A 113413-nucleotide genomic window follows, 5' to 3' on the forward strand; every position below is an offset into this window, starting at 1 on the left:
CTTTGGTAAAGCTAAAATTATGGAGGGATTATCTAGAAAACTAGCTTCCAATGACAAGATCTTAGAAAATATAAATAATAGGATGGATAGTTTCTCTTCATCCATTATAAACTAGCATAGCTTTAATAAAAAAGATAGAATCACAAATAGCTCAGCTGGTGGCTGTTGTTCCTTTGACCGACAAAGGTAAGATTTTTGGGCAACCGGAAGATCCCAAAACTATAAATCTTGTTGAGATTCATAATGCAGGATTCTACATAGAACCATCTAGTGGAGGATGGTGAGATGACTCGCTGCCATCAAGAAAGGTGATCCGAGAAGACATGTTATCCCCATAGGCATTGGACCTCATGTGTTTGAAGAAGCAGTTTGCGATTTCGGAGCAAGTGTTAACATTATGTCAAAGGTAATTTATGAGAAAATTAATGGAGACACTTTGCTATATACAACCATGCATTTGCAGCTTGCAGATCAATCACTCTAACACCCCAAGGGAATTCTTGAAGACATCTGTGTACGAGTTGGATCCTCATATGTACCGTAGACTTCGTGGTTTTGGACATAAGTGGAGATGTAAGGGCACCCATTATCTTGGGTTGACCTTTCCTGAGCACCGCAAAAGTCATCATCTACGTGAACAGTGCCAAAATATGTTTCACAATTAAGGATAGAAAGAAGAAATTTACTTTCAAGAATCATATATTGCATTCTCCTAGTCATCCACAGATGACATACCTGCCCGAAAATGCAACAATAAGCAAGAAGAGAAACAATCAACGAAGGAAGAACAGGGCTAGACAACTAAGAGAAGAATTAGTCAAGATGATCAACACACTTCGATCAGAGTACGGCCATCTCCTCGCTTCACCATTCCTTACCAAGAAGGGAGATCCAGGCGTACCGACGATCGAGTGCACAATTGGACAAAGAATCTTCCACAACACCCTCTACGATATTGGATCGGGTGTCAACATAATGTCTAAGGTAACATATGACTATTTGTTTGGTGAGCCTTTGTTTCCTACATATATGCAATTGTAGATGGTAGACCAAACAATCCGATTTCTAGAGGGAATAGCAAAAGACATCATGGTGAAAATACAAGGTCACTATGTCCCTTTCGACTTCATGATTCTTGACATGCAAGAAAAAGATGAAGACGTACCTATCATCCTTGGAAGACCGTTCCTCAACACCACAAATGTGATCATCTACATTGAATCAGGGCAAATCCACTTCCAATTCCAAGGACAAAAGGTACGATGCTATTTCAATTGTTATACAACTTATGAACAGCCAAAGAAGATCCGCTCTAAGAGGAGATGTCGATCATCCCAATGTCGAAGGAATCAACTCCCAAAGAATGAAGAAGAAGGAGAAGCTGTGAAGGATGAACTTACTATGCCAAAATCAAACCCACAACCTAAGCAGGTTTGGATGGAAAAGGTGGCATCATCATCAGAGTTACCATAATAAGAGGTGCAACCATCAGGGTCTCCATCTCCGAGACCGATTGATGCACCCAAAGAATAAAGGACTTCTCCAGTCAAGTCCTGTTTGGAGGACTCAAACCACCGAACCCACAACCGGAAGGTAAAATCGGTAGTTATCCATATTTACTTTTTTGCATTGCATAAATTATTTTCACTTTTAGCATATTTACTTATTCCGCATTAGTATCGCATCTAGAAAATAAAATAAAAGGTTCATCACTGCATTATAAAATCCTAAGCCCCATGTGAATAATTTTTACGGTGTGTAAAAACCCGCAAGAATATTTACCGTGGTGGCAAAAAAAATATACCATGCACACATTTAGTTATATTCCATTATATAATAAAATCCAAAAAAATATTAGATAGACATCCTGCTGAAATACTACCAGATCGAGAATATTCCTAGCCCCAAGAACAACTAACCCCTGGACGGCTAATCGCTAACCCTTTCATTCTAATCCATTCTATGAGTTTTGGTGTTCTTGTTGATATTTTGCAGGATGATGTACAAGATCAAGAGCAATGTCACTCGGTCGTCTTTATCTCTCCTCATCAGGAACTCAACTTCTTAATGGACAAAAAGGACATCCACTGGCAAAACCGCTCTGAGAAAGAGAACTTCAACATTTGACCACGCCAACAACCAGCTTGGGGGAAAGACATCCCTTGTGTATCTAGATAAGTATTTCTTTCCCTTTTGTTCTTAGTTATAGGTTTGCTTTATAAAAATAAAATGCAAAACTAAAAACAAAATAAAAACTTATCTATATATAGTAGTAATGTGTGATCTAAAAATGAAAACCAAATAAAAAAATATGTGTCTAGTTTTTTTTTAAGTTTGATTTTTAAGAGGTAAATAAAATAAAATGGCTCTGAAGATAATCTCTTAAATGGAAATGATGAATAGTTGTTCTATTGTAATTCCTTTCAAGTACCTAGTTTTTAGCCTTGAATTCTCCTGAGTTTTGGATAAGATTGTTTTGATATAAGAATTTACTCTGAACTTGAAACTCGTGGGTAGCATATGCTTGATCTAAGTCTAGGTAATTGACGGATATGATACGAGAAGGTCTGAGCTGCTGTTTATCTTGTTCCAAGTGATACAAAAGTTCTGTAGATTTATCTTTTGAAAAATATAAAAATGCTATATGATGAGTTTCTATATGACAAAGCTTGAATTCCTATCGGAGCCATACATGTTATTTAGGCTAGAAAAACTTCCACTCATATATGTTGCTTGTTCTGCAATTAGTTTTATCAAGCTTTGTTGACCCTTATGATAGGTTTTGCATGCCCTTAAAATCAAGATCACGTACACACCACTCATATATGCCCTACTCCTACAATAGGGGTAGGCACAAAAACATGCCATTCCATTTAGATCCACCCAAAAATGTCTTACTCCTACACTGGCAGTAAACACCAAAAACATGCTTGATATGTTTTTCATCCACCAAATAAATGCTCCAAGTTTTTGTTGCTATCCCTCAAAAGTTTTGTTGCAAAAAAGAGGCATGGACTCTGCAAAAGTTGTTCATAAAAAAGAAGAGGAAAAAAAGTTGAGAAAAAAATGGACAAGCGCCCGAGATATCTAAAGCAATGAGTACTTAAATGCCCGCCTAAAAAAAGAGATGAATAAGATAGCCCATGTTTTCTTGCAAAAGTATTTCCAAGTTTTCAAAGAGAGATATGTTTTCAAAAAGCAAAGTAGAATTAGGCTAGCCACCATATATATCCATAACACATCCACACACATGCACATCTTGATTTGATTGTATGACTTAAGTCTCTTTGGATCCAAGGTTTGACTTTACAATATATGTATTGCAAGTATGCTCTTTTATGTTATTTCCACTCCTATGAGCTCCACATAAGCCTTAGTTGTAGGAAGATAAAGGCATGACATCTATATTGCCTTGGTGAGGATCCACAAATACCACATATATTGAGAGACTTGAGAATGTCATACAATGGAATCTCTGAGTTTTATTTTCAAAACTTATAAAAACTCCAGAATAATGGTTGAACAAAGAACTTGAGACATAGTGCTTGACTTGATCGTTCTATCTTTTAATTGCTCAAGACCCAAGTGAAGGCTAAGAAGCCCCATGGTTGAAGGTAATATGGGTAAGTTTGAAAGTCAGATCGGTTTATTCTAATCCAGAGGTGAATTCTTGTTTGAACGCATGTGTACTTTTCAGGACTGAAAACATTGTAGTAACTCCTGATCTGTTGCTAAGTTTAGCATTGCTCAGGGACAAGCAAAGGTTAAGCTTGGGGGAGTTTGTTGACGGTGGTTAACACCCATCATAAACTATCAATATAACTTGTATAATGCATGAAAATGATCACCAACATAGGTTTAGGGGTTTAAACTAATAAATTTCATGAGTTTTAGTGAATCTGTGTTTTCAGCAGGGTTTATCCACAAAACCATCAAGGAGGACCTAATTGTTAGAATTAATCACGCTTATCCACGATGAAACTAACTCCAGAAGACTCTAGAAGACACCAGAAGGCAACCCACCGTGGCAGAGGGCAAGACACTGCCAAGTGGGGCCGTCTAGCCCCACCTACAGGCCGACTGGCCTCCTAGCCCCACATGTCACCCTTCCTTTCGAATGACGGTTCTCCACCGCCTTCTAGGTTCAATCTACGCCATTGCTTTCCGAGGGCTCAATATTGATGGTTCCCTAGCCCCTAGCCCCTGGCATATCTCCTCCACAATCAAACCCTGATCAAGAAGAGAAGAACCTCAAAGCTCCACAAATATTTAGGGCATAGCTAACTAAGTTAGATCTAGAGAGGCAAGCCATCTGCTTGGATTCCTGATCTTGTCAAGAGTGTAGCTTTGTATAGACTTTTGTATCCTTTCTTATATCTTTCATATTTCATATGTTTGCTACAATTGATATGACATTAATCTTCATATTATTCATGTTCCTAGTTATTATGTTCATCCTCTACTTTGATTATATGCTTAGTTTAGCTAGATTATCTTTATGTTCAAGCATAAGTTTGTATAGCGCTCGCTCTAAAGTACACGGGGTGAGTGGTCGACATTGTATAAGTGTGGTGCTTATACGTTGTTTACTTGCGGATGCACCCTATATTCCGGTCCATGTGATAGATCGCGAGTGTGACGCTCTCGTTGAGTCCTTTGTAGTCCACACCCTGAATATAGGCAATTAGGATCTAGTTGCGATGGAAGTCAGGCTCTGTTTTTTATCTTTCTTAATAATATCCCTTATGTGTAGATATGAAGTTGATCTTATCCTTGATTATTAAGTCTAATTGCACTAATCATAGTATGCTTTGACTTGTAATTAAGGATGACTTAGGAATTAGTTTCTCTGTTGTATCAACTTAGCCATGCTAGTGCCATCTAAAGGAGTACTTTGAGTGTTCAATTATTAATTATCATTTATCATATCTTTATCATATCTCTTCATTTACTCCTGTTATGAGTAGAAGATTGGTTATGGTTTATCTCTCCATCATAAGTATAAGTTATTAATATATTCCCTTTGCCCGTCCTTCCCTGTGATAAAAATATAAATAACGATACCAAGAATACTCCCGGGTGAAGTGCTACAATGGTATATTATCTGTTCGCTTGCAGAACGCTTCATTTATATATTTGTGTTATTTCTGAGTCACAATAAATACCAAAGTACTTCTTAGTGCATTCTTGTAGTGATGCTAGGAACAACAGCCTCTAAATCCAATACTCCAACCGTAGCTCTAGACACCAATTGTTAGAAATTAGCCCTCATAGCATCAAGCTGTCTGCTAATCTCCACGCGTGGAAGCGTTGATTGAATCTATCAAGACAGACATGCAAGATCACAGACAACACCAGAGGCACGATATTTGTTAATGAGGTTCAGCCGAAGCCTACATCCCCGGGGCATGACTACGGGCGCTCCTCGCCAATACCAGCAACATCAGCTGCAGGGACCCGGCAACGTGCCGCTGCCCTCCCACAAACCTGTGGTCATAGTTACAACAACAGCCCTCCTCTCATATTTATGAGGATGCCGGGTTACAGAGTCCTACTCCAACTTTACGCTATACTGCCAAATACAACTTAGAGTCATAGCGTAACTAAACTCGTACATCAATATCCAACACATATCTAACAAAATATACCAATAAAGTACAGTACAGCTATGGTTTCCAAACAATAACACATCACAATCTAGTTGTCGTTCTTGAGATTGATCACACTAAAAATTTATGTAGGATCACAACTGAATTCGCCTATATCCATACAAGCGGCGCATCAATTTTGGTAGCTTTGGCTCTACTGACATAACAGCTGTAGCCTCAATTTCAGTAACTTGTGTAGTTGCCTCTGTTCTACGCTCCTTCCAAGACCTTCTAATCATGTGAAGTTGTTCTGCCACTTCCTTCATTGTTGGTCTCTTATCCATGTCATCAACATTCGAGACCGTACACTTTAGTGCCAACCTCCCAATCTCTTGCAGGACATTGGTTTCTTCTTTGGCTGTTATAACCTTATCGAAGAACGCCTCCCCACTATTATCTGTTTGGTAAGCTTCGGTGAATCTTAAGACAATGTCATCTAAACTAATATTGTTGTCCCTACTAATGAGTGCAAATAGAACACTGCCAAACCTGTACAAGTCATTTTCCATATTCTTCAACACTGACGTAAAGTGATTTGGGTAGTTGTTGAGTATGTTCTCAAGAAAATTGCGCGTAATTACACTATCCCTGGCAGTAATTTCAGTCTCCGTGATAAGCTTACATGCCCCTGAAAAATCTGTGAGCTTTGGCGAAAAGTTATTGTCTAGAAGTATAGTAGATGCTGCAACATTACCATGTCCAATGATACCAGTAGTTGATGAATGGAGGTACTGTAATGCTTCTGCAGTCTTAATTGCAATCCCAATACGTTTGTCTAGGGGAAAATCTTCCTGGCTGCCTAAAATGTCCATAAGGCTACCTTTATTAGCATACTCATATATCAATATCAGACTTTCAGCTTCCAAGCAACAACCCAAAAGTCTGATAATATTCTTGTGAACAATTTGAGACAAGATGATGCCTCCATTGATGATTGCCTTTTCTGAGTCTGCATAAAGAAATTTCCACACCACCACAACTGTATTATCCTCAAGTGTTCCTTTAAAGAACTTAGCTGGTCCCCTTTCCTCGAGTAGACAAGAGTAATTCTCTGTGACATCATTTATCTCCTCCTTTGTGAATCTTGTTACATTTCTTAGTTCTGATAGAATCTTATGATTGCTAGCATTTCTCTCGAGAAAGCTCGGACTCTTCTTGTACCATGAACAGAATGATTCCAAACTGGATTGGGGACGTCTGTTTTCTTGTCTGGTCCTCACCTTTCTTTTAAGCACGCGAAGGCGTTCTGCCACATCAGTCATTTTAAGACGTTCATTTCTATCCCGTCTGAGGCATTCATTTGCTAGTTTCACCATCTGTTGAAGAATCCCTATGTTGTTTTCGTTCGCTATTTCTGAATCAAATAGTCCCCTCAAATCCCTTGCCTTTGCCTCGGCAAAAGTTCCAACTAGGTAAACATCACCCTCCTTTGCCCTTTTTCTAGCTATTAGTTCCAAGAGAACTATTCCGAAACTATAGACATCACTCTTTGGGGTAAGACATCCTGTACGGAGATATTCAGGATCCATGTAATTCATGCTTCCAACTACCGTATTTGTGAACTGAGTGATGCCACCTGAAAGAAGCTTTGACAATCCAAAATCTGATACCTTGGCTGTAAAATTCTCATCTAGAAGGATATTGGCAGGCTTAATATCACCATGATAAATAAGGTCGCCACCACTCGATAAATGCATCGAATGCATGCAGATCAATGCTTCTGCACACCCTATAGCAATACCCAATCTTGTATCCAGTGGGATGGGAATGTTCCTATTATTGTGGAGTATGTCATCAAGGTTTCCATTGGAGATATACTCAGTTATTAACATTAGATTACTTTCACTAATACAATAGCCTATGAGTTTCACAATGTTCTTGTGATTCAGTTTACTATGAATCCTTACTTCTTCCATAAACTCGTCCTTTAAATCTGTACGGATATATTTCTTCACTGCAACTAGATCATAGTCATCGGGAAGGACTCCTTTATACACTTTCCCAAAGCCACCTTCACCAATGCAAATACTATAGTTGTTAGTAATTCCTTTAAGCTCATCTTCCTCGAAATGATTCAAAGTTTGAACTGTCCCATGACTCGCATCCATGGATGAGGACTCCTTGCAGAAGCTTGTGGATATTCCAATCTAGGCCAACAATATATAGATCCCGCAGTCCGAGACTACAGTTGGGAATCTGATAAAAATAATGTGTTATTCATTTTCTAGGCATAGTTAGTTAATTAATAAATGCAACTTTATAGACTTCACTCAGTTCATATATTTAACAGCTCCTAACACTGAATAGTAACTTTGGATTTTTAGAGAAGGATACTCAAGATGACGGGTTATAGAAATCGGTAAAAATGTAAAGAAACAGAAAATGATGCAACGTAACCAGGCCAACCAATACCCCATGGTTGCAAGAAACAGAAAAAAGAACTGCCACTAAAATATGTTACTTCACGAAAAATATGCATGCATTTTCCATGAAATACAAACCCATAAGACCTCTCTATCTAGGCGTACTTTTCTAAGCATCATGTGCTCATATGCATGATCATGCATGGTTTTAGTGATTTAAAGGACAAGACAAACTATGGGGCTAACATTTGTGTTAAGATGCTTCAGACATGTGCATATAGGTCCTAAGAATGCTACGAACAATAGTGATAAAAAATCCAAGCACAAATGGAGTCGGAACATGCACTAAATCACATGAAAGAGCGAGGTCATTGGATCATAAAATGGAGTCCAGTACGTTGCATTGGGAAGACAAGGGTCACCGGATGATACAGTGATAAGAAGGCAAATCATCCGGTGATCATCAACAAGGATGACAGTGAAGAAAAGAAAGAAGTTTCAGTAAGCCTGGCAACAGTCGGAATCCACTTTGCATAGTGCCATAGGATGATACGGTAATAGACCTGGGCTAGCTGGCGGATCATCCGATGAATGGACCAGTGTTAGTGGGCTAAGAAGCAACGGTTGGGAAGGGAGTATGCCGTACATCATGATATGATAAAACATCTCTAGAACCCCATGGATCTTTCCACTAGTACAGAAATAATTTTTACAGATACCTCCTATTTCTTTTAAGAACGATTTATTTAGCAAACTGTTTGTAACTAATTAAAAAACTAAAGTTAATATAAAAATTTGCTTTATGAGCACATGATCATGCATGGTTTACTTGCAAACTGTTTGTAACTAAATATTTGCTAGTTAATACTCCCTCTGTTCCAAATTATAAATCACTTTGACTTTTTTGATGCATCCATTTTACTATGCATCTACATATAATAATATGTCTAGATACATAGCAAAATGAATAAACCAAAAAATCAAAGAGACTTATAATTTGGAACGGATGGAGTATAATAAATAGATTTGTTAGAGTTGATCTTGGCTTAGTCAAAACTGACCGAGTCTTCAAGAGCCTAACAGGTCTCACTAATTTGGACCCATGATCGGTGGTCCCAATAACTGACTAATAGGCACTACTACAGATTTGGACATCACTGTCGGCCTCATCACTGTCGGATTTGTGAGAACCGACAGTGATGTACCTTCACTGCCGGTTATGAGCTTGAAAATGAGAAAATGATTGGGCCTCAGATAAAACCGACAGCGAAGGACCATATCACTGCCGGTTTGTGGCTTGAACCGGCAGTGTTTTGGCGGCCACTTATCACTGCCGGTTCAAGCAAAGAGCCGACAGTGATTGAGATTTATCATAGTCGGTTCTAGCCAAGAACCAACAGTGATAAGCCTACAACACAAAAAGACTGCAGCCGTCCTCTTCTTCCTCCTCTCTTTCATTCCGAGAACAGAGGCGCGCGTTTGGGCCCTTCCATCCATTGTTGCAGCTGCGCTTCCCCATGAAGCAAGCGCTTGGATTTTGAAGAAAGGCTTGATCTTTTTGCTTTAAGGTTAGTAACAAACATCCACTCCTTTGATTTTGTTGCTTAATTAGCTTTCTTTTGATGGTTACATTGCTTGATTCTCATTCTAGTTCTTTCTCTATTTTAGAGAGCACTTTTCCAATTGGACATTTGTGCAAGGCTCAAATTGTGGTGAATCCATCATTCAAAAGGTTGGTGTCTATGAACACATTTAAATTCCTAGCTAATTATTCCATGGTGGTTAAGATCATCATTGTTAGTATGTGATGCTATAATTAGTTCTTAGAAGTAGAGTAGAATAGTTGTTATTCATTATTATGCAATAATTGTTTTTACTACGATTTTGTAACACCCTAAAATTTGCAACTTTGGAAATAGGGTTAAAATGATTTGGTTCTGTATTTTTGTGCATACATGCCGGTGCATTTATTTCTTTGAATTGTGTGGATTTGATTCAAATTGAAAACATTCAAAATGCTTTTGAAAAATAAATTTGAAAATGGCTTTGAAGTAAACGAAAAGAGGGAAAAGGGAATCGAAAAATAAAAGAATTTAAAAAGGTTGTAAAATTTATTTTTGAGAACTTACCAAAAATTTCTTATTTTTAATTAAGTTGAAAAGTGTATTTGAAACTCCATTCAAATTTGGTGTGATTCATATTTGAAATAGGTTTTGAAATAAAAGAAAAGAAATTTTACTCCTTCCCTCTCCTCTCCTATTCGGCCCAAAGCCTGCTGCTGGCCTGCTTCCTTCCCGCTCTCGCGTGGCCCATCCACTTGTCTTCCCCGTCGTGACCCGTTTTCTCCTTCGCTCCCGCGGCCCACCCCACGCACCGGCCCAATACGCGCGGACGTCGCCCGTTTCCCCTCTCTTGGTCGCCGACATGCCGGGCCCGCATGTCAGGCACTTCGTCCTCCCTGTGCGTGTCCAAGCCAGACTCCGTCGCCACCGTGTCCGTCTTCTCCTCTGAGCCACCTCGTTAGTGTCGTGCTCTCCAAGCTTCCCGGCCCCTTAAATAGGAGCGTCGTGCCGCCCGCATCCACCCGAGCACCCGCCGCCCCACCCCACCCTAGTTCGCAGTCGCCACGCCGCAACCTAGCGCCACCATCCACCATCACCCCGCTAAGCCACACACTGCCTCTGTCCTCTCCACACCGCCGAGGATCGCTGAGGTGAGTTCATAGTCTTGCCCTCTTTCTCCCTGTGCTATTCCCATCACGAACCGAGGCCTAAAAACGCCATTTGGCGAAGCTCCGGTGAGGTCCGTCCATGGCGCCGCCGTGACCCCTGCCCTGGCCACTGTTCCGACCAGCGGCCGACTCCCCTCTCCTTTCCCCATCTAATCTCAACCGTCTGCTCCTGATCCAAAGGCTCAAATGAGCCCATACCCCTTCAGCTGCTATTTTTGCATAAGACCCCTCGGGTTCTTAATTTTCTAACCCGCAGTCCATAGCACCTTTCTAGAATATGTTTTCTTCTTTAGAAAGCGTAGTTTCTTCGGATTAGATTCAAAATACGTTTTCATCTATTTACATTTTTGCCACTAATCTTGTTTTAGCCATAAAATCTCTATTTTAACTCCGATTCGACCCGTTCAACTTGTGTTAGGTTCGTATTTACGTTGTCTACATGTTTATACACTTTTAGATATGTTTTCAACTTTTAAAATTCGAGGTTAGATTTAATCTATTATTTTATTAAAGGAAATCTTGTTTAATTCATATCTTCTACGTTTTAGCTCTGATTTGACTTGTTCAAGTTGCGTTAGATTCATGTAACACCCTAAAATTTGCCTCTTTTGAAAATAGGTTTAAAATGATTTATTTCTAAATTTTGTGCTCATGAAATATAGGGAAAATAATATTTTTCATTAAATTAAAATTTATCATAAGGCATAGCAACATGTTTGTGCATACATGCCGGTGCATTTGATTTATTGCAATGAGTGGTTGAATCCAAAATTCAAAAATTAATTCAAATTCTTTGGAAATAAAATTGAAAATGGCTTAGAAATGAAAGAAAAGAAAATTTGAAAATAAAAGAGTTTAAAAAGTTGTAAATTTTATTTTTTGAAAACCTAACAATGGTTCTTCTCCTATTTTGAATTGAAAAATAAATTGGAAATAATATTTGAGTTTGCATAGGTTCATATTTGAATTGGATTTGAAATAAGAAAAGAAAAGAAATAGAAAAGGAAAAGAAAACCTCTCTCTCTCTTGCTCTCTATTTGGCCCAGCCGGTCTGCTCTCCAGACCAGCCTGTTGCTGGCTTCCACTCCCCACCGGCCCTGCTTCCTTGGGCCGACGGCGTGCTCGGCCTGCTCTCACTCCTAGCGGTCCATCCGCTCTTTTCCCCTCTTCCCCGCTGTGGCGCCAGCTCATTTCTACCGGCCTAGCAAAGCCGCACCGTCCTAGCCAGGCCATAGCCTAGCCCCGTGCGCTCGGTCCGCTCAGCAGCAGAAGCTGCTCATGCACCTCCTTACTCTCTCTACCACTCCAGCCCCGCTCTCGCCTACGCCGGCAGGTGGGGCCGCCCTATCAGCTTTATCCTCTACCTCACGCCATATGCGACGCGAACTCGCCGCTATGCCGTCTCCATCTTCGTTATGCCTCTTCCGGTTGCGTGCACCCCACGTCCTCTGGCCTCTTTAATATCGAGCATAAGCTCGTGCTGCCCTCACCAAACCCTAGAATCGAGCTCTAGCGCCGCCCTATGCTCTAGCTCCGCAACCTCGGATCTGCCAAGAAGAAGAAGACGCCGCCGGGCCGATTAGCAGTTCATCTGTCATGGTAAGATGATCTCCAAGTTTCGTGTGGACTTCATGAACCCGCAGAACCCCTTAACTCTCTCTCTCCCGCTCTGTGATGCCTTGCACCGCTATGACGTCGCTCCGCCGCCGCCATGGCACGCTGCTAGCTAGCTCTGCTCACCAATAGTTGCTACAGATCGCATAGCCGAGTTCACCTTAGCCCTATCTAGCTCCTAGAGCCAACCCTGAGTCCAATTTAGCTCCGTAGCGCTTGTCCCCAATTTCTCCGACGAGAAATCCCCAATGCCGGTGAAATCGCCGCCGCTCAGTCACTGTTCCGACGCCGGCATCTCTTCTCCCTTCCCGTCTTCTAATCTCAGCCGTCTATTCCCGATCCAACGGCCTAAGATTTCTCGTACCCCTTCGCCTATTATTGTTGCTAAAGAGCCCCTGCTCTTTTATAGATTCTAACCCATGGTCCATTGTGTATTTCACAGATTACGCCTTCTTCTTTTAAAAGCGTATTTTGTTTGGTTGACTTCAAAAATACGTTTTCACTTATTTACAGTTTTGCCACTAATCTTGTTTTAGCCTTAAAATTTCTGTTTTAACTCCAATTTGACCCGTTCAAATTGCGTTAGGTTCGTAATTTCATAATCTACATGTTCATAGTACTGTTAGATATGTTTCTGTAGCACCCAGTTTTAAGAACAAAACCAGATACGCACCATATGTGAGCCTAGGAAGTTAAATCTCACATATAGCTACAAATAAGGGTAATATCAAAAGACAATGCTCAATATATAACATACTTAGTATAAAGGATATAACCTTACACAGCAAATAGTAGAAAGACAACTCCGATCTTTGGGTGAAGACTCCAATTCCCATAGGGACAACAGACTAGTTGATCACAAGCCTAACTCCTCTATACTAGCAATCTAGTACCCATCCGGGATTTTTCCAAATAATTAAAAAATAAAGCAAGGGTAAGTACATGTCATACTCAACAAATATAACATGAGGTTCATGAGGCTCAAAAGGCTAACACTGGTTTAACTGCGATTAGCTTTTAATGGTTATAATTTTAGCATAGGAGTAGCAACAAGTTTATCTCAAGCCCATAAACACGTGATCAGGTAAACATGAATAATGAAAAGCATAAACAATAATCATTAATGAGCATCTTTATCATCAGTGTTCATCATCTATTCCATAAGGGTTCCAAGGCTGCTCGTGATCGTGAGCACGGCTGATATACCAGTTTTACACTTTACAAAGGTTGTACACTTTCACTGTGAGTCGTGATTTACCCTATCGCCCGAGGTGATCAGCCCCTTGACCCACTACTAAGGAAGGTTGGCAGGGTTCACTATGAAGCCTTTCAAAGGATCGTCTAACAAGTTAGGGCCGCTAAGGTTTCCCCATCAATAAGCATGAACCCCCCTCTAAGGAGTGACTAACAAAATACAAAGAAACCAAAGTGCACCCTCTTGGCAGGCCGAGAACATACAAATCAGAGCCCCTCTTGCGCCATAAAGGTAACCACTAACAAGCTAGAAAAGGTCCTCATACTGAGCTAAAGCTAGAGCCATGTAGCCCTCATAGTTGTACTGTAAGTTCTGGATAATCACTTACAGATAAGTCCTTAGAGAGAGGAATCTAAGAGCATTTAGAAAGTAGCAAAACACTCTAGCCCCCTGTTTCCATGTTGCAAAAAAAGCATCTTTTAGTGTTTATTGCATATACCATAAGTCAAGTTATAAGATTATGGTTGTAGTTGAGCACTAGCATCATACTACCCAATGCAATAACCCATAGGAATCAAGGTATAAGTTCAATTCTAGGGAATCACTATCAAGGTGACACATGCAATATGAATTTAATATATTAAAGTGAATAGGAAACAAGGATGATCCCAGGCTATACTTGCTTTAAACTCATATCCTTCTTTGAGTCCAAAACTTCAAAGATCTGCTTCTTGATTCACCACGTATAACTCACCGACTGGACAAAATCATAAAGCACCACACAAGCATCCAAGCAATCATACACGAAGCAAACAATAGATCTAAATTAGAACAGTACACCAAGCATAAAATCAAGATGAAAAGTTTGTAAAGCAAATCTACGTCTCGCTACGAACACACAGACGCGAAAAACACTCTAATTGGAGCTACGGTGAAAAAGATACATCTACTGAAAGATTTGCTTCATACGTGGAAAAGAAAACTATAGGCTTTATTTATTTTAACTATATAAAATTATATATATATATAAGATATTTTATAAATAATATAAATTGAATTAAATCAAATTTAGATTTAAATCATAAAACTAAAGTAAAACAAATCATATTTTATTTATAAAATCCAGTTGCATACTTATTATTCAAATTAAAGTTTAAATATAAAATTCCAGAAATAGTGACATGATAAACATTGTTACTAATGCATAATTTATGTTATTACGAATCCAACGCAACTTGAATGGGCTTAAACAGAGTTAAAACGTAGAAGATATGAATTAAACAAGGTTTCCTTTATTAAAATAATAAATTAAATCTACCCTCGAATTTTAAAAGTTAAAAACATCCTTAACAGTAGTATGAACACGTAGACAACGTAAATACAAACCTAATGCAATTTGAACGGGTCCAATCAGAGTTAAAACGACAAAGTTATAGCCTAAATAAATCTAATGGCAAAACTATAAATATCTAAAAATGTATTTTTGAAGCCAACCGAGCAAAATACGCTTTTCAAAGAAGAAGACGTATTCTGTTAAATACGCCAAGGACTGTGGGTTAGAATTTGTAAAAGGGTAGGGGCTCTTTAGCAATTGTGCCTGTGAACCGGTAACTTCTAATCTGGGATGTTGATCGTGAATCGGATAGCTATGATTGGTTGGGGGAGATGAGGTCGTTGGCGGCTGCATCCAGACGATGGCGCCATGGCCGGATCAGCTCAGCCTTGCCGAAGTTGGTCTAGGTGATGACCTCAGGCATAATTGGATACAGGAAGATCACGGAAAGAGAGAGGAGGATGATGCGAACTCACCAAGGATGTTCCTGACGGAAGAGGAGGCACGGAGACAACGCGCGGCTTGGCGGCCGACGGCGGATGGCGGCGCGAGCTCGCTAGGGCAAGGACGGCACATGCGACTCAGGCGAGGCGGCGCAGGGGCTCTGGATTTTGTAGGGGCGGAGCGACATAGGCGGCACGACAAAGTAGTGGCATGGGGCTCTCGGCCTGACGCGAAAGTGGAACGGACTCGGAGTCCATGGCGGTGGTGGTGGAGTCCGATGTGGTGACGAGGTAGGAGACGCGGCTGATGCGTGGGCCCAGGGTGGCAGCGACTGCGCGCAAGGGAGAGGAGACATGGTGTGACGCGACCTGCATGGGTGCCGAGCGGCTTTAGGCCTCAGCTGGGCTGAGCGAAAGAGAAAGAGCTGGGCTGAGCGGAAGAAAACTAAGAGAGAGGGAGGGAGCAGGCCTAGCAGGCCATTGGCCCAAGGAAGCAGGGCCGGTAGAGAGTGGAAGCCAGCATCAGGCCAGGCCAGAGAGCAGGCCGGTAGGGCCAAATAGAGAGCAAGAGAGAGAGAGGTTTTCTTTTTCTTTTCCTTTTCTATTTCTTTTCTTTTCTTATTTCAAATCCAATTCAAATATGAACCTATGCAAAATCAAATATTATTTCCAATTTATTTTTCAATTCAAAATAGGAGAAGAACCAATGTTAGGTTTTCAAAAAATAAATTTTACAACTTTTTGAACTCTCTTATTTTCAAATTTTCTTTTTCTTTAATTTCAAAATTATTTTTAATTTCTTTTGCAAAAGCAATTAAAACCATTTTGAATTTTCAATCAAAACCACTCAATCAAATACATCAAATGCAAGGGCATGTATGCTCAAACATGTTGCTACCTTATGATGAATTTTTAAAAATAAAATATGATTTGTTTTACTTTAGTTTTATAATTCAAATCTAAATTTGACTTAATTCAATTTATATTATTTATAAAATATCTTATATATGAATTTATATAGTTAAAATAAATGAAGCCTTTAGTTTTCTTTTCCACGTATAAAGCAAATTTATCGGTAGATGTATCTTTTTCACCGTAGCTCTGATTAGCGTGCTTTTTTACGTCTGTGTATTCGTAGCAAGACATAGATTCGCTTTACAAACTTTTCATATTGATTTTTATGCTTGGTATACTATTCTCATTTAGATATATTGTTTGCTTCGTGTATGATTGTATGGATGCTTGTGTGGTGCTTTATGATCTTGTCCAGTCGGTGAGTTATACGTGGTGAATCAAGAAGCGGATCTTTAAAGTTTTGGACTTGAAGAAGGATCTAAGTTTAAGGAAAGTATAGCATGGGATCTTCCTTGTTGTCCTATACACCTTAAATCATTTAATTCATACTACATGTGTCTACCTTGACTGCCACTAAGGATATCCTCGACTTTTGTACTTATACCTTGATACCTTTGGGTTATTGCATTGGGTAGCTTTGCTAGTGCTCAACTAGAACCATGATCTTGTAACTTGACTAATGGTATATGCAATAAACATTAAAATATGCTTTTTAGCAACATGGAATAAGGGGGCTAGGGCATTGTGCTATTTTTATGGTGCTCTAGATTCCTCTCCCTAAGGACTTATCTGTAAGTGATCATCTGGGACTTACAGTACAGCTGTGAGGGCTATATAGCTCTGGCTTTAGCTTAGTATGAGGACCTTTTCTAGCTTGTTAGTTGTTACCTTTATGGTGTAAGAGGGGCTCCAATTTGTATGATCTCGGCCTACCACGAGGGTGTACTTTGGTTTCTTTGTATTTTGTTAGTCACTCCTTAGAGGGGGGTTCGTGCTTATTAATGGGGAAACCTTAGCGGCCCTAACTTTATAGACGAACCTTTGAAAGGCTTCATAGTGAACCCTACCGGCCTTCCTTGGAAGTGGGTCAAGAGATTAGCTACCTCGAGCAAAAGGGTAAATCATGACTCACGGTGAAAGTGTACAACCTCTATAGAGTGTAAAACTAGTATATCAGTCATGCTCACGGTCATGAGCGGCCTTAGAACCCTTACGGAATAGATGATGAACACTTATGATACTGATGATAAAGATGCTCACTAATGATTATTGTTTATGCTATTCATTAATCTTGTTTACCTGATCATGTGTTTATGGGCTTGTGATAAACTTGTTGCTACCCCTTTGCTAAAATTGTGACAACTCAAAGCTAATCACAGTTAAACCAGTGTCAGCCTTTTGAGCCTCATGAACCCCATGTTATATTTGTTGAGTACGACATGTACTTACGCTTGCTTTACTTTTTAAATCTTTGGGAAAATCCTGGATGGGTACCAGATTGCTAGAGTTTGGAGGAATTAGGCTTGTGATCAACCAGTCAGTTGTCCCTATGGAGTTGGAGTCTTCACCTGAGGGTCAGAGTTATCTTTCCGATGTTTGCTATCTAAGGTTATATTCTCTATACAAAGTACGTTATATATTGAGCATTGTCTATTGATATTACCCTTATTTGTAGGTATATGTGAGATTTGACTTCCTGGGCTCACATATGATGTGTATCTGGTTTTGTTCTTAAAATTCAGTGCTACAAAGTGGTATCAGAGCAATATTGACTATAGGATGCAAGCCTAGTAGAAACTGGTCGTTCTAAGGTTTAAAAGTTGCTACAAAAACCCTTGCTCTATGAACCTTGATATTTTCTTCTCTACTATATCTCTACCCTTGTTATTCATCTCTACCTTGGTGCTTATTTTGAAGTCTTTATTCTCATCATCACTCCTTGATTTGATATGCTTTTAGAACTGTCCCTCATCACCTTCTTGCGTAATCTGAAGACGAGTCTTAGGATTGTTACCCCTAGTGTAATGAGAACGATAGTATCGCAAGTTGAGACAATGATTGAGTTGTGCACCTTTATTCCTTTGTTGATTTGTCATTATGCTTATGATTGTTTTACTTCTTTGTAATTACTACAATGATCATGTTAGGTGTTCCCACAATTTCATTTAGTTTATAGGACTAAGGTATAAGGATTAATGAAATAAATAGTCGGGTTTTGGTTATCTCCTGTTTCCTCTATCCTGTCTTTTCGGAGCATCCTACACTTATTGGCTTACATCTGTGTTCTTGAACTACCAAAAATTATGAGAAAATTTTGTACAATAGTAGACTTCAATATCTTTCTCTAAGCAGAAGAATCATCCTGATAGCTATTTTGGTTATGGAGATATGAAAATCATAAGGTAACGCATCCGTGCTGTTTAAAAGCTAGAGCAATTTCTGTTGTGCACTATTTTTGACTACCTGAACTGCATAATTTGGAAAAGTGTTCTATAAGGAAGTTGTGGAGAATTTTATAAGCTTTCCAACGGTATAATCTACAACTTTATTGGATGAGAGTTACAGCTATTTTACTATGCTATTATTTTCCTGCTCATGAGGAATTTTAGATTTCTTGTTCTTGCCCATACACAAGAGTATCACTGGGATGTCAGAATGTCTTGATACTAGTTAGATCATCTGGAAGAAGGTGCAAGCTACCCTTTTTGTGTTCCCTAGTTGATCTTTTCTTAAGGGGTAGCTAAGTTGAAGGATTTGAAAGATGAAGTGCAGCATTTTAGTTCTCAAGAGCCATGTTTGTCATCTCCCACTATCACCTTGATAACGACAAATATTTCTACTAGTAAGGAAGGTTATGATTGTGGTGAGATTGAACACTATAAGAACGGTTGTGTTTGAGAAGTTTGCTGAGAGTAATCGAAGCCAGAATCAACAGCAGCAGGAGTCAGAACAGAATGTCCATAAGGAGCAGGTGCAAGGCAATAAGTTAAAGCGAAACTACATTCAAGGCTGGTTGAACAATGTGGATCTGATTACCACTCATGGAGCTAAGGAGGTTGTTTATGGTTTGATTGCAGTAAGCTCAGACACTGCTGTGGTGTTATTGGACCCCAGTGCATCACATACATTCATCTCTAGGGAATATGTGGAAGAACATAAGATAACTATGCTTCCGATGAGGAAACCCCTAATAGTTAACTCTCTAGGAGGAGAAAATAAGGCAAACCGCTTATGCCCAAAAGTTAGTCTTCACATAAAAGGGAAGAACTTCGAGGCAAACCTTATAGTCTTGGAGTTAATGGACACTGATGTTATCCTTGGAAATGGATGGTTATCTGCTTGTAAAGGAGTGATTAAGTACGCCCAGCGTTTGGTGCTTCTAACCACACCGTCAGGAGAAAGAATTGAGTATGAGGTTATTCAACCTGCACCTGAGGAATACGAGAATGACCTATTAGAAGGTGCATCCTGTGAGGATAGTAATGTGGACAATGAGTTTTTAGATGTCAGCGTAAAGGAGCAAACACCATTGGAGGATCTCAATACAAGAGACGATCATGCTTATTCAGATTAGCCAACCAGGATCTTAGAATGGCTCTTAATGAAAGATATAACTTGGAAAAAATGAGGGTCGAATAAAGGCAGAGTATCCATATCTCTTTTATCACTATCTTCGAAATCTCGAGGACAAGATTCATCTTAAGGGGGGTAGAATTGTAATACCCTAAAATTTGCCTCTTTTGAAAATAGGTTTAAAATGATTTATTTCTGAATTTTGTGCTCATGAAATAGGGAAAAGAATATTTTTCATTAAATTAAAATTTATCATAAGGCATAGCAACATGTTTGTGCATACATGCCGGTGCATTTGATTTATTGCAATGAGTGGTTGAATCCAAAATTTAAAAATGAATTCAAATTCTTTGGAAATAATATTGAAAAGGGCTTAGAAATAAAAGAAAAGAAAATTTGAAAATAAAAGAGTTTAAAAAGTTGTAAAATTTATTTTTTGAAAACCTAACAATGGTTCTACTCCTATTTTGAATTGAAAAATAAATTGGAAATAATATTTGAGTTTGCATATGTTCATATTTAAATTGGATTTGAAATAAGAAAAGAAAAGAAATAGAAAAGGAAAAGAAAACGTCTCTCTCTCTTGCTCTCTATTTGGCCCAGCCGGTCTGCTCTCTGGCCCGGCCTACTGCTGGCTTCCACTCCCCACCGGCCCTGCTTCCTTGGGCCGATGGCCTGCTCGGCCTACTCCCGCTCCCAGCGGCCCATCCGCTCTTTTCCCCTCTTCCCCGATGTGGCGCCGGCTCATTTCCACCGGCCTAGCAAAGCCGCACCGGCCCAGCCAGGCCACAGCCTAGCCTCGCGCGCTCGGCCCGCTCAGCAGTAAAAGCCGCTCGTGCACCTCCTTACTCTCTCTACCACTCCGGCCCTGCTCTCATCGATGCCGACAAGTGAGGCCGCCTTGTCAGCTCTATCCTCTACCTCACGCCATATGCGACGTGAACTCTCCGCTATGCCATCTCTGTCTTTGTTACGCCTCTTCCGGTTGCGTGCACCCCACATCCTTCGGCCTCTTTAATACCGAGCCTAAGCTTGTGCTGCCCTCGCCAAACCCTAGAATTGAGCTCTAGCGCCGCCCTGTGCTCTAGCTCTGTAGCCTCGGATCCGCCGAGAAGAAGAAGACGCCACCGAGCCGATTAGTAGTTTATCCGTCACGGTAAGATGATCTCCAAGTTTCACGTGGACTTCATGAACCCGTAGAACCCATTACCTCTCTCTCTCCCACTCTATGATGCCTTGCACTGCTATGCTGTCACTCTGCCGCTGCCATGGCACGCTGCTAGCTAGCTCTGCTCGCCAATAGTTGCAACAGATCGCATAGCCAAGTTCGCCTTAGCCCTATCTAGCTCCTAGAGCCAACCCCGAGTCCAATTTAGCTCCGTAGCGCTTCTCCCCAATTTCTCCGATGAGAAATCCCCAATGCCGACGAAATCACCGCCGCTCAGTCACTGTTCTGGTGCCGGCATCTCTTCTCCCTCCCCGTCTTCTAATCTCATCCGTCTATTCTCGATCCAACGGTCCAAGATTTCCGTACCCCTTCGCCTGTCATTATTGCTAAAGAGCCCCTGCCCTTTTATAGATTCTAACCCGTGGTCCAATCTGTATTTCACAGATTACGCCTTCTTCTTTTAAAAGCGTATTTTGTCCGGTTGACTTCAAAAATACGTTTTCACTTATTTACAGTTTTGCCACTAATCTTGTTTTAGCCATAAAATTTCCGTTTTAACTCCGATTTGACCCGTTCAAATTACGTTAGGTTCGTAATTTCATAATCTACATGTTCATAGTACTGTTAGATATGTTTTTAACTTTTAAAATTTGAGGTTAGATTTAATCTACTATTTTATTAAAGAAAATCTTGTTTAATTCATATCTTCTACGTTTTAGCTCTGATTTGACCTGTTCAAGTTGCGTTAGATTCATAGCGACGAGATCTATGCATTAGTAACATTGTTTGCCATATTACTATTTCTGAAATTTCATGGTTTAAATCATATCTTGATTAATAATTATGCAACTAGACTTTATAAATAAAATATGATTTGTTTTACTTTAGTTTTATAATTCAAATCTAAATTTGACTTAATTCAATTTATATTATTTATAAAATATCTTATATATGAATTTATATAGTTAAAATAAATGAAGCCTATAGTTTTCTTTTCCACGTATAAAGCAAATCTATCGGTAGATGTATCTTTTTCATCGTAGCTCCGATTAGCGTGCTTTTCGCGTCTGTGTATTCGTAGCAAGACGTAGATTCGCTTTACAAACTTTTCATATTGATTTTATGCTTGGTGTACTATTCTAATTTAGATCTATTGTTTGCTTCATGTATGATTGCATGGATGCTTGTGTGGTGCTTTATGATCTTGTCCAGTCGGTGAGTTATACGTGGTGAATCAAGAAGCAGATCTTTGAAGTTTGGACTTGAAGAAGGATCTAAGTTGAAGGCAAGTATAGCATGGGATCTTCCTTGTTGTTCTATTCACCTTAATATCATTTAATTCATACTGCATGTGTCTACCTTGACTACCACTAAGGATTCCCTAGTACTTTGTACCTTGTGCCTTGATACCTTTGGGTTATTGCATTGGGTAGTATGATGCTAGTGCTCAAGTACAACCATGATCTTGTAACTTGACTAATGGTATATGCAATAAATACTAAAAGATGCTTTTAGCAACATGGAACAAGGGGGCTAGAGCATTTGACTATTTTTATGGTGCTCTAGATTCCTCTCCCTAAGGACTTATCTATAAGTGATCATCTGGGACTTACAGTACAGCTGTGAGGGCTATATGGCTCTGGCTTTAGCTCAGTATGAGGACCTTTTCTAGCTTGTTAGTGGTTACCTTTATGGCACAAGTAGGGCTATGATTTGTATGATCTTAGCCTACCAAGAGGGTGCACTTTGGTTTCTTTGTATTTTGTTAGTCACTCCTTGGAGGGGGGTTCATGCTTATTGATGGGAAAACCTTAGCGGGCCTAACTTGTTAGACGAACCTTTGAAAGGCTTCATAGTGAACCCTGCCGACCTTCCTTTGAAGTGGGTCAAGAGATTAGCTACCTCGGGCAAAAGGGTAAATCACGACTCACAGTGAAAGTGTACAACCTCTACAGAGTGTAAAACTTGTATATCAGCCATGCTCACGGTCACGAGCGGCCTTGGAACCCTGACGGAATAGATGATGAACACTTATGATACTGATGATAAAAATGCTCACTAATGATTACTATTTATGCTATTCATTAATTATGTTTACCTGATCATGTGTTTATGGGCTTGTGATAAACTTGTTGCTACCCTTTGCTAAAATTATGACAACTAAATGCTAATCGTAGTTCAACCAGAGTCAGCCTTTTGAGCCTCATGAACCCCATTTTATATTTGTTGAGTACGACATGTACTTACGCTTGCTTTACTTTTTAAATCTTTGGAAAAAATCCCGGATGGGTACCAGATTGCTAGAGTTTGGAGGAATTAGGCCTATGATCAACTAGTTAGTTGTCCCTGTGAAGTTGGAGTCTTCACCCGAGGGTCAGAGTTGTCTTTCCGTTGTTTGCTAAGGTTATATTCTCTATACTAAGTAGTTACATATTGAGCATTGTCTATTGATATTACCCTTATTTGTAGCTATATGTGAGATTTGATTTCCTGGGCTCACATATGGTGTGTATCTGGTTTTGTTCTTAAAACCTGATGCTACAATTCATAGCGACAAGATCTACGCGTTAGTAACAGTGTTTACCATATTACTATTTTGAAATTTCATGGTTTAAATCATATCTTGATTAATAATTATGCAACTGGATTTTATAAATAAAATATGATTTGTTTTACTTTAGTTTTATAATTCAAATCTAAATTTGACTTAATTCAATTTATATATGCTTTTATATAGTTAAAACACATGAAGCTTATAGTTTATATTTTCTCTTATGAGTAGATCTTTCGGTTGCCGTTTCTTTCAAACCGTAGCTCCGATTAGCGTGTCTCTCGCGACTGTGTGTTCGTAGCAATGCGTAGAGTCGTGTTTCAAACTCCTTTACCTACTTTTTTGTATGTTTGGTGTATTGTTCTAATTTAGATCTATTGTTTGCTTCATGTATGATTGCCTGGATGTTTGTGTGGTGTTCTACGATTACGTCCAGTCAGTGAGATATACGTGGTGATCAAGAAGAAGAAAAAGAACGACGTTGAAGATTAAAGCTTACCAAAGGATCGGTGTTTTAAGGAAAGTATAGCATGGGATCTTCCTTGTTGTCCTATTCACCTTAATATCATTTAATTCATACTGCATGTGTCTACCTTGACTACCACTAAGGATTCCATAGTACTTTGTACCTTGTGCCTTGATACCTTTGGGTTATTGCATTGGGTAGTATGATGCTAGTGCTCAACTACAACTATGATCTTGTAGCTTGACTAATGGTATATGCAATAAACACTAAAAGATGCTTTTAGCAACATGGAACAAGGGGGCTAGAGCATTCAACTATTTTTATGGTGCTCTAGATTTCTCTCCCTAAGGACTTATCTGTAAGTGATCATCCGGGACTTATAGTACAACTGTGAGGGCTACATGGCTCTGGCTTTAGCTTAGTATGAGGATCTTTTCTAGCTTGTTAGTGGTTACTTTTATTGGCGTAAGAATGGCTTGCCGAATCAGGTATAGTGCGGCCTCTATCCCCTTGTGTATAGGTTGCACATCATTGTGCCATCAGGAAGGGGGGCTCTACATCTCTTTACTGAGTGAATCTAATGGCCCTAACTTATTAGACGAACCTTTGAAAGGCTTCATAGTGAACCCTGCCAACCTTCCTTGGTAGTGGGTCAAGAGGCTGATCACCTCAGAAAAAAGGGTAAATCACGACTCACAGTGAAAGTGTACAACCTCTGCAGAGTGTAAAACTGGTATATCAGTCGTGCTCACAGTCATGAGTGGCCTTGGAACATTTACATAATAGATGATGAACACTAATGATACTAATGATAAAGATGCTCACTAATGATTACTATTTATGCTATTCATTATTCATGTTTATCTGATCATGTGTTTATGTGGGCTTGTGAATAAACTTGTTGCCACCCAATTGCTAAAAGATGACTCATTAAAAGCTAATCGTAGTTAAACTAGTGTCAGCCTTTTGAGCCTCATGAACCCCATGATATATTTGTTGAGTATGACATGTACTTACGCTTGGTTTATTTTTTAATTGTTTGGATAAAAATCCCAGATGGGTACCAGATTGCTAGAGTTTGGAGGAATTAGGCTTGTGATCAACCAATCAGTTGTCCCTGTGGAATCGGAGGCTTCACCTAAAGATCGGAGTTGTCTTTCCACTGTTGGCTATCTAAGGTTATATTGTTTATACTAAGTATGTTATATATTGAGCATTGTCTATTGATAATGCCCTTATTTGTAGCTATATGTGAGATTTGACTTCCTAGGCTCACATATGGTGTGTATCTGGTTTTATTCTTAAAATCGGGTGCTACAAAGTAGTATCAAAGCAATGCTGACTGTAGGACACAAGCCTAGTTAGAACTGGACGTTCTAGTATGCTTTCATCTATGCTTACTTCTTGCTTTCTCCCCAACCTTGTTATTTGCTAAAAGTTATGCTCACTTTGACCTCTGTTCTGTTATGAAAGCCTTGTCTCTATTCTAAGACCTCTCTTTTCATCTAAGTAGATGGTCGTAATGAGGAGACCACTAGCATCAAAGGTCAGGAGGACCAAGCTACATTGTCCATAATTGCATTCGACAAGGAGAAGCTTGTAGCTATGCAACAACAAGTACTTGAAGAAATGACTCAACATGGGAGTTCTCAATAGTGCTTGCTACAGGGTCAAACCAACATACCAAAGGGACTAGTGAAGAGACAAGTGGCAGAAGTTTGGAAGAAGATGAAGTCCAATGAAGGTGTTCATAGCAATATGCTTGGTAGTTAGTACCAATGTCAATGTTGTAAGCATTATGGTTTGCCCTATCTTCAGAACAAGTCTAATAAGAGGGAAGTCAAGGTGAACCTTAGTTATGAGGCTAATGTGGATAAGAAGAGGAAGGCGGTCTCACCAGAGCTAGAATTGGGAAGCAATCAACATTCGAGTTCTACTACATTATTACATCCAAGTGCAATCCCTGGTCAGATAAACTCAGACTCGAAAGAGTCAGAAGTTTCTCGAGCTAAGATTTCTCCACTCTTTCCAAATGAGGTATGCATAGATGGGTGGACGATCACCTATAAGGAGTTTCAACCCTGAAGAATCAAGCGAGCTAGAAAGTGGTCCAATCAAATAAAGATGAACCTTCAGAGTTAGCAAGCTAACAATACTCTAAGCAACAATTCTATGGAGTATGACACTAAAGATCCAGCTAAGAGAAAGTGTTATCATTGCCAACAACAAGGACATTATGTTAGATTTTGCCCACAAAAGAAGTCATGCTAGACTACCCAAGATCAACAAAGTGGAAGATGTGTTGCCCTCATTGTCATGCAAGGGATGCTACCCTAGATGCCCTCACAGCCACACCCTAGTTAAGGAATAGGAGTTTGTGCCCTTTATGTAATAAAAACGATAGTATCGCAAGTTGAGTCAATGATTGAGTGTGCACCTTTATTGCTTTGTTGAATTGTCATTATGCTTATGCTTGTTTTGCATCTTTGTAATGACTGCAATAATCTTGTTGGGTGTTCCCACAATTTCATTTAGTTTATAGGACTAAGGTATAAGGGTTAGTAAAATAAATAGTTGGGTTATGGTTTTCTTCTGTTCTCCCTATACTATCGTTTTGGAGCAGCCTACACTCTTTGGCTTATATCTCTCATTTGGACGATCATAAATCATGAGAAAATTTTGGACAATAGTAGACTTCAATATCTTTCTCTGAGCATAAGAATCAGCCTAATAGCTATTTTGGTCATGGAGTTATGAAAATCACAAGATGATGCAACCGCGCTGTCTGAAGCCTAGAATAGTTTCTATTGGGCACTATTTTTGACTACCTGAACTAAAGAATTTGGAAAAGTGTTCTATAAGGAAGTTGTGGAGGATTTGATAAGCTTTATAACAATATAAATTGTAGATCTATTGGATTAACAAAATGAGAGTTACAGTTGTTTTACTGTGCTATTGTTTTTTTGCTCGCGAGGAATTCCAGATTCCTTGTTCTTGCCCATATACAAGAGTATCATCGGGATGTCATAATGTCTTGATACTAGTTATCTCATCTAGAAGAAGGTGCAAGCTACCCTTCTTGTGTCCCCTAGTTTATCTTTTCTTAAGGAGGTAGCCAAGCTAAATAAGTTGTAAGACGAAGGTTTCATATGTTCGGGTACTTCACTTGAAAGTATAGGTTCTGTCTCTAGACGGGAAGTCACTATCTAGTGCAGGTGTTTTGTTAAAGATGTGTTGGATCAAGGAGCTCGGGTATTTTCCCATATTGGTTATCATTTCAAGTTATTATCAATTGGGAGTTAATTTTTAACATACCTAGGATAAGTTGGCATAGGAAGGAAATGTTGGACATCTACAGTTGATTTTATGGGGACTCAGAACATCTCAATGTTTTACTGAGTTAGCAAGTGAGTTTTGCTAAAGAAAGTTCTCTTCTTGGGATATGTTTTTTATGGTAAAAAAAAGGGAGAAGAACTCGAGAAAAGCTAATGATGAGTTTGGATGTAACCTACCCAAGTATGTAATAGTGACGTGGAGTTCCTTGGAATAGCAAAATTCTACCAGAGGTTCAAGGGAAGTTTATCCAAGATCATCAAGATATTGGTAGAGCTACTAGAGAAGGTTTTAAGTTTATCCAAGATCATCAAGATATTGGTAGAGCTACTAGAGAAGGTTTTAAGTTAGTTTGGATCAAGAAATCTCAGGTAAGTGTTTGAAGGAGTAAAAAAAGGTTGAAGTAAAACCTATGTATTAGCTTTGCTAGATCAGGACAAGAGTTTTTCTACCTACAATGATGCACCTTTTCAAGGTGTGGGATGTGTCCATATCAAGAAGATGGAATTACACGATGAAACTACACGAGGAAGTAAAGAAAAATCCAAAGACGGGCTATCCCTATCTCCTAGTCGACGTCTTCCGAATCTTGGGGATGAGATTCATCTTAAGGGGGGTAGAATCGTAAAACCCTAATATTTGCAGCCTTGGAAATAGGGTTAAAATGATTTGGTTCTGTATTTTTGCGCATACATGCCGGTGCATTTGTTTCTTTGAATTGTGTGGATTTGATTCAAATTGAAAACATTCAAAATGCTTTTGAAAATAAATTTGAAAATGGCTTTGAAGTAAACAAAAAGAGGGAAAAGGGAATTGGAGAATAAAAGAATTTAAAAAGGTTGTAAAATTTATTTTTGAGAACTTACCAAAAATTTCTTATTTTTAATTAAGTTGAAAAGTGTATTTGAAACTCCATTCAAATTTGGTTTGATCCATATTTGAAATAGGTTTTGAAATAAAAGAAAAGGAATTTTACTCCTTCCCTCTCCTCTCCTATTCGGCCCAAAGCCTGTTGTTGTCCTGCTTCCTTCCCGCTCTCACATGGCCCATCCACTTCTCTTCCCCATTGCGGCCTGTTTTCTCCTTCGCTCCCATGGTCCACCCCGCGCGTCGGCCCAATCCGCGCGGACGTCGCCCATTTCCTGTCTCTTGGTCATTGACATGTCAAGCCCACATGTCAGGCACTTCGTCCTCCCCGTGCGTGTCCAAGCCAGACTCCGTTGCCACCGTGTCCATCTCTGCCTCCGCGCCGCCTCATTAGCGCCGTGCTCTCCAAGCTTCCCGGCCCCGTAAATAGGAGCGTCATGCCGCCCGCATCCACCCGAGCACCCGCCGCCCCACCCCACCCTAGTTCGCAGTCACCATGCCTCAACCTAGCACCACCATCCGCCATCGCCCCGCTAAGCCGCACGCTGCCTTCGTCCTCTCCACGTCGCCGAGGATCGCTGAGGTGAGTTCGCAGTCTTGCCCTCTTTCTCCCTGTGCTATTCCCATCATGAACCGAGGCCTGAAACACCGTTTGGCGAAGCTCCGGTGAGGTCCGACCATGGTGCCACCGTGACCCCTGCCTTGGCCACTATTCCGACCGACAGCCGGCTCCCCTCTCCTTTCCCTATCTAATCTCAACCGTCCGCTCCTGATCCAAAGGCTCAGATGAGCCCGTACCCCTTCGGCTGCTATTTTTGCACAAGACCCCTCGGGTTCTTAATTTTCAAACCTGCAGTCCATAGCACCTTTCCAGAATATGTTTTCTTCTTTACAAAGCGTAGTTTCTTTGGATTAGATTCAAAATATATTTTCATCTATTTACAGTTTTGCTACTAATCTTGTTTTAGCCATAAAATCTCCGTTTTAACTCCGATTCGACCCGTTCAACTTGCATTAGGTTCGTATTTACGTTGTCTACATGTTTATACCACTTTTAGATATGTTTTCAACTTTAAAAATTCAAGGTTAGATTTAATCTATTATTTTATTAAAGGAAATCTTGTTTAATTCATATCTTCTACGTTTTAGCTTTGATTTGACATGTTCAAGTTGTGTTAGATTCATAGTGATGAGATCTACGTGTTAGTAACAGTGTTTACCATATTACTATTTCTGAAATTTCATGGTTTAAATCATATCTTGATTAATAATTATGCAACTGGATTTTATAAATAAAATATGATTTGTTTTACTTTAGTTTTATAATTCAAATGTAAATTTGACTTAATTAAATTTATATATGCTTTTATATAGTTAAAACACATGAAGCTTATAGTTTTATATTTTATCTTATGAGTTGATCTTTTGGTACACATTCTGGTGTTGTATTGGTCTAAAACTTTTTCTTAGGCTTGCACATGCCACGTGTGAAGGAAACACTTAGTTTGGGATTTTTTCAGAGATGGTTTGCTACTTTCTGAGGTGTAATTGAATTTCTGCGCGATGACACCGATTAATTATAGGTTGAACTGAGTCTACCCACAAAAAGATCTAGAATGGTGCCAAACGTTTACACTGGGTCTAATGTGCCCTAGGGATAAGAATTTTGTGGAGGTCGATAAAAAATCTATTGGGTCTAAGATGTAATTCACCCTCTTTTGTCTCGTTTAGCACAGAGAAAAATATATTAATAAAAAATGATCAGAAAAACCTTAGATCTTGTTTGGGGCCTTAATTTGGGTATACATACTTGCCAAAAAAATTTCAAGCTATTTCGACATAGGCGGAGTATACATGCTTCATAGAGGTACATGAGTCCTCTCATCGAACCATGACTATACACATAGGTTATTAAGGTTTCTATGGTTCATATGCATTCCGATGTTGTATTGTTCTCAAACTTTTTCTTAGGCTTGCACGTGCCACGTGTGAAGGAAACACCTAGTTTGGGATTTTCCGGAGATGGTTTGCTACTTTATGAGGTTTAATTGAATTTCCACGCGACGACACCGATTAATTATAGGTTGAATTGAGTCTACCCACGAAAAGATCCAGAATGGTGCCAAACTTTTACACAGGCACTAGCGTGCCCTAGGGATAAGAATTTTGTGGAGGTCGATGAAAAAATATATTGGGTCAAAGATGTAATTCACCCTCTTTTGTCTCATTCAGCACAGAGAAAAATATATTAATAAAAAATGATCAGAAAAACCTCAGATCTTGTTTGGAGCCTTAATTTGGGTATACATGCTTGCCAAAAAAAATTTCAAGCCATTTCGACATAGGCGGAGTATACATGCTTCACAGAGGTACATGAGCTCTTTCATCAAACCATGACTATACACATAGGTTATCAAGGTTTCTGTGGTTCATACGTATTCCGGTGTCATATTGGTCTCAAACTTTTTCTTAGGCTTGCACGTGCCACGTGTGAAGAAAACACCAAGGGCTTGTTTGGTACGCGGGAAATATTTCCCGTTCCTGCGTTTTTTCTATAAAATTGAACTGATTCCTATGAAATTCCTGCGTGATTCCTACGAAATTCCTGCGTTCCAAACAGGACCCAAGTTTGGGATTTTCCGAAAATGGTTTGCTACTTTCTAAGGTTTAATTGAATTTCCACGCGATGACACCGATTAATTATAGTCCGAACTGAGTCTACCCACGAAAAGATCCGGAATGGTGCCAAACTTTTACACAGGCTCTAATGTGCCCTAGGGATAAGAATTTTGTGGAGGTCGATGAAAAAATCTATTGGGTCCAAGATGAAATTCACTCTCTTTTGTCTCATTCAGCACATAGAAAAATATAATAAATAAAAAAAACTAATGAGAAAAACCTAAGATCTTGTGTGGGGTTTTAATTTGGGTGTACATGCTTGCCAAAAAAAATTTTAAGCCATTTTGACATATGAATACACATGCTTCTATTTATTCAGTATATAAAAAGAAATTTTTTAATATATATAAACATCACTATCGGTTTCAAAAAAGGCCGTTCAGTGGTAGCGTTATAAACTTGATTGAAGAAAAATTTACAGCACATATCTCGAAGGAAGATTGTGTTAGTTTCTTCAATCTCTGTGCCTCACTGCCTCCGTGTTAGTTGAAGTCTGAATTCGAAAGGCAAACACAGAATCAGTATGCTACAATAAGAGCCGATGAAATACACAATGAAGATTTAAGGAAGATACAGAAGTACGTCAAAGACAACCCCGAATTAACCATGGAAGAGGCCGCGAACATCTATTATGATGTATAAGGGACGGGAACACCGGCAATGAAGTATGAAAGGGGCAATCTTTTGGTTCCCGATGACGAGTACAAAAATTTGACAACATATATGCGCCAGTTGCATGAATATTACATGGCACAAGCAACAGAGATGGAGGACTTTGGTTTTGAGGTTATTATTCATTCGCCACATGTTTTTCGTTATCCTGAAGAAGAGAAGTTCGATGTCGAGTGGGAGTGCTTGTTCCAGCTATACCAGAAACGCTCTCTCGATTCACAAATGTTGACGCTGTGGACTATGTAAATACCCTACACGTACGATATTATAATTAACTACTCTCTCAAGACATAAATTGTTAACTTTTGAGCAATTTCCATGATTTTATGTAGGTGTATAGCAAAATTTTGTATACTAAAAAGCAAATGAAAAAACATAGGCTTCTTGGACCCCTTGCGAGTCAATGAGAAGACATGTTTAGGCCTCCATGGATGTGACGTGAAAGACCTGAGAGAGAGATTGATTGTTGTTTTCGATGAATTCAAGATGAAGAACAAAACCCACATACTTCTAGTCTACAACTGCGACTATGTGTTCTCGGCTTTTAATTTTATGCTTCTTTTTTTTATTAAGATTATTCGATAATTAGGATTATGTGATTGCAGCAACCATTTCGTCTTTATTTGTGTCAATCTTGCTAAAAATCTGGTCGATGTGTGGGACTCGAAGAAAAAAACATTTCATCATCAGGATGCACCGGTAGCAGTGCTGAACTAGTAAGCGATCCTAATAACATATTATTTTCTAGTCACACATACCGTTTTCTAATGTTTCTCCTTTTAATGTTGCACAATGTCCGAAGAAGACATATCGGTGGGACACAGGTCCCATTCAAGGTTGTCGAAATAGAGGAGAAGTACCTCAAACAGCCGGCGGGAAACCATGAATACAGGTTTTATGTAATGTGGGCAGTGCTTCGCTACATCGGCGGAAAATCGGAAGAAGCAGATAAGTTGGTGTGTATAATCCTCATTTCATTTATGTCTGTTAATAATTCAACAAAATGATTTACTGATTCCTCTTTGGACATCATCTTTTTTGAACGACAGCGTAAGAAATATAACCACGAAAGGTTGTTAGACATGGAGATCGTCGTATTGCAATCGGAGCTGGCAAAATTCATCTTAGCCGAGGTATTAGAAAAAGATGAAGTATTTTCTATTGCACAATCCGTGAAGTTCAAGGACCAGTATGGCCCAGATCGGCTCCCTAGATTATTGTAAGAAGTCCGAGAAGCATGCTTCATCGTATCGAATAATTTCTTTTTTATTTTGAGGGATCGAGATCTTGATAAAAACATTTAAACTGTAACCGTAACATTTGTAATGTTTAATATTGATGGACCTATCGTCTACGTAGCGTATATAAAGCGAAACTCGATTCCATGAAAAAATATAAATTAAAATAAATTATAAAATAATAAAATACGAATGGGCAATCACTGTCGGTTAGCAACAAACCGACAGTGTTGGCTTGCTCAACACTACCGGCTTGAGCTATGAACCGATAGTATTGGCTTGCTCAACACTGCCGACTTGAGCTATGAACCGACAGCGTAGGCTTGCTCAACACTGCTGGCTTGAGCCAAGAACTGACACTCTTGAAGCCACCATCACTGTCTTTTGGGACTACAAACCGACGGTGTTGTTTAACTGGACACTGCCGGGTGGGGCCAGGAACCGACACTGTTGCCTATAGATTAGTGTCGGTTCAGTGATGTCAACCCCCCATCACTACCGGTATGCCACTGTCGGTTCAAAATCTGACAGTAAAGGAGGTTTTTGAACCGACAGTGATATCCAGATCTAGAACTGTGAGGCCTAGTCCCATGCCACACCAAGCTATAAGATGGAGTCATCTTTGTGATTACAGTGACAAGAATTAGTTCTAATTAACCTAAGACCTCCTGATCAAGATAAGCTCGGGAGTGGCGCTGAAGACTAGAGCCAGCCGCCGGCCACCTCTATGCCGGTGTCCTCACCACCGACGATCACTGCAGAGGGAGTTTGACGTCATGTGCCTGCAGCTCGAGGAGGCACAGGGACTTCAGCGGCCCTCTGGGCATCTTCGTTTAAAGGTACGACTTAACAAATTCTAAGAGCATCTCAACAGTCCCCTAAATCGCTTCCTAATCTTTGATTTTTAGCAAGATGAGAAAAATCTCCTCTTCAATAATTCATAATTCATCCTCCTAATCTTTTACAACTTCGGAAAAGTCACCCCGTTCCGCATAAAGTTGCGCGCTTTCGAGTCGCGAGTATCTTCCCTCCCCGTGCGTGTTTGTCGGCCAATCTAAAGGTGAAAGGGCGTGCAAAGAATAAAGAGTAGGAAAGGATTATCGATGCAAATATACACGAGAGAAAGAATATATAAAAATAGTTAGGATAATTTAGAAATAGTATAGGATTCCTGATGTAAAATTATTTCTATATTTTAGAGTGGATTATTAGAAACTCTCGGAGATGGCTTTCTTTATTCGTTCCAATACTTTCTTAGGAGTTGTAAAACTTCATGTTTTTTGAAGAAAATATTAAGTACTCTTGAAAATACTCTAACCCGTGTTCTAATGTTGAGCTAGCCAAATCAAAATCCCGTCTAAGGCCAAACTAGTTCTAACAAGATTATCGAAAACAAGTGAACATGTAAACCTCACCCCCCGTAGGAACTTTCAGTTTCTGGAATTTGGATACTTCCTACGAAAATTTCTGTGGCTCCAAAAAAACGGAGCGACCTAATGGGTAAAATTCACAAGCAATTTTGGAGCATAGTAGCCATAGCCACGTAGGAACTTTCCGTTTCCTCTAAAAGTTTCTAATTTCAATAAATGAATGAAAATAATATCCTCACACAGTCACACCACAACCCTCCTCTACTTGCCCAAATGCATATACAGTTCACCTAGATGCACAAAATTGATGGTTGGGGAAAGCTCAAAAAGATCTCACGAAATGGCTCCTGTGTTCTTGCCCCTACTTTGATGTGCAATTATGATTTTGCCTTCGTTTTTCTAACTTTGTGATTTTGCCCTTAACTGTTCACAAGTCAACGCGATTTTGCCCCTGGTCAACGGAAAAAACAGGGGCAAATTCGCGTTGACTTGTGAACAGTTAAGGACAAAATCACAAAATTAAAAAAATAAGGACAAAATCACAATTGCACATATGTATAAGGGACCAGAACACCATTTTTCCAAGAAGAAAAGGCCAAAGAGAGCAGGGAAAACGGAAAGCGTACCGGCCGGTGATGGAGAGCACCCTGCTGGCCGTGGCCGGCCGGGCACCTCGCCGGTGGCCGCCCCAGCTAGCGCCCGCCGCCTGGACAGACCCGTCGTGGTGCCGACGGCGAGCAGCTTTTCCCCCTTCCCTTCCTCTTCAGGCTTTGACCAGCCGTGCTGTGTGCCTCTGTCTCTGCACAAAGAGTACAAGACTTGGCAACGATAAGCTTTTGCTGGCAACTAGCGTCAGGGCAGAGTTAACCTCCGCGATTGCCTTCGAAAAGGTAGTGTGTTTTTTTTTACAAAAAATAGTAATTGGCTTACGGTTGCTTCGCCCATGCGACTGATGAACAGAATTAGTTGAGCCATCATCATCAAATCGTTGTCTTATTTGCGGGAACGAGCGAGTTGCTCGTTTGGTCAACATCGCGAGCCGCGAGCTCAGCCACCCGGGTTCGAACACGGTGCCCAGCGTATTTCCGCTCAATAATGAGTGGGAATGGGAAAGCTCCCCATCCTTGTCTTATTTATCCATGAGCACTGACATTAGGGATGCATCCTTGTCTTATTTATCATGATCACTGACATTAGGATGCAAGAATACGAAACGTATTCTCCATCCGTCTACAAAAGGGTAAGCTAGTTTAGCTTTGGCCGAGTTTACAGTAAATAGTACTAATATTTGTCTCCAACTAAGTTTATTACAAAAATTTATTTCATAATCAATATAATGATACTTATTTTGTATCATAAATGTAAGTATATTTTTGTATAACTTTGGTCAAATTTCAAACCGTTTGACTTCTGGAGAATTGTATTTTTTTTAGACGGAGGGAGTACTTCGTAGTAACTCTTTTTCTCGGATCTGGCTTCAAAGACGTACTATATATTTAAATTTGAGTATTCTCTGATACGTTTTGAATATTAAGGATGCACAAATACGAATACATATTAAATGATTTAATATGAAAAGTTCATCAACTACAAAGTGGACATTTCTCCATCCAAGCTCGTTCAAAGAATTCAAAAAATCTGAATTTTAAAATATGAGAACTTCAAAGTGATAGAATATATTTAAAAATAATATTTAAATTTCTAAAAATCATAACTATTTTATATAAATAGATAGATTATATTTCTTAGAAAAATGTTGGTACCAATTTCATATTTTCGTGATTTAATAATTATTTATGATTTTTAGATATTTACCTATTATTTTAATATTTTTAGAAAAAATATATATAATCGGAAACTAGTAAGGGCTAAAGTTGTCTGGTTTTGATAGTAAGAGGGCCTACGTATGTCTGATTTTAGAGTTCAAAAACTAAATCCATACCTCAACAAAAGTTCAAATGGCTAAAAATAAACTTTTTCTCCTAAAAAAATATCCATACTATTTGCATCCTGTAGCCGACCGTCTCTAACTGTCTGAATCACCACAAGAGACTATCGCCATCACCAATAGGCCCTACATAATACAGTAGCTTGAAAAATTCGTTGAGGAAGCCACAAGGCTCCAGAGTCCAGGCTCACCTACCGAAGGCAAGGAATCTCTCCCTCCTTGCGAAGACAAGACGTCCATGGACATGGAAAAAGGCAGTTTTTGTCTTGAGCCCTTGTTTAGTTGGAGAAATTTGGATTTTAGGGCTACTGTAGCACGTTCGTTTTTATTTGGCAAATAGTGTTCAAACATGGACTAATTAGGCTCAAAACGTTCGTCTCGCAATTTCCCACCAAACTATACAATTAGTTTTTCTTTTCGTCTACATTTAATGCTCCATGCACGGGCCGCAAACATTCGATGTGACAGGTACTGTAGCAACTTTTTAGAAGTTGAGGTGCAACTAAACCAGGGCTGAGTGTCGCGATGTGCTTCTGCTGGCGCCTTGGCGGTGACACACGCTGTCAGAGACAGACAGCCTCATGCCAGTGCCTGAGGGCTTGTTCCAAACAAGCCCGTTGGAAAAGGCCTCGCTGCTGGGGCAAGTTCTACTCCGATACATGAGCAGAGCATGTCGAGTTCTGCCTCCAGCCGATCGCCTCAGACGGAGCTGTGCGAGTTGTTTGATGCATGCGCCACTTGCCGTCGTTGAAGGTTAAACCGACGAGGATGCAGGTGGTGTCATCATGTTGCTGGTTGTCAGAGAGGCCAAGACTTCCAGCAACTATCTACGTAGCTAGTTGACTTAGATTAAAAATTTGGTAGAAAAAAAGAGAGCGCAAAAGGCAAAGGGCCTGCTCGGCTGCAGCTCGCAGCGCTGTAGCTACAGTGATAAGTGAAAGGGGAAAATGGCTGCAGCAACGGCGACTAAAATGATTTTTCTAAGATATATTAATCATATCAAATCATATTTTTTTGCGGAATTAAATGAAAATAATTTTTATATGAAAATTATAGATCTCGACGAGATCTACAACTTTTTAGTTTTGAGTTTTTTCATTTGAAGTCGTTAAGATGCTAAAAAAATTAATGACATATTTATGCATAAGGGTATTTTCGACTTTTCACACCTGCGGTTTGATGGCGTTAGAGCCCAAACTGACGGAAGTTGCATGGAGGGCACAAAAAAATTGAAACAGTGACGTTGAAGACCGTTGAACATTTCAAGAGACACACAGTATATTACGATCTTTTTTAATGACACATAGGGAATTCCCAAAAACATTTCGACCGTCCCCACCCCTTTTTTTTTTGTCTTCTGACGTCTCCAGTAAATATACACACTTATATAATACCGTGTTACGTGTTTTCCACCCACTTTTTTTTTCTAACCTACCTTATGCCACGTGGTGCTGATGAGGGTGGAAAACATTCCCCATACGTACAACAGTTACTAGTCCTTAAAACCGTTCCATTCTTTTGGCTCCTTTTGGCACTAGTCTTTTTGCGCGCGCCCATGCGTGTGGGGGCATTGGCCGGTAGTGCCTACGATCACTGAATCAGAACGGACCTAAGAACAAATGTGATCATAACGTTGTAGTAATAGAATGAAAGATATCTAGCCATCAGTTACTCGACACGAGAGATTAGTTCATCCTACATAGGATGTGCCAATAATACATACAGATAGGACGCAATCCTCAAGTGGATAAGCGTCCAGATTGTACACGATGCTACATAAAAGAGTTTATGGCCATGATAACTTTTGCAGTTTTATTTGTCAAATGGAACCTTGAGATAGATAATGACAGAACACATGTGATCAATAGAGTAAGGAATATAAGGTTGGTCCTCAAATCAAAAACTCTAAACTGGATGCATAGATATTGAATATTATTGCAAATATCTTACATGTCATAATACACATGAATAATACAGGTTTCAGCATAGCTGACATGAATAATAGCTAGGCCGAGATGGTGGAACATATAGCATATTATACATAGCCAAAGCCGAGTTTATGTGATATGTTCAAATATTACATATATTTTACATGAGCAATAAAGCACATGAGAAGTTTTCAGTCCACGAGACATAGCGTCTAAGATGGCAGAACATACCATATTACAGATAGATAAATCACAATACTTAGCATATGTCATAGGAGCACAGGGTTAGCTAAGTAGCTTCTGCCCATGAGCTTCTCCTGATCAACCTTAATGAAAATAGTTTTGTAATATCCAGTGGAAACATGCCAGAAGCTGTGCCTGCAACATGTTTTCTGTTGCCTGCATCGTTCCTGACCTCCAAACTATGACCTGTAAATAGTACATCAACAATGACATATAAGTAATATAGAGGTTGCTGAACCACTCTATGTAAGGGACAATATAATTCTTCTACTGTTGACATATGCATGAGCAGAGGCAGTGTAGAGCACGCCTCACACAATGAGCATTCTGCAATCCAAGTGTTACATGGCTGTCAACTAACTGGGAGTACCTACTTGACAGTTATTAACAGTAAGCTATAAAATATATATACCCATGCAGTAAAACAGCCCACATGACTTGCTGCTTGTGAAGGCAATGCAATGGTTGACAGCCGAAGTAGCATTTTAACATAATTTGATGTTGTTGGAGCCTTTGGTACAGGCATAGATTTAGGAAAGAAAGGGATAAATGACATGGTACACAATTTTTCCTGCATCTTTTTGAAGAAAATATTGATTGATAAAATTCTAGATAATTTTGGTGACTCCCAGTCATACACGGTACAGGGTTTTGCTGATACATCAGCTAGAGAAAGGCCTCCTGCAAGTAGAGAATCAACTTGGGACAAACTATTTTCATCTTTTACTACCTGCGCAAAATCAGTCACACGCATCTGTTAAAAGACGCCTCCATTTTTCCCGTTCAAATGATGATGACTCTGAACCATGATTCATTAAGTAGCCACTATCAAGTTCAATCCTGCCATTGTTTTAAAATTAATATAAGGATGTGCACTCTTTTATGTGCATATACAGATTATCCAGTGTCAAAAATTACATAGTTCATCATATATTCAGAAAGTTCTTTTATAGACCGGCTACCCAAGTACCCATTTGCTTCTTTTGTGATAATCACCAGACGACTGGACTGTAGTTGACAACAAAAAAGGACTGCCAGGAACATCATTTGTGTTTCAATTCTAGGCCTTCCCAAATACCAGGCAACATAAATCACAGATACCAATGTCAAATTCAGTTTCATACTGGAAGGCAAAACCAAACTTATATATGATTTTACATCAAAAAAAAAGAATCCATCCATTCCTGCCTTGGCATCATATTGGCAAAGAGACAGAGAGGAACACATACTTGGCCCAGAGCTTGCATGCAGCTCACTTTCAGGACTGCTTCAGGAAGACCTTTCCTACACGAAATGGCAGTTAATAACTATCTCCTGCACTAATTACAAAACTATAAGCCTTCTTGCAATGGAATAAAGAAATATAAATATCTATCTTTGCATCAAGTATAAAGACATCTATTATCCATATATTTGGGTTGGAGATGTTTTCTCATGGTTATGAATAGCATTTAGCACGACTATTTCATAGCAGCTTAGTCTCTGTTTGTAGACAATTGCTACTTTACACATAATTAAAATTAAAATTGGTGCAACAACATAGCATTGTAGCAATCAAAATTCTTGAAAAAGCTATACATTTACCCGGTGCTAGAGTTCATATATTAGCTAAAAGCGAAGTCATATACCAAACAAAAAAGTTATAATCACTGTGACAGCCATACAATAGGAATCAAAGAAGCCAATACAAAGATATAGTTCAGAAATTAAAGATAGTAAATCAAAACACCCTGATTTTGAGGTGGCTCCATGTAATGATTACCTTGCTAGCAACCCATGCTCAAGTAGACAAGTACAATTGCTGTTCTGCAGAACGCTCCAGGCAGGGCCGCTCGCCTCGCTGCTAGCTAGTCAGCTACTACTGCCCCTGAAGGTTGCAAAATCAGTGGCTTGTCATGCCATTTGCCTAGACATAAATGCAGGTTGTAAAGAGTAACTTTTTCCTGATTTGAAATACCAATGCTACCATGCTAGACGGATGTAATACTACATGTCCAAAAGCATCCCAGGTGATCTTATTTCCATAGCAAAATATAGATGACTTCAAAAGTATTTTTCTTTCCTAAATGAATCACCTGTGATATTGTGTTTGGTTAGATTGAGATAAATAGAGGTAGAGAACTAAACTTGATTGTTTCTGTATGGATTTGATGAAGCTTCAAGTCAGGGTTCTCTGTGCCTCAGCCTGCAACATCCATGTAAACTTTAATTGGACAGCCAATGTCCGGCCACTGCCCTGACCTACGGACTATGACACAACCTCACCTAGCCGCTCGCCAACCTGCCTAGCGACACACCTGAATCAAAGATCAGAATCACCAAACTTGCTTGGATTGGATTAATATCACAGTGCACTCAAACCAACTTTTGGTACAAGCAACATAGGTGAGATCAACATCTCATCTATTCATTTATAGAGACATGATTATTGTCCAAAAACCATTACAGGCCAAGCATCCTGTAATAATATGCAAGTTCAGTACATCATATTTGTATAATGGAATATTGAAATATTTTCATTTGTAAAATGGTAGTCTAGGGGTGTAACATGACACAGCTAGCATGAATTTAACAACATAATAAATTTAGCATTTTTATCCAACTATTCACAGTTTCTTCAGAACACTTTATTAGCATGATTAAAAGCTGCCTTTTCAGAACATTAACTCTCTGATGGCATTTCAAATGCTTCATAATTCAGGAAATGTTAACTTTGAGCTAGAAACCTAGAAGCAAAATAAATAATGAATCAGAGCAAAAGTTGAAAGATCATATACAGAGGATGCATACCTGGCAGCACCTTTTTAATTACTCTACAATTCTATATGGACACCTTGACAAAATTAACAGCAAAAGCAACATCAAAATGCAATTACTGGGAAACCCTAAACCCCTGAAGGAAACCGTCACATTGCAGGCCTAGTACAGAACACAAAGCAATAATTAGACTCGGCTCCGAGATTCACAAAAAAAATTAACAAGAATCAAATACGTACAGGTTGTGCGCTTGTAAAGCTTGGGTCCTTGCTATGTGTTAAGGACAGAATCCCCAGCGGACCGTGACGGATGGTTGTTGGGTCTTCCGCGGCCGCACCAGGGGCCACGCGCACCGGGGCCGCCGCACCAGAGGCCGCCGCGCCGAGGGCCTTCCTCGCGGGGGCTGCCGTGCTGTACACAGCCAGATTCGGAATCAAGAAATCTCAAAGCAAAAGCACCAGATCCATGAATATCCGGCCCAAAATCACCAGAGGAAGAAGAAACCTGCGCTGGGGGGCTGCCGCGCCACCATGCCGCGCCGGGGAGCGCCCTCGCCTCACACCCGCGCCCGGAGCTCCGAGGGAGGAGGGATTGGGAGGAGCCGGGCGTGCTCGCGGCTGTGGCCGCCGCCACGCGGGGCGCCGCCGCGCCGGGTTGCGGCCGCGCCTAGGGGCGGCCTCGCCGGGGCGCCGTGCCCGGCCTCGCCTGGAAGCCGCGCCGCCACCGCGGGAAAGGAGGGAGAGGGAGGAGGCGCGGATGCGGACGCGAGAGAGAGCCGGCCTCGCCAGGGCGAGGTGCCCGGCCTCGCCTGGAAGCCGCGCCGCCACCGCGAGAAAGGAGGGAGAGGGAGGAGGCACGGATGCGGACGCGAGAGAGAGCTAGGGTTTGGACCCAGTATATATTTGGCTGCGGAGTGGCTCGGGAGGAGACAGGAGCACCGTTCATCAGGAATCCGAGGAGTGAAAATAATTTTGCTACCGTGGACACCGTGTGCGCCCTTCTTGGCCACACGCTCTATTCTCTTTAAATGTATCTTGGATAAATGAGCACACGTACATAATAAATATGTTATGTATTTTTTCCGCCCACGTTTTATTGTCTACCTCATCACCCTATTTGTATGGGTTTTGGTTTATAAGTCGTACTTTTTCAGCCAACAAATAATACTTTTCTCTCACACCAAATCAGCCAATAATACTTTCTATTATGGCTTATCAGTCAAATAAATCCAAACGAACATGACGCATGTCATGTGAAAGATACATTCCCAATAAATATATATATAATATACTCCCTCAACCACAAGTAAATTGGAGACCGAGGAGGGCCTCTGTGACTGTTCTCCAACCATGCCTGCACGCGTGTCGGTGTTACTGTTTGAGCCTTTTCCCTGTGTATCATTAAAAAAGATGGCATTTTTCTACATGCCACTAAAAAGTTCGGACTTACCTAAGTGCCATGACACTTTATTTCTTTGCCCCCCAAGCCATTCCGTCCATTTTCACTGGTAACGGTGTGTAACGGCGAGGAGAAAAAACCGAAGTGCCCTCAATCTAGGAAGGATGAGTGAAATTACCGTTTACTCTGCGTGCCACTCCCTAACCAAGCCTTTGAGCGCCAGGAAAAACGGAAGGCGAAGCAGTTCGTCGGCCCGCTGCAGCAGCCACAGGGGGCAGGTCGGCTTGCGGACTCGGATGCGGCAGCAGCAGTTAGCGGTGAAGGTTGTCGTCGCGGTGTTCGCCCGGTGGTGGGCCTTCTTTCTGGGCTGCAGGGACGACCTGATCTTCTTGAGCCGGATCTTTGTTGTGATGTTCTCCATCTCACGGATGAACCTGGATAGGTGGCGGATGAAGTCTGGGTACAGCTCCAGGTTGCAGTGACCTCCCCCTTTGATCCAGAGTGGGTCATAAGGATCCCTTGCTAGTTTCCACGGCTCCTTTCCATGTGACCAGTTCACAACATCATCATCCGTCCCCTGCAACAATCAATGGGTGTAACTTAGACAAATATCTTCTAATATTTTTTTGAGGAAAAATATCTTCTAATATAATTGGAATACAAGCAAACCTATGACAAAACATACATGTGGATGTGAATCTCTCGTCGAGCTAGCTCATCAGCGCGTGCAACTGCACCATCTGTTCTACGCTTTCCAATGCATTGGTCAGTGTCATTATTTTGACCGAGTAGGAGCGTAGACATGCAATATCATATATCAGCAAGACAGCAATCATATCCAAAGCGATCGATGCAAATCTGAAGGTAAGCTATAGCGACCAGAGCCCAGAGAGCCTCCTAAAAATAGCAAGCGCCTGCCCCGCACCCGCTAGCCGCAGCACCGCCGCCTGGTTCGTTAACCATGTCTCATGCCTGCACGCGTACCGCGGTCACGTCCGGTCCGGTGTGGGGCGGGTCCGACATCAGCGCACAGCATCGATCGCATGCTTGCCAGTGCATGCAGTGTGCACAGCACGCATGAGCAGAGCTGCAGAGGCCGCCGCCAGTGTATGACCATGACCAGATCGATCCTGAGATCCATGAGAGTTGTACCTGACGTACGCGTACCTCGTCGCCTCGCCTCCCAACGGCCCCCCTCCGCCGCGCGGCCGGGACACGCCGACGCCGGGCGCATCAGGATGGGCGGGAACCCGGCCAGCCACTGGTCCGCCCGCGGTGGTGGCGCACACAGCAAGTGGCCGGGGCCGGGCACATGCTCCCTCGTCCGCGAGAATCTCTCCAGCACCACTATCTCCCTAGCCTCGGCTCTCTCTTGCCTCCGCGCGCCAGCCCGGCCAGCAGCGTCCACCCACACTGCTGCCCTGCCCTCTCTGCCTTGCGTGGCCGCAACGTGGACAACTGTAACTCATGTCTACATGCCTGGACCGGATCAGTTGCCTGGCACCGGCAGCCGGCATGGCATTACAGCGCTGGACTAGTGGACTGCACAGTCTGCACTGCACGCTGGAGATCGATCCATCGATCGATCACGGTGGTAGGTTTGACTGGACCGGGGATCGACCGGAGGAGACCCGCGAGGAGCACGCAGACACACACGGTAGGGACAAGGCTGCGCTGGGAGCTAGCTGTAAGACCTGAGCCGTGAGTTGGCGGCAAAAGAAGCAGGGCAAAGGGAAGAAAGAGAGCATTATTATTACACTAAACAACACACCAGGGTAATCATCGTCAGATGGGGATTAGAAAAGCAGCGGGCTGAGGAACTGCTTCGCCTTCCGTTTTTCCTGGCGCTCAAACGCACGCTTGGTCAAGGAGCGGCACATAGGACAAATGGCAATTTCACTCATCCTCCCTAGATTGAGAGCACTTTGGTCTTTTCTCCTCGTCGATACACACCGTTATCAGCGAAAATGGACGGAATGGCTTGGGGCAAAGAAATAAAGTGTCATGGTACCTAGATAAGTCCGAACTTTTTAGTGGCCTGTAGGAAAAGGCCATCTTTTTTAATGGTACACAGGGAAAAGGCTCTTACTGTTTCGTGGGCTCCACAGACTGCGGTAAACAGATCGGCCGCTCGTCCTGTTCACTTTTCCCCCCACCAAACAGTATTATCCTTGAACAGTAAATTAGCACACCGTATTTTGGGCGCCATGGGTTAGGGAGTGTTTGATTCGAGCTGCTAAACTTTAGTTGCTACTAAACGGTTTAGTTACTTTTATTAACTCAAGAGTTACTAGAGAGAATTAAAGCCTTTTTAGTAGCTTTTAATCATAGCGTTTGGTTAAAAAGTTACTAAAGTGACTAAAAACTACTAAATTTAGTAGCTAGGCGAATGAAACAAGCCCTAGCTATTGTTGTCCATATGGGTAGCTTTTATGTCATTAGACTATAGCTATTATTGTCTCCACAATGTTTCAACTAACTAGTAGTCCATAAGATGGGTTTCATATGAGATAAAAAATTCTCTCTTTATAAGATAAAAAATTCTCTCTTTATAATCATGTGCAAAATCAAGAAAGAGAGATGGAGGAGTGAGAAAAAGTAATATTTTTTATTTTTTATAGTAGTCTATAAATTTATGGATACCTTTTGTTATGTACTGTCCTATAAACTGATCTCACAATATTCCATCTACCTGATAGCGAATATTTTAATCCTATGGACTGTGTGGTGGCTCTAACACCACTGTTCTCCGTCCTCGACTCTTCGTTCTTTTTGTCTCCGTCCTTGACTCCTTGTGCTCTCCGTCGTCGCCCCCATCCTCGGCACCTCGCCCTCTCCGTCGTCATCCCCTCCCTCACCTCCCCTGATCCCATCCCACGCCGCCCTCGTGCGTGCTGAGGCGGCGGCGGCAGATCTGCCTGCCCTACGTGCATCGACATCGGGCCAACCGCCGCCGTTGTCGCGCGGTGCTTCGCCACCACGACCACGACCCTCGAGTTCTGGAGGAGGGAAAGTACGGACTCTTCCAGGGCTCCGCTCCTGCATCAGGCCTCCTCCTCTTCTGTATCCATATGCAGATCCTGAGCTAGATCGGTAAAACTCTCCCTCTCATCCTCTGCTCAAGCATCGTCGTAGTCGCAGTCGCAGTTGTGCCGGTCGTCGGCCAGTAGCCTTCCCTCCTCCCCCAGTCCCCCTTTTCTCTGTTGCATGTGGTCGGTTGCCTCCGCAGCTTGCGCTGACCAACGCGTTGATTCGGCCGCCTTCCCTTCTCTGAAGGAACAGATCTTTCCACTGCCGGCTGCCATGGCCATGCCTCCACTGAACTGCTGGTGTTCTCTCTTTCTCTCCTAATCTTCAGCCTTGCAAGGTGCTTTTTCTTTCAATGGTTGTCCTGGTACATCTGTTCAGTTAAGATGGCAGCATTTTTGTTTTTCTTCTGTTCTACCTCTATGGCTCTATTGATTCATGGAGAAAACTTAGATATCTTTCATAAGATTTGAGTGCTATGTGCATGTGAAAACTTTTCTTTTTTCCTGATTGGCAGTATAGCAATGTCGCACTATCGAGTGACATCTGTCCAGGTGATGAAAATCTATGCTGTTATAAATCCTCTGATGAAAATGGCGTATCTGTTCAGTTAAGATGGGGCAACATTTTTGTTTCCCTTCTGTTCTACCTCTATGGCTCTATTCATTCATGGAGAAAACTTAGATATCATTCATAAGATTTGAGTGCTATGTGCATGTGAAAACTTTTCTTTTTTCCTGATGGGCCGTATAGCAATGTCACACTATCGAATGACATCTGTCCAGGTGATGAAAATCGATGCTGTTCTAAAGCCTGTGATGAAAATGACGTCTCATGATGCATGGGAATATTGGCTGATGATCTTGGAAGGTGCGGGGCATTTCCATGTGTCTATATCAAAGTTTTAAATCTCCGGCTAAGCCTCTTAGCTGTTATCCTCCTCAACAGCTAAGCCTAGCTATAGCCGGATATAGCTGTAGCTAAGCCATTTAGCTGTTTTTGCAGAAAAAAAAAGGAAAAAAAACGTAGAACCAAGTCCAATCCAAATCGTCACTCGTAGCTACCTCCATGCCGATTCAAGCTGCTGCCGCCGCTGCTCAAAGCCGCCACCGCCGGCTGCCTCTGCTCGAAGCGGTCGCCAGCGGCCACTCCGCTCGAAGCCCCCGCCGGCCGCATCCGCTTGAAGCCGCGCTTGGGGAAGACCAGAAGAGCCGCGCCGCACCACCATCTCCAATCCACAACCGACACCGGCACAGCCGCCGCCGCCGACGGCACCAGCCACCTCTGCTCGAAGCTGCCCCTCGGAGCCGCGCTTGGGGAAGACCAGAAGAGCCGCGCCGTGCCACCATCTCCAATCCACAACCGACACCGGCACAGCCGCCGCCGCCGACGGCGCCAGCCACCTCCGCTCGAAGCTGCCCCTCGGAGCCGCGCTTGGGGAAGACCGAAGAGCTGCGCCGCGCCACCATCTTAGATCCACAGCCGACGACGCCGTCGCTTTTCTGGAGCTGGAGAGCGAGTACAGCAGTGGAGTCTAGGGTTACGTGGTTTTGGGCATTTGACCTGGAGGTATATTGGGCCGGTTGTCCTTGGCCCAGCAACGCTTTAGCCACCGGCCTGCCGCTAAACGAACACATATTTCGCGGCAATCTCCGGCTAAACAGCGCTATTAGCGCCTCAGATTTCTAGCACGAAAAACTCAATCTCCTAGCTGCTAGCCGGAGATTTAAAACCTTGGTCTATATGTGCTACTGTCTACTGATTTGTTTATTTAACATATACCATCCCCTCCCTGAGTTATGTCGGATGCAATTTCTTTCAAGACCTGGCACAATCCCTCTCCTAATATTTATATTCTTTTCTGTATGTGATCACACCTTATGTGATTAGACCCCTCAGCCACAAATAAATTGGAGGCCAGCGGAGGCCTCTGCGACTATTCTCCAACCAGGAGTCCAGGACTGCCCATGTGAGTTACTGTTTGGTGACAATGGATGGCATTTGTCTGTTTCATGTTCCATTTTGTTTATTTCTGAGGCTATTGCTTCCCTTCTTTTCCAAATTCGTTTTTAGTTTTCCTAATTCCTAATTCATGCTGAAATAGAAAGAACATCCTCTCATGCTTCTTTCAGCTTCGTACATATTTATATGATTTCTTTATTCATGGTTGAGAGCTTCAGATGACAGACTTCAAGTTGCTAATTGTTCATGGTTTAATGCTTTATACAATGAGTTCTATCAAATGCAATTTCCTTTAGGGCTTCCACTACACCCCTCACCTCCTATTTTATATTCTTTTTTGTCTGTGCTGACTGCTTGGATTTTTGCAAAGGATGGTGTTTGTCCATTGCATGCTGTGGCTAACTCACTACAGACGATCAAATCAAATGATGCTATTTTATTTATTTCTATGGCTCCCACTGACTTATCTCCATTTTTATAAATTACTTATTGTCCTAACTCTTAATCGATAGTGCAATAGAAGGGCATTGTCTCATGCTTCTTTCTACTTTCCGCATATTTATATGATTTATGAATGATTCTGATGGCACGTTCCAGGTTGCTAATTGTTCGTGATTTAGTGCTTTACGTAGCCCACCTCTGATTTGTGCCAGTTACAGTACGCTCTCATGGCTTATAGAATGAAAGAAGCTGCCCACCTTTGGTAAAGAATTGCCAAATGTGCTTCAGTTGTGTGTTCTTTAACTAAGATAGATATAAATAGGCCATTCTTTATTGCTTTTAAAGGTTATTACTTTGTGATATAAAAAAGGGTCAGGTTGGTAACTATTTCTCTTTATTCTTTTTTGCTCTTCTGAGGTTTTTGGGTCAAGGGGAGTAGGGCACATCCTCCCATGTGTTCATGCTTGATGGATTCAACTGCACATCTATGTGTCTCTAAGAAGAAAGTAAAGGTAAAAACAAGCACCTTCAGCTAGCAAATCGTCTGTGTACAGGAACTTAGTGGGAAGCCCAAGTTCTGCAGCTACCCTCTGTTGTGCTACGTTACTTCCTCACTCTCAAGTGTCCAAGTAGTCTTTTCGTTTAGGTATTATCAAATTTCTTTCAGTTCAACAGAACTATTGACTCTAGCCATATTGTGTTACAGTTGGATTTCTTAATACTTCCAGGTACCTTGCTGCTACCTTTTTGTTTCCTATTTTCCTCAGTTCTTCAGTACGATACTGTCCTTTGCCTTACATGGTTTGCAACAGCATAAAATAGTCCACGAACTAAATGGTTGCATTCTTTCATACATGTACTGTCCAATGGCAAATTCTTTTGCCGTAACCATGAGTCACATGGATTGGTTTTGATTTGACCCTCATGCATCATAACATTAGCTGAATTGGCAATCTCCATATCCTGCAACACGCTGTTGTAATAAACTGGCCTCCTTTTGTGTTGGCCTTCAGCTCTCAAACTGTTACAAAATCATATGAATGTCTAACTCAGGGTTTCTACTAAGTATTCACACATCGAAGCCTATTTTTCTTATTTATCTTTTGTTTGATTTTCAGGAATCCACGGTAGGCAAATCCAGCACCTTGTGTTTCCTATCCCTGGCTAAATGTATCAGTTGTTCTTCACAGGATATCAATCTGAGACACCGCTAACAACCCGTGGAGCTTTCGGAGCAGGGTAGCCTAATGTGTAAGCACAATAATGAACCACGGGGTTCCAGTAGTTAACGTCAGGTTTGACTCTTTCTCCAATGTGCCATTTAATTTGGTTAATGTACTATATCTGATAGGTCCCGGGTTCGACTCGCGGTCTCCTCGCATTGCACAGACGAGGGTAAGGCTTGCCACTGACACCCTTCCTCAGACCCCGTACGGAGCGGGAGCTCTCTGCACCGGGTACGCCCTAATGTACTATATCTAATGCCTCTTTTTTAGGCAAAACAGTTGTCTAAACTGGAAGCAAAATGCACGAGTAGTTAACACAGTTGGTTTCTTGGTAGATTGTAAATGGCATAGACCAGTTTAGATGAACATTAAACTGTGGTGTGTTTTATTCTTCCTCTATGATAAAGGCTTTGCTTCGACTGCCTATTAGCACTGTTCAGGCTTTACACACATGTTCTATAAAAGTGATACAGTGCAATCATGCTCTCAAGAAAAAAGTGCAATTTTGGTCTTCAAACAAGGTTTTAATATGCAGGTTTTAGTATGCTTACCTCGCTTATCTTACATCAAAAGAGTTGTGTTACCTAAAATATAGGTGGTTTCTGAAAAGTATTCTATGACCATTTCTGTGATGGCTCCTCGAAATGTTTTAGCCATCGTATATATCAGTCCCTGTTTACTATCTTCACAGCAAAAATGAGGATACCATTTCTCGGCTATGATGTAAATAAGATGTCATCTAGCCTATAAATTTGCACATTACCTGAGGCCCTACCTTTGGAAAAAGGGTCTTGGACCACAGGATCAGTGGATGCATATGCAATAAAGGTTATTTTACCTTCTTTTTTTAGCTTGTGGCTAATGCTCATGGAAACAAACGCACAAGGAGCTTGACTACTGAGTACTGACCGATAATAGTTTCTTTGGGATGATAATCATGATAGTTGTTTGAGGTGTCAATTTTAATCCTTCACGGGTTTTCTACCTATCAAAGAGGAACCTTTTTTATTTCCCTTTGTCATTTTGGCTGCTTTGACCAATTTTCTCTATATTCCTGTGGTGTGCATGGTATGAACCTTTTTATGTACAGATATTCTGTCTTAACTATTGCTTGGTGTGTTAAAAAATGTTCATAACCAAACATTCTAAGAGCCACATAACCTCACTTAATTTACTATATATAAGGTGTTAGAAACTATTTCAGTCAAAACAATGGCATTCTCTAGGTGCTTCAGAGTCTAAGAGGTTGGTCAATGTTGCACTCATACTTAGATCCTAACTTCCTAAGGTCTCTGGTTATTCATGCCAATCCTCAATGTCCAAGGGAAGCCATCTTCCGGTTCTTATGTCTAGCAGATTCCATCAACAAATATTTTTCCATGTTTCACAAGATGGTTTACTGCTTATCAATGTTCAGCTAGGCGCTAGGCGGAATCTAGGCGCTGACCCATTGCCTAGCGCCTAGTCGGGAGTACTCGGTCCTAGGCGCTCTTAGGTGTTTTCCTAGGCGTTTTGGCAATATAGCCATAAATTATATATATATTATGTATATAACTATATATATGTATATAACTACTATATATGAGTCACAGACTCACAGTAAGTATAAAAAGAGGGCCAGTAGACATATCTAATTCCTAGCTGGTTTACTCTTGCATGTTCCTAGCTCCTGCAACCACATTTTAACTATAAAAAGAGGGCCAGTACTCTCGGATGTCACCCTCATCCATCCCACCTCCCTCCGATAGAATAGCAAAGAGAAAAGAAAGAAAAATCCCCCACCATGCGTCCTCGGCGGACTCCCCCGCTCCTCACCGGGTCGCCTCGCCCTCTCGCCGCCGCTGTTCACCACCGAGCCTCTCGTGCCGCTGCCGGCACCTCCAGCGTGCGTGCCGTCCCACCCAGTCCTGGGCGAGCGCGAGCAACCCTGCGTCGCCCCCCCTGCCTGTGCGCCGCCCCGTGTGCCGGCGACCGCCGGCTGTCCGCGTTCGCCCAGGCGCTCCCGCACTCGCGTGAGCCCGCCCCAGCAGCGCCTAGCCCGGCCGGCGGCAGCTCCTAGCGCCGCGATGCGCGACTATGCCCCTAGTCGCGGCGACGGGCTTCGCCCAGCGACTAGGCGCGCGTAGTCGCCGAGTAGTCGCCGCCTAGCCGAACTTTGCTGCTTATGAAAAAGATAGTTCAGTGCCTTAGTGTCAATCTTTGAGTGATATTTACAAAAGAAATTCATTACCAGCGCCATGGAAGTTCCCCATAACCATTTATTTCAATGTTTGAGTTGTTGCCATGGAACTGTCAATTTTTTGTCTGTTTTGGGTATGTTTGCATATTTTCTATTCAGCCCAGCAGAGATCAGGAGGCAGGGAGAACGCCGTTAGCTAATAGTATTGGTTACTGTTGTTTCCTTTTGCTGTATGACATGTACCTTAGTCCTTACTCATTATTCTTCCAATGAAATAAATGTAGCGCCAAATGTTCGTTTGTATTTTATTACAATAAAGATGGGAGTTTGACAAGGAGTAATATAATCCTCAACAATGTTCATACACTTACAACCCTGTTTACTGTTGGCGCTTCCGCGCTGTGTGCGCTCCAGCTGTCGCCCACGCAGCGGAGCGCGCGCCATCGAGCTAGTATTATATATAATGGTTACTAGTGTTATATAACCATTCCGTCATTTTGGCGCCTTTTATCATTGCGGCAACGGCAATGCCAGCACCCGGACGTCTGGATGGGCGCCCGCGCCTGCACTCTGCCTACCGCCCAACCCCAAGCGGCGTCTGAGCCCGCCTGACCCCACGCGGCGTCTGCTCCCCTGCCTGACCCCTCGTGCCCCTCTAGCAGTTGTAGCAGGCGAGTTATATTGCAACATGTGCAACACCGATCTACTTTTAAAATATCCAGATGCAACATTTGCAACATTCATATGAAAGACAGATGAAACACTTGAAACATGTGTCTGAAAACACTTGCAAAAACATCTGAAAACACTTGAAAACCATTGCAAACATATGCAACATCCAGATAAAACACTTATAACATATGTGTGCATGGTTTCCTTTTTCGGCCGAAATCTCCAGATATTTCCGATATATCATTTTTATCCTTATATGCCGATAAGAAAATATTTATCTTTTTCGTACAAATTTTGTTTAAATTTATTTAAATTCGCTTAAATTCAAATTAAATTTAATTTGAATTTGGTCCGATATTTCTGATATATCCTGTTTATCATATTTATCTGTGACCCTCGATAAATTTTAATTTCCGAAAATAAAAACCTTGTATGTGTGAAACATATACAACATCCAGATAAACACACTTGCAACATACGTATGAAAAAACAGATGAAACATTGTAACAGACGTCTGCAACATACATGTATATCATTGCAACATATGCAACATCTCGATCTACTTTTATAATATCTAAACGAAACACTTGCAACATACCTCTGAAACATCTGAAACACTTGAAAAATACTCTTACAACATGTGACGTATCTCGGTGCGACCTCCTCTTCCGCCGTCTACAACGGGGTGCCACAGCCGAAGCAGGAGGCGAGTCCGGAGGGCTTCCGCACCAGGGTCCGGTGTTCCTTGTGCCGGCGGTGCCTATCGGCATCGTCGGGCGAGCGCGCACTGCGGCCTTGGTGGCCAGCTGACGACGGAGGAAGCGGTCTCCATGCGTGGGCACGCCGGAGACCGCGCCGTTAGGCGGGGCAGGCGATGAAGCATGAGTAGCGGCAAGGGAGGTCCGGTGGGCATGGGGGCTCGAGCGGTGGACGATGGACGGACGGTGATCGTCGACGACGGAGCAGAACAGGGGATGTTTCTCATCTCATTTCCTTATCTGGCTGGCGCAGCAGAAGGGACCTCTCATCTCATTTCCTTATCTGGCCGGCGCTAGAAAAATGGGACACGCTGTTGGGCTGGCCGGCAGGCCCAGGACGGGGTGTCCCGGCGAACGGACGCCCTACAAATAAACACATGAACATGTACATGTAACCATACGTACATCTACACATGTATATACATATGCAGGTAGTTCTACTCAGCAGCACTGTAGTAGTAGTATAAAAAGACACCTCAGTATGTGTATCACGCACGTTGTTTTTCCACTTTTGTACACAATGGGGCCACAAATACACCACTTTCTACGTGTAGCAGGCACAAATACATACTCGTGCTCTGTTGTGCGTGTGCCCAAGAAAGAGGCTCCTCCCTTTTCCCTCTCCACCTCGCCGTGCTCCTCCTCCGCGGCTCCGCCCCTTCGCCGTCGCTGCTCGCTTCTCGCTTCTTCCCTCCCCTCCGCACCTCAAACATCCCGAGCCGCGTCGGAGGCACGCGCGCCGACGTCTATCCTCCCAGCGGCACTCCCCATGCCCTGCATCCTCCGCCTGCCGCCGAGTCCCCCACCCCCACGCCACCGCGGGCGCGCCGAGCCGTCCATGCCCGCCCGGGCTACTTCTTGATTTTCGTCCGGTGCACGCGCGGGCGCCTCCGGCTCGCTCCTCCCGATTCCTTGTCACGCGCGCGCCATGCCACCGGTGCGCGGGCGCGGGGCCAGGCGCCGCCGGATGGCGGCGGCGGAAAAGAAGGCGGCCGCCGTCGTGGGTGGCCCGCCCGGCGACTGGTGGGACGCCTTCTGCAGGCGGATGTCAGGTGCGTATCCCTTCCCTGTCCGCCTCTGGCTGTCTGTGGTGCTATCTGGTGGCCGTGCGTCTGTGTCCGTTAGGATTTGGTGCGGATTGCGCGGTGGTTGCTACCGACAGTCGGGCGGCGATTGGTAGAACTGTGTCGCGTCAGGGAGGAATTGCGCCGGTAGTCTTGCGTGTTTGTCGATCGTGGTTGGGATGAGTAGGCGTAGTGTGGTGGCAATGCTGGAGTTGGAGCAATGCCGCTGGCCGGATTGAGGAGTGGGAAAGTGTCTGTCGTCGTGTTCGGTTTTTGGTGTGAACAGTGAACATTCCAGTTTTAGGTGTGATTCCATTCTCGAATTGGATTAGGTTCCCAAAAACTGAGCACTGAGTTCTTTATCTCTGCTCTGATTATTAAGCTGGCAGGATCGAAAAGTTCAGTTTTCATTTGATGGTCTGAATTGCATTGCAGGTGGTCTGAAATTAACGCTCCTTCAGTCCTGTGGTTGTTTGACTATGGCAATGGTCTTCATTAGTCCATAGGACTGATAGCTATGGCCTACAGATATGATAGCTATTTTCTTGCTTTATAAGCACGGGGTACTAGCTTTGTGATTGAGTTTGCCATGTCATTCAGCCTTGTAGCAGCACCTGTATCAACCATTCTATTTTGCACAGTACATTGAACTTCATTTATTTTTGTTGCAATTAATTTCTCAGAAGTTGAAGGACTTCTCAAATCCTAATTTGCTGAAGCAGAACTGCAGAAACAAGCATGATGGAAGTTGTACGTATAGGGTAGTGCTCTTTCTGAGAATCTTTGAGGAAGGGAGATGACCATCTAATTAAACAAGATCAACCCAAACTTATTTCTGAACTATTATTCGTAAGCTAACTTTATTTTGTCCCAGTTTTACCAAGCATAACTTCAAACAAGTACTTAAAAGAAACAATTTTTTATTTATAGATGTCACATAAATAACTGATGCAGTTTCAATATTACTGTTTCCTTTTGGTGCCTAGTCGACATAACTTACTTAGCAATTACGACTTATAGGTGTATTATGCCTAATTTCCTGATTATTATGACTTTCCTAATTGGTGCACTTTGGCATGTTCATAAAGATCACTGGTTACCGTATCATTGATGGAAATTATGTAGATTGGAGTTTGTTCTGTACCAGGCAAATACTTTGCTGTCAAGTTTAATAAAGCTAGTCTTATGTTTCCTTCTTAGGAACCTTATCTTGTATCGAGGATGCACAGAGATTTGAGTCTGTATTTAAAATGCCAAGAAGAGCCTTCGACTATGTCTGCAACCTGGTGAAAGATGAAATGATGGTGAGGTCCAGCAGCTATACCTTTCTTGATGGCACAATGCTGTGTTTAGAAGATCGAGTGGCCATTGCTCTGCGGAGGCTGAACTCTGGTGGGTCACTGGTGACTGTAGGATCCTCTGTTGGAGTGAACCACTCAACCGTGTCGCTGATTACTTGGCGATTCATTGAGGCTATGGAGGAGCGAGCGAGCCACCACTTGCGCTGGCCAGACTCTAGTGAAATGGAGAAGATCAAGTCCAAGTTTGAGAAGATCCATGGTCTGCCAAACTGCTGCGGCGTTGTGGATACAACACACATCACAATGTGCCTTTCATCAGCTGAACCGAACTGCAAGGTCTGGCTTGATCAGGAGAAGAATTACAGCATGGTATTGCAAGCTGTTGTTGATCTGGATACGAGGTTCACAGACATAGTGACTGGGTGGCCTGGTAGCATGAAAGAGTCGAGCATTTTGCACAGCTCTGGCCTTTTCAAGCTCTGCGAGAAAGGTGAGCGGCTGAATGGCAGCAAGTTGAAGATATCAGATGGATCAGAGATTGGGGAATACTTGATCGGCGACTCAGGCTACCCTCTTCTTCCCTGGCTGCTCACACCATACCAAGAGAAGGACCTCACAGAGTCCAGTGCTGAGTTCAACAGTAGGCACTCTGCAGCGAGAACAGTCGCTCCAAGGACACTGGCCAAGTTCAAGGACACATGGAAGTTCCTGCAGGGGGAGATGTGGCGTCCGGACAAGCACAAGCTGCCCCGGATAATCCATGTCTGCTGCTTGCTGCACAACATAGTCATAGACCTTCAAGAAACATCCGTGGATGAGGCACGGGCATGGTCGAACGACCATGACGCTAATTATAGGCAGCAGGTGTGCCAGTTAGCCGATGAGAATGGAATCAAGGTGAGGGACAAACTGTCCGAACACCTGATCAGCAGGTGACCAAGAGGAGGAAAGTTTAGGAATGATCGAGAAGAGTGCTATTTTCATCTGTTTCAGGCAGCTCTAAATCCTTTTTTATGTTCAGTTTTGTAGAGCTGTAAATGAGGTAGTCGAGGGCAACGGATCATACTTACTGTAACTCTCTTAAAAGCTGTTGCAAACTTGTCAAATCAATCTGGCTCCTTTTGGTTTATCGTGTTTGTGCCTTGGCGGTCCTAAAAATTTCATTATTGTTTTTTATAATTACGATCATGAGTGTATTAGATGCTTGATCTTTTTTGAAACATCTAGAGCTCTATTAGTTTCTACAAAATCTGTAGAAGGTGCAAGTGATTCACATTTGCTGCACTTAAAGAAACCCCAATGAAGTAGGATTAATTTAATTCTGCTAATGACTCAATGGAGATTTCTAGCCATAAATCACAAGTTTCTCTTGACGTACATAATAAAACGATAATGATATGCCACGGTCGTCCGTCCGTGACTCCCGTCCGGACACGGCTTGAGCGGGCCCCATCTCTCAGAAACAGAAAAACGAATCCCCACTCGCTCATCCTTATCAGCTCGACGCCCGCGCCGCAGCATAGCCGCTCATTCGTCCGCTCCCCTTGCCCCACCGCGCGCGCGCTCGTCGGCTGCCGCGTCGTGCCCTTCCCCCCATCGCCCCATCGCCGGCTGCGCCGCACACTCGTCCCAGTCACCTGTGCCGCTTGCTCCCTCGCCGTGCATCCGTCCCCTCGCCGTCCGTCTCCCCTCGCCGTCGCGCGTGTCGCTAACCCCGCCATGGCCATTGGGGCGCATGTGCAGTGGCGCCTTAGGTCTTCTCCGACTCAGCCAAGGGCACCCACGAGTGCGGGTGGTGCTAGTGGTGTTCGCGCGCCGCGGCTCACCGCCGGCTCCCACCCCGACGGCCAGAATCGACCGGTCCAGCCTTCCCCTCCACTATGTTGCATATGTATGTTTTAAATGTTTCAGGCATTTCAACTATATATTGCAATTGCTTCATCTTGATGTTGCAAAAGTAGATCGCGGGATGTTGCACATGTTACAAGTGTTTCAGAGGCATGTTGCAACTTATGTTGTAGCAGGTTGTTTTATGTTGCAAGTTACAAGTGTTTTTATTTTGGATGTTTCATGTGTTTCACACACACGTTGCAAGAGCATACTCCAAATGTTTCATCTGTTTTCAGTCTTATGTTGCATTCATGTTGCAAGTGTTTTATGTTGTTTGGCCGGGGGGCGCCGAGGGATGGCAGACGAGGTACGCGGCGCGCCGAGGTGCTGGCGGACGGGGATGTGCTGCAGGTCAGGGCATGCTTTGTCTACAGCCGCTCATCTCGGCTCCCATGTGTCGCCCACGTGGATAGTCGGTGTCGGCACGAAATTTTGCCCCGTGCCGAGGGCACACGAGCAAGCCGGAAGGGTCCGCTCGATGGAGCTGGAGATCTGCCTAGCTTCAGCGTAGGGATGGTCGATCCTGCACACTCCTCCCGACACATGCCAACCAATTTGACCCTGTAATTGACAATGAGAGAAAATTTATCAGTAATTTAGGGTGGAACGTGAAGGTGTTGCCAAACAGTCCCGAATGTGCGGCTCTGAGAGCCGATATGAAAGGAGATCGACTAAATAGTCAATTCCAGCATATTCATAAGAATAAATCAATTATAGCTCGTGGGGTTGTGTAAGAAGAATCGGTTATCATTCAGGATGAATATCATTATTTAGACAAATATTAGTTAATGGCAAAATGATGTCAACAATGATTAGTTTATGCTAAGCCAATGACTGTAAGTAACTGAATCCCTTTTGTATAAATGAAACAACTCATCATCATTTAACCATTTAATAAAGATAAATCTAATGAACATATTAGATCTCGTCGATCGCTATGACCAGTGGGGCATGAGGCAGAATCATGCAGGCCGTAGAAATAACAATAGATTTGACGATCCTAACTTATTACTAATATCAGTGGGGCATGAGGCAGAATCATGCAGGCCGTAATGCAATAATAAGATCATGGGGCTAACACATCTTTCAACATACTCCTACTTCAACGGTCTCGTGACGTGAATTGTTCGTGAAAGCGCTCGATATGGGCTAAAACAGCTGATTCAAGCATAGCGCACAATTAAGGTCATGTCCTCTTAGGAACAGATCTATCAAATAACTATCCCCACTTTACGGTGCTAACAGTGGGGTGTGAGGCAGAATCACACAGGCCATGATAACGGGTCATGGAACGGTTTTTGCTAGCCAATAGATCTACTCAAAATCAAACATGCCTTAACCGCACGCTATGTACGATCAAGATTGACATAAAACAGCCGATAAAACATAACTCATCGTTTAAAATGCAGATTAGATCGGTTTAGATTAACAAACGATGGGTTAAACAAGATATAAGGCCGATCTAGATCAATCCCAATTGGGCGAAGTGATATTGCTGTAATTAAATAAATAATGGAGGCAATAACCAATATCGGTAACTTAATGAATCTATCTGAAGGAACGCCACCCTTAGATAGAGTCGATAACTTGACCTTAATCTAGTTTGAGCAGTGGGGGTCGATCGGATCGATGCAGCCTTACTTGAACTAGACAAGAATCGATAACTAGCTTATACCAGAGTCGCAGTGGAGGTCGACCGGATCGATGCAGCCGTACGAACAGAAGTATAAGCTATGACGGTACTTACAGACAAGCATTGGAGGTCGATTGGATCGATGCAGTCGTACTTATTGAAGAACTCGCCGAGATCTACTATATTTCTACTCCTAAGGGGTGGCCAGAGCCGAAAAAAGTAAGTAACTTGTATTGGATTGATTGTGTCTTTTTTACAATAGCCGGGGTTTGATATTTATACCTGGGACCTACGCATGACTCCTGTCTAAGCACGACTCATCACAATCTTTGGTCATTAGAGAAAACATTCCTAATTTAAGATAACTTGGACTCTAATTTTTCCCTTTTTGTAGAGTCCAACATGCTTTGTCCCGGCGCCGATCGTAGCCTTTGTCATCATCCGCTGGCGCTACCTGAAGAAAGCCGATTCCAGTGTTGCATTCGAATCAGCTGGTTCCGATCTGCACGCAATTGATTCCTTGATGACATGATCCTGGGAGCTTTCGAGTCCCTGCGACTCTTCTTCTAAATTTTGGTGTAAACACAGGCCCCCCTAGTTCGAAGTAAGAATTTTCGTGCTTCGAACTATTTTGATCCGATGGTCTTCTTTTCCCCAGCCAATGATATTTGATCGCAATCACTAAAAGCTGCATCGGCTCCATCTTCTTTTTGATCTTGATAACTTCAAAATTGATCTTTCTCTATATCTCCGTTCATCTGCTTTAGCCGATTAGAAGCTGGCCCCCCGAGTTCGATCATAGCAATACAAGTTAACCGGCAGTATAGAAATATGCTGCATAAACGTTTAGGTATTCTAGCCGATAGTCATCTTCTAAGGAGCTGAGGAAGTTATTGGCAGCAATATTACTTTATTCGAAGCCTCACCTACACATGTGAACTTTGAAGTGTCTACCATACCATCTTGGGTGGTTGAGGAATGTAATGGATTAGAATCCAGTCATCCTCGCTTACCCTGCTCAGAAAACTTGGGTTTTTGAAAGATTTTCAAATTAAAACATAGCTTTGCTCCTCAAATGATTCTCTCAGATCACTCAATGTGTATAGTTCCTCGTCAAAACATTGTTTTGTCTCTTCTTATCATACTTCTAAAAAGCTTATGTGGAGTTTTAGGTAGGGATAAAATATGTAGCGTACTTACCTTGCATATATTGTAAGGTCAAATCTTGGATCCAAAGAGAGAAATGTTATACTCTTAGATCAAGATGTGCATGTGCGTGGAATATTTGGTGGCTAACCTAATTCTACTATGCTCTTTGAAATATATTTCTCTTATGGAATATTTTTGCGAGAACATGGGCTATCTTTTCTCATCTTTCTCTTTTTCCTTTTTATTTATTTATTTATTTTGGACTACTTTTGCATCCATCTTTTATATATTTTCGCATAACCCATGTCTCTCTTTATAACAAACTTTTGAGAGAAATATTATCAAGAACTTGGAGCATTTATTCTAATAAAATCTAACATATTTTTGTCTTCTCCTAGTGTAGGAGCAGAACATTTTGAGGTGGATGAAAAATTGCGTACTTCCAGTATAGAAGCAGCACATATATGTGGCGTGTATGTGATCTTGATCTTGGGAGCATGATAAATCTCTCAACAAGGGTCAACAAGACATGACAAAACTCAACACAGGGCAAGTAGCTTATGTGGAAGGTTTTTAATGAGACTAATATATGGCCTTGGTAGAAAATTCAATATCATTGAGGAGACAAGCTATTGATTTTGAATTTTTGTAAGAAATTTTTCCAAGTCCTTTGCAAAAAAAAGTAAGGTTTCTTTCATCATATCATATCTCATTCATCAACTCCTTAGATAACATGCTTTCCATCGATTGTTCACAAGTGATAGGAAAAGCAAGGACTAAAGAATAATATACGAGCCAAGCATAGAAGGGCATGTACCTCATATCTGCATGTATGCTCCTCTATTCTGAGCCGATAAGTGCCTCCACTTGGGACCAATTTAATATAATGATGCTTTCACCAGTGCGCTTATCGGCTGCTGCATCTTACAGTGCTGCTATATAGAGAACTAAATATAATATTCTTAAATAGCCGATATACTTTCCACCAGTGATGTCGGCTGTCTTCATGTATTCATATACTCCTTCATTCGAATTAATCTGATCTTGCCTTGGGTAGGAGCACGATGTAGCAGATTTTGCTTCCCATGTAAATGTGCATTTTTTTCAGTAAGGAAAGTATCTATCTGCAGCGACTTGCAGTATCTTGGGGGTCTTGACCAGCTGTAATTTTACTCAGACGCGCTGTTGTTCTGCAATAGCCTATCACAATAGCCAATTGAGGAAAACTTAATCTAACTCCAATAAGTACATCGGCTTGATGCGTGATCACCACATAAAGGGCCTCATTGGCTTAATGTCCTGACATTTCCATTCTGAGCCGATGAGTAACCTTGTGACTTCCTCTTTTATTTTGGAATTGGCCACTATAAGCCAAGGCTTTGACTGCACGTAGCTTGATAAATCAGTGATGACTTTATCCTTCTCCCTTTACTGCTTGTATTCTTCCATAGATGCAAGTACAAGCAGAAGAACCTTCAATTGCTTTCCACGAGATGACAAGCACAACCTTCCAATCAAATATCGTGACAGACTTATGCGCGCCAAGCTTAGTAAACGCAATCGGCCCTGGGCCTGATTTATTGTCAGAAATAGAAACAATCAGCCTTGGCCAGATGCTCTAGCAATCATGTGCAACTGGGTTGATCCCTACTGACTTCTGTATATCTGCTGCTGCATCTTCTGGTATACGTTGGCGTTGCAGACAACAAAGCCGAACTGGTTGAGCTCCAGCTGCACCTTCTCGAACACCGTCTGCTTGATCGACTCGTTGCCGCAGAAGATCTCCTCCATGGTCATGGATGTCGCCAGCATGCGAGTTCCTCACTACGTCAGATATGCTTTTTAGGGGCGGCTAATAAGCATTTGTAGGGGCGGTTCGGCCAGCCGCCCCTACCATACCGTCTCTACAAATCATGCATTTGTAGGGACGGTTTCCAGACCGCACCTACAAATTTGTCCTGTTGCTACAAACCGTTTTTTACGTAGGGCCTCTATCTAGGCTCCGGCCCCCTAGTCTCCCAGGCCCGCGCATGGTCACGAACAAGGATGATGGTGAAACTGCAGACTCATGTTCTCTAGGTGACAGTGAAACAACAGTTAGTATCCTTGGTGGCATCGTTGCAACAGCTGGAGTACAGAAATCACAAAATGTGCCGGTAGCGTGTCCACTTCTGATGCATCATCAGGAAAACCGATCTGTCTGCAGGACCTATTATACTAGCTCCACTTCCTCCACGTTCCTTCAAATTTTGCTGGACATGTGCATGTTTCCCTAAACAACTTCTCTTTTTCTTGGTCACCTTTGTCCCTTAGGAAAATTAGCTGCTTGAAGCCATTCATCAGCCGATGCATGAAGCTATCAGCAATGCATGTCCTATCTGAAGTGAACTCTGTCTTGGTCCTACATGTTTTTCCTCCTTTATCACGTAGCCATCAGGTAACCAGGACTGTGATGCACTTGGACTTTCTGAGCCGATGGTTGATAATCAAAGTTCGACGCACGTACAGCCTCCATGCTTGTTGCCGTCGAAGCCTCCTCAGCCATTTTATTTTCTGCTGAATGCGGAAACACAAAACCGAACTGTACATAACTAAGCTTGTGTGCTGTGCAGAAAATCAGCCGGTGAGTTTTACAGAACATTGGCCGATGATCTCATCTGCATGAGTATTGGTGTGCGTTATCCTCTGCATGATGATCTTCTTCTTCACTGGGAGTTAGCCGATAAATCTTATCTCCTTTGCCATGAGCTTGAGAACGGCTATCTATAGCAGCATGCAAACCTGACTTGTGCAAAAAAACTGAGATCGGATTCCTCTTTTTTCTGTTGTGCAGCATCGGCTCTTCATAGCCGATTGTATTTTCAGAGCATCACCGGCGTATCCAAGCTCTCCACGTTGGACACGGTCATCTACCGTTGAAGTATCTTTGCTAGCAGCAGCTCTACCTGAACCGGCCCTGTCGCGTTTGCCAAGTGAGATGACTCCATTACCTGATGTATCAGCTGCCCCCCCTAGCATAGTTATGCCGGCGTCGGTCAGAGAATAAAAACACGACTGCTATGGCAATGGTAAACCAGCAGCCAATCCAATCGGCTCCCAGTCGATTGATAGCCGATTCGAGAAGTTCTTGGCATACAGTTACTATCTGGAGTTGATGACTGCATGCAGTGCTGTGCTGATACTATCCAGATGATGGTGGCACAGGCCTTGGCTAGTTCCGTTACTCAATCTTGAGATCGGCATGTGCAACTCACGACTGCAGCTCTACGTCAGTTTGCAGCACGCCGTCACCTTAGGTATTAGATGGCTAGGTACTCCGTTACCCACTGTTCGATGGCGTGCTAGATGGCCAGCTTGTTCAATGTGTATGAGTTGTCCTCAATCAGTAGCCGCATCTCGTATGAGCTTGGACGGATTAACCAATGCCGTGCATGTGTAGACATTGGCCCACCATCCACCGTGATGTCGCCATGTGCCAACACACCCAGCCAATTGTTGCAGCAGCGTCTGAGCGCGAATTGATGTCTTGCTGATGATCAGATGATCGTCGGTGATTGTCGACGAAATATGGTCGGCAGTCTACCTAGGGGTATGCCCAAGGTAGTAGATTATCGGCAGACAGATGCGCAAGCCCCAAACAAGACGGTGACGCAAGACAGACACGAGGTTTTATCCAGGTTCGGCCGCCAAGAAGGCGTAATACCTACGTCCTGCGTCTGATTTGTATTGCTGTATGTCAATGAGAGATATTTTTTAGAGGGGTCCCCTGCCCGCCTTATATAGTCCGGGGGGCAGGGTTACAGATCTGGAAACTAATCCTAGTCAGTTACAACTGCCATATCTGGCCGGATAAGGATTCCTATTCTAACCGACCAGGATCCTGCTTGGTTGCCAAATCCGTCTTGATTCCTTGTGCGGGACTCCGATCAGGTTAACTGGGCCGCACGTCATCTTTCGGGTGGACTGAACCCACCGATCCGGGCCAGCCCAAGCTTAGCCGTAAGGGTATAGGGGTTAATACCCCCACAGCTAGTCCCCGAGCATCATGTATTATGCTGCGACACGCCTTTTGAACCTTCTCCGACAAACGAGGCTTGAATTCTTGACGCCTCCGACCACCATTATCACCGGAGAAGTAGGTTGTCCGAAGAATGTATGGTGCTCTTAAGAAAAAAGAAAAAGATATCTGTCCCAGGAAGTGTGCCCACTTGTATTTCTGATAAGAAATGTAAGTGCACCTTGAAGCGTAGCATCTTTGATCATCAGAAGCGTAGGGGTCGAAAAACAAACACATTCACCGCAAGGTGAAGTGTGCCCACTTAGTCCCCGAGCCTGGTAGTAGGTGACATAGGCACGTGGTGCCAGGGTCTAAAAGAATTCCCAGTTATGTTGAGAACCCAATCGTCGTACAGGCGATACGAGATGCACCGGCAGGTGCATCGTACCGATGTAGTCCCCGAGCTTGCTGGAAGGCGAGGGATGAGCCTTGTAGCAAGGTCTAAAAGAAAAGTCTCTTAACTGTATGTGAGTACAACTCACATGTAGCCAACGAGAACCACTATTCTAGCAGTGGTCGGGGCAGTCCCCGAGCATACCAATAATCCTCATAATTATTCAAACACAGGGGTCAATTTAAACAAACACATTCACCGCAAGGTGAAGTGTGCCCACTTAGTCCCCGAGCTTGCTGGAAGACAAAGTATGAGCCTTGTAGCAAGGTCTAAAGAAAAATCTCTTAACTGTATGTGAGTACAGATCACATGTAGCCAAGGAGAACCATTATGCAAGCAGTGGTCGGGGCAGACCCCGAACGCGGCCGTGGTCGGAGCGATCCCCGAGCACAAAAGTGGCCTGGGTAGTCCCCGAGCACTTTAGTGGTCTGGGCAGTCCCCGAGCACTTTAGTGGTCTGGGCAGTCCCCGAGCACATTAGTGGTCTGGGCAGTCCCCGAGCACTTGAGTGGTCTGGGCAGTCCCCGAGCACTTTAGTGGTCAAGGCAAATCCACGATCACTTGCGCTGCTTGTACCATTATTTTGTGTACTTCTTTCTATTCTCTGCCAAGTCCAGTCTGACACATCTGGTCAAAAAAGTAAATAGGTATAGTACGTCATTCTGTCTTCTCTTTCTGTGTTTTTTTTTTTTTTTTTTTTTTGCAAACAGTCGTTTGACACCTGTATTGAGGTGTGTCAGTGTGGGCCCCCTTACACCATCAACGAAGAGGCGCGTACACTGTTAACGAAGGAGCGCGTTTACTGGCGCAGATTTCGAGGTTGTGTGAACAACCGTCTGCGGCGCGTGCGCACGACTCCCAATATTCTCGGGCGGACGAAACGACGGTGATCTTTGTTTTATATAATGCAGATCTGGTAAGTTACTCATACCATTCCCCATTGTCATCCGCCGCCGCAACCTTCTTCCTCCTCCTGCCGAACCCTATTCCCCAAAAATCATCACCAATCCCCTCGGTCTCCCGCTCCCACCCACTTCGTAAGCACGAACTAATGGCGAAGAGAGACGCCCAGAAGAAAGGCGGGGTCATGGCGAAGGAATGGTGGAAGTCGCGGAGCAACGAGCAGACCATCGAGGACCTCGTCGCCATGGGAGTGCTCCACAACAAGGCACTTGCGGGATGGCGTGCACCGGAAGGAGAAAGCTTCCCCGATCCACAACCAGGTGAGATTGTGGTCTTTGAAGATTTCTTCAAAAGGGGTTTTGGGATTCCAGTGCACCCTTTCCTTCAGGGTCTCTGTTTGTACTACGAGATTGGGATTTGCAATCTGCATCCCAACTCGATTCTTCTTGTCTCCACCTTCATCCATCTCTGCGAGGCTTATGGCGGCTTCCAGCCCCATTTCGACCTCTTTCGCCACCTATTCTGTCTTCGGAAGAAAGGGAGCGGTGGCTCGAAGATCGCCGGAGGCGTTTACCTGAACCTGCGCGACGGCATGAAGGCTCAATACCTGCACTGCCCCTGGAACACCTCGTTGGACGAGTGGTACAAGAAGTGGTTCTACATCCGTGAAGAGCCGAACACCATCACTTTGTGCGATGTGGGCTTGATTCCAGAGAAGAAAGGTAGCTGGTCGGAGAGGCCCGAGAACTTGGAGCAGATCGCCGAACTGCTCGGGATGATCCCCTGGGGAAGGCTTGATGGCCCGAGTGTTGTCGGCAACTTCATCAGTCGAAGAATTCAGCCTTGCCAGAAAAGGATTCACCCTGGCTTCGAGTACCAAGGAGGCGCTGATCCGACGAGGACCAGAAAGGAGCCGCTCGACAAGATGGAGATCAAGGCCAGGATTGGAGAGCTATTCAACCTGGCCGATCCCAATTATGTTGCACTGAACGCCATTGAACACGCCTTCAAGCTGGCTCGCCCTCCCCCAAAGGTAAATGACGCCTCCTTTTAACTGTAAAGTCATGTTGTATCAAGGAAATAACTGTCTTTTCCTTCATTTTGTGTCTCAGTACGATGGCCGTGACCGGGCAGGAGTGTTTGTGTCGCCTCCCCCCGGTGTAGAGTGGCCGCAAGCTACTGGGCCAACCGCCCAGACCAGCGCCAGGACCGACGGAGTTCACTGGGCTGTACTCGAGACCGTAGAGGACGCCTCGACCAGAGCCGCCGGCAAGCGTCCGGCTGCCAGCAAACGTCGCCAAGCCATCATCTCCCAGTCGGACGATGAAGCAGAGGATGCGGACATCTTCCGGCTCGTCCCCCGAAAGAGGAGAAGGCAGGTGGGGCCGTCGGAGCAGGGTGGCTCCTCTGTGCCTGCAGTGGTCACAGCACCGACCACAGCAACACAGAGCACAGACGAAGAGAACATGCCGCTTCATCCTCCGACGCCCGTACCGGAGGTTGGACAAGTCCCGGTGGAAACTGCCGAGCAAGCAGAGCAGGGGCGGTCGAGGAGGCGTTCCTTCGCCACATCCTTCCGCAAGTCAAAACTGTAAGTATATATATTTTTGATGTAAGCTTGGCATTTTGCAGTAGATGCTATTGTCTTCTGAATTTGTCTCTGAATGTATTAGATCCGCGTCCACCGAAAGCCCCGACCAGCTAGCTGGGTGCAGAACGTCCCCTCCAAAAACGGCGGGACAAACTGCTCAGCAACCGGCCGCGGAAGAGCCCATGGCAGGGACTCTGCCTGGGGCTCAGCAGGCGGACGACCAGACGCCAGTCCCCGAGCAGAATACAAGTGCTCCGAGCACAAACCCTGATGAGGCGGATACCACAGCGTCACGGGAGCTGGATCTAGCCGAGGAGCAGCAGCCAGAAGTTGCCCGAAACAAGGGTGCCAACGCGACGGCTCGTGGGAAAGCCGTGATGGTCGTGGAGTCTGCAAACTCCGGACCACCGCCTCCTCCCGAACTGGAGGCTGAAGAGGATGAAGTGGAAGAAGTCCTGGGCCGTCCCCAAGATAGACGACAACATGTATATGTGTCGCGCTATCGGAACGACGAATGGGTCATGCACGAGGAGATCCCAGAGGCCGAAGAAACCTTAAGAGTTGAACGAGCGGCCAAACGCCTGGTGACTGAAGTCCAGGTATATTTGGCTTTAATCCTTAAACTTGTTGTGTAGTCGAACTATCTGACATAGCTTGTCTATATGCAGGACGTGATGAAAACTGCAAGGTACCGAAAAAGGTGCTTCGACCAGATAGAAGTAGTCATGAAGACCAATAAGGAGCTGACGGCTGAAGTGGAACGCCTACGGCGCCAACTTGAAGCCACCGACCAGGAGAGGACAAATCAAGAAGCACAGAACCAGAACCTGGTCGGGCAGCTCAAAAACACAGAGCAGGAGAAAACAGGTAAGTATTCACCGTATCATAGCAAGTGCAGGACTTGCGTTATTTTGTTCTTGACAGCAATAGCTGTAATGCAGGTTTAGAAGTTGAAGTGACCCGCCTCCAGGGGGAGAACAGACGCGCGCTTGCAGAATGTGGTCGCCTGAAGGAGGACAACGAGAAACTGGCACGCCGCCAGTCGGAACTCCAAGACCACACTAACAAAATGAAGGACGACCTGAAAAGTAAGCACTCCAGACCACCTTTTTCGTTCAATTGCCCACATTGCCTTGTCGTGTCATCATGTTTGATGTATTGTACTGTTTTCAGTTTTAAAAGTCAATGCCAAGAGGCACCTTGAGGCCGTGATCAAGGAGCGTGACGACTGGAAAGCACAATGCCTTAAGGCCGCCGAGGAGCGGGACACGTGGAGCAAGCGGTGCCAAGAAATGGCGACTGGCATTGTGCCCGTCCTCGACCTTATCGACCCGTCGCTCACAGAGGAAGAGCTAAGGACGCCTCAGCTCGGACTGGTCGAGAGATGCAAGCAAGCATGGGGATGGTTCCAAGACTTCGTGAAGGAGGCGGGTGAGTACACGGGTGCCCATGTGCTAAGCATGGTTCGTGCTCACTACCCCCTGATCGATCTCCAACGCTTGGAGGCTGGGTACCCGAAGGAGATAGACCCAGACCAGGCCGAAGAGCTTCGGACTACCCAGCTGGACTTGTCGTCAAAGATAATCGGCGATATTAACCTGTGCGGAGGTGGGACAGCACCTGTGCAGGGTATGCCATCGACAAGCCAGCTGGAAATGCCATCAGCTACAAGCCAACCAACAGAGCCTGCGGTCTCGACCAGCCAGGCACCGGTGAGGCCATCCCCTTCAGCTTGACTAGCTCCAGAGTCCCGGAGACTCGAGTAGGGTATCAGAGGCGGCGAGCAGTAAATGCCATGCGCCCCGACCAGCCAATGTAATAGGCTTAGAGCTGTAGAAGGGGGACATAGTTGTGTTATTGTAAACTTGGGCCTTTTCAGGCAAGCTTGTAATAACGTAACTGTATATCATTATAAGCTTGTTTGTTTTATACAAAACGTACTTTAAGCTTGAAATTTTGTGTTGGTGTAACTAAGTGGGAACGTGTTAACGTTCTGTTTAGTTGTACCGTTTTGCTTCGACACGTCATCCTGAAAAGTTTGTGCGGCCCTAGTCTGGCATGTGGTCGGAGTATGAGGTACTATGACCTGTGCACACGTGAACGCAGACAAGCCAAACCAGGGGGGACCTGCCGATCACCCGCAACGTAGAGAGCGGATCCCGTGCACGTGTTGGGAGAAACCGGAGACAGGGCCTGCTCCGAAAACCGTAGAAGGAGTGGTGGTCGGCTTGTACTGGCTTAAGTTACAATAACCATAAAATTTGGAGTGACACATTAGAGTGGTCGGAGAAATCATAGTTGCTTTAGTAAAGTAAATCGAAAACACAAGTAGAGTACATATCTCAGTAGTTAAGCATAGAAGCGTCTAAGCTTGTCGATGTGCCATGAGTTCGGTACGTCCGTGCCGTCTAGATGAGCTAACCTGTAAGACGTTGGACGTGTGACTTCCTTAATCATGAAGGGTCCCTCCCATGGGGATGCGAGTTTGTGGACACCAGCCTGGTTCGTCTTCCACTTCAAGACTAAGTCCCCGACCACGAAGAAACGTTCTTTAACGTTCTTGTTGTAGTACCTGCGCAAAACAGCAAGGTACTTGGCCGTGCGTACGCAAGAATCAAGCCTTTTCTCTTCTGCGCTGTTGACTTCTAGCTCCCGTACTTCGTCGACCTTGCCTTCGTCGAAGTTCTCTACCCGTGCTGATCGGAAAGCTATATCTGGTGGGAGGACCGCTTCGGCGCCGTAAACCATAAAGTACGGTGAGACGCCAGTGTTACGACTGGGCTGAGTTCGGAGGCCCCAGACAACGGCTGGTAACTCCTTGAGCCATCTTCCAGGAGCTTTATCATTTTCTCTGTACATCCTCTTTTTCAATGCGTCCAAGATCATGCCATTCGCCCGCTCGACTTGTCCATTAGCTCTAGGATGCGCCACCGAGACGTATTTTACAACTATGCTCCTTTCATCGCAGAAGTTCCAAAAAGCGTTCCCGGTGAACTGAGTACCCAGATCAGTAATGATGCTGTTGGGGATGCCGAAACGGTGGATGACCTGGTCGAGGAATGTGACGGCTTTTTCTGAGGATGCCTGTACCAGAGGCATGTATTCTATCCACTTAGAAAACTTATCAATTAGCACGAAGACGCATGTGAATTTCCCAGGAGCTGGTTTGAAAGGCCCGATCATGTCCAGTCCCCAGCATGCGAAGGGCCAAGAGGCTGGAATCGTCTGGATCTCATGTGCCGGTACATGTATTCTCTTGGAGAAGAACTGACAGCCTTCACAGCGGCGGACTAGCTTCTCTGCGTCGGCCACTGCTGACGGCCAATAGAACCCTGCTCGGAAAGCCTTACCGACCAGTGTTCTTGAGGCCGCGTGGTTGCCGCAGGAGCCAGAGTGAATTTGGTCTAGGAGATGCTTGCCTTCCTCCTGGGTTATGCACTTCATCAAGATTTCCTCCTTAGCGTTTTTGCGCCATAACTTGCCGTCGACGAGCAGATACTGCTTACTACGACGCATCAGGCGTTCATTTTCTGTTCGATCGATATAACCGCTACCGTCTGTTAAGTACTTGATGAAAGGTGTTCTCCAGTCTGGCTCATGAGTGGTCGGAAGTGGCTCGGTTGTGCTCGGCGCCGGAACCGTAGCCACTAATTGCTGGTCTGAGACTTTGTCGGTCGTTGAATCTTCGTCTTCAATGGAGGGCGTGAGCAGGTCTTGGACGAATACGCCATGTGGGATTTTGGCTCGGGATGATCCTAACTTTGACAACGCATCCGCTGCCTGGTTCTTGTCCCGGACCACGTGTATGTACTCGATGCCATAGAACCTGCCTTCCAGCTTTCTTATCGATTTGCAATATGCGTCCATCTTTTCACTGGTCGTGTCCCAGTCCTTGTTGAGTTGGTTGATGACCAAAGCCGAATCTCCGTAAACATAGAGACGTTTAACTCCAAGCTCAACCGCAATGCGTAGACCATGCAAGCATGCTTCATACTCGGCGGCATTATTAGATGCTGGGAAATAAATCCTGAGGACGTACCGGAGCTGCTCCTTGGATGGTGATATGAAAAGAATTCCTGCTCCCGCACCATCAATGTTGAGAGAACCGTCAAAATACATCGTCCAATATTCGTCGGATCCCGGAGAAGCAGGCGTGCTTAAGTCTGTCCACTCGACGATGAAATCGACGAGTGCCTGAGACTTGATTGTAGTACGGCTTGCAAATTCCAATGAAAAGGGGCATAGCTCCATTGCCCATTTGACGATGCGCCCGTTCGCATCCTTATTGCGAATGATGTCCCCCAAAGGGTACTCGGTCATGACCACCACACGATATCCGTCGAAGTAATGCCTCAACTTTCGGGATGTTATCAGTATGGCGTAGAGCAGTTTCTGAATCTGTGGGTACCTGGTCTTGGATTCGTTGAGTACCTCACTAATGAAATAGATTGGCCGCTGTACCTTGTAGGCGTGGCCCGGCTCGTCACGCTCGACCACCAATGTAGTGGAAACCACCCGATCGGTTGCCGCGATGTAAAGTAGGAGAGTTTCGTCTTCTCTGGGAGCAGTAAGTACCGGAGGTGACGTGAGGTATTGCTTCAGCTGCATGAAGGCAGCGTCTGCTTCCTCCGACCACTCGAACTTCTCGGACGCTTTGAGCAGTTTGAAGAACGGTAGTCCTTTTTCTCCTAATCTTGATATGAAACGGCTTAGAGCAGCCATGCAGCCGGTGAGCTTCTGGACATCCTTCACCTTTTTTGGGGGCTTCATGTCTAAGACAGCTTTGACTTTCTCCGGGTTAGGGCGTATGCCGTCGTAACTGACGACGTTGCCGAGCAGTATGCCAGACGGGACACCAAAGATGCACTTCTTTGGGTTTAATTTCCATTGGAACGTATTAAGGGCTGCGAAGGTGCGTTCCAGATTGTCAACAAGGGTATGTGCTTCCTTGGTTTTGACAACTACATCGTCGACGTAAGCCTCGACGAGGCCGTCTTTTATCTCATCGTTGAGGCAGGCCTGTATAGCGCGTTGGTAGGTAGCACCGGCGTTTTTGAGCCCGAACGACATAGTCGTGTAGCAGTAGGCGCCGAAAGGCGTGATGAAAGATGTCTTGATCTGGTCGTCCTTTTTGAGAGCGATCTGGTGATAACCAGAGTAGCAATCAAGAAAGGAAAGCAGCTCGCAACCGGCGGTTGAATCTACGACCTCGTCTATGCGAGGCAAACCAAAGGGGTCCTTAGGGCAGTGTTTGTTGAGATCAGTGTAATCAACGCACATTCTCCATTCATTATTCTTTTTGCGTACAAGAACCGGGTTGGCTAACCATTCCGGATGATACACTTCTTTGATAAATCCGGCTGCCAAAAGCCGTGTAACTTCTACCCTAATCGCCTCCTTTTTGTCGCGAGCGAACCGTCGTAGCTTCTGCTTGATTGGTTTGGCTTTGCTGTTGACATTCAAGGAGTGCTCAATCAAGTCCCGAGGTACACCGGGCATGTCGGAAGGTTTCCATGCAAACACATCCACGTTGCCCCTCAAGAACCTGACGAGCGCGTCTTCCTATTTGGGATCCAGGTCGGCCCCGATGAGGGCCGTTTTGCTGGGATCGCCCTCGACCAGCTGGATCGTCTTGTGCTCCTTGCACCTGATGTTCTTGCGCGGAGCCTCGAGCTCTGGGATCTCCAAGTGGTCGGCCGTGGTCTTCTTAGCGTTGAGCATGGTCTCGGCCATGCGAATAGAGAGGTCGTGGGCCTCTGCTATTTTGAAGCTGTCGTCCTCGCAGGTATAAGCTGCGTATACGTTGCCCCTGAGGGTCAAAACTCCTTTCTCAGTAGGCATCTTGAGCACCAGATACCTGTAATGAGGTATGGCCATGAACTTGGTGAGCGACGGTCGACCAAGAATGGCATGGTAGGTGCCGTCGAAATCAGCGACCACGAAGTTAACGTAGTCGGTGCGGAAGTGGTCCGGAGTCCCAAACTGCACAGGTAGCGTGATCTGCCCGAGAGGTGTGGAGCTCTGTCCGGGGAGAACGCCCCAGAACTGTGCCTCGTATGGCTTCAGGTCCGCCTGGGCTATTTTCAGAGCGGGCAGGCTGTTCTTGAACAGTATATCAATGGAGCTGCCACCGTCGATCAGTACCCTGTCGAACTGAACCTTGTTGATACAAGGATCGAGGACCAGGGGAAAACGCCCTGGTTCGGGTATGGCGGCCCATTGGTCCTTCCTGCTGAAATAGATTTCACGGTGAGACCACGGAGGAAGCCGCGGATCGGTAAGAAGGTTGTCGTTCTTTGCCACGTTCAAGCAGGCGCGGGCGAGCAGCTTGCGTTCTCGTTTGGTCTCAATGGACACCTTGCCGCCGATGATGGTGTGCACGCGATCCGTCGGCTTGACGTATTTATGACGAGGATCTGCATCGTCGTCGTCGTTGTCCTCGTTGCGCTGTTCCCTCACGTCAGTAGGCTTGTCGGACATATCCGGAGCCTGTTGGCGCGTGTAGATAGTCTTGAGGACGCGACAATTCTCCATGGTATGGTTCGACTTGGGATGGAGCTGGCAGGGGCCCTTCAATGCCTTGGCGTAATCGTCCTCGTAGTTACGACGTCCTCCGCCCTTTTTCACAGTATTGACCTCGCCATCGTCTTCCCGAGCACGCTTGCTTCTGTAATCGTCACGGCGGTTGCGCCGCTGATTACGTTGATCACGGTGGTCGCGGGAGTCGTTGCGCTGGTTGCGGCGGTCAAAATTGTCGTTCCGACCACGGTTGCCGCGGTAATCATCACGGCGTGGGGGGTGGTCGGAGCGTGGGACCCTTGCTTCTTCTTCGACGATTATCTTTTTAGCGTCGTCAGCATCCGCGTATTTCTTAGCGGTGGCCAAGAGCGCTGTGACTGACTCAGGTCTTTTCCGGAGGAGCTTGTCTCTTAGGGCGTCGTGGAAGCGGAGGCCGGTGACGAAAGCTTCGATTGCTTCGTTGTCGGATATTGACGGGACCTTGATGCGCATCTCCGAGAAACGCCGAACGTACTCGCGCAGCGGTTCGTCTTTCCGATCTCGGATCCGTTGCAGATCGTACTTGTTGCCGGGTTGTTCACAAGTAGCGATGAAATTGTCGATGAAGGCCTGCTTGAGTTCCTGCCAAGAGTCAAAAGAGTTTGCCGGCAAGCTAACTAGCCATTGGTGACCTGCATGACCAACGGCGACTGGGAAGTAGTTAGACATAACGTGCTCGTCAGCCATGGCTGATCGGCACGCGGTTTCATAGAGCATGACCCATAATTCGGGGTTTTCTTTGCCGTCGTACTTCTGAAGCTTCTCGAGTTTGAAGTTCTTTGGCCATATGACTTGGCGCAGGTGTGGAGTGAACTGCTTCAGGCCCGGCGGACCGTGGACGGTGTCGTACTCCATACGGCGATAGCTTTCATGGGATGCACGATCGTCAGCTCTCTGGTTGATGCGAGCACGCAAATCGCGTCCACCGAGGTAATGGCGGAGATCGTTATTGCCATCGCAGCGATCTCGATTGCCACCTGGATTAGCGTTGCGACCGTGGTTATCACGGCGATTGTCGCGGTTATCTCGGCGGTTGTCGCCTCGAACGTCGTGGCGGTTATCCTCCCGGCGGCGGTTGTCGTCCCGACCACCATCACGACCACCGTTCCCGCCTTGACGGTTGTCCGATGGGTCGTTATTGCGCGAGCCACGTAGGTTGAGTGGCTGTGAGCGACTTGAGTATTGGCGGCTGTGGCTTGATTCGACAGAAACGGATGGAGCCCGGGCTTGGTTCATCTCTGCGGTCTGAGCCATAGCAGCCGTCAGATAAGCTTGTATGTCATCACGGATTCCTTGAGTCTCGGGAGTGTTGGGCAGCCGCTGCATCGTCGCCATGGCGACGGCTACGTTGGCGCTCGGGGTCTTGAAGACTTGTTTATCCCCCACCCTGTCGAAAGCATTGTTGAGGTCGCGCGGTTGGACCCTTATGCGTCGTGCCTCCTGGTCTGCTTCAGCTTCGATTTGCCGGCGATTAAACCGGTCAATATTGCGTGCTTCGCGTGCAGTCTTTTCTTGTTCTGTTTCGCCAACTGCTGGCGGCTCGTCGTTGCTGACAACATGGATCAAATCCCCTCGTCTTGGCGGGAAAGACGGAAATTGGGGGAAACCCGGGGCGTGGTCTGGTAGATCCAGATCGTATTGGGCGCCTTCATCTTCGTGACGCTGAAGCTCGGTGTGGACAGATGCGTTGGACGCGATGCCGGATGAGGAGCTGGAGTCACCTTCTCGGACTGTGTGGACGGATCCTTCCCGATAATCTTCGATCCGGACCATGTTGACGATGTTGCATGGCTTCGGCCGAGATCGGTGTACAGGACACAGATCCGAGCGGTGTCGCAGGTTGTACGTGTAGCTGGAGGCAGCGTTTTGCAGGCCGTAGGGCTGGACCTGGTGGTTCTCCGTCGAGGCTTCGTACTCGCAGAGTCGGAGACCCGTCGCAAAGGCTGGCTGGCGACGAGCGGAGCGCCCCTCAGGAGTAGATACGACCACAAGATCTGTTCCGAGTCGTGCAGGACGACTGGTCCGAGCTGGTCGGATAGATCTGTTGTGGGGAGATGTTACCTGCTCATTAGGTTGGCTTTGAATCGTACTTACCAGAGCTAGGGTTTCAGCGAGTTTGGTGCCGACCCGATCGATGGAGTCGAGCAAGTCGGTGTCGTCGATCTGCTTTCCTCTGTAGCGGGGAAGCAGACGACGGGTTGTCGGCGTGGCTGTAAGCGTGGTCGGAGCCATATCCATCGTGGTCGGAGCCACGTTCGTCGTGGTCGGAGCCGTGTTCACCGTGGTCGGAATCGTGTTCACCGTGGTCGGAGCCGTAGCCGATGCAGGTGAAGTAGTCGTCGGCGCGGGTTGAATCCACGCCTCCTCCGCGGTCATGGTGATGGAGACGTCGGGGCCGGTGGTCCAGGTGATCTGGCCAACGGTGAACGTGAGGCCGTTGGGCGTAGCCATGGAGCCGGAGACGATGACCATCTTGTTTGCTTGACGAGCAGTACGCACACCCCCTACCTGGCGCGCCACTGTCGACGAAATATGGTCGGCAGTCTACCTAGGGGTATGCCCAAGGTAGTAGATTATCGGCAGACAGATGCGCAAGCCCCAAACAAGACGGTGACGCAAGACAGACACGAGGTTTTATCCAGGTTCGGCCGCCAAGAAGGCGTAATACCTACGTCCTGCGTCTGATTTGTATTGCTGTATGTCAATGAGAGATATTTTTTAGAGGGGTCCCCTGCCCGCCTTATATAGTCCGGGGGGCAGGGTTACAGATCTGGAAACTAATCCTAGTCAGTTACAACTGCCATATCTGGCCGGATAAGGATTCCTATTCTAACCGACCAGGATCCTGCTTGGTTGCCAAATCCGTCTTGATTCCTTGTGCGGGACTCCGATCAGGTTAACTGGGCCGCACGTCATCTTTCGGGTGGACTGAACCCACCGATCCGGGCCAGCCCAAGCTTAGCCGTAAGGGTATAGGGGTTAATACCCCCACAGTGATCATTTCCACTCTCACCCACGTGGAATGTGCGTCGGTCGGTCTCCGTGCTGTTGTGTCGCAACGGGTCAAACATTGACATGAAAACGATGAACCGCCATGTCTCGCCAGTGCTCTTCCTGCTCATCTTGGGGACCTGACATGCATACCCAGGTGTCAGAGACCGCTTTAGCCGTCAATCAGTGCATGGATCTTCTCGGTGTCCTTGTTCATTTAGCACAGTCCGATGATCTGCTTGAGGTCCACATTCTCTGATCCAAATCAATGTACGATATAAGTCTTGTTTAAGCTAGCAGTCTGACCAAGCCGAGTGAATATCTCTGTGTGCGCTCAACCAAATAGTTCTTTGAGCGGTGGAGTACAGGAGCAGCAGCTTTTGATGTTCTTGAGCTTATCACTTGGAGTGTCAACATGTTGACTCATGCCACAACCAGCCCTATGCAAGCTTCGTATGGTGGCAAATCTGGGCAATATGGATGATGTTCTCAGAATAGATCTGAAGGCTCAGCTCAAACAATAAACTGAATTAATTAATCCTTCTGATTTCTAATCAGGCGTATCAGTCGATTGCGACAGCATCGGCTAATTGTGACTGCACTGGACTCAAGCTGGAATTGCCGAATGGCTGGTACCGATCATGAAGTAGCCGATGGAGGTAGCATGTCACTGGCTTAATTTTCTAAAAGAGTAAGTGTACGTATTGGCATATCTTTCCAATGTGCGCTTCCAGCAAACGATCTTGCCTATAATCTGGCTCCTTTGGGACTTTGCTTTGCGTCATCTCTCTGGGCGGGATTGATCGCCGAATTCAATAAATAAACGGCTGATGGTTTTCGCTGATGGTTGGAGGGTCAACATCAGCCGATTCTGTATTGAATTGAATACCTCTTTTTATATCAATGTGCGGCTGCCAGACTTGATGCCGTAAATCTGGCACTAGACTCCCAAACATGGTCTGTACAAACACGGCTAGATTCCGAACATATATTCATAAGTATATACTTCACAGCTGTATGTACGTACCTCGGCTCTCAATTTGGAATATTTCTGAAATTCTTCTATAGCAGATTCTCTGTACATGTGGTTTTGCAGCCGACGGCAGCAAGGGAACTGCTATCCGAACAGATCACACACGCAGGTCATCACCTCGCATACGTGTACATGCTTCCCTTTGATTTGATCTAATATTGCCTCGGGATAAGCTATTTGTCGACGATCATCATGAACACCAGTACTAGTAGGTCGGCTCTGACATATTCAATGCATCGGCTCTTATTTTGTCATGCTGTAATTTGACTTCCAAGGAGCCGATGAATTCATCCCGCCTTGTTGACATGTTGAATACATGATTTGGAAGATAATAAAGCATCTAACTTCTGATCAAACATTTGTGGTCCCACCGGACGTGTCAGAAACGTGTGTCGACATGAAATTCCATCCCGTGCCGAGGGCACACGAGCAAGCCGGAAGGGTCCGCTCGATGGAGCTGGAGATCCGCCTAGCTTCAGCGCAGGGATGGTCGATCCTGCGCACTCCTCCCGACACGTGCCAGTCAATTTGACCCTACAATTGACAAGGAGAGAAAGTTTATCTGTAATTTAGGGCGGAACGTGCCGGTGTTGCCAGACAGTCCCGAATGTGCGGTTCTGAGAGCCGATATGAAAGGAGATCGACTAAATAGTCGATTCCACCATATTCACAAGAATAAATCAATTAAAGTTTGTGGGGTTGTGTAAGAAGAATCGGTTATCATTCAGGATGAATATCATTATTTAGACAAACATTAGTCAATGGCAAAAGGATGTCAACAATGATTAGTTTATGCTAAGCCAATGACTGTAAGTAACCGAATCCCTTTTGTATAAATGAAACAGCTCATCATCATTTAACTATTTAATAAAGATAAATCTAACGAACATATTAGATCTCGTCTATCGCTATGACCAGTGGGGCATGGGGCAGAATCATGCAGGCCGTAGAAATAACAATAGATTTGACGACCCTAACTTATTACTAATATCAGTGGGGCATGAGGTAGAATCATACAGGCCGTAATACGATAATAAGATCATGGGGGCTAACACATCTTTCAACCTATCCCTACTTCAACGGTCTCGTGACGTGAATTGTTCGTGAAAGCGCTCGATATCGGCTAAAACAGCCGATTCAAGCATAGCGCACAATTAAGGTCATGCCCTCTCAGGAACAGATCTATCAAATAACGATCCCCACTCCACGGTGCTAACAGTGGGGTGTGAGACAGAATCACATAGGCCGTTCTAACGGGCCATGAAACGGTTTTCGCTAGCCAATAGATCTACTCAAAATCAGACATGCCTTAATTGCACGCTATGCACGATCAAGATTGACATAAAACAGCCGATAAAACATAACTCATCGTTTAAAGTGCAGATTAGATCGGTTTAGATTAACAAATGATGGGTTAAACAAGATATAAGGCCGATCTAGATTAATCCCAATCGGGCGAAGTGATATTGCTGTAATTAAATAAATCATGGAGGCAATAAGCAATATCGATAACTTAATGAATCTATCTGAAGGAACGTCACCCTTAGATAGAGCCGATAACTTGACCTTAATCTAGTTTGAGCAGTGGAGGTCGACCGGATCGATGCAGCCTTACTTGAACTAGACAAGAATCGATAACTAGCTTATACCAGAGTCGCAGTGGAGGTCGACCGGATCGATGCAACCATACGAACAGAAGTATAAGCCATGATGATATTTATAGACAAGCAGTGGAGGTCGACCGGATCGATGCAGCAATACTTGCTGAAGAACTCGCCGAGATCTACTCTACTCCTACTCCTAAGGGGTGGCCGGAGCCGAAAAAAGTAAGTAACTTGTATTGGATTAATTGTGTCTTTTTTACAATAGCCGGGGTTTGATATTTATATCCGGGATCTACGCATGACTCCTATCTAAGCACGACTCATCACAATCTTTGGCCCTAAGAGAAAACATTCCTAATTTAAGATATCTTGGACTTTAATTTTTCTCTTTTTGGAGAGTCCAACATGCTTTGTCCCGGCGCCGATCGTAGCCTTTGTCGTCATTCGCTAGCGCTATCTGAAGAAAGTCAATTCCAGTGTTGCATTCGAATCAACTGGTTCCGATCTGCACGCAATTGATTCCTTGATGACATGATCTTGGGAGCTTTCGAGTCCCTGCGACTCTTCTTCCAAATTTTGGTGTAAACAGTCGGAGAGAGAGGACTGACGGGCAATGAGATGGTGGCGGAGCACACTCGTGGGACAGGCCGATGGCAGATGGGGGCAGGACAAAGGCGGATGGGACGTCAGTCCAGACGTCCGCGCATTAGCCACGCCCTTAATAAAAGGCAAGGGGCGAGGGCAAAGCTGTTTTCTACTACCTGGTTCACTTCACGTGGGCAGTGGCCCGCTTCGTTTGTGGGGGCCTCAGCCCTCGGGGCGATCCATCGCCAGGCTACCCAGCCCAGCCCAGCCGAGACAAGGCCAGCTTGGCCCAAAGCCCACCATATTGGCGGCGGCTGGTGGTAGCGTAGCCGACCCCATCATGCCGCACCTCCTGAACATGTAAGCTCGCTTATTATCATTAATTTGCTTGCTTCTCTTCTCATGCTCGCTCGATGTGCTCTTTAATCTACTTAATGAAATACCTGTGCAGTGCGTGTTCTCGGAAAAAGATCTGCTCTTTAATTGTTATTACTAGTCAGGAAAGAAATCTTTTGATCTCTTTAATTTGTTTATGTGGAGGCGGCTAAATTACAGCCGTCTTTAACCCCCCGTGCCCCCTCCTCCTTCTCCCTCCTCGCTGGCGGCTGCGCTTTGCTCCTTGTCCTCGCCCCCGCCACTGCCCCCGCCTCGCCGCGACGCACTAGCGCTTGGCCAGAGCTCAGCGCGTCAGCGGCGGTCTCCTTCTTCCTCCTCCTCCCGCTGCCGCCATAGCCTTCTTCTCCCCTAGCTCCGCCGCCACGACGCCCCTGCGTTGACTTGGCCTAGCCACCTCCACCACCGCGACTTTGTTTATATGATTTGGGGGAAAATAATCTGCTATCTGTGCGTTGGTGCTGATTCGGCTGTGTCTGGATCCAGGGGCTAAAGTTTAGTCGTGTCACATCGGACGTTCGGATGCTAACTAGGAGGACTAAACATGAGTTAATTATAAAACTAATTGCACAGGAGTAGACTAATTAGCGAGATAAATCTATTAAGCCTTAATCAATCAATAATTAGCACATGTTTACTATAGCACCACATTGTCAAATCAAGAACTAATTAGACTTAATAGATTCGTCTCGTAAATTAGCCTTAACCTTTGAAATTAGTTTTGTAATTAGTTAATGTTTAATACTACTAATTGGTATCAAAGATTCAACGGGACAGGGCTACACTTTTGCCTGACGGAAACAAACACAGCAACGCGACGTATGAGGACCCGCTCCTGCGTGCTCACGGGTACGTCGAGTCTCTCCTCTCTCGTTCGTCCACCGTCGTTGCCATGCACTTGGCAGGCACCTCAGCATGTAGTATTCATCATCAGGTTTATTCATGCATATTTCTCTTAAGAATTAATTAATATATTGGTTATTTATTATTGCATCGCATGCGTACAGGGTTAAGCAGATCAAATCAGCATCCTACACGCTGCCAAAGGTAAACAACAGCTAATTAACGAGTGGGAATGCCACCTCAAGCAGCAGGCACGGTGAACCATCTAAAGGCGCCCTCCTCGTCGACCGACTACAACTCCAGCGAGGCTCCACGCTCCGTCGACATCATCAACATTCTCGTTCAGCTCTCGGTAGGCTCCACGGACGAGCGTGAGCTTCAGATCATCTACGACACCATTACAGTTCAGGCAGCGGCTCCAGCCTGGATGCTTCGCAAAGGCGTCATTTACTACAACAACCCCCTCTAGATACCGGCTACCTCTCCGCTACTGCAGGACATGCTCGAGTTGCTAGGAACGACAGCCCCCATCTCCTAGCAATCGGACTCCACATGGTGGCATCCACTCCGACAACGCAAGCGTTTCCCTCAAGCATCTTATTGCTAGAGGATTGGCCGTAGCGCATTCTACCTTCGGCAACGGTTGTCTTCTTTGACAGCAACGGCCAACAGTTCCTCTCCATCGAAGATGTCTGCATTAATAGACAGCAGACAGACAGCCATCCACTCATCTCTTCGGCACATGACAACACTAGCAACCTCCTGTTTGGCACCCTGCAACACTTCACCACAATACCACCAACCTTGGTGGCGATAGCGTTCTGCAGACACAACAGAAGATTCGTCGACGCAGGTTAGCTACACTTGTTCCCACGACCTCCAAGGGTCATGAGAACGCTACACTTCATAGGAGTACTCCCAAGCACTACCTTGGCTCCAGCATACCATGCGCATGGACCTAGGAAGGACTCGACGACATACGACTACTCCGTCTTTGGCTACTTCGGTTCCTGCCACTACTGCTTCATCTTCTCCCCAACGACATCGACATTGGGCAGGCCCATAATGTCCTTGGATACCTCCTCATCCAGATCGAGGACAAACCTTGGGGAACCAGACGACCAACCAAAGTCATCGACAATTGGAGAATGTTTCAGCACAAGGACGCACTGATCGGAGAGGGAGGGGGTGATGTCACACGCCTGATGGCACATCTCCAGCCCATGGCCAATGGGCCAACCGTGGCCTAGGAGGGGGGAACGCCCATGCCCAGCGCCGACGGCAATAGCGGCGGCAGCTCGGTGCTTCCTTCCCTTGGAAGGAATTAGGAAAATAGAAATAGAAATAAATTAGGAGATTGGAGTTTGGTTTGTTAGGAAAGAGGAATCCAATCTATAAGGATATCTCCCGTAGTTGCTCGAGACACAAGTTCAATTAGGGACTATAAATATAGGGGTATTGTACTCATTGGAAGTCAAGAAAGAACAGCCCTAGGATTATCTCCCTTCTCTCTCTGTTGCCACCACGTCCTCCTCTCCTCCTCCCTGAGGATTATCTCCCTTCTCTCTCTCTGTTGCCGCTACCTCCTCCTCTCCTCCTCCCTACGCCGCTCCTCTCCCCCTCATAGCCGACGCCAGCACCCTCCCCTGTCCTAGCCGCTGTTGGTATATTTTAAACGCACACAGATAAATCCGCAAGCGCATGGATACCGCTGTAGCTTTCACCCGGGAATATTTCAAGGTATCGTATTTAGCCACAGGGAAACAATGGTTAAAGAAGTTGATAGTTCACCATCATGTATCTACTAGCTAGTATACTAACTAAACTAAAGTGGGGGTAAGTGTTGTTTATGATGAGATTTATGAATAATGACACACACATAAGAGAATTTCATAAATGAGCAGTCTAGCTAAATTGAGAGGACAACAGGTGAGTTCAAGGTTCCTAAATACTTCTCTATTACCTTGGTTCTATAGGGTATAACTAAATCATGGGTAAATATAGCGATCATTCACAATAACACTTTGGAGAAACAGTACCTCTCCAACTCTCGAGGGGGTGAGAAAGCGTAGTTGGGGGAAGGCTGCCTAAAGCTCTATGAACACCAATCCTAACGTGGTGGATTACAACGGCCTGACAGAGCTGTCACCCCTGGGGTTACCACAACTAACCATAGGATTGAGTGCAATCTCAGGTAATCTATAGTCTAGACACCATGTCTATACTACGGATTACTACTCTAGTCACATATGATAACTAAATCACTCGATGCGAGTGGAGATCCCATGGTAAAATATGATAACTATATTAACCATACACATGAAAGGCATAAAAGTAAATAGAGAAGATAACTATATTAAAGCATAAGTCTTGCAAAGGTAAGATACAAAGATATTCCCGACCTCCGAAGATATCTCCAAAACCTGAGCGTGGCTCAACTCTCCCTAACTCTCAACTAGAACTATTCTACTTCTACATTTTGAAAGCTTTGTGGAGATTTCTCTCTTGTGGTGTATCTTGATCTGAGTGAGAGGTGGCTCTCTATGGGATTGATGTCCTCCTGGAGGGGGTAGAGGGCTCCTTATATAGGTGAGATGGAGTATGGGGCAAGGCATTGCCACTTCATCGATCCACGTCAACTCCCTCGATCACCATTGGATAAACCGACTTAAAACCGCCTTAAAATTAGCAGTGTAGATCTTAGAAACGTAAACGAGGTGGTGGAGAGAGAATGGGCTCCGAAGTGGGCTGGCCAGCCTCCCCACTAGGCCAGCCGGCCTACCACTTTGGCAAGTGGGCCTCCCCTTCGTGTGGTGGGTCCTGGACTTCATCTTGAGTTGTCTTTTGCAGTTTTCGTGAGTTGAATCACTTGTTGTCGTCGGTTTGCTTGTTTGGAGTGTATGACAGTGGTCCCGGGGCTGTTTTCTAGATAAATCCTCCTGCATTCACATATTCACCAAAACTTATGAAATTTATTAGTTTAAAACCCTATACCTATGTTTGGTGATGGAATTAAATATATATATAGGATATGTTGATGGCTTGTGATTGATATTAACAATCGTCAACAAGTCCCCCCAAGCTTACCCTTTGCCAGTCCCTGAGCAAAGTTAAACTTCGACAATGCAGCAGGAGTTGGTACAATGCTTTCATGCCTCAAAAGTACACATGCGTTCAATCAAAAATTCTCCTCTAAATTAAAATAAACTGATCTGACTTTCAAACATACCCATATTACTTTCAACCATGGGGCTTCTTAGTCTTCACTTGGGTCTTGAGCAATTGAAAGACAGAATGATAAAGTCAAGCACTATGTCTCAAGTTCTTTGTTCCACTATTGTTCTGAAGTTTTTATAAATTCTCAAAATAAAACTTAGAGATTCCTTTTTATGACACTTTCAAGTCTCTCAATATATGTGGTATTTGTGGATCCTCACCAAGGCATAATTTGTTGTTGCCTTTTCTCTTCCTACCACTAAGGCTGATGTGGAGTTCATATATAGGGAGAAAGCTAGAGCATACTTTGCAATATATATATTGTAAAGTCAAACAACAGATACAAAGAGAGATGAGTCATACAATCAAATCAAGATGTGTATGCGTGTGGATAAATCTGGTGGATATATATGGTGACTATCCTAATTTTGCTTTGCTCCTTAAAAACTTATCTCTCATTTGAAACTTAGACATATTTTTGCTAGAGAGCAAGAGCTATCTTATTCATTGTTTTTTCTTCAGGCGGGCATCTAAGTACCCATTGTTTTAAATATCCCGAACACTTTTGTGTTCATTTTTTCTCAACTATTTTTTCTTTTTTATGAATAACTTTTGCATAGCCCATGTCTCTTTTCTGCAACAAAAACTTTGAGAGATAGCAACAAGAACTTGGAGCATTTTTTTGGTGGATGGGAAACCTATGAAGCATGTTTTTGTTCACTCCCAGTGTAAAAGTAAAACATTTTTGGGCGGATCTAAATGGAAAGCATGTTTTAGTGCCTACCCCCAGTGTAGGAGTAGTACATATTTGAGTGGTGGGTACGTGATCCTGATTTTAAGAGCATGACAAATTTCTCATAAGGATCACAAAGCTTGACAAAACTCAGTGCAAAAGCAAGCAGCATATATGTGGAAGTTTTCCTAGTCTAAATAACATGTATAGCTCTGGTGAGAATTTAAGCTTTGTCATACAGGAACTTATCATGTAGCATTTTTTGTGTTTTTCAAAAAGTAAATCTCCAGAATTTTGGTGTCACTTGGAACAAAATAAATAGCAGCTCAGACCTTCTCATATCAAATCCGTCAATTACCTAGACCTAGATCAAGCATATGCTACCCACGAGTTTTAAGTTTAGAGTAAATTCTTATATCAAAACAATCTTATCCAAAACACGAGAGAATTCAAGGCTGAAAACTAGGTACTTGAAAGGAATTACAATATAGCAACTATTCATCATTTCCATTTAAGAAATTATTCAGAATCCTCTTTATTTGTTAACAGCTCTTAAAACAAACTATCATACACACTCTTTATATTCAGAGTCCTCTTTATTCATCATTTTTAACTATTTAAAAAAACTAAAAACTAAAACAAAGGGAAAAGAATACTTACCTGGATACATAGGGGGCTTCTCCCCCAAGCTAGCTTTCGACGTAGTTTGTTTTATCAAAGTTTTTACATATTTTTATTTTGTTTTATATGCAGATAGATTTTTCACTGCAATGTAGAAAATAAACATGCTAAAGGAAATTTATGCAAATGGAAATAAATATGGATAACTACCGAGTTACATTTCGGTGAGAGTTCGGCATTTTAAGTCCTTCGAACCGGACTTCTCCTTGTGAAGTTTATTGATCGAATACCTCGGTTTACTCAAAGATGAGGATTCTTGCAGTGGCGCCTCTAATGGTGATGCCACCTTCTTTCGCCAAATCCATCTTGGTTTTGAGTTTGATTTTGGTTTGATAGGTTCAGAACTTTGCTTGAAGTGTGTTCTACTCATAGAGATAAGGTAGAGATCAAGTGCATGGGCTCTGTTGGTGGAAAAACACCAACATAACCAAAATTTTATTTATTTTTTCTAGCCATAGGCACATTGAATATGATAAAATTGATGTTATGTGCTTTATTCAGTTATAACATGGGTAATAGGATCAGAAAATTGAGGATGAATGTAGCATTTAAAGACATTTGGCTAAAAGGGTTGAATCAAGTGAAGTTGTAACTCAAACATGTTTGTTTCTTCAAGGAAAAGCTTTTAAATAATGACCACTTACCTTAAGATGTTACCTTTATCATTGGAGCTTGATGGCACCATGTGATGAAAGGTAGATGTCGTGTGGTGATCCTTTCCTTCTTCTTGAAACCTTCCTTAGTTGACTAATATCATATCTTGAGTTATTCAAGAGCATCTTGTCTCCTATGTTGCACTTTCTTCTTTCTCATCCTTTTGTGATGCCATCTTTTGTTCTTTCTTTTGTGAATCTTGGCATTTTGTTTGGACCTTTTGCTCCATTCATTGTTTCATTCCTACAAAAGATTAATGGACAACACATACCCAAAGGGATGTACAAATAAATTGAAACAAGGATAGTGTTGTCATAGAGCTAAAGGTCATCTTCTAAGCTATAACAAAATTGGTTTTAACATTTTAATTAGCATAGAACATTTATCCTATTTTTTAAATAATGTGCCTCAATTGTCACAAACACTTCTTCTTGCAAAGATTGATTTTACTTTACATCTTAAGTTCGATTTTCATGTATGAAATTTATAAGCATATTCAAACTTATAGAGACAAAGCTATATTGAGCAGAGGGATTGCGAACCAGCGTGACAGATGTTGGCGGTCTTTAACGATCAAATCCGACCGCCAACTAAGGTACAAAAGGAGGAGAAATTGGCAATCTTAAACACATATGCATTTACTATTAACCAAGTTCCATATGTATTTAGAGAATATTGTTTTACAGGTCACAAACATAAATACATGGAATAATTCACTTAAAGGCGCCTTCCGATGCTGATTCGCACAAAGGAACAATGGAGACACCCATCAACTCAACCCAACCAGGCAAAGAACCCACCAAGGAGTGATCCAGGTCCAGCCCACAGCCCGCCACTTGAAGGCGGTGGCAAGGCAGCTTGGTCAGGGGGCAGCCGACCCCTAGGGGTAGGTGAACCCTTGCCGGCGCCTCTCAGCCACCCCTTCGACAGGCGGTGGCATGTGGACATGCTGAGGTCTAGGAATAGCCACATCACCGGCCTTGCTCCTTGTATAAATAGAGGGGTACCCTCCTCTACAACACACACCATTTTGGCATACTCACACACCATTTGGGTTTCCACACAGACCTCACTCCTCTCTAGTAGTTGTCGCTTTATCTTTTAGTAGCTTAGAGCAAGGCAAAGCTGCCTTGGAGAGCTTGGCTCCTTGGAAGAAGAGACCTTTGGGTATGAATAGAAATATGAGTTCTTCTAAAGTTATGCTCTCATATTATAATTATAGTCATACTTATGAACTAGAGTATAGTTATTACGTTATGATCTTGATATATGAACTAGCGTATAGTTTGTGTGTCATGAAAGTAGCATACTTAACTTTATGCGTAACCACTCATATAACTTATATAATCAGGATTAGAGCGAAGTTGAGGTGGCGGTTCATCGTGCTTTTGGGTGTGCCCAAGTCCTTTACTTGTCGATCCACAGGGTCAGGGCCCGGGGAGATTTGGGTAGTTTCTGTATATGCAAGCGTGGTGCTTGGGTATGGAGAGACAGGTGAATGCATTGTCCCTTGTCACGGTTGAGGTGGTAGGTGGTAGGTGGTGATAGCCCTATCCGTCCCTTAAAATCTCCCACATTCTTTTTTGGTGTAGGAGTATAAATTGTCACATGAGGTTGCTGGCAGACTAGTCCTCGATGGCCTCCCGATCTGCTTCACACTTAGCGCTAAAACTAATTATATAATTTGTATGATCATTAGCTAATCTTTGTATGACTATACTAGACCTATGCTTGCTCAACTTAGATTATTCTTTCTCTTTGTTTTATCCTTTGAGGAATGCCAAGTGTGTGTACACTATCTTGAAATCATCGTTTTTACCCCTGCTATAAACATTGGTGCACTTGCAAGCATTATTATTCAAGTTCATATCCATACTAGACTCTTAATCAAATGCCTTCCTTTGGAAAAATATAAATAATGATACCCTGAATACTTCTGAGTGAAATGCTACAATGATAGCTCCGTGCGCTTGCGGATAAATATCTAAAATTGTTAAGGAACTATCAAGGCTATTTCTTAGTGGCATTGCTAATTATTAGTGATTACGCTAAGAAATGCCAACAAGCACTTCTAGCGCCGTTGCTGGGGATACAAACCTAGTAGCTACGCTAAGAAGTGTCAACACCAGAGCGACGGGAGCCTAGAAGGAAGAAGAGCAAGGTTGTATCAACTGTAGAAAAGTCGGCCTTCCTGCCCTACACATGGACTTTTATATCACTCGACACTTTTAGCGAGGACTTATGGTTTTTAGGTCCATTGAGCAGGATCTCTACCTTGCATCTAGCTTTTCTTTGCACCATCTAATCCAGGAGACGAGGATGCGGACAGTAGAATGTTCTTCTCCCGTCAACCTTTCTTGATTTTTGTTGCTTCTTGATTGACGAATTGGTGTTCATTGGAGATGCAGACTCAAGTTGCTCCTTGATTGTCTTTGTCCTCTAGCAGTATGGCGGAGAGTTGTTCTTCTATCTTTGATAGCGATACACCAGCTATCTTGATGGTCAAGGAAGGAACCTCATTGATACTTGCATGAAAGTTTCATCTCCAATGACTAAGGGATGTCATCTCGTGATCATGGTCATTAATGGTCTTACGAGACACCGTCGACAGACCTCATTGATTACTGATATTTGTTGACACGATGATGCATGGCATGATGTAGTGGCATCTCATTGTCTTGTCCTTGCTGTCGACATGAGAGATGGTGTCTTCAAAGATGATGAAAGCAGACATATTCTGACTAATATGAGGTCGGTTGCACCCTGCTTGTCATCAGCATCCTAGCTTGAGTCTTAGGAAAGCTCAATGCTAGGTTGTCTTTGACATTGCTTATAGCCTGTTGATTTGTCCGTCCACTTCTATGAGTGAGTGTTTTTATTGTAGATCTGTTTTATGGCACTCATCTTCTTTCTCTTTGTTCCAAAACTGAAGTGGTGGTTTGGCTTGGGTATGCAGGTTCAAAGCAAACCATGAATAGGCATAGCTTATATTTATTCATCCCTGTAAAATGTTAGTGGACACATACACGAGGGAATACAACTAATTTGCAATACAGGTTGTTGTCCATAATTTGAAGGATTTTCATCTGTGCTAATGAAAGAATAGTTTTAGGATTACTTTAGCATAAATTTTATTTATCATGTTTGATGTGTTTGCTACATTCTAGCATGGTTCAAGGCAAAGATAACTTGCAACAAAAGATAAGTTAATAAACCTTGATACTCACAGTTCTTCCTTCATGAAAAATGAGCTAGGTCTTCTTTGTGCAAAGTTATTGGAGTTCATCATATGCCTTGATTCATCTCTGATGTGAATTCATCTCAGGACTTTCCCAAATTGAATTTGAGGGTTTTCTACAGGGGTTAGTCGAACAAAATAACTAGTATCTACTAAAATATATTATCGTTCTAAAAATTAACCTAGACACCACATCTTATTTGATTTAGGAAGGCATTTTAACCTAAGCACCGTACTTAATTTAAAAACCTTTGAAAGTAAAATCAGCACACCTTTTGGTTCAAAAATCAAACTAGACACCACGTCTAATTCAATTTAGGAAAATAGTTTAAACTAAGCTTCATGCTTAATTTAAAAACGTGTATGAATATACTTCAAAACCTAAGCATATACTATAGCAAACAAAGGTAGCATGAAAGCATTATAGAGATTTATTCAAATAGAGATGAAAGAGCATAATCATGGTGAGAGATTTTTTTTATTTAATAAAGATGTAAGTGAGATGAAAATATGCATGGAACTAAATATGCTGTGGATTTGATATGAGAAAATTCAAACTAAATGGAAGTGGATGCATGCATTATTCAAAGTAAACATACAGTGGAATGCAAAAATTAGAAGATAACTACTCATCAAGTTTAGAGTACATGAGCAAGACTATCTCATCTTTCTTGATCATACTTACCATGACTCACAATGGAATTTATGAGTTGTGCAGTGTCTTTGTTCGTCACATGGGATGAGATTTGAATACTTGTGACGACGACCTTTTCTCCAATCTACATATGGTTAGAATAAGATATATATGTCTACACAAACCTATGAGATGCAGGGTTCTAGTGTTGATGGATCATGAATGTTCAGGCTCCCTGGGTTCTTTAATGTTTCTTTCTTCTTCTTTTTCTTGTTGAAACTAGCCGAAAGGACGCAATGGCGTCTGTTGTCCTATCTTTTCCATAATTAAACAGAACAGGGGTAATCCCATAAAAGCTAGTCATAACTAGATTAGCAGATATCAAGCTAGTATCAAAATCTTTACACCAATTATTTCCCTAGTAACGGCGCTAGAAAGCTTGTTGATATATTTTAAGCGCACAAAGATAAATCCGCAAGCGCACGGATACCGCTATAGCTTTCACCTAGGAATATTCCAAGGTATCATATTTATCCACAGGGAAACAATGGTTAAAGAAGTTGATAGTTCACCATCATGTATCTACTAGCTAGTATACTAACTAAACTAAAGTGGGGGTAAGTGTTGTTTATGATAAGTGATTAATAATGACACACACATGTGAGAATTCCATAAATGAGTAGTCTAGCTAAATTGAGAGGACAACGGGTGAGTTCAAGGTTCCTAAATACTTCTCTATTACTTTGGTTCTATAGGGTATAACTAAATCATGGGTAAATATAGAGATCATTCACAATAACACTTTAGAGCAACAATATCTTTCCAACTCTCGAGGGGGGTGAGAAAGTGTAGTTGGGGGAAGGCTGCCTAAAGCTCTATGAACACCAATCCTAACGTGGTGTATTACAACGGCCTGACAGAGCTATCACCCCTGGGGCTACCACAACTAACCATAGCATTGAGTGCAATCTCAGGTAACCTATAGTCTAGACACCATGTCTATACTACGGATTACTACTCTAGTGTCATATGATAACTAAATCACTCGATGCGAGCGGAGATCCCATGCTAAGATATGATAACTATATTAACAATACACATGAAAGGCATAAAAGTAAGAGAGAATTCCTTATTTGACACTGGGAAAATGAGTCATTCCTTTCTTGACCCTAAAATTTTCTTCGTTCTCTCTTTGACACTCACTTCAACTTTCATCCCTAATTTGACACTACCGTCAAATCCGTTAGCTAACGGTGTTAACTGGCTGTTAAAAAGATGTTTTTGCCCCTAGAAAAAAAAGCGGTGAAGCAAATTTGAGAGGAAAAAAAACATATGCCCGCCTCTGATGCATGCGCCCAGCTGCAGAAAAAGATGCAGGTTTTTTTTCCTCTCAAATTTGCTTCGCCGCTTTTTTTTCTAGGGGCAAAAATGTCTTTTTAACAGCCAGTTAACACCGTTAGCTAACGGATTTGACGGTAGTGTCAAATTAGGGATCAAAGTTGAAGTGAGTGTCAAATATGGAACGAAGAAAATTTCAGGGCCAAGAAAGGAACGACTCATTTTCCCAGTGTCAAATAAGGAATTCTCTCTAAAAGTAAATAGAGAAGATAACTATATTAAAGCATAAGTCTTGCAAAGGTAAGATAAAAAGATATACCCAACCTCCAAAGATATCTCCAGAACCTGAGCATGGCTCAACTCTCCCTAACTCTCAACTAGAACTATTCTACTTCTACATCTTGAAAGCTTTGTGGAGATTTCTCTCTTGTGGTGTATCTTGATCTGAATGAGAGATGACTCTCTATGGGATTGATGGCCCCCTGGAGGGGGTAGAGGGCTCCGTATATTGGGGAGATGGAGTAGGGGGCAAGGCATTGCCATGTCATCGATTCGCGCCAACTCCCTCGATCACCGTTGGATAATCCGACTTAAAATCGCCTTAAAATTAACGATGTAGGTCTTAGAAATGCATACGAGGCGACGGAGAGCGAACGGGATCCGAAGTGGGCTGGCCGGCCTCCCCACTGGGCCAGCCGGCCTGCCACTTTGGCAAGTGGGCCTCCCCTTCGTGTGGTGGGTCCTGGACTCCGTCTTGAGTTGCCTTTTACAATTTTCGCGAGTTGAATCACTACTTGTTGTCGCTAGTTTACTTGTTTGGAGTGTATGACAGTGGTATCGGGGCTGTTTTCTGGATAAATCCTCCCGCATTCACATATTCACCAAAACTTGTGGAATTCATTAGTTTAAAACCCTATACCTATGTTTGGTGATGGAATTAAGTATATATGTAGGATGTGTTGACGGTTTATAATTGACATTAACAACCGTTAACAGCCGCCACCATCAAGGGCCCCAGCCCAAGTGACGTGTTACATGTTAGTTTCAACAAACAAGAACCAAACTGGTGTATTGTTAACAAGGGAATGAATGCTTGTTTTCTTGTGCAGTTATGCAGGAAATTTACAAAAATCACACAGAGCATCAAGAATGTCGCCAGTTTGAGAACTCTCATCTACCACTTCACATTTGCACATACAATAGAAGCATACATAGATTATTTAGTGTGACATTCATAGTGCCATAAGAACCGAATTGCTAGATACCACATCATCACATAAACAATTGCTACTTAGCAAAATAGGCAATGGCAGAAAGAAGGAAAATAAAATAAAATGATTAAAAACATTAGTACAGCTTTCCAACCCTGTAAAAATAAAAGGCAAGCACAAAATGCAACAAATCATAAGCAATTTCCTATAGGAAGAAAATTAAAAGGAAATTATGGAAGACAATGGGACATAAGTATATGCAAACTCCTCAAGAACAAAGAGAGCATTCAGAAACTAAGATATGGTGTAAGGATACCAAACTACTATTTATGCAGCTACAAGTATTTGAGAAACCACAAATATTACCATTATATTTCCAAAGGAATGGATTTGATGCCTAACCAAGTACATGCACTTGGTTTCTACAAACAAAAATAAGACTGATATTTTAACAAGGGAATGTAACATCTCACAGATCTAGTGTGAGATACTCATATATGAAGGTAGCACTCAAAGCTTTGGAAGCTTAGAACAATGTAAAAATCTCATGGAATAATCCAGTTATGATATTTGTGTTTATGTTGACTGCTAATTAAAATATTAAGAAATAACAGAAGATAATATGAAGGCAGAGCAATTTATTTCAGCACCTCTCTGTATATCTCTTAGCTCTCTGCACAAGGATTGCCAAAATAAAGGATTCAAATATGCCACCCTCATTGTTAACACATTAAGGAAAATTTAAATAAATTATAGAGAGCACCATGTATTTTGCTAGTTCACTTACATATGCCAAATGTACACAGAAACTTCAAAACTTTGTAAACTTTCTTGTTAACTACTTCATATTTGACTCCGATTTCCTTCAGGTGTTCTGATATAGTAGCTGATCTTTCCATTTGATTGTACCTTCCTATCATTTCCACTCTATGTTGAGGTCCGTGAGATAAACCACAATATTCTATCAGTATCGACCAATAAGGTATAACTAGTTTAACTAAGCAGTAGTTAATTATTCAGAATATATACCTTAGTAAAAAGATGAAGGGTGAGCTTCTCCAAAACCGGTGAATGTTTGAGAATGCATTTTAACCCATAAAAGTCAGGATCCACACACCATTCATTTAGCAGTAGAGTCCTCAAGTTGTTAAAAGTTGGGCACCATTCCAAATCCCTGCGAAAATAAGCCTGGACAACATGCAGACATGAAAAAATCGACTATTATTCAGTGTGAAAACAGACCAGCTTCAGTTTTTAAGAATATATGGAACTTGATATAGATAACGCAACAGAAATAAAAACAGTCAGGTTAATCAGGCAACATAACAATGGAAAAAATAATAATCGGACAGCATAAGCAGACCAAATAGCAATGGAAAAAATAACAATCCAATAACACAACAATGGAAATAATAATAATCCAACAACACAATAAAGGTGTTAAGTGCAAAAGTGTAAGTGTACCCATTGTAGTCAGACATCAATGTCAAATTCTCAGCTTTCGACAATCCTTGCAGATGAATACACTCGTTGTATTCGTACCCTGCCTGTTCATCATAGTCATCGTTACAAGTGTAATATTCCGTATTGCGAACACAAGGTTAATATGTGCCCTTATGGTTCGGATTTGTGATGAGTGATTGTCAACGTGATTCGCGTCTTGGGTTGAGTTTGTGAACTAACCATGGCGTGAGTTGGGTTGTGCAACATGTCTATTGGCTTGTGGTGCGCACGTCTGGAGCTCGGAGGCGGTGGTCGACGGCGAGGTGAAGGTCAAGTAGGGACGTGCCATGCCGATGGACTTGGAGCGGTGAAGGATGGACGTGAGCTTTGGACCGAGGGACCAGGAGGCCGGGTGACCAGTCGCAGTGGCTGACATCTAGAGACATCGACAAGCGCAAGTGTACATGGAGGAGTGACCGTGTTGACTAAGTCAAGATGATGGACGTGCAAGTCAAGCGAGGCTCTGGAAGACTTAGTGCCCGAGCGGTCGAGGACGGAGGTGACACGCGTAGAGAGGCGGGGGACACATATGGAGTATGCTACTCGCGGTGGTTTGATGGGTTGAGCCTCAAAACCACCGGGTGATGGTTTCGCAGGTTTGGCCTCAAAACCTGGGCAGAGGTTCCAAGGAGAAACGGACAGCACACTACTAGAGAACAGACTTTAGAACGATGTCCCAATTTGGCATTAGCCTCGGCATTTTTTGCCCCCGGGACTAAAGGACCCTTTAGTCCCGGTTGGTAATACCAACCGGGACTAAAGGTCCCTACCCAACGGTCCTCCGCGGGGCAGGGATCTTTAGTCCCGGCTGGTATTACCAACCGGGACTAAAGGTTTACCTAATACCAACCGGGACTAAAGCTTTTAGTCCCGGTTTGGGTGATGCCCCGGGAATAAAGATTAATCTTTAGTCCCGGTTTGGACCCCTAACCGGGACTAATTATCCCGGCCTATACTTCAGCTCATTTCTTCCTCCCCGAGCCCGAGCCATTGCTTTCAAACTCACTGCCTCTGTTCTTCAGTTTGCTGTTGTTCTTGCTCTCTCCCCCTCCATTGGTGTTGCTCTTCGATTTTGGAGGTAAGAAACTTAATCCTCTTATGTTTTGTCAGTAGCTTATCTCATTTTGCGATGTAGATGCATGTGTAACTTTATATGTTGGACTTTATTATGATTTTATATGTCATTTTTAGCTCAAAATCACATGATGATTTGCATATATGTTTGGATAAACAAAAGTTAAATTAGTTCATCAAAATCACGCTTCGCTCGTCCTCGCTGGAGCACGCGCCATCCTCGTCCCCGGTGGCTTACGTGATCTTAGAATTAATTTTTCCATGAAATGAAAAACTTAGAAAATTGTTAGAAAATTGTAGAAAATCCGTACTAGTTGAACTTGCGGACCGTGTTCATCTCGGCGAGCATGTTCTCTGCCGAGCGGTAACGGACGTCAAGGAGGAGCTTTGATTCTACGAGGGAGAGCGGCAACGGTCGTGGAAGACCGTGTTCCCTTTCTCGTAGAATCGGAGCTCTTCCTTGGCCAAGTACGGTGCCGTCCGGTGGAGAAATGCTCGCGAGATGATCACGTAAGCAAGGTCAACTAGTACGGATGGTTATTTATTGAAACATGTGAAATCCGTACTAGTTTAGGTTAAATATATCATTTTAGAAAATATGAAATTTACACTAGTTTGCAAAAATAAGTATAGAAAGTAGATGACAACTGGTACCGGATCCTCGGCCTCTCGTTCGGTTGCGAAATGACTGAGGCCAGAACTCCCTCTCATTATCTGCGGCAAGTGTAAGCAGAAGATTGTGATGGAGTACCGAGTCAAGAGACAGGGACCCAACAAGGGTCGTGTTTTCTACAAGTGCCCGGATTGCGATGTGAGTTTCTTACGCATTTTTTATTTATGGCTAATTGACCTGCTTTTCTTGAATATTTTTGACTAAATATTTTTTGGCTTTAATTTCAGTGGGAGGGCAATGGATGCGATGGTTGGTACTGGGAGGAAGATTATGCTACATACGTGCAGAATTTGGGTGCGCTTGAGGTAGCGGCTGCTGCTGATGAGTCAGTGAGCCAGCAGGAGAAGCTTATTGATATTCAACAGAAGAATGATTTGTCTGTTTTAGTTGCGTACGATCACGAAATAATTATGTTACTGAAGTGCATTGTAGTTTTAGTTTGTTTAGTGATAGTTGGGATTGCTTACGTTGTAGCCAGGCTTAGTTAATTAATCAACCATGTGTGTGTCATTTATGTTGTGTAATAAAATACTTAATTATGTTTAAGGTTTTCATAATTTGTCGTGTAATACAGATTATGTCACGCCATTGGATGTACAATGCCGATCGCCGCTCCCAAGACTTTATTGAGGGCTTGCACTATTTCTTAGGTGTGGCCGAGGCAAATAAGCGAGATGGTTTCATGTGTTGTCCATGTGCCCTATGTAAGAATTTAAAGGAATATTCAAGCTCAATGAGTCTTCATTCACATTTGCTTAAGTCAGGTTTCATGTCAAACTATATATGTTGGACTAAGCATGGAGAAAGCGGGGTAATGATGGAAGAAGGTGAAGGAGAAGATTTAGACATTGATGACATTATTGCTCAGTATGGTGCCTTTGATGATACTACAATGGGGGGAGATGAAGAAGAGGTAGCGGTAGAAGATGATCTCGGTGATGCTCTTGGCAATGCCATTCGTGATGCACAACAAGAATTAGAAAGTGAAAAAGAGAAAGTTAAGTTCGAGCGCATGCTTGAGGATCATAGGAAGTTGCTATACCCGACGGCCGAAGAGGGGCAAAAAAAGCTAGGTACAACACTGGAATTGCTACAGTGGAAGGCAAAGAATGGTATATCCGACAAGGCATTTGGGAATTTATTGAACCTCATAAAGAAGATGCTTCCGAAGCCAAATGAATTGCCCACCACTACGTACGAAGCAAAAAAGGTTGTCTGCCCATTGGGATTAAAAATCCAGAAGATACATGCATGTCCTAATGACTGCATCCTCTACCATGGCAATGAATATGAGAATTTGGATGAATGGCCGGTATGTAAAGCATCGCGGTATAAGATCAGGTGCGATGATCCTGGTGACATCGAGGGTGAACAACGTCCTAGAAAGAAAATCCCTACCAAGGTTATGTGGTATGCTCCTATAATACCATGCTTAAAACGTTTGTTCAGAAATAAAGACCATGCAAAGTTGTTGCGGTGGCATAAAGAAGACCGTAAGGTAGATAATATGCTGAGACACCCAGCTGATGGGTCCCAGTGGAGAGCGATAGACAGGGAATTTCCAGAGTTTACAAATGAGGCTACAAACTTAAGGTTCGCCTTAAGTACAGATGGTATGAATCCTTTTGGGGAGCAGAGCACTAGTCATAGCACTTGGCCAGTTACTCTATGTATCTACAACCTTCCTCCATGGTTATGCATGAAGCGGAAGTTCATTATGATGCCGATCCTCATCCAAGGTCCGAGGCAACCTGGCAACGACATTGATGTCTATCTGAAGCCATTAGTTGAAGAACTTCTAGTTTTATGGAACAAACCAGGTGTACGTGTCTGGGATGAGTACAAACAAGAATACTTTGACCTACGAGCAATGTTGTTCGTAACAATCAATGATTGGCCTGCTTTAAGTAATCTTTCAGGTCAGACAAACAAAGGATATAATGCATGCACACATTGTTTTGATGACCTTGACAGTATATATTTGAAAAGATGTCGAAAGGTCGTGTACCTTGGCCATCGTCGATTCCTTCCTTTGAATCACCAAGTAAGAAAGAAAGGTAAGCATTTTAAAGGTAAGCCAGACCACCGGAAGAAGCCTCATAACCGAACTGGGGAAGATGTACTCGTAATGGTCAAGGATGTGAAAGTAGTATTTGGAAAGGGACAAGGCAGTGAATCTGTTCCCAAAGATGCTAAGGGGCACGCACCCATGTGGAAGAAGAAGTCCATCTTTTGGGAGCTACCCTATTGGCAAGTCCTAGAGATCCGCAACGCAATCGACGTGATGCACCCGACAAAGAATCTTTGTGTGAACCTGTTAGGATTCATGGGTGTGTATGGGAAGCCAAAGGATTCACTTAAAGCATGTCAGGACTTGCAGGGCATGAAAGAACGAGACAACCTTCATCCAGAGAAGACAGATGATGGACGCCATTACTTAAGTCCTGCTAGCTACACGCTTAGCAAAGAAGAGAGGGACAGCATGTTCGAATGTCTAAGCAGCATCAAGGTCCCATCGGGATTCTCCTCCAATATAAAGGGTATAATAAATGTGCCAGATAAGAAATTCCTAAACTTAAAGTCCCACGACTGCCATGTGCTTATGACGCAATTGCTTCCAGTTGCTTTAAGAGGAATTCTACCTCCACATGTACGTCTAGCCACCGTGAAGCTATGTGCATTCCTCAATGCAATTTCTCAGAAGGCAATCAATCCAGTGGAACTAGCTACTCTACAGAATGATGTGGTTCAATGTCTTATCAGCTTTGAGTTGGTGTTCCCTCCATCCTTCTTTAATATCATGACACACCTCCTAGTTCATTTGGTGAAGGAGATTAGTATTCTTAGACCTGTGTTCTTACATAACATGTTCCCCTTCGAGAGGTTTATGGGAGTCTTGAAGAAATATGTGAAAGTCCGTTCTAAGCCTGAAGGAAGCATCGCCCAGGGCTATGGAACAGAGGAGGTCATTGAGTTCTATGTTGACTTTATTCCTGACCTTGCCCCGATTGGCGTTCCCGAATCGCGACACGAGGGGAGACTCAGTGGTAAAGGAACTTTAGGGAAGAAAACATATATTGGCATGGAAGACGATTATTTCAATAAAGCACACTACACAGTTCTTCAGAACTCATCATTGGTGCATCCGTACATCGAGATACATAAGGAGTTCTTACGATCCAAGTTTCTAGGGAAGACTGAAGCTTGGATTAGGCGTCAGCACATGGAAAGTTTTAGTGGTTGGTTGCGAAAAGAATGTCAAGGCGATGACAATATTGATGAGCAACTGTATTTATTGGCTAGGCAACCATCATGTCATATCCTCATGTACCAAGGGTACGAGATAAATGGGAATACATTTTACACAGTTGCCCAAGATAAAAGGAGCACCAATCAAAATAGTGGTGTTCGCATAGATGGCACAGATCCAAATGGGAATATACAAACATATTATGGCCGCATAGAAGATATATGGGAACTAGACTACGCACCTAATTTTAAAGTCCCTTTGTTCCGGTGCCAATGGGTGAAGCTGACCGGAGGAGGGGTAACAGTCGACAAAGAGTATGGAATGACAACAGTGGACCTCAACAATATTGGGTACAAAGACGAACCATTCGTCCTTGCTGCCGATGTGAGTCAGGTGTTCTATGTGAAAGACATGTCTACAAAATCAAAGAGAGGAAAAAACGAAGACATCAACTCAATGATCAATGAGCCAAAGCGCCACATAGTTCTTTCTGGGAAAATAAATATAGTGGGAATTGAAGACAAGTCAGACATGTCAGAAGATTACGAAAGAAATGTCCGAATTCCACCCTTCATAGTGAAGAAAGATCCAAGCATCATGTTAAATGATGAAGACACTCCATGGTTATGACAAGATCATAACCAAGGGTCATACGTCAAGAAGAAATTCACTGTTGTGCCCGCATGATACAACGATGCATGTTTAATATATTATGTTTTAGAGACGGATATTATGTAATATGTTATGACTTCACAATTGTTTTTTCATCTGAGGTCATTTAGTGTCTCATTTGAGCAAGTTTGACCAAGTTTGTTAAACTCAAAAAGATCTACAATTGTTGTTTTGGTCAACTTTCCATTTGAGAAAGTTTGGACGGTTCAAATTTGTGATTTTTAAATTTCAACGCCCACAAACTAGTTTTCGGGACCCTAGATTGTCTCAAATTGAAAAGTTTTTTAATACCAAGTTTGTTAAGCTCATCAATATCTACAATCCTTATATAGGCCATTTTTTCATTTGAGAAAGCTTCAACAAAATGTAGTTCAAATTTCACAAGTGTGTGACATAGTTTTAGAAAGTCTATATGAGATTCAAGAAGTTGTGACTAGTGTTTGATAAAAATCTCTCAAATGGGAAAATGAGCTATGTAACAATTGTAGATCTTGCTGAGATGATCAAACTTGGTATTCAGAGTTTTTTCATCTGAGGTCATTTAGTGTCTCATTTGAGCAAGTTTGACCAAGTCAAATTTGGTCAAATGAAAAAACAACACTTTGACTCTAGTATTATGAACTCTAAATGACTTCAAATTGAAAAGTTTTGAATACCAAGTTTGTTAAACTCAAAAAGATCTACAATTTTTGTTTTGGTCAACTTTCCATTTGAGAAAGTTTGGACGGTTCAAATTTGTGATTTTTAAATTTCAACGCCTACAAACTAGTTTTCGGGACCCTAGATTGTCTTAAATTGAAAAGTTTTGAATACCAAGTTTGTTAAGTTCATCAATATCTACAATCCTTATATAGGCCATTTTTTCATTTGAGAAAGCTGTAAAACAAAAAATACTACATTTTCTTTATTTTTATAGGTTCAACAAAAATTTCCTGTCAATTTTGGTCAAAAACCGAGACAAAATTGAAACATTGACGTTACAATAATTTGATAATAAATTTCCTATCGAATAATATTAGTTTTATTAATTTTAAGTTACAAATATATTTTTGCATTAACAAAATACTTAGTATTAGTAACATTTATATTCTATATTCATAAAAGAAATTAAAAACTTTAGGTTACAAAATTTTCCTATTTACAATAAATAATTAGTTAATCAATAGTATTTTTTTAAAATAAATATTGCAAAGTATTGAAGTTGCTATGGAATTAATTGATTAACCTAGTATTAAACAAAATCAAAATCCCAGGCCTTTCCAATTACGCTGGCGGGTTGCCAAAATTTTCAGGCCTTCAGTCCCGGCCCAGACCAAGAACCGGGACTAAAGGATTGGCGGCAATTTCAGTGCCCGCCCAAAAATACCTTTAGTCCCGGCTGGTAAGACCAACAGACCAACCGGGACTAAAGGTCCAACCCTTTAGTCCCGGTTGGTCTTACCAGCCGGGACTAAATGTCCTTTAGTCCCGGCTGGTGTTACCAGCCGGGACTAAAGGGTCCCGGCCTATATATATCGAACGTCTGTTCTGTTCATCTTCGATCTCGCCTCCGTCGCTCAGCCCCGCCCGGCCGCGCCATCCGCCGTCGTCGAGCTCGTCTGTGCCGCGCCGCCGTCATCTACCCCCGCCCGGCCGCGCCATTCTCCCGGCCCGCAACGCCGCATCCCGTCTCCGTCGCCGCACCCGACCACACCCTCCGTCGCCGATGCTTCCCGCGCGCCCACCGTACGGCCTCCATCGAGTACTCTGCTTGATCTGCTGCATGCTCTCGATCGGCCATGCTTTTTTAGATTTTTTTTACAAAGTCTCGGCTGTATGTTAGATTAAAATGTGTTAAATTTTAATTAGTAGTTTATTATTGTTAGTTTTTTAGTTATTTCTTAGGTAGTTTTTGATATATTAGATTAAATGTATTAAAATTTAATTAGTATTTTATTTAGATAGTTTTTTAGATAGTTTTTTATTATAGTTTTTGATATATGTTAGATTAAAATGTATTATCTATTACTAGTTTATCTAATTTCATGTTAGATTTATTTAATTGGATTTAGTAATTATATATTCTATATATCTCTCTATATATATTATATCTAGAGAGAGATTCTATATGTATACATATGTACTTAATTATTTCTATATGTATATATACATGTACTTATTTTCATGTGTTGAGAGAGAGAGAAAATTGTATCTAGAGAGACATTCTATGTGTATCACATGCATATCTAGAGATATAGACATATGCACTTATTTCTATGTGTTGAGAGAGAGAGAAAATATATTGTATCATTATATGTGTATATATATACATGTACTTATTTCTATGTTTTTGGATCGAAAGTGTTTTTGATTCGATTCCAAAGCCTATACCTTATTATTGTTTATCCTTATGAAATATTATGTGTTATTATATTTAATTGGATTTAGTAATTCTATATGTGTTATTACATGTACTTATGTTATGTACCATAGTAATTCTATCTATGTGTTATCTTGAAGATACAAATGGCTGCTCCGGATGATAACTTTAGTGATGACATAATGGCGGATATTATCAACGCCGGCACCAATGTGGATGTAGATGACACGAGTCAGTACTTTGCTGATTATGAGGATATCCTGAATATGCCGGTGGTTGAAGATCAACAAATTGTCGCGCAAGAAAATACTGGCGAGGTATATTCGATTATCTATCATCTCTTATAGATGCATGCGTACGTATATTTGTTGTTAATCGTTGTGTTTCTACTCATGTAGCCGGTCTCTGGATCTACATCAACCACCGACAAAAGTAGGAAAGTCCGAGGGCCAAAAAAGCCATTAGAGGGCCGTTTCATAATATCATAATTCGATACCGACACCGGCAAACCATTGGGACCACATGCTCAGACATATGTCAATCAATGTGGGTTCATTGTAAGGGATAGGATCCCAGTTAGTGCTCGTGAATGGAAGCAGAAGATATCCGCTCCTAATGTTAGTTTTGTATCTGATCGTGACAAGAACCTAGCTTGGAGAGATATCACTCAGCATTTCACATTACAAGCAGATGATGCTTTGAAGGAGCTAGTGAGGGATTGGACAATGAAGAAGATGGCAACATTGTTCCAGAGTTGGAAGAAGACATTGTATAAAAAGTTTATCTTGAAGAATGCTACGCCGAATTTCAATGCTAAGGCGTTTGTCAAGTTGGAGTCCCATTGGGATGCCTTCGTAGAATACAAGACATCTCAAGACAGTGAGGAACGTGTGATGAGGAATCGGCAGAATGCCCGACAGAAGCAATACCATCATCGCATGGGATCAGGTGGTTATAGGAGTGCTATTCCCAAGTGACAGAACCTAGAAGCAGAGATTACTGCCAAGGGAATCATACCTGAAACAATAGAGAAGAGCTGGCCTCAACGCGCGAAGAATTGGTTCTACGCTTATGGGGGAAGCCTAGACCCAGACACTGGCAAGCTAATTTTCGGCCAAAAATTGAGAGAGCAACACAGAGACTAGCTCGTGCTAGGGAAGAAGCTGATAGTGGTGTTTTCAAGCCCAACAGAGAGAAGGATGAATTGACATATGCCCTAGAGAATCCCGAACACGGTGGTCGAACAAGAGGCTATGGGGCGGTTCCGTGGCTACACACATTCCCAGCAGACAAGGATACCTACAGAAGCCGCCAGAGAAAGAAGGATGAGGAGGCAGAACGAATCCGTGCATTGGAGCAATTTGTTGATGAGTCACGACAAGCATTGCTTGAATCACGTGAACGAGAAAAATCTCTTGAGGCAAGAATGCAGGAGGAGATCAAGAGGCAAGTGCAGCTAGCAATGAGTCAAATGCAATCGCAATCAACGCCGAGAGTCACCATTAGCCCCGTTGGTCAGATGAAAAGTAGTTGTGCTTCTACGGAGCTGCCAGTTATTCAAGACGACGCTGGGTTGCGCTTCCCTGTTGATGACATTACCGAGCCTCTAACAACATGTGAGCTGCACATTCCAGATGGTAATAATGCATCAATCATGGTGGCTGTCGGGGTTGTATCTCCAATAGACCGAACGAAGACACCAAGAATCCATGGGTCAGTTATTCAACCTGGATATGCTAGCGTCTCGGTCGATAGAGTGCTCAAAGGTTACAGCAATATTCCTCTTGACATTGAAGGCGGTGATGGGGAAAAGACACTAGGAGAAGCAGAGAAGACATTTATTCAATGGCGCAAACGCTTCATCATCATTCCTGGGGCGCCACCGCTTCCCCTACCTCACCCTAGGTACGAATGAAAATGAATGAAATATTATTTTCCATTAATTTTCTATTGGCTTCAAAAATAATTGACACACAACTTATTTTTGTAGCAGGGTCTCCCCCCAGCCTAGCCTAATCATTCATTCCCCATCTCATCACAGCGTCGCGGGGGGCGAGACGACTTCAACCCCACGGCGATCGCCAACTCCTACACCGGCCCCATCGCCTCCACAACGATCTCCAACTCCTACACCGGCCCCACCGCCTCCACAACGATCTCCAACTCCTCCACGCCGATCTCCACCAACACCGGCCACATCGCCTCCACGTCGGTCTCCAACACCGCCCCCACCCCCTCCACAGCGACGCACTACAAAGACGTCTAAGGTCCCGGCGGCAAAGAAGACCTCAAGAAAAAGAGTTATTTCTCAAGAAATACTTCCTGAAAAGACTGATGAGCAAATAGCAGCTGAAGAAGACAAAAAAGTGAAATTTTTTTTTATAGATACCAAAAACAAGAGTCAAGCGAAGCTTAAGGAGAAGTCGTACTTTTACCTACCACGAGAGGTGCTGAGGCAGAAGGTCGATGCTCACAAGAAAAAGATGATTGAACTTCGTAAGCCTTCGCCACTATCAGACTATGACCGCTCCCTCGTGAAGTCATATGATGCAGGTAAGAAAAGGAAAAGAGCATCAGGGAAGGATGTCCCACAGCTCGGACAACAGAAGCAACCAATGCAAAATCTTTTTGTTGCTAATGAATATGGTTCCAACATAGAAGTCTATCGACCAGACAACTCTGGAGAAGTGTCGGTTCAAGCCCTTAATGCTTTTTTTAAAGATACTGGTTTAACCTTGGATCAATTGACGGGCAAAGCTCCAATCCAGAACCTGGAAGTTGATACCTGGAAGACTTATAAATATGGCAAAAGTCTGTACAACCCTGCGGCTCTGAATGAATTGGGTACGCAAATGTACTTGCTCAATAAGTGATACATGCAGGCGTGTGGCAGGGGTGAGCAGTGGATCTTTGTCAGATTTAGAGACCATCATTACTTCCGTGGCGATGACATTTTACATATTAGTTTCGAAGAATTGCATCAACTATTCTACTTGGACGCTCTGGATAAATCAATCATTAGCTCCTTTTGTTTGTAAGTGATTCTTACTTTTATTTAATAAACTCACTTCCATGCGTACGTGTATATAATTATTCTCACATGTAACTTATATTTATATACAGATTCCAGATGTCAGAGCTCCAAAGAATACAAGACACCAGTGTTGGCTTCATTGATCCTTATATCGTATTCAAAACCGGTATTATTGTCAAGGAGCGGTGGGTATCTGAAGCACAGGAGAATATCATGATGTTCTTCGTGAAGCAGCACGACAAGACAACAATACTTTTCCCGTACAGCTTTGAGTAAGTGTTAATAATAATGTAGTCTACACATTTTATGTAATATCAATACAACTTATATGCATGTACGTGTGTGTATAAACCAATACAGGTTTCACTGGATACTCATTGTCATTGAGTTAAACTCAAGTCGGTTAGTAATCTTTGACTCGTTGAGAAAAGAGCGGGCACTATACCAAGATATGATAGACATTATCTAGGGGTAATTTCGATCTCTCGCGCACAACTATTATTGAATAGACTTTGCCATAATTTATTAACGATCGTACATTATTGGTCGCATAGGGTTTGGAAAGAGTTTATTCGGCAACATTGCAAGGATTGCAAGGCACCACTTAATGTAGTTGAAATACCAGTAAGTTGTACTATATACACTTCCCCACGTGTTTAATTACTATATCGTACTTCAATTTACGTGTGAGATGATGAGAATAATCTTCTTCTCGTACAGTGGTGTTTGCGGCAGGAACCAGGTAATAACTTGTGTGGATACTACGTTTGTGAATTTATCACTGCACACATAAGAAGAACTCCTAAAGATGTCCTCAGAGTACGTATATATCAAATTTTTTATTTATTTTTAAATGAATATATATATATATGTATTAATACTTTTCCTTTTATTTCAAATGCAAGACTGAATGGTTGAAACGAAGGGTCATGCAAAAAGACCATCTGAAAGCAGTTCAGGAGTCAATAGCAGGATATCTTCTAGAAAAAGTGCTAAATCCCAACGGCGAGTTCTACTTTGATCCTAAGGAATAAATGATGTAAATTAAATGTTTATTGATATCGTTATTTTCGAGAACAAGATTATGAAAGTGTTGTATATATACATATATATATCTATAATATATATAGGTTCATACTTTATTCGAATATAATAATGCTCCAGATGAGAATTAGATGTAATTATATGCGTGCGTGTATTTATATTAGCAGCGTAGAATATGTACATAAAAACATATTATATATTAAATAAATACGTGTAACTGAACTGAAAATAAATTAAAAAAAAGAAAAAGAAAAGGAACCTTTAGTCCCGGTTGGGGTTACCAACCGGGACTAAAGGGTGCGGCCACGTTTGCTCGGCTGGAGGGCCTTTAGTCCCGATTGGTAACACCAACCGGGACTAAAGGTCCCTCTTTAGTCCCGGCTCGATGACCCGAGACTAAATGTGGCACCTTTAGTCCCGGGATCGTTGTCCCGGCGCGGTAACCGGGACTAAAGGCCGTTACCGCCCGGGACAACAAGTCCATTCTGTAGTAGTGGCACAGGGTGGCATCGAGGAGTTCGCGTCGAGGCGAAGCTATCTGACGAAGGGCGTGGTGGCCGTCGGACGAAGAATACTTCGGGTTGGACCATAACGCCCTCGAGTTAAGTGGTTCGACTCAAAATATATAGAGACGTGTTTGGGATTGTGTAATAGCCCTGATAAATAAGATGATGGAGCCCCAATCTCTCTCACCTCTTGGCATTTTATTTTCTCCTCTCTAGGTTTTCTCCTTCCCTTTAGTCTTGCGTAGAGGTCCACATATTATTCACTTGTCTGTGTAATTCGAGTTTGGAACTTGAGATTTGTTGGGAAGCGAGGCCCTTACCTCACGTTGCCCTCTGGGGTTCGTATCTCTGTGCTGTGTGTTTTGAGTTTGCTGTTCGTCGTTCTTTTTGGTAGAGATGTTTTTGTGGGTTTTCGGTTGATCCATGACGAGCTATGACATGTGCTGAGCTATTTCTTTCAGTAAATCTTATCAATTTCACATGAGCTCGTAGATCGATCCGTTTTTCGTTTTTGGGAGAAAACCCCGTTCTTACCCCAAAGCTCTCGATGTCCCGGAGTTTGGGTTAATCTCAGGCAATGACTTTTTGGGGATTGGTTCGTTGCTAGTTAAATTGCATCTGTGCAAATTTTGAGGACGATCCATGGAGTTTTGGGAATGATTTGGTTGAATTTCTAGAGCTGCCCTCCCACTATTCTTTTTCTGTTCGGAGCTCTGTTCATTTCCCGTGTTTGTTTGGCTGATAAGACATGGCTGAAAGTATTATTGGCTAATTTGTTATGTAAGAAAAATATTATTCGTTGACTGAAAAAGTACGGCTTATAAACCTAACGAACAGGCCGATTGTCTGTTGGTTGTGGCACATGAGATTTGTACGGGAGGGTTACCAGAGCCGGTGCACAGGTGCCGTGCTTGCTTCCGAGAAGCAGCGCTCCATCCTTCCCTTGCTGCCCGACGGTTCTCCTCTCTCTCTGCGTGGCGTCGATTCTTTCTTCCCTGTGCTCGTTACTCCGCACGAGAGCAGAGCAGGATCGCCGTCAGTACCATGCGCTCCTTTACCGAGCGCGTGCTAGTCCTTCAGCAGAGGTCACCGGTGGAGCATCTCCCGCCGGTTCCCTTGCAGTCGCATCGCTGCAGGCCAGCTCGGTGTCGCGCAGACCCGCGCCGTAGTTCGTTACGATTTGTTCCTGCTGTCGCTCACCTGCTTCTGTGCTCTTGCCGCGGACAGTCCGCACGCAAGGTGCCAGTCTGCCCTCTGTGTTTCTATCGCGAACAGAAGGTTTTCTTCACTGTGTGTTTTTGTGTTTTCGCCGGCAGACAGTCCGGGTCTGGTTCTCAGACAGTCCGGGGTTCAGACTGCAGACAGTCTGGGTCTGAACCGCAGACAGTCTGCCCCCGTCCAGAGTTGGCTGTTTTCACTCGTGTCTTTGTGTGCTCATTTTCGTTGGTTCTTGTTTGGTCCACTGTACTTCTTGGTCATCATCAGAGGTACCCAGCCATCAGTTGGTTTGCGAACAAATCGATCTTGATTGCGTTTGTTTTTGGGGTTTGATTTTAGGACAGCGGCCAAATATTTCGAAAGAAATTTGAGACTCCCATTCACTCCTCCCTCTGGTCGCCGTCTCCGATCCTTCAATTGGTATCGGAGCCGGTTAAGGATCATTCCATCTTAATCGGTCCGTGATCCACGAATGCAACATGGAGCGTGGTTCCGGCAAGGCGCTGTTCTTCCATGGAACAAACTATCCATACTGGAAGATCCACATGTCTGCGCATGTCGGGCTCCTAATAGAATCACCGTATCGGTGTCCTATATAAACTATCTTTGAGTTATTTGGCAGATTTACCGCATCGGTGTTGTCCAAGCACTCGACACATCCAGTATAGCCTTTTGTCTTCTCTCCGGACAACGAACCTCGACCTGGTAGGTCGGTGATTGTAGCGATAAGTACTCCCTTGATCGTGACATGTTCCTTTTTGTACTCGTCCCAAACATCTGGCACACCCTTTTCAAACATCTCCACTAGTTCATCGATCACTGGTTCCAGAAACACATCGATATCATTCCCAGGTTGTCTTGGCCCTTGGATTAGTAGTGACATCTGGATATACGACCGCTTCATACAGACCCAAGGTGGAAGGTTGTATATATAGAGCGTCACTGGCCAGGTGCTATGATTGCTTCTAACCTGGTCGAAAGGATTCATCCCATCTGTGCTCAAAGCAAACCAAAGGTGCCTTACCGCTCCACCGATGTCCTTATAGAACATAGTATTGATAGTCCTCCAGTCATGCCCATCGGCAGGGTGCTTCATCATTGTATCTTTCTTACGCTCTTCGCCACGCCAGCGCAACAGCTTGGCTGACTTTGCACATGCAAACAGCCTATGCACCCGGTGAGCTATAGGGAAATACCAAACGACCTTTACATGACCTTCTCTGGTCTTGGTGCCCTTATCTGACGGCCCTTCCTCGTACCGTGGAGCTTCACACTTGGGGCACTTGTCCAAGTCTTTGTATTTTTCTTCACGGTACAATATGCAATCATTGGAACATGCGTAAATTTTATCAACCTCGAGGCCGATGGGACAGATCATTTGCTTGGCCAAGTATGTCTTTTCTGGCAACTCGTTTTTTTCTAGGAGCATTTTCCTTATTATACCTAACAACTGATCGAAGCTTTTATCGCTCAATCCGTTTGTCGATTTGAACTCTAATAACATGATGTCGGCTTCCAGTTTGCTCATTGGACAATTCCTATATAATGGTGTTTTGCCATCTTGTCTTATTTTCTCTAGCTTTCTCAGCTGTCTTTCACTAAGACATCCGATTTCTACATTACGTAGCAGCCGCGAAATGCCATCGTTATCTTCGGTGTCGTCAGCTAGCGTGTTCCTAAACACATTATTAACTATGGTCATAGGTTCCGTGTTGACACCGGGTTCCTCGTCAGCATCGTGGATGGCTACGTCAGGCATGTCCACATCATCATCGTTTTCCTGTAGAACATTCACACAAACCTCGCTATGCATAGTCCATATCGTATAGTTTGGCATGAACCCCTGGTAATCAAGTGCGATCGTATAGACTCAATTTGACGAAAGTTTCTATGATTCTTGCAATCTTTGCATGGGCAGAAGTCAGGGTTCCCATTCCCAGCATGGGCTTTGGCATCGGTGATAAACTGGCTGATGCCATGCATGTACCGCATGTCTGTTCAGGACAGATGCATCCACTCTCGATCCATCTCTGCACAAAAAAATATTGAGACAGTAATTACAAAGAATTAATAAGAAATCGAGCTTCATGAACAACAATTGTAACTCGAAAGTACCATTTTTGGAAAATATTATTGTACACTAATTATTAAAAAATTGAAATTGGTAGCCCCGACCCTGTAAATTGAAAATCATAGTAAAAACAATTATTGCACAATATTGAAGAACAACTATTCTACTCTACTTCTAAGAACTAATTATAGCATCACATACTAACAATGATGATCTTGTCCATCATGGAATAATTAGCTAGGAATTTAAATGTGTTCATAGACATCAACCGTTTGGATGATGGATTCACCATAATTTGAGCCTTACACAAATGTCCAATTGGAAAAGTGCTCTCTAGAATGGAGAAAGAACTAGAATGAGAATCAAACAATATAGCCATCAAAACGAAGCTAATTAAGCAACAAAATCAAAGGAGTTGATGTTTGTTACTAACCTTAAAGAAAAAGATCAAGCCATTCTTTAAAATCCAAGCGCTAGCTTCATGGTGAAGAACAGCCGCAACAAAGGAGGGAAGGGCCCAAACGTGCGCCTCTGTTCTTGGGATGGAAGAGAGGAGGAAGGAGATGACGGCTGCAGCCTTTTTGTAGGCTTATCACCGTCGGTTCTTAGCTAGAACCGATAGTGATAGAGCCCAATCACTGTCGGCTCTTGGCTTAAACCGACAGTGATGAGTGCCCGCCAAAACACTGCCGGTTCAAGCCACGAACCGACAGTGATGTGGTTCTTCACTACCGGTTTTAGCCCAGCCCCAATCATTTTTTCATTTTCAAGCTCATAACCGACAGTGAAAGTACATCACTGCCGATTCTCACATATCCGGTAGTGATGAGGCCGGCAGTGATGTGCAGATCTGGCGTAGTGACCGTATCCGGTCCTTCATGTATCTATACATTCCTTGTTAGGATCTCTCAAAAAAGCCTCCTTTAACGACGGTATGCTATCCAGAACAGGAAGCGAGCTGAAATGCATATCTAGCCTAAGTGAAACAAGGCTTGGCGTACAAATAAGAGTGTGCCATTCCGATCCCGTATCAAAATCACAGTAATGGCTGAAGCTCAGGTGTTTTAGGGATTTTGAAGAGATCTCCCGCACCCAGTAGAATTCAGACTCAGCGAACTCTAGATGTTCCAGATTCGGACAATTCGAGAAGTTGCAAAGATTGTTGGTCAACGCTACACCGATGAGTGCTAGCTTTGTCAAGTGCTGAGAGACAAGAGGCAGGTCAAATCTGAAAGTAAGGTCCTCGATTTCGAGCCTGAGTATCCGAACTTCACAGTCTACAATATGGCGGATCCAGATATTCAGACCGAGTTTATCATCATCCAACAGGTGGCTATCCAGGTAGGCCGTCTGGTAGCGTAACCTGAGCCCACATGTGTGAAGAGAAGAATCGCGTTTGCGGAGGAGCAACAGATGGATGACGAACTGTTGGAACTTCTCCATGGACGGCGGTTCATTCCCATGGCCGAACCAGATGCGCAGACCTGTGGCGGACTTCCAGAGATGGCGCCAGCGCCGGGCGAGCAGGCATGTCCGCACGGCGTCTTCCGCGGGCAGGAAGGAGAGGACGTGATGGAGGGCGTCGTCCGGGAGCGCCCTGATGCGATCGCCGCCAGCATCTGGCGACGCCGCACCGTCCACTTTTCCCTTTTTCCTCGGAGGCATTCCTGTTAACAAACGGGAGGTCGCTGCGGGGCAAGAAAATGGTGAGAAGGAGCGGAAGGCTTATAGCGGTTAATAAGCGGGGAAGGCAGGAAGAAGCAGGAGCGGACCTGCCGGAGATCGCCGGAGTGGTCGCGCCGGCGCTCGCAGAAGTCGCAGCCACCGCTCTGCGGGGAGCTGACGAGGCAACAGCACTTCCCCAAAGGGCGTTCTCTCAGCCAGCCCATTTGTTAATGGGCCATTTGTGTTTCCTGATGATCACAGGATTCAAGGGCCCTTTCGGTCCAATCCACAGCAAAGCACCAGAAATTTCACGGCAATGCAATGCATCCCCCCATCTTTAAGTCTATTTGGAAGTGAGGACTAAAACAACGGTAATCCTAGCCCCCTGGACGTCCGGCGCATGAGACGCGTCCGGACGCCGAGCCCTTTCCACCGCGTCCTCCCAAACCCACCCGCCCCCCGCGGGAATAGAACTGAACACAGCTCCTCGCTTCCCAAAACCATTGGCCCCACCGTGTGAATAGAACGGAATCCGACCGCCCCCCGCATCACCCCGTTCCCCCATCGCGCCCCCTTGTCCCCAAGAGCATGAAAACACTTCAAGTGCAACATCGCAAACATATGAAAAAACTATGTAGTGCAACATCGGAATATGAATACTGCAGCATCGCAAAAATATGTACTGCAACTTTGAAAAACATGTACTGCAATATCGAAAATTATGTGCTGCAACATCACAAAAACATGTATTGCAACATCGAAAAAACAAGTAATGCAACATCGGAAAATATGTACTGCAACATCGAAAAAATAAGTGCTGCAACATCGAAAATTATATACTGCAACATCGAAAATTATGTGCTATAACATTAAAAAATATGTACTGCAACATCGCAAAAAACGACCATGAAACATGGAAAATGGGACCATTTAGGGAAACATATGTTGCAATAACCCAAAAGTCACATTCCAACATTTGAAAATCATCTGTTGCAACATTCTGAAAACCCCATTGCAAGCTAGAGAAAACAGCAAAAAGACGTACGAAAATAGCGAGGAGATGGGTTCGAGGTACAGGCTGCTCCAGCCCTGTCCCATTACCTTCGAGCTCACCGGAGGTTGGACGGAAGGACCCCAGAGCTCGCTGGAACCCTAGCCACTACCGTGTCCCTCAGATCCAAAGGAGGAGGAGGAGGAGAAGGAGGACAGCTCAGATCCAGAGAAGGAGGAGGCTCAAATCCAGAGAAGGACCACCTACCTCGTTGGAGCCGCCGCCGTCGTCCTCGCCTCCGGTCGGGGGCATGGGAGCTAGGACGCTGGGCAGCGCGGAGTCGCATGGAGCTCGCGAATGGGGAGGGAGGGAGGGAGCGCCGGCGGGCGAGCACGACAACGAGGTGGCGCGCGGCGCGCGGTGTTTCCCAGCGAGCAGCCGGGCGCGGCAGTAGAATGGAGAGGGCACGCGAGCGTTGCGGAGCTCGCGAGAGTGAGAGGTCGAGAGGATAAGGATCGGGAGCGACGTGTGGCAAAAGGGTGGGTTGGCTCAGCGCGGGTGCATCCGTTCCGTCTGGACGCCCGCCATATATCATTATCGCTAAAAGAAAGAGGAACGATAAAATATAGAGCAACTATAAGAGCCTCTTTCCACTCAAAAACAAAAACTATAAGAGCCTCTTTATATTCTTCCTACTAATCGATATGAATAGAGATTTTGGTAAAAAAAAACATCATTCAACAGCTTGTCTAATTAGATCTTTAAATCTAGCCATCCTTTACTATGGATTTCTCGCTAGAAAAAGATGAAGAACAAGTCTAGCTCTCTAGAGTACGTATAAGATATGAAAAACTGATGAGGTTGGAAAGTTATATACTAGAAAACATTTTTTATGCAAATAGCTCTTCAAATAATAAATTAGAGGGTGAGTTTAATAAAGACTCTTGAAGAGGCTCTTAAGCCGTTTTTTGCGAATTACAGTGCGATGCTCTACTCACAACACACACTCACCTTTATGAATG

The 113413-nt window shown here is 43.5% G+C and overlaps 5 protein-coding genes across 27 annotated transcripts; 2 read left to right on the forward strand and 3 right to left on the reverse strand.

The window, feature by feature from the left end:
• Window positions 1-5542: 5542 nt before the first annotated feature.
• Window positions 5543-35113, reverse strand: LOC136485229 (uncharacterized). Of its 3 annotated transcripts, XM_066482153.1 has the most exons (3): window positions 35030-35113; window positions 34726-34898; window positions 5543-7844 (listed from the first exon to the last, which is right to left on the reverse strand). In XM_066482153.1, the coding sequence occupies exon 3, from the start codon at window positions 7754-7756 to the stop codon at window positions 5744-5746; it is 2013 nt and encodes a 670-aa protein (XP_066338250.1). In that variant the 5' UTR covers window positions 7757-7844; window positions 34726-34898; window positions 35030-35113; the 3' UTR covers window positions 5543-5743. The 3 variants fall into 3 exon arrangements, 2 of the variants coding, with proteins under 2 accessions (XP_066338250.1, XP_066338249.1); XM_066482152.1 differs by lacking the exon at window positions 35030-35113 and having other exon boundaries at window positions 34726-34953; XR_010766374.1 differs by lacking the exons at window positions 5543-7844; window positions 35030-35113 and adding an exon at window positions 31050-31312 and having other exon boundaries at window positions 34726-34953.
• A 2784-nt stretch (window positions 35114-37897) lies between these two features.
• LOC136489182 (uncharacterized) lies at window positions 37898-42222 on the reverse strand. Its single transcript, XM_066485895.1, has 9 exons — window positions 42214-42222; window positions 41480-41853; window positions 41215-41386; window positions 41009-41137; window positions 40484-40676; window positions 40346-40403; window positions 39981-40085; window positions 39448-39502; window positions 37898-38404 (listed from the first exon to the last, which is right to left on the reverse strand). The coding sequence occupies exons 1-4, from the start codon at window positions 42220-42222 to the stop codon at window positions 41027-41029; spliced, it is 666 nt and encodes a 221-aa protein (XP_066341992.1). The 3' UTR covers window positions 37898-38404; window positions 39448-39502; window positions 39981-40085; window positions 40346-40403; window positions 40484-40676; window positions 41009-41026.
• Window positions 42223-45133: 2911 nt separating this feature from the next.
• On the forward strand, window positions 45134-56139 carry LOC136486920 (protein ALP1-like). Of its 21 annotated transcripts, none has more exons than XM_066484001.1 (5): window positions 45134-47369; window positions 48221-48315; window positions 48922-49054; window positions 49155-49260; window positions 54903-56139. In XM_066484001.1, exon 5 carries the CDS (start codon window positions 54953-54955, stop codon window positions 55937-55939), a length of 987 nt encoding a protein of 328 aa, XP_066340098.1. In that variant the 5' UTR covers window positions 45134-47369; window positions 48221-48315; window positions 48922-49054; window positions 49155-49260; window positions 54903-54952; the 3' UTR covers window positions 55940-56139. The 21 variants fall into 21 exon arrangements, with proteins under 21 accessions (XP_066340098.1, XP_066340095.1, XP_066340088.1 ...); XM_066483998.1 differs by having other exon boundaries at window positions 45134-46270; window positions 47291-47369; window positions 48221-49054; XM_066483991.1 differs by having other exon boundaries at window positions 45134-46009; window positions 46186-46270; window positions 46406-49054.
• Window positions 56140-65776: 9637 nt separating this feature from the next.
• Window positions 65777-77347, forward strand: LOC136489183 (uncharacterized). Its single transcript, XM_066485897.1, has 5 exons — window positions 65777-66061; window positions 66141-66619; window positions 66702-67218; window positions 67288-67486; window positions 77265-77347. Exons 1-5 carry the CDS (start codon window positions 65804-65806, stop codon window positions 77345-77347), a joined length of 1536 nt encoding a protein of 511 aa, XP_066341994.1. The 5' UTR covers window positions 65777-65803.
• Window positions 77348-93110: 15763 nt separating this feature from the next.
• LOC136489184 (MEIOTIC F-BOX protein MOF-like) lies at window positions 93111-111549 on the reverse strand. The gene is made up of 5 exons (XM_066485898.1): window positions 111508-111549; window positions 110616-111423; window positions 93796-93915; window positions 93357-93520; window positions 93111-93268 (listed from the first exon to the last, which is right to left on the reverse strand). The coding sequence occupies exons 2-5, from the start codon at window positions 111398-111400 to the stop codon at window positions 93111-93113; spliced, it is 1227 nt and encodes a 408-aa protein (XP_066341995.1). The 5' UTR covers window positions 111401-111423; window positions 111508-111549.
• Window positions 111550-113413: the final 1864 nt, after the last annotated feature.

This window comes from Miscanthus floridulus, chromosome 10 (assembly GCF_019320115.1).
Source record: "Miscanthus floridulus cultivar M001 chromosome 10, ASM1932011v1, whole genome shotgun sequence".
Lineage (NCBI taxonomy): Eukaryota > Viridiplantae > Streptophyta > Magnoliopsida > Poales > Poaceae > Miscanthus > Miscanthus floridulus.

Coding starts and splice junctions, on each gene's coding strand:
- LOC136485229 (XM_066482153.1), bottom strand. CDS start 7,756: ATGGATGCGAGTCATGGGACAGTTCAAACTTTGAATCATTTCGAGGAA.
- LOC136489182 (XM_066485895.1), bottom strand. Junction 41,387..41,479: donor GCGGCAGCCCCCCAGCGCAG/GTTTCTTCTTCC, acceptor GGCTGTGTACAG/CACGGCAGCCCCCGCGAGGA. Junction 41,138..41,214: donor GCTTTACAAGCGCACAACCT/GTACGTATTTGA, acceptor GTTCTGTACTAG/GCCTGCAATGTGACGGTTTC.
- LOC136486920 (XM_066483985.1), top strand. CDS start 53,567: ATGCCACCGGTGCGCGGGCGCGGGGCCAGGCGCCGCCGGATGGCGGCG. Junction 53,691..54,902: donor CTTCTGCAGGCGGATGTCAG/GTGCGTATCCCT, acceptor TTTCCTTCTTAG/GAACCTTATCTTGTATCGAG.
- LOC136489183 (XM_066485897.1), top strand. CDS start 65,804: ATGATCCCCTGGGGAAGGCTTGATGGCCCGAGTGTTGTCGGCAACTTC. Junction 66,062..66,140: donor TGGCTCGCCCTCCCCCAAAG/GTAAATGACGCC, acceptor TTTGTGTCTCAG/TACGATGGCCGTGACCGGGC. Junction 67,219..67,287: donor GCCTGGTGACTGAAGTCCAG/GTATATTTGGCT, acceptor GTCTATATGCAG/GACGTGATGAAAACTGCAAG.
- LOC136489184 (XM_066485898.1), bottom strand. CDS start 111,400: ATGCCTCCGAGGAAAAAGGGAAAAGTGGACGGTGCGGCGTCGCCAGAT. Junction 93,521..93,795: donor TTGATGTCTGACTACAATGG/GTACACTTACAC, acceptor GCATGTTGTCCA/GGCTTATTTTCGCAGGGATT. Junction 93,269..93,356: donor TCATCTTTTTACTAAGGTAT/ATATTCTGAATA, acceptor TATCTCACGGAC/CTCAACATAGAGTGGAAATG.